This window comes from Somniosus microcephalus, chromosome 8 (genome assembly GCF_052327205.1).
Source record: "Somniosus microcephalus isolate GS21.2 chromosome 8, FLI_Smic_1.0, whole genome shotgun sequence".
Taxonomy (NCBI): Eukaryota; Metazoa; Chordata; class Chondrichthyes; order Squaliformes; family Somniosidae; genus Somniosus; species Somniosus microcephalus.
Window position 1 is genome coordinate 179,317,919 of NC_140994.1, and position 144,179 is coordinate 179,462,097.

Sequence of the window (144,179 nt, forward strand, 5' to 3'; positions counted from 1 at the left end):
AGAGAAAATAGAGTCAACGTTTTGGGTGAAAACCCTTTGTCAAGACTAAAGAAGCACAGGAAATGAAATAGATTAAGAGGCCAGGCTGGGGGAGAACAAAAGAGAAGTGAAGAGACGTTAAGAGGTATTCAAAACGAGATGAGATGGTGATAGGACTAGTGGAGACAAAACACGGCTCTAGATTAGGTGTGAAATGCGCTGGCAGAATGGGAGACAGCTGCCATGTGGGAGAGAAAAAAAGGGGGGGAAAGGGCCAAAACAAAGGTGTGGAATAAAAAATATAAGTAAAAATGTAATAGGGGCCGAGGTAATGATCTGAAACTGTTGAACTCGATATTGAGTCGGGAAGGCTGTAAAGTGCCTAATCGGAAGATGAGGTGCTGTTCCTCGAGTTTACAGTGAGCTTCCGTGGAACAATGCAAGAGGCCGAGGACGGTGAGGTCCGAGTGGGAGTGGGGCGGTGAATTAAAATGACAGGCGACCGGAAGCTCGGGGTCACCCTTACGGACTGAATGGAGGTGTTCCGCAAAGCAGCTAGAGGGGGGAAAAAACAGTATATAAACTAAGAATAAAAGATTTTGGGAATGGAAGAACAAAATGTTACTGCATTTTAAGCAAGTTGTTTCCAGTACTGGGCAGTAGTCATATAACTATGTATATCTTTTAGTATCAGTAAAGTATGTATTACTTTCACTCCAAATCAGTTGTGCTCTTTTGCTTCATTAAATTTGCTGTATTACAACGATGAGGAAATCACTGTCAGGTTTAGCCCATTATGGGAAGGTGGTAAATATCCGAAACTGTACTCCCGAATGCAGTGTTATGGGAAATCTTCTAGGATAAGTTTGAATTTTATTTAAGGAATGGACAGTTAGTTGGGGGAAGGCTCATAATTATAATTTTTGAACCTTTCTTTAATAATATAGTGCCTTGTTACTTTCTTAAATGGTTTTAAACAGATCTCTAAATTTATAATTCTAATGCTATGTATTGCGTTTTCAAATCTTTCAGTTGTAATGGTATACTTGTTGAGCACTCATTTTCATGTCATGTTTTGCTCGTGTGTTATTTTACAGTCTGTTTGGGGCTCCTACTGGAAGGATGGGAGATGGGGGTACAAGTGCTGTCAGTCATTTATCAAAACTTCCTATTGTACCGGAGAAACGGGGAAGCAGATTGCTGTAAGTACTGCAATACTTCAGAACAACCCTTGTCTTATTAACCTTGTAAGCTTGCATAATTTTCAATGGTCAATATGCAATCTTGTGTATATTTTTAGTATTTTTTGATTAGAGTTCATATGCTATTTGCTCCACCTTAACCCTGTGCTAACTCTCTTCACATAAGGATTATGACTGAGCCTCTCTACCCCAGAGGGCTGTGGCGGCTCAGTCGTTGAGTATATTCAAGACAGAGATAGATAGATTTTTGAATATTAAGGGAATCAAGGGATATGGGGATACTGCAGGAAAGTGGAGATGAGGTAGAAGATCAGCCATGATCATATTGAATGGCGGAGCAGGCGCGAAGGGCCAAATGGCCTACTCCTGCTCCTATTTCTTATGTTCTTATTCAGATTTTAATCTTGGGCATAGTGCTTTTTTTGCTGTAATTGTATTGAACGGTTTCTAGATGGAGCACTATTCGGCTGTTTGCTGCATTTTGGAGGATAGGAAAACACTTTTAGCAGAAAAGCAGCTCTAGGGCCAAAGAAGCTATGCTCCTGCTGGCTGTAGTCTGAACCCCAAGCTGTCTCATCACCCCAAGAGAAGGAGGGAAAACAACGGCAATAGGCAGCATTGGGAAGCTGAAAAGGAAGAAGAGGGGAAAATCGAGGAAACTTAGAAGGTGCATAGAGTACAAAGTTGCTGCAGTACATTCTACAGATTGTACGTACTGCAGCCACAGTGCAACATTGGTGGAGAGGGTGAATATTGAATCCAGTGGCAGGGATACCAGTCAAACATATTACTCTGTCCTGGATGGTGTTGGGTGTCTGAGTGTTGTTGCGGCTTTACACATCCAGGTGAGTCCTGCTGTAGTCTGACATGGGCTGCTTCATTATTGAAGGAGTAGCGAATGGAGTTGAACATGATGATGTATTCAGTGAACAGCCCCACTCCTGACATTATGACAGAGGAATTTCACATAATTAAAACCAGTAGCTGAAGTAAACTGAAGAGGGTGGTCTGTTCATTCCCTGGGCACATGGGGAGATAGGGCTCAGTTACAAGATTAGTCTGAAGCACAGAAACCAAAAATATCAGAAACAGCAAAACTTTAATAACTTTGGCCCTAAATTCACAGTTGGTGGCATAACTAAGGAATATGCCGTCAACATCTGAACGAAATCCGCACTTAGCTCGTGTGAACCCCCTTTCGAGAAGTTGCTATCAAACGCCACAGAGTTGTGTGCAGCGTAGTGCCCCACGGATCCCAGGAGCGCACCGTTGTGTGTATGCAAACCTGGAATCACATGGGGCGGTGCTCCTTTCACTTCCTGATTCTTAGCCAATCAGGAAACGGAGGAAATTGTTGATTTGCCCACAACTCACTTTAAAAGGCTACAGAAATGAATAGTACTTGGTGCTAAATTCTTTATTTTTACTCTAAAGTCTTTGCTCCTTTTCAATGTTCATTGTAAGCTTTCTTCTTCATTTTACTTCTTTGTTTCACAAAATGCATGTTTAGAACACACAGTTACAGTATGTGTGGAACATGTTTTACTTCCTCTCTCTTTTCAGCCAATCCCCTTATGGTGTTTCTATCATTCTCACTCATTCTAAAGATCACCTGTCCTTGGCTGTAATTTTCTTTCTGCCACAACTTCTGTTACTGAATAGAAATAAGTATTTACTCAGATTATTTCTGCCATAAATGCACAGAAAGCTTTTGCCAGGAACGACTCGTTTCCCTAAGCGAGCACCCCTTCAACCACTGGTCGGGTAAAGCGGCCCAGTTCAGTCCCATCAGACTTCCAAAAGGGGGGAATTTTGACTCTCCTGGCCATGACTCGCCTCCTAAAACAATTGTCTGTTAATAAAACGTAGCGGTGATTGTAGTCCCATTCAATTTTCTCAAGCTATTTTCTACCCAATAATCAAGATTACCACTATTTCTAAAAGCAAAACACAGCTGGGATAATGGACACAATCCCTTTCATTATGAATAACCTAATCTGCTGGCAACAAATTTGCTTTTTTGTGTGACAGCAACAATATTTGGAACAGGTTTGTAATACAAGTTTCTCATTCCCTCTCCCCTTGCATTATGCAACAGGCTCCTGTGTCTGTTTGCACCAGACGTAAACATTTTCAGGGTAATTAATTCACAGTAGGTGGGCAACTAGCCCAACTTTTTGCCAGCACGTTGATTTGTATGAGGAGGTGAAACGTGCAGCGAAGCATATGTGCAGTTGGAACTGGACGGATCGCAAGTTCGGGAATTCGCGCATGCGCAAAATCCTGAACTTGCGGTCAATTTCAAAGGTGGTATGACAGCGTACTCAGAGTACGGGGACCATAGTCTTAAATTTAGAATTAAAATGTTGTTTCCAGTTCTATCAAAGGGCCTACGCATGAAACATTAACCTGTTTTTTTTCTCTTATCAGGTGCTCACTGACTGCTGTGTATTTTCAGCAGTGTCCATTTTTATTATAGATAAATTGTTGAATGGAATAAACAATGTGAGATTCCTGTTTACATGTTGCCCATTTTTTTCTCATTGTAGGTAGAGGATAATTCTCAATGTCTAATTGAGATTCCAGACTCTAACCAGGAGGCATACGAGAGCATACCCAAGACTTTAATGGAGGCAAGTAACATTTTTACACTTTGTGTACAAATATAATGGAAAACTATAACAGCATATGAAACTTTTTTTAATTAAATGATGACTTGAAACTGTCAGTGCTGAATTACTTAATTATTCCCCCTCATCTTTATACTGGTTACTGATGTTGATATGCTCAACAGCTTGTTCATGACTTCCATTGGTATTCTTGTTGAACTGATGGGGGTGTTGTAATGTTTGTGAAACTGGATGCTGAGGGGTGTCCACAGGTATTCTAGCTGTTGGTTAAGATCCTGTGAGACAATGTCTTGCATGGATGGGCTGCTGTACACATTGTGCCAACTGCAATTTTAATTAAAACACACTGGCACTCTACTTCTGATTGAAAAGAGTCAAAACTGCAATGTACATTCATGACCATTATGCTGGCTACAGTTATATTTTGACTGATGCAAAAAAGAAATCTGTGCGAGATCATCTTTCTTCAAGTTGGTGCACTCACATTTAAATATTGGAGATCGTGTACATCTCACGAGTACTGCTAGTGTACTATGTAAGGCTGGTGTAAGGAAAGTATCAGGCAACTCAAAAGTACAGTTTAATGCAAAATGGCACTTCAGGGCTATGGATATCTTAATGTACAGATAGAAACTGTATTGCAGTCTTTTGTTTTGTGCCATTTGGGTTTCTGTTTACACCAATAAAAAGAAAGACTTGCATTTATATAGTGCCCTTTACGACCTCAGGACGTCCCAAAGTGCTTTACAGCCAGCGAAGTACTTTCTGGAAGTGTAGTCACTGTTGCAATGTTGGAAATAGACTGACTTGTTCCACCAGATGTATTAAGTATGGCGTAGACATTAGCATTTGATACAACGTCATAAAGCTCTGCAAGTGGCCAACAAATCATTATAGAGCTCTGAAAATGCCACGTTGTTCTCAAAGGTGTGATTACCACCCGACAGGAAGAGAAATAAGTTCCACTTTTAGATTATTTTTGTAAAGGTCTGCTGCAATGGATTAGGAATTGAGTGCACAAGAGGAACTGAGCTGTCTAATGCTATTTGGACCAGCTCAGACTTGAAATACATGGATAATATGGCTCATTAGAATATTTTAACTAAATATAACTATGATTCCAGGGACAGCCTGCATGTAATAGAGTCTTGCTGCTATACTTGAAAGAGTTTTATCAGTTTGTGGTAGAACTCAGACCGTTAGGATGAGATCGAGTTCAATTAGGGTTGCAAAATTCTGGGAATTTTTAAGAGGAAACTTTCCATGGGAATTTTGGGAATTCATGGGAATTTTGAGTTTTTTTGCACACTGATGGTTTTTGTCTCTGACCCTTATATTATCTTGGTCATCAAAATAGACATACTGTTCCATACAAAAAAAAACAGGCTTTCAGAACTTTATTTAGGTTATAATTTTGAACTTTATTGAACCCCGACAAAAAAGACCCAGCTAAAATAAAATAAAAAGAGCGTCAGCTTATTTAGCCTGTAATTTGTCCTTATTTTATCCCTTTGAGTCTTCTACTCATGAATCTTCTGAGTCTTCTACTCATCATTGCTCCTCCTGATTCTCTGACTCTGGCTCTGACGTGTCCATTTCCTCCTCTGTGTCACTGTCTAGCTGTGTGGTGGACACTTCTGTATCTGGCTCAATACGTTGTAGGTTCGCCCGGATAGCCACCAGTTTCTCCACTTTCTTGTTAGTCAGCCTGTTGCGCACCTTTGTATGCGTATTCCCAAAAAGTGACCAGTTTCGTTCAGAGGCCGCTGATGAAGGTGGGATTTGGAGTATCACCGATGCAATGGGTGACAGGGCCTCAGATGCACAAAGTCCCTTCCACCAGGCATGTGCACTGATATGCTTGCATGATTCCCATATCCCGTCCCCATTCCAAAGACCTTGCTTGGTAGAGAACTTTGCCAGACTTCCCAGAACTTTGCCCATGTCCAGATTGAGGTGGCGTGAGAGGGTAGAAATCACACTGTAAGCGCTGTTGATCTGTTCTTCAGAAAGTATTGGTCTCCCAACATGCTTTGGGTCCAGCATGTATGCTGCAGCATGAATCGGCTTGACGCGCCTGTATGAATTGAACAATTACCTTCTCCTCTGCTTTGAGCAGCAGGAATGTGGGTAGGGCAATGCTGATTTGTTCTTTTAAATCAGCAAAAAGCCTGAGAACATCTGACAAGACAGCGTCATCTTCAATCTGAGCAATTGCAGATGCTACTGGTGAGAGTAGTTTAAGGCTGCTAACCACTCTCTCCCAAAACACATCATCCAGCAGTATTTTCTTGATGGTGGTTTCCATATCCCCAGACTGGGATATTGCCATTTCTTGCAGCGACTCCTTACCCTCCAGAAGGCTGTTGCACATTATGACAACTCCACCCCATCTAGTGTTCAAATCAAATCAAATCAAATCAAATCAACTTTTATTGTCATTGTTAGTGCACAAGTGCAGTACAACGAAATGTAGGCTTGCGGCTCCCGAGAGTGTACATTTAGATTAAGACATTTAAACATTCAACATACATTTGGCTTGTAATACATTAACATAAACATAACCATAATAAAGTGCATTGGCAGATGTGCAGGCTTTAGAGTTTATTTGTGGAGTTCAGTAGGATGACAGCCCTGGGAAAGAAGCTGTTCCTAAATCTGGTCGTATGGGTGCGAATGCATCTGTAGCGTCTCCTAGATGGCAGGAGGGCGAACAGACTGTGGCTGGGGTGGGTAGGGTCTTTGATGATGGACCGTGACCTCCGTAAACAGCGTTTCTGGTATATGTGCTCTATGGTCGGTAGCCGGGTGCCGGTAATGCGTTGGGCAGTTTTGACTACCCGCTGCAGGGCTTTCCGGTCATAGTAGCTACAGCTGCCATACCATACTGTGATACAGTTTGTCAGGATGCTCTCTATTGTGCAGCGGTAAAAGTTAGAGAGGATCAGGGGTGACAGGTTACATCCCTTCAGCCTCCTTAGGAAATAAAGGCGCTGCTGGGCCTTCTTCACCAGAGAGGAGGTATTGAGGGACCAGGAGAGGTCTTCTGTGATGTGGACTCCGAGGAACTTAAAGCTGGCCACCCTTTCCACCACAGCCCCATTGATGTGGATGGGGGTGTGACTTCCGCCTTTAGACTTCCTGAAGTCCACAATGATTTATTTGGTTTTCTTGATGTTAAGGGCCAGGTTGTTATCGGCGCACCACTTCACGAGATGCTGGACCTCCTCCCTGTAGGCTGACTCATCGTTGTTGGTGATCTGGCCTACTGCCGTGGTATCATCCGCAAACTTGATGGTGTTGGAACCATGAACAGCCACACAGTCGTGGGCGAAGTTGCTGGGCAGCTTCAGTGTGGTGTTCTTGTTCTTTGTCGTTTGCTTGGAGTTGTAAGTTGCTGCAACTACCTGTTTTCCCCTGACATACTTAACAAATTGCTTGGCTCTCTTGTACAGTGTTTCCATGGTTCTCAAACCCATGATGTCCTTGAGGAGCAGGTTGAGCCCATGAGCTGCGCACCCAATAGATGTAATATGAGGGTAAGCCTCCTCCACTTAAGCCCAAGCAGCCTTCATATTCGCAGCATCGTCAGTAACTACTGCAAAGACCTTTTGTGATCCAAGATCGTTGATGACTGCTTTCAGCTCATCAGCAATGTATGTGCCTGTGTGTCTGTTGTCCTTCGTGTCTGTGCTCTTGACGAACACTGGGAGAGGAGTGGAGATGATGTAGTTTATGAAGCCCTCCCCTCGTACATTTGACCACCCATCTGAGATAATTCCAGCAAATAAGTAGACATAGCATGTCTGGTGGGAGGACAGTATGCAGGGCGAATAACATTGAAAAATCTCTTCCAGTACACATTGGCTGTGAGCATGAGGGGTGAGCCTGTCGCATATACAGCTTGAGCAAGGCACTCATCTGCATTCTTCTGGCTATGGTTATCCATTGTATCAAAGAACCTTCCAAGTGGGCCAGGAGTTGTTGATGATAAGGAGCCTGATGCTGAATGTGAACCATCATCTTCTTGAATGGAAGCAGAGTAACTCTGGGCTGACTGCTGTGAGCTTTGAGTGAAGTTGTTGCATTTGGATAAATGCTGCTGCATCTTTGTGGCATTCTTTACATATGGCTTTGTACAGTGTTTGCACATGTACACAGTCTTTCCATCTTTAATGCCTGGGGTAAAATGCTTCCACACATCCGACGGTAAACGTGGCATTGTTCTATGCAGAGAAATAAAGAGCATTCGTCTCTGTGTCGAACTGTGGTCGATCAGCACGATTGCAACAGGGTGAGTAAATTTTTCCTGATGCTCCATGTGATGGAAGCATGACCTGTGCACGCACGATGTTACATCGCCAATAGAGGGAGCTAATCGCTCATCCACTCATCCAACCAATCAGGACACATTTGTTCACAGTCACACACAAAACTTGTAATTATTAAAACAAGCCAAGTAAGAAGATAAACATATATTGATTAAGACATTTCTTAAAATTACTAACAGAGATGGAATCTTAATTATTAAGAGAGGACCTGTGGGGGAAAAAAATGAAAGAAATACAAAAAAAAAATTATGCCAGCATGTGCTTTTTTGGGCAAAATTCTCAAGCTAAACTTCCCATGGAAAATTTCCGGAAATTTACCTGAAATTTTCCACCCCTTCGCAATCCTAAGTTCAGTACAGCTAAAGCAAATGCTGCATCGACAGTGGTGGCTATTGGTGTACAGAAATGAGCAATTACTTCGATTCTGTTACCCTGAATAGCATTTGGGCTTTTGGCATTCCTGGTTAGGTCAGTACAATTAGGAGTACTATTTGACCACAATTGTAGGGAAGACAGACCCTGAACTTCCCAGCTGAAATGTATCTGATATCATGTGACACTTGATTTTATCCCCTTTATTTCCTCTTCAAGAGTTGGGGAAGGGGGAGCGGGGTATGAAATACAATAAGTGTTGAAATGATTTAATGACCAATGTGTGAGTTTTTTAAAAATTTGCTTGTACTAATTACTAACATCAGTTTGACTGCTTGTTGGTTATAGCTACATAAAGAAAAGCTTAAAGAAGACAAGAAGAAAAAGAAGAAACATAGGAAAAGTCATAGCTCAGATAGTGAAGATGAAGATGCAAAGAAGAAAGAAAAGCTTAAAAAGGTCTGTTACACATTTACTAGCATTTTTTATGTTGCTTATCAGAGAATGTAATTAAATCTGTTCAAGTATTCTACAGGCACATAAATAAAAAAGGGAAAGTCAGGATGGGAATAGGGCCAATAAGGGATAGACAGGATAAAATCGCAGGCAGCGATAGAGAAATGACAGAATATTAAATAATTACTTTGCTTCAGTATTTACCAGGGAGACAGATCAGGTAGATATGACATTGGATGATGAGATTATAAATGAGATAACTGCATTTAAAATAAAAAGAGGAGAAATATTAAATAAACTAATCAAACTCGGAGGATAAAACTCCTGGTCTAGATGGATTACATCCGCGCATTTTAAAAGAATCTGGGGAAGAGATAGCAGAGGCATTACTACACATTAATTATTTGTTGAAAAAAGGTATAGTGCCAGAGGACTGGCAGATACCTAAAGTAATACCTATATTTAAGAAGGGAGAGAGAACAAGTCCAGAGAACTATAGACCAGTCAGCTTACCATCGGTGGTAGGAAAAATAATGGAATCCCTATTAAAGGAGAAAATAGAAGAACATCTAGAAACCAAAAATATAATAATGAACAGTCAAAGGGAAAGTCTTGCTTGACCAACCTTATTGAATTTTTTGAAGAGCTAACAGAGAGTAGGCAAGGGTAATGCAGTAGATGTAATGTATCTAGATTTTCAAAAGGGCTTCGATAAGGTACCACATAATAGACTAACGAATAAGGTCAGAGAATGCAGAGTGTTGGGGACAAGTAGCAGAATGGATAGCTAGCTGGCTTCAAGACAGAAAGCAGAGAGTAGGAGTAAAGGGTAGCTATTCAGAGTGGCAGAAGATGGGAAGTAGTGTCCACAAGGATCAGTGCTGGGACCAATGTTGTTCACAATTTATATTAACGATTTAGACTGGAATCAAAAATACAATTTCTAAATTTGCAGATGACACCAAATTTTAGGGTTAGTCAATACTGGGGAGGACTGCAACAAATGACAAGAAGACATTAATAAACTTGCAGAATGGGCATATAATTGGCAAATGAATTTCAACATAGATAAATATGAGGTTTTACATTTTGGTCGGAAGAAAAGGGAGGTCACATATTACTTGGAAAATAAGGATCTAAAAGGGGTAGAAGAACTAAGGGATCTCTGAGTGCAAATACACAAATCACTAAAAGTAGTGACGCAGTTTAATAAGGCCATTAAAAGGCAAACCAAGCGCTAGGATTTATTTCTAGAGGGATAGAATTGAAAAGTAGAGAAGTTGTGCTAAACTTGTATCGAACCTTGGTTAGATTACACTTTGAGTACTGTGTACAGTTCTGGTCGCCATATTCTAAAAAGGATATAGAAGCACTGGAGAGGGTGCAGAGAAGATTTACATGGCTGATACCAGAAATGTAAGGGTATACCTATCAGGAGGGGATGAACAGGCTGGGTCTCTTTTCACTTGAAAAGAGAAGGCTTGAGGGGTGGGCATTTCGAGGTCTTTAAAATTACGAAAGGATTTGATAGAGTAGACACAGAGATAGTGTTTCCACTTGTGGGGAAGAACAAAACTGGAGGTCATCAATAGAAGATAGTCAGCAAGAAATCAAATAGGGAATTCAGAAGAAACTTCTTTACCCAGAGAGTGGTGAGAATGTGGAACTCGCTACCACAGGGAGTGGTTGAAGCAAATAGTATAGATGTATTTAAGGGGAGGCTGGATAAGCATATGAGGGAGAAGGGAATAGAGGGTTATGCTGATAGTTAGATGAGGAAAGACGGGAGGAAGCTCGAGTGGAGCATAAATGCCAGCATGGACTGTTTGGGCCGAATGACCTGTTTCTGTGCTGTATACCCTATGTAATCCCTATGTAAATCTGATCTGACAAATTCCGACCGTTAATTCGTTCCTTATTAAAACTCTTCAAATGTTGTTACCAAATTATAGTTTTCTTTCTGTCCTGTGTAAACAGGTAGAGCAACATAAGTTTGGTAACTAAATTGAAGGTGTTAATTCTGAATGTTAAACTTTTCAATATTATAATGAGGAACCCATTACTTGTCAGAATTTGAGAAGTTTATTCTTTCTAACTTAAGTTGAGGTTTAAATTTAACCGTGCAAATCAGCCATGGTAAATAAGTGCAAAAGTGGTACACGGAGACATTTATACAGTGCCTTGCAGGTTCTCAGTCATTTATTACTTTTGTGCATGACATGTTTTATGCCATATTTGTAGAATAAGTCTGATGTCGATCAAAAGTCATAGCAACAGAGGCCCATTACAGTCTACAAATAATCCAAAATAGACTATCTTTACTAAACAAAATTAGTTATTCTCTATAGCTTTATTTAATCATAGCACATCACAAATAACACATGTGACATAAATGTATTTAGTAAACATTGCATTTTCAGGTGTTGAAGTACAGATCACTTGCTATATTCCATTTGTGTTGCAAGTGGAAATGAGAGTTATCATTGACTAATATGCTACAGTGAGGAAACATGGTGCTTTGATGAGATAAAACAACTTGTATTCTGCCCTTGGTATGGAACTTTAGAAGCTTTTTTTTACCAGTGGTTGGTATGTTCGCATTCTGTTCTGTTGTTATTGAACCTTGTGGGCAGCGCTGTTTAAAGGTCTTTTGACTTGAAATGTTCTCTCTCAATGGCCCTGACTTTGCGGTCAGCGACGTAACTAAGGAGTACGCCGCTGGCATCTGAATGAAAGCCGCACTTACCTCATGTGGACCCCCTCAAAAAGTTACTTTCAAACGCTGCAGAGTTGTGTGCAGGGTAGTGCCCCATGCATCCCAGGGCTGCACCGTTGTGCATATGCGAACCTGGAATCACGTGGGGCGGTGCTCCTTTCACTTCCTGACTCTTAACCAGTCAGGAAACGGAGGAGATTGCTCATTTGCCCACAACTCATCTATATATATAAAAGGATACTTCTGTCTGTCATTCTGTCTGTCTTGAATAAACTCTCAAGTTATAGAGCGTACCTACACGTGCGTTACGTCGAAAGAAAGCTGACGATTCCAGAACCGTCATAAGTGTATTTACTTTTCGGTCGGACTAAAATTGTTTGCACGTTATGCAAAAAACCTTCAAAATTAAACTCATTATCTGCTAATAGCATTGATTGACTGACGTCAAGGTCGACCAATCCTGTGCCGTCACGATTGACCAATCCTACAGTTCAGTCACCTGATGGTTGGCCAATCACTGCGTCTGTGGGTGGGACTAATGCTTTTCAACTCGGGCATCGGGCAGCCATTGCTTCACTACTTCCAGCTCAAAATCTGCTAATCCAGCTTCGAAAAAGTTAGTATCTCTTTTAAAAAATAACATCACATTTACCAAAAACGTTTTATAAGTACTTTCACTTTCATCTTTGAAGCTATTAAAAGGTAGAAATGTTGCCCGGCAGCAGATTCACAGAGGGACACAGAGACAGGCCCCAAAGCCTGGGACTCGATTTAAACCGCCTGGCCCAAAACAGCCCTGGCAACGCCGGGGCCCCCCCAGCTAGTTTTAAATAATTTAGCAGTCAGAAATGCTATTTTATTAATACATTATGATCATTGCAATTGTATTTAATACACAAACAAAAACCAAGATTTCTACATTAATAGAATTCGATCAAACACTGAAAAGTCTTGAGACACTTTTTACTGAAGGTGTCCTTAAAGCCATAAAACTCGATTAGGATGTCTTTTATACAAAGCCTGGTGCTGAATTAACATCGGCCCTTTAATTCTTGGCCATGACGACATAAACCTATAATTACAGTCTTCTAGCCCTATCGAATTCGTTTCTCCTCTATTAGACTAACTTACTAACTTTTGATTAATTTAAATCTAAAATCGAGCGTTTTAATTTCTGATAACATGAGGAAATCATGAAAGTGAATTAAATCCTATCTAAATATGAGTTGGGAAATAATTAAGTCAAAACTACAAAAGGTAGATCGATAGATTTTTGATTTTTGGATATCAAGGGATATGGGGATAGTGCAGGAAAGTGGAGATGAGGTAGAAGATCAGCCATTGAATGGCGGAGCAGGCTCGAAGGGCCAAATGTCCTGCTCCTATTTCTTATGTTCTTATGTTCAGTTAGTACAAAACTCTGCTGCCCGTATCCTATCCTATCCTCACCTATCACCCCTGCCCTTGCTGACTTAGTTGGCTCGCAGTCCCCCAACACCTCCAATTTAAAATTCTCATTCTCATGTTTAACTGCCTTGCCTATCCCTATCTCTGTAACCTCCTCCAGTCCTACAACCCTCTGAGAACCCTGCATTCCTCTGATTCTGATCTCCTCCTGTGCATCGCTCCTCTGTTTGCCCCACCATTTACAACTGTGGCCACCTAGGCCCTATGCCTCCCTTTATTACCTCCCTAAACTTCTCCACCTCCCTCCTCCTTTAAGACCCACCTCTTTGACCGAACTTTTGGTCACCCCTCCTAATCTCTCCTTCTTTGGCTGATCCTGTTTTTCTCATCCCTCTGGGGGGGGGGGGGGGGGGGGAAATCTGAAACATCTTGAGATGTATTTTTCTATGTTAAAAATGCAATATGACTGCAATATCGCCTCCTTTGACTAATGTCTATTTTTCTCCATTTATGCCACTATGACACACCTTGGGCCATCTTTCGACATTGAAGATGCTATATACATACAAGTTGTTGCTGTTCATTGTCCCAACAGCACACATTGAACCATGCTAACCTAAATTACCCAATGGTACCACATGTGTTTGTGTGTGGTTATGTATTAATCTTCAGATTTCATTTATATAAATTCATTGACTCCGATTGCTTTTTAAATCCTCATTGAGTCATGATGTAATAGCTACAGTATACAAATTGCATGTTGTGTTGGGAGGTCTGACGTTTTCATCTCATTATTTTGTGCTCTGTGTTTTTGAAGAGAGATGCAAGGTATAGTTTTGCATGTAACTTGACTATTATATTGTCAGATCAGTTTTGTAGTTTTATAGCAGGCAATAAAAGCTGACTTTGTGGGTAGCCAATGAAGTATATGGTGTAGTAGATTTTAATGTCTGCTGAAGCTGCACGCAATGGATGATATGCAATTGATTCCACATAAACCAGTAACTTTTTACAGGGTACATATCCACTTATGGCAGTTTCATGTTCTGTAAGAGCAAACATAAGAAATAGGAGCAGGAGCAGGCCATTCAGCCCTTCAAGCCTGCTCCGCCATTCAATAAGATCATGGCTGATCTTCGACCTCAACTCCGCCTTCCTGTACTGTCCCCATATCCCTTGATTCCCTTAGCATACAAAAATCCATCGAACTCTGTCTTGAATATATTCAACAACTGAGCCTCCGCAGCTCTCTGGGTAGAGAATGCCAAAGATTCACCACCCTCTGAGTGAAGAAATTTCTCCTCATCTCAGTCCTAAATGGCCGACCACTTATTCTGAGATTGTGATCCCTAATTCTAGACTCCCCAGACAGGGGAGCTATCTCCCAGCGTCAACCTTGTCAAGCCACTTAAGAATTTTATATGTTTCAATGAGATCACCTCTCATTTTTTCTAAACTCTAGGGAATATAGGCTTAGTCTACTCCATCTCTCCTCGTAGGACTATCCCCCATCCCACAAAGCAGTCTAGTGAACTTTTGTTGCACTTCCTCTAAGGAGACCAAGACTGTACACAGTACACAGTACTTCAGGTGTGGTCTCACAAAGGCCCTATATAATTGCAGTAAGACAGCCTTCATTTTCAGCTCTTTCCTAATTTTTTTTAATTCGATGATTTCACAGAAAATAGGAAGAAACTATTGACTAACTAAAATGATAATATATAAATAAAAGTAATAATGCTATAGTGTTTTCAGTTTCAAAATCGCTTCAAAATATTTAGTAAACTCACTGACATCTGAAGACATATTACAAAAAGTGCTCTTGTAGGAGAAGGCTCATATCAAGGTAACTACTAGTCCCTGGTATTGGATTGATTTGTTTTCATACTAGCCATTGGGTGCTTTAAGTCTCCACAGAATTTTTTGCTGAACATAGATTTAATTGCAGTGTAATGGTAATTGTACATTATATCAATAATGAACATTGTGGTTTGCTAACCAGGCAAAAGCTGACATTCTTTTGAAATTAATTTTGAATTCTTGCTTTAAAAATATTTCGTTTTAAATAACATTACAATTATTGTGTGTATCACTTATAATTTTGATTTACTCACCTTTCATATTTGCCACTTTCTGATCAGTTAGCTAACTCATCTGGACAATTCTAATTCAAATTAATGAAAATTCCAGATATCTTTAACCAGCAGTCCTTATTAAAGATATTTGTTATTAAACATATGTGTGCAACTGGGGCATTACGAGTTTAAAAACGCACACACATTGAATAGCAGAGGAAATTTTCAGCCAAAGTGAATATTTAATGTACTGTATATGTTTTGTATTCATGGTTACATTTTAGGGAGGGGGTGGTCAGGCAAGCCCTGCACCGAGCCCATATCAGTATAAATGAGACATTACTTTGCTAGTCTATTTCAGTCTGTTTTATGTTTTGGAAATCAAATGTTAAACTTTCAGGATTGTTGCTGTGTAATCGCTGCCGCGTAACATTTTATTTTGATTTGCTTAGGCCCTGGTTGCTGAAGAAGCTCGTTTGAAGCAGGTTGAACAAATTTTGCAAATTGATGAACGTAAACGAGGTTACAACAGCATATATGAAACAAAGGAACCGACAGAAGAAGAAATGGAGGCATACAGAATGAAACGCCAGAGACCTGAAGATCCTATGGCTTCTTTCCTTGGGCAGTAATAAATATTTGTTTAAGCTCAAAGCAGTGAGCTTTGCAAGAACCCTTGGACGGCAATACAGGTAGACTACCCTTTATCCGGACTTCCGAAAACCGAAACCCTCTAAAAACCGAAGGTTTTTTCGTTCAGCGTAAGTCGTGCGTACGAACGAAAAAACCTTCGGTTTTTAGAGGGTTCCGGTTTCGGAAGTTCGGATAAAGGGTAAGTCGTGCGCACGACACTCCCGCGGACCCCGCCGGCCCCGACAACCGCCGGCCCCGACAACCGCCGGCCCCGACAACCGCCGGCCCCGACAACCGCCGACCCCGACAACCGCCGACCCCCCCGCGGACCCCGCCGGCCCCGACAACCGCCAGCCCCGACAACCGCCGCCGGCCCCGACAACCGCCGACCCTGCCAGCCCCGACAACCGCCGACCCCCCGGCGGGCCCCGCCAGCCCCGACAACCGCCGACCACCCCGCCGGCCCCGACAACCGCCAACCCCGCCGGCCCTGACAACCGCAGACCCCGACAACCGCCGACCCCCCCGCGGGCCCCGACAACCGCCGGGCCCGACAACCGCCGACCCCCCCGCCGGCCCCGACCCCGACTGACTTACGCCGAGCGTCAGCGTAAGTCGTGCGCACGACCCCCCCGCCGACCCCCCACCCCCGCCGACCCACCTTCCGAAATCCGAAATTCTCCTTTATCCGAAACTCGGCTGGTCCCGAGGTTTTCGGATAAAGGATAGTCTACCTGTACTACAGAAGCTTGACTTCTAAGATTTTCTCTCTTAAACTAAACTAAGAATTCCATACTTAATTTGTTTTTTGTGTGTAATAAATGCAGCATCTGTATATTGCGTATAATGTCCTCTGCGTGAAGAAACTGGCATTTTACAGTGTTCAGCTCATGTGGAGTTTGTTATGGTTAGACAAATAGTTTTATACTATAAAGATTGTTATTTTAAGTTCTTGGCACTCTACATCTGCATTATGTTCTCCAAGTAAATTGAATTGATGCATATTTGAAATACATATGTTAATTTAAGGTGAAAAGCTGCCAATTCATCTCTTGCTTTACCATAAACTCTCCAACCATGAAATTACAGATAGGACTTTCTATCTAGAGCGTGTGCAGTTTCCCTTTTCCCCCGTTATTGACACCATGCCTATCCATCGTACTTTACTGGTACTATATTTATTTATTTTGCTCTGTTTCAGATTTGAATTCAAACTTTTAGGCTGTGTCATTTCTTGGCTATAAAATCTGCATTGGCTGCAAGAAAGCGAAGAAAAAGAGGCTGCAAAGAGATGATTCAATTTATTATGGCCTGTTTATTATGCCCCCCTTCTTCCATTATGTTCCCCATATATACACCATTTCCTAAAAGAGGACCAACCCTTTGCCAATGCCATTCTTAAATTGGCCACCATTTTAAGAAAAGTCCAACATGCTTAATCCTTTGAGTCTCCTTCCCTTCCTTTTCCTGTGAGGGCATTGCTTCTGCTTTCTACTTCTTTCACCAGCACAGCTGAAACCTAAGTTCAGAAAATTGCTGAACTGCAATTGTAAGACCTTCTCGCCAGTGCTTCACCGTGACCAGATAACCGAAGAACCTATTTTTGAGTTTACCCTCTGACAGGTTCTCCATTGCCACCTTAAGTCACTGTGGGGTCATTATCAACAAGATGAGATAGAGGCAATGCAGAAAGGGACAGCACTGCGTAACAAACACTGACGACCATCGACCAAAGTGGCAAGAATCATGGCCAATTGACCTGCCAAATATTTAATTTTAAATTGAGTTTTTTTTTGGGGGGTGGGGTGGAATTGCTGCTGATGCAGCTCCTCTTTTTTTCTCTGTCCCTTCCCCTCCCTGTTTCCCCCCCCCCCCCCCCCCGGCACCACCACACACACTTCACCTGACATCCAAATGAGCACTTTCCAACAGGAGGCATTGGATAAAGATCAGGAGTAGAGAAGCTGGCTAACTATTTTCTCCTTCCTTACTTTCTGTGTAATCTTGTGGTCAAACCTGCCAGTTGTCAATAATTTACCTGACTTGATGCATTGACCTTACAATTAAGTATTTGGCGGGCCAGCTGACAAATTATAGTCTGATTATATTTAAAAATGTACTTTTCCCCAAGCAAAGATAGTGCGAAATGTCTACTTGTCACTTCATTCTTTAGTTCTTTTTTCATTAGAACACAGAAGGTTAAGAGGAAATCCAACAGAGGTGTTGATTAAGTAAATCAGGAAAAACAGTTTCCACTAGTTGGTAAATGTCGGCATAAGTTTAATGTCAACCCCGAATGAAGGAAGCAATTCGGAGAATTTCTTGTTTTACAGAAGGTTATTAAGACATGGAAGACCCTACTAGAAATAGTGGTAGAAGCAGAATCCATACTAGCTTTTAAAAGGGAAGTAGATAAATATTTGAATAAGAAAAAATTGAGTATGGGGAAAAGATGAGGGAATGGGACGAAAGTGAATAATTCCTTTAGAGACTGCTCTGGCACAATGGACTTAATGGCCTCCAATGTTGTAAAATGCTATGATTATTCAAGTCATATGAAAGTTTTGTTGCATTAAAAATAAAATCCAATTTTATCCCCCTCCTGCAAGCTCTGACTTTTTTTTCCTGGGTGTGATCTCATGGGTACTGGCAGACCTCCAGTATCTCACTTAAATTTCATTCTGAACCTGGACATTGTGTTGGCAGGCAATAGAACTGTAGGGCATAACAGCTGTTCTCAATCCTGTTTCTTACAAGCTTCTTGTATGCCAGGTAGTGCCTTTATCCACTGGGCCGTTGAGCATCAATGTATTTAGATCTCTTGCACATTACAGTACATTCTTAGAAATTATGTAAATGTAAAAATATTTTTTGTCATGTAGCCTTCGTGGACCTATAGGTAACCTCTGTTGAAAAACACTCTGATTGCAGTACTTCCAGTGTGGGAAATCATCTGAGTATAGGCCTTCTATTTTTAGCCATTTAACTCTTGTTTTGGGCAAACACTTCAACTGATCCCATGTGTAGCCCTCTCTTTTTACATCGGTAATCCACAGTTCTAGGCCAATTGTTTTTTTGGCCTGTAACCTGTGCCGTTTTACCGGTTTAGTACGTTTTAATCTTCCATGTTCCAAACTGACTGGTCGTCTTGGGTTTAAAAATGGGCATCAGTGAGGCAGCATCCTTTTGGCTTTGGCTCTCTCGTGTCAGTCTTGTCTGAATAGTATCACCACCTTGCCTCAGGCCTTGGTTGACAACTGTAGAGGTTTCATTAACGATTAATATTTTTACACAGCCGGGTTGCTGGTCTAGCCTCAACCCTGCGTGCTTTATTCATACTTAGCGACTGGCAGCTACACCGAGGTGTAACAGGCGAGGTTAGCGTGTGGGAAAAGGAGAGACTCAAGTGTCTTTTACATAGAAGATAGGAGCAGGAGTAGCCATTCGGCCCCTCGAGCCCGCTCCGCCATTTAATGAGATCATAGCTCATCATCCAAATTCAGTACCCTGTCCCTGCTTTCTCCCCATATCCCTTGATCCGTTTAGCCTCAAGAAATATATCCAACTCCTTCTTGAATATATTTAATGAATTGGCCTCAACTGTCTTCTGTGGCAGAGAATTCCACAGGTTCACCACTCTCTGGGTGAAGAAATTCCTCCTCATCTCGGTCCTAAATGGCTTACCCCTTATCTTTAGACTGTGACCCCTGGTTCTGGACTCCCCCGCCATCGGGAACATCCTGCATCTAGTCTGTCTAGTCCTGTTAGAATTTTATACGTTTCAATGAGATCCCCTCTCATTCTTCTAAACTCTAGCGAATATAAGCCTAAGCGACCCAATCTCATGTAATTCCTGCCATCCCAGGTATCAGTCCTGTGATTTCCCCATCCCAATTTTGCTGATGAATTTGTCCCAAGATATTTAGTGGATAAACTTCAAAGAGTGAGGAAGATTAACATTTATTGCCTCTCTATTCCAAAAAGAACGAGTGCACCTTGATTGCATAAAATCAAAAGAATTTCAAAGGCAGGAAGGAAACGACAAAATTCTTTACAGAAGAAAAGTGCAAATGATAATTTTTGTTCATCTAACCAGCCAAAAAAAAACTTCTAGGATGAGGCGATGATGTATGGGATTTAAAAACCAAATAGGTTTCCAGTCTGTTGTGTTCTGGTTGTGGCAGCAAGATGCCAGATGCTTAGGTATGTGAGGGATACATCTGTCTGAAGAATGAAAATCACTGCTAACTTTACCTTTAAGTCAAGAGTTTTCTGTTGACCCGCATGTTGCAGTGACAAATATCTTGTTGGAAAATCTTGATCAAATACTGAATTTTTTCATTGTTTAATAATACATTATAGTTAATAGAATTATTTTAGATGTTTAAATTTTATTGTAACTCAATTTATTTTATCAATTAATTTAGCCATTTTTAAAATATTAAAATCATTTTGTGCTTTCGAGAGCCATTCCTCCAGTAAAAAGAGTTTTTCAAGGTTCAGTTTTGGGTCCGTTATGCTTTACTCTTTCACTATTACACTGGCTGATATTTTAAAGAGTTTTAGAAACTTGATTTAACTCTCTTCTACACAATTATATGGGGGGGGGGGGGGGAGGAGACCACAACCATGTGTTAACAATTTAGTTGGGCCTCATTTTCAAATACATGTAAAATATGGCAGATTTTTTTTCTGAAGTGTTTTCGAGTTGTTTGAAACAATGGTTGTATACTGAAATAATAGCAGTGAAAGAGAGCTGGGGGTATTGCCAATAAACTAAATGTTGCAAAGTACTGTAATACTATAAGAGTTTATCACCTGCCACAATCACCCAAGAGTGTGTTTAAAAAGGGAATGCAATGGGCCCAGACTCTGGTGTGTGCCAATTAATATTTTAACAGCAGTCACTCTGCTCCTTTTAACTTTTTTGGTCCAGGAAAGGATTATTTGATATGGAAAAAGCATTAGCCCTGATTTATTTTCATGTTCATATGGCAATAATTAAATTAAAATGCATATTCTAATGTAACTATACTGTTTAGTACAGTCGACCCTCTGAATGGAACCAATCCCCATCGTGTCTATTAAAGGAAGAGTAAAGTGAATAGGCAATAAATGTATGGCAAAACAGCAACTTTTCACTTAATGGCCCTATTAACTGAAGTGTATTGTATAACTGGTGCTATTATTTAAATAATTAAAAGTTTATTACATGATAGCCACTCCCCACTCTTTTTAAAAAAAAAAAGAAATGGATGTTGTCTCTAAAGGTAATAAAGGAAGCATTAACTGTTGAGCCCAAAAACAATGCTTCATTTCAAAGTGGCTAGTTTCAAGTGGTGCAGAAACTATGCCAAAATACTAATTCAACTTCAATTTTCAATTAAAAGTATCTGTATATACTGAGTTCAAATGTAAATGTCTCAGTTAGTTGTACAAGATAAAAATAAGAGAGACAGCAACTTTACAGAAAGTGCTAGTTTATAGTGGAACTGTCAAAAATAATTAAACAATTAGTTGAATGTACATCTTTCAGGTCTTCCAATCCCAGAAGATCCAACTTGGGGTCAGATGGGACAATCCAGTACTGGTAGGAGGCCCTCGTGCAGCAACCAGATCAGCACAGCTCTCACTATTAGGAGCAAGAAAGCACGTTCCCACATTGGCAGCCCTTCTCAAATGTGTGGTTTAACTACCAATGGGACATTATCGCAATCTGTACAAGTGATGTTCAGTCATTACCTAGAACTGGAAAAAAAATTAGCAAGCGGCTGAGGCTGTGAAGGAATAAGCAACATAACCTTTTTAGAACAATATACCATTCTAGGAAAGAATTCTAGCCTTATTAAAACATGACAAACTGGGTCTGGAAATCGAGAAACCGAACTATGAAAAAGCTGTGATAGCATTCTGGCTATTGAGATAAGATAAGTTGTTGACACTGAAACAATAACCTTATTGAAACAGAAGGTTAAAGGCTCCTGAAGTCTGAACCTTTGTGAACAAGACAATAGTTACCTGGTACAAGGTGCTCTAATTTACACCTTGTAAAGGAGCACATAAAAGTAACAAACATCTGCCTTCATAAAAATGATACCAAGTAAAGCGCACCTGCTGGTATGCCGTTTTTTATGATAAATTTAGAACACGTAGAGAAGAGACATAATTCTGTAGTGCTACCAGCTGAGGTGACTGTAAAAACTGCAGGGGTCAGCAGAAAAATGACGAGATAATTAGCTTACATCAGCAGAAAACCTTAAAGGAAACACCACTGGAAAAGGGTATAAATATTGAACTCTCAAATGGGATAGTAGACTTGCTAAAATGGGCAAAGTGATTCTCGGCTTCAGAGCTAGCTCTAAGTCTACAACTCTTTGTAACAATAGGGATGTACATGACATCTGGGGAATAAAATGAGGGCCATTGATTAACAGTTTTTTTGTTCTTCTTGGACAGTCCCTTGGAACTGAGGATGACTTGCTTCCACATTAAAAATTAGTTCTCCGTTGACTGATGAGTCCAATGCGGGACCTACAGTCTCTGTCACAGGTGCGGCAGATGGTGGTTGAAGGGGTGGGTGGGTGGGGTGCTTGGGTTGGCATGCGTTGCTTGTGCTTGACTTCCGCTTGCTCCCAGCGAAGAGACTTGAGGTGTTCGGCGCCTTCCCGGATACTTCTCCACTTTGTGCGGTCTTAGCCAGGGATTCCCAGGTGTCGGTGGGGATGTTGCACTTTTTCAAGGAGGCTTTGAGGGTGTCCTTGAAGCGTTTCCTCTGCCCATCTGGGGCTCTCTTGCTGTGTCGAAGCTCCAAATAGAGCGTTTGTTTTGGGAGTCTCGTATCGGGCATGCGGACGATGTGACCTGTCCATCGGAGCTGATCGAGCGTGGTCAAAGCTTCGATGCTGGGGATGTTGGCCTGAGCGAGTACATTGACGTTGGTGCGCCTATCCTGCTAATGGATTTGCAGGATTTTGCGGAGGCAGCGTTGGTGGTACCTCTCCATGTCTCTGATGCATACAGGAGGGCGGGTATCACTGCTGCTCAATGACCTCATGACTTTTCGGCTCACCCTAGCCCGGAACCAGCGCACTACGGTCATCAGGGCGTACGCCCCAACACTGGAAGCCACAGACGAGACCAAAGAGGAATTCTGCTCCAGCCTCGAACAATCCCTGTCCCGAGTCCCAACGGGCAACAAGCTGATCCTCCTTGGTGACTTTAACGCCAGAGTTGGAAAGGACACAGGCCTCTGGGGAGGTGTGATCGGCAGAGAGGGGGTAGGGAAAGCCAACTCCAATGGTACCCTCCTCCTGACGAAATGCTTAGAACACGGCCTTGTCATAACCAACACCTTGTTCTCTCAGAGAGACAAGTACAAGGCTTCATGGCAGCTCCAGGCACTGGCATCTGCTGGACTACATCATCATCCGAGTGAGGGGCCACAAGGATGTCCACATCACCCGCGCCATGATAGGAGCTGACGACTGCTGGACAGACCACCGCCTAATCTCTTTTTTTGTAATGTTTTAGTGATTACGTTCCAAAACTGTCCATTATTCTGTGAAAACCATGTAGCCTTTATTTTGATGTAGTATTTTGAGAATTACTGGCATTATTTGAGCAGAGGTTTGTCAATTTGTAATAATACTTATACTTAAGGCAGCAGTTTTTGAGTTTGTAGCGGTACCACCGAGTGTCCCTTACCGTACATAATTCCCATTAACGTAATGATGTATATATGCGGTTTACCTGTGTGGGGCGTTCCCCCTTTGGGAGCGCGAGTGAACGCGATGACGTCATGTCGCACGTCACGTGACCATCCCAAGCGCGGGCAAACGTGATGACGTCACACCGCACATCACGTGACTGCCCCAAGCGCGGGAAAACGCGATGACGTCATGACGCAATCCCCGGAACTGACTACTCAGTCCTCGTGGTGTCTCCGTCTGGTTAAGACCTACTTAATGGCTCTCCTGTACCGATCTCAGCCAGCTGTTGGAATTCGATTATTCTTGCATTAAAGAACTATTTGATTGTTCTCCTGGAGTCGACCTCGATTATTTGATAGGCATTCGTCCAACACCTACAATTGGTGAACCCGAATACCTACAATTGGTGACCAACAACGTGAGGATGGGAGCTCATCAATGCCTACATTGATGAGCCCGTTTTTCGTGAACGTTTTTCACGAAAGCAGCGCAGCCGGACCCCGATTTTTCGTGAACGTTTTTCATGAAAGAAGCACGCATGGAAGCTACAGCCATTTCGCTCAGCTACTGCAACACTGGAAGCAACAATCGCCCTCGTGCTTTATTCTGGTAGAAGCCCCGTTCGCCCTGTGCAACATCGATACGGCGCAGACCACGTACCTGGATACGGTCTCCATTTTCGACAGCTCTACCGAATTTCGGAGCGTCAGCCTCTTCGCCAACCCCACGGCGGAACAGCAAGTATTACACCCTCACAGCGCAGGTGCAGCACGTTTTCGGGCTCATAGGATTGGAGCGCGACCCGGCGGAGAGGCCACGAGGACTCAGTCCTCGCAAACCACTCCTCGCAATCCACGAGGATTCGCTCCTCGCAACCCACGAGGACCCACCCCTCACAAACCACGAGGATTCCTCCCTCGCAAACCATGAGGACCCATCCCTCGCAAACCACGAAGATTCGCCCCTCGCAGACCACGAGGACCCATCCCCCGCCGACGCCGCACCAGCCCGTCAGCCTGCTGGTCTGTTTCTTCTGCCACGCTTTTCGGCACAAAGGCAAAGCGTTGCCGCCCTCCCGGCAGTTTTCCCCCTAAATCAACAACAACTAGAAGCGTTGCCGCCCTCCCGGCAGTTTTCCCCCTAAATCAACAACAACTAGAAGCGTTGCCGCCCTCTCTACAGTTTTCCCCTCAACAAAAGCAAACATCTACTGACGCTGCAACCATCGAGGACGGGTCCAACGGGCATCCCGCGGCCGTGATCGGCCATGCGAAAATTGCTGTCATCACCGATCACTGATCAACGCAGCAACGGTTCACTCTCTTCTGTGTTACCGTAGTAGCACTACGGCACGCACCGTTCCGTGCGTTCCCAACTGCCGAAGAGTTCGCTCGCTTGTCGGCGAGTTCACCGACCTGCCAAGACCCACGTTTATTTCCTCCTGGATCGCCCGTTCGGCGTTCCTGCAGATTTCGTCAGACTGGGGACCTTCTTCCAACAATGACAGAGCCATGGTCCGCATCTGCCCAACCTGCCAGTCACTATGACACGGCCAGCTGTTTCACCCTGGCGCCCGCTTCGAACCACGGGCTGCTGAGGTCACACGCTTCCACAGTCCTTCACAGGGCTGAATACGTTTTATTCACCCTTGCACACATCGGGATCCGCTCAAGACCCCATCTACCGGACCACATATTTGGACCTCGCCCGGCAAGTCGAGACAGCACGACCACTGACCACCCATCATCGTTACGGCAGCCCAAGTACGACCGCCCACCTGACCACCAGCTACCCATCGTCGTTACGGCAGACCGAGTACGACCGCCTGCCAGACCGCCAGCCACCCAACAGTCTCCGTCTCGAGACTACAGGAGTCGTTCGGACAGGCTCGTCAGACCATCTCATCGTTTGACGTTGTCCGTTAAAGCGAATTCTGGGGAGGCGCATGTAGCGGTACCACCGAGTGTCCCTTACCGTACATAATTCCCATTAACGTAACGATGTATATATGTGGTTTGCCTGTGCGGGGCGTTCCCCCTTTGGGAGCGCGGGCGAACGCGATGACGCGGGCAAACGCGATGACATCACGTCGCACATCACGTGACCGCCCCAAGCGCGGGCAAATGCGATGATGTCACGCCGCAATCCCCGGGACTGACTACTCAGTCCTCGTGGCATCTCCGTCTGGTTAAGACCTACTTAATGGCTCTCCTGTACCGATCTCAGCCAGCTGTTGGAATTCGATTATTCTTGCATTAAAGAACTATTTAATTGTTCTCCTGGAGTCGACCTCGATTATTTGATAGGCATTTGTCCAACACCTACAATTGGTGAACCCGAATACCTACAAGTTAATATTAATCAGCAGACCTGGAAGTAGAATGATTTGAATTTGAAAGGGAGGAAAACAGTGCTTGAGGAGAGGGTACCATTTACAATGTCAGCTTGTATGGGAAGTTGAGAGGCCAGAAGTTTAGGAAATGGAGTGATTTTATTTGGATCTTGTACAATCTACTCCAGGTTGCACTCAACTTCTTCCCAAATATAAACAAAACTAAAATGAGAAAAAGCATTATTTCTGACCATGCCTCTGTAAATACATTCATTCAAAATCTTGAAAGTTAACTTCTGATCATACTTAGTATTATTTTTCCCACAGATTGAGAAGTAGGTAGAATTGCATATCATGTGATTAGGAACCAGGGCAACACTTCAGTGCAGTACTCGGGGACCGCTGTTGGCTGCTCCTTTGTTCACCTGCTGTATTCTAATGCCGGGATGGGGGGGTCGGGGTTGTCCAGATTCCTGGCCCATTTCCTCCCATGTGTCCCATGTTGGGTGACATGTATATAATTTCTCCAAGTATCCTGTTTAGCTTTTTCCCAGCAGTTGTATTCTGGGCTAAACATGGCCCAGAAATTCAGGTCTCCACGGGTGAGTACGCACGGGGTACTCACCCGTGGACCCGATGGAAGTGCCAGTTTCTTGCATGCAATGCGCATGCGCGGGAAACCGGCACTTCCGTTCCTCTGAACGAAGGGGTTCAGAGGTCGAACGCGTGTGCGCGGGAGTCAGCGCGTGTGCTTTGAACTTACTTTTTTTTACAGGCTTTTCCGTGAGGGTAAGTCTTTAGATTTTAGAAATGTAAAAACCAGGTGTAAGGCCTGCATTTTAAAAGGTAAGTGGTCAATTAATTAAAATTAAAACATTTTTTCCACAGGTTTGTTATTTTTAAATACTTTAAAGCAAGGTAAGTTTATTTTTCGCCCTGTTAGAATATAAAATTATTTTTTTCAAAAATTTAAATTATTGTTTAAAATAGTTATTTAATGTAATTTAGAGTTTATTTAAAAAGTGTGATGATTTTAAAAAATTTATTTGAAGGTTTACTACTATTTTGGGGCCGTAGTATTTATAAGTTTTGACAGGTCTTCCTGTCAAGACTTATGAATGGGCTTTTCCCTGCGCCGATTGGCTGCCCATGGCCCACGTGATCCCAGGGGACGTATCGCACTAACTACGCCCCTGGGATACGCAAGCACTGCGCGCCGGCAGCTGGGCCAGGCCCAGGAGCAGAATTCCACGGGGCCCTACAGCTCAACTGCCGGCGCGCAAGGTAAGTGCAGATCGGGGGCTTACACCCGCGGGAAGCCCCCGACCCGAATTTCTGGGCATTCTTCCCAACTTAATAAACTACAGACCTTGAAATTTGTCATCAATTTGGATTAAATAGAAGCTGATAAATTCTTGAAATCATTCCATAAGCTCCCAAAAGACTTTCATCACCCATAAGATATTTAAATTTTAGAAATATTTGCAACTGTGAAATTCTATATTTATGTCTAAGAACCGGGAAATACCCTTTATTAGGTAGATCAATGTAATATAAACACCACCACCACAAAATCAGTTTCAATATCCACATTTTTTCCAATACGAGATTGACAAATAGGTTCTTAAAAACCAATTGTAATTTTGAAGAAACTTGGGAAAACATCTGTGACATATCAAAATAAATTCTGTGAAGGAGATCATGTGGTGTGTTGTCTGGTGCAGGAAAGCTGCAGGAGTACCGAGTTTCCAATTTAAGCCCTCTTATGTGGAACAATTGACAAATTAACTCAAGTCTTTATCTAAGCAGCAAAGCCAAAATTGTTCTCTGTGTAACCATAGAAGCTGATTTGGCGGTGAATATGTGGTCGGCGTCCACAGAATTGCAATGCATAGCAATTTACTACTGACAGTAAGTTAAGTCATTCAGTGTGAAGTTAATTGGAGTCATGTAAATTAATAGTTTAGCAAGAATTTTTTTTTAAGTTTTAGCTTTTATTAAACAAAGGTGATTCTGCCTTTATGTTTGGTGCTAACTTGGAGGCACCAAGTCCCACCTGAAGAGATTTCTGCTGCCACCAATGTTGATGACTGAAAAGACTACACACAACTCATCCAACTAGGCCATGATGCAGTTCTGTGAAAGGTGGCCTGAATGGATTTTCCCCAACCCTTGGCGAAGCCCAGAAGCAGAATTATGACTTTCAAGAAACTGTACATTTCAATTGTTTGTTGTTCTGGTGCTGTGGAATCTATCCTGCAATATAAATGGGGCAGGTTCCATAGCACTGGGAGCGAATCGTACAGACATTTCTTTGAAATAGTTCTATATGTAAATGCATCATTGTTTTCAGTTGGGATTAATTATAGGAAAATGGCATACAAACTGTAACGTTGTATCAATTAAAAAGTCAATCCAGAATATAAGGCTGAAATAGTTTTAAAAGTGACAATTCAGCTCAGATTTCCTGTTTGCTCTTTTTGGTCTGTACTGTTAGGATACTCCTCTTGGTAATTTGCTTGGAAACTCGTACAGTTGGGGGGGTGGGGGTGGAGATGAGGTATTACTTGCTCCATTCATTTTGTATGCATATGATGTGATAGGAATCCCAGATCGCCTTTAAAAGAACGCAATTTATCCTTTTACTTGTTCCATGGCTATTTCAGGCCCCAGAGTACTACCCTAATCTCCTTTATTAAGTAGAACTGAACTAACTCAGTGCAGCAGTTAAATTACTTTGATTGGGATGACATTCCTAATCACGATGGCAATATGTCATGCCCCTTCTTCTGGTGCGACTATTCAGTCTCAGTATGACATCCCTCGCCTCATAATTGGATATCCAGTATTAACAAAGAAGGCATAATTAAGAAGCACTCTGTAGCAGGTACCTAGTTATATAAATGCAGAGTATAACTCCGATCCAGAAATGTCTTCATAAAAGGAGATGAGACACAGTACTGTCTGTTGGCGTCTAGGGCCAAGTTAAACTATTGACTGCAAAACTGGGAAGTCTCTGAAAACCAATTTTAGCAATATTAAAAAACCAGAGCCCTACACCAGTGTAAGCAGTCATCCAAAAATGGAATTGCTGCAGATAGGGTAAGATGAATGTCTGGATAACTGACACACCCCCACCCCAATCTTCAAAGCATTCCTAAAACAGGCTGTGCTTTTAAAAAGCTAGAAACCTACTAGAGCTGCTTTAAAAGGCCAACCGTTGGATATGTTTTTTGCTCCCATGTCGTCCTTGTATTTTTCTAGTTACAAGTTGTGCTAATGGACGGGCCTTGGGAAGCGTTCCTGAATCATACTAAACAAGATACAAAACCAAGGAAAGGCTTCTTGCATTGCAAGAGGTTAACTGACTGAGACGCCATAGAGTACGTTTTTGCTGAGAGAAGGTATCAAAGCAGATTTGGCCTAAACAGCAGTTTGCACTGAGACAACATGGGCTTGAATCTGCTAATCCAGCAGGTAAGTAAGAATTCGTTTGGATTTATCAGATCTAAAGTAATGTTAGTAGTACTGGTGAAAATAACATAATCTGAAGACAAAAGAAATAGATGAGAGTAGAGGTCAGACCAAGGTAAGGAACAAGGGTAACATAAATGGCCAGGGAACAAATACAGTTCTACAGACGGATGGGCTTCACCTGAATTGGCCTGGTACCATAGTCCTTGCAGAGAAGGTACAGGAGGCAACAGTGAAGATGTAAACTAATAAAGCAGAAGGAGGGGCAAACAGAGCAGACCTAGTAAGATGGAACATAAAGAATGATGGAGGTAGAAATATACAGAAACTCTCTATCTTATGGAGTAGAGGATGCCCATAGATAGACATAATGAAGCAGATGAACAGAAATGGGTGACACCCATAGGCAAAAAACAGAGGAGACAGAAGAGGAAGAAAACTATCAGGTTAGAAGGAGTGATTAGACCAAGAACAATTGTAGTCAAATAATGAAAGTGTGTATGGGAACAGATGAAGTTGTTATGGGTGACTTCAATTTACAAGGGATAGATTGGATATCTATAAAGGGTGCAGTAGGAGTCATAACATGATTTTAGACACTATTGGATTGTACAGAGAACAATTGGTCAAGGAACCCACATAAGCAGGGGTGTCAGCTGTGGCTCAGTTAGTAGCACCCTTGCCTCTGAGTCAGAAGGTTGTGGGTTCAAGTCCCACTCCAGAAACTTGAGCACAAACATCTAGGCTGACACTCCAGTGCAGTATTGAGAGAGAGCTGCACTTTCAGATGAGGCGTTAAACCAAGGCCCCGTTTGCTCTCTTAGGTGGACATAAAAGATCTCATAGCACTATTTCGACGAAGAGCAGGCAAGTAATCCCCAGTGTCCTAACCAATATTTATCCCTCAATCAACATCACAAAACAGATTATCTGGTCATTGTCACATTGCTGTTTGTGGGAGCTTGCTGTGTGCAAATTGGCTGCCACGTTTCCGGTGATCGGTCCAAAAGGCACTATATAAATGCAAGTCTTTCTTTTTTCTTTGCTATTGGACCTGATATTAAGGAGCAACCAGGAGATGGTAGAGCAAGTCAGAGTCAGAGAACACCCTAGCAACAGTGACGACAAAATGGCGGAGTTTAAGATTAGTTGTATAATGGAAAATAAAATTAGTAGCAGGTGGACTGCAGAGTTTTTAGGACACCGATTTTAAGTCTGATAATTACAGAGTGCAGTTTGCAGCCAGCAGCACCAGGATTATACTGTAGGCCACCACAGCTGTGAATCGGCATTCCCGATGCCATGAGAGCATATGTATGATTCCAGTATGTACAGAGATGCACTCACATTAAATTCTGCATGTATTGAGGGTATAGGTGGAAGTCCCCACATTCTCAAAAGCATTAAATGAAAATTCTGCCTTAGTTGGCTGTACTCATCGTAGAAAAGTCATGCAGTCCCAATAGGATGCATTCTAGGTTACTGAGGGAAGTACGGGTGGAAATTGTGGAGGTACTGGCCACAATCTTCCAACCCTCCTTAGATATGGGGGTGATGCCAGAAGACTGGAGGATTGAAAATGTTAAACCCCTGTTCAAAAAAAGGGAGAGGGGTAAACTGGGCAACTACAGGCCAGTCAGCCTAACGTCAGTGGTGAGGAAACTTTTAGAGATAATAATCCGTGACAAAATTGATCGAGTTCTTTGTTGAAGTAACGGAGAGGGTTGATGAGGATAGTACGGTTGATGTTGTGTATATGGATTTACAAAAGGCATTTGATAAAGTACCTCCTAATAGGCTTGTTAGCAAAACTAAAGCCCCTGGGATTAAAGGGACAGTGGCAGTATGGATACAAAATTGGCTAAAGGACTGAGAACAGAGAGTAGTTGTGAACGGTTGTTTTTCAGACTGGAGGGAAGTATACGGTGGTGGTCCCCAGGGGTCAGTATTAGGACCACTACTCTTTTTGATATATATTAATGACCTGGACTTGCGTATACAGGACAAAAGTTTGATGATGACACAAAACTCGTAAATGTAGTAAACAATGTGAAGGATAGTAACAGATTTCAGGAGGACATAGACAGACTGGTGAAATTGGAAGATACATGGCAGATGAAATTTAATGCAGAAAATTGTGAAGTGATACATTTTGGTATGAAGAATGAGGAGAGGCGATATAAACTAGATGGCACAATTTTAAAGGGGGTGCAAGATCAGAGCGACCTGGGGGTGTATGTACACAAAACTTTGAAGCAGCTGGACAAATTGAGAAGGCTGCTAAATAAACATATGGGATCCTGGGCTTTATAAATAGAGGCATAGAGTACAAAAGCAAGGAAGTTATGCTAAACCTTTATAAAACACTGGTTAGGCCTCAGCTGGTGTATTGTGTTCAATTCTGGGCACCACACTTTGGAAAGGATGTCAAGGCCTTAGAGTGGGTACAGGAGAGATTTACTAGAATGGTACCAGGGATGAGGGATTTCAGTTATGTGGAGAGACTGGAGAAGCTGGGATTGTTCTCCTTCGAGCAGAGAGGGTTAAGAGCATATTTGATAGAGGTGTTTAAAATCATGAACAGTTTCGATAGAGTAAATAAGGAGAAACTGTTTCCAGCAGCAGTAGGGTTGGTAACCAGAGGACACAGATTGAAGTTGATTCGCAAAAGAACCCGAGACGACATGAGGAATTTTTTTTACGCAGCGAGTTGTTATGATCTGGAATGATGGAAGCAAATTCAATAATTTTCAAAAGGGAATTGGATAAATACTTGAAGGGGGAAAAAATACAATGTTATGTGAAAGAGCAGGGGATTGTGACTAACTGGATAGCTCTACCAAGGAGCCGGCACTGGCACGATGGGCTGAATGACCTCCTACTTTGCTGTATGAGTTTATAAAGGTGCCAGAAGGTTCCCTGAGTATTTTTAAATGATACCCGACTAGAATTATACGGTATTTGATGCCGGGCGGAAGGGTTTTGAGACAACTCCAAAGTCAGACTACAATTGACTCTGAAATTATACAGTCACTTTTCATCACTGTAAAGAGGAAATCGCCTTGCTGTGATGCAAAAATAATGTTACTGCACCCTTGGTGCAGTGTGCTGCCTGTTCGGGTAAGGACGCATGTAATGTTGCAGTGATTGGTTCTGTTCGTTGGTGCAAATAAACTCTTCACCTTTGTCGCAATTTCCTACAACACTGATTAGATTTATTTAGGTTCTAACAAGGCATACATTGGGAATTTGTGAATTATGTTTCTTCCTTCCCTTCCCTCCGCAGACCATGGGCCTCTCTCCCAACTCCTGTGTCTGGATTGTATTATGCTTCTTCTAATTTCGCTGTTTTTAATGGTGTTTTTTAAATGTTTCATTAAGACCCTTTACCTGGTTCAGAATTTGCTTTGAATAATGAAGATTTATTGACTTTATGTTCCATCTGCAGTTCTGATTATCTGTAAAATCTGAAGCGCATGTGCTAAAAAGGAGAATTGCAAAAATGTAAAGAACCAAATATCCCCAGTTAATTCTTTATTGACGAGGAATACATTGGGGGAAAATGTAATCTTGCTTCATGTTTGATTGTGCCAGTGAAATACTGTTATAGTCCTGAAAGGGCGATCCATGAGCATAGCAGATGGTGGCTCCATTGAGGTTGCTGTACAATTCTGTGACAATTTGTTTGAAAGTAATCCTGTATAAAATCGCCCCCTATCCACTTTTGTGATATAATTCACAGGTGTCAGTGCCTTACAATTTGCCTGCTTTTGTAAAGTTGTTTACGATTTTTTTAATGAAATGGCTCAGGGGCATATGTTTGGATTGTAAATACTTTTACTTCCCAGTTGCTGGCAAGCAGAAAATTGCCCTCCAGGCAGTATGGATATTGTCATTTGTTACTGCCAGGCTGCATATTCAAATATATGTTCCACACAGCAGTAAATGTTGACTGCTAGTGAAATGGCCAGTTGTTTCAGGGGGTGGATCTAATTAACTTAAATAAATCTGCCATATTCTGTTATTTGAAGCCCACAATCCACCTTCACATTGAGTCATGGTTTGGCCAGGCATTATTCAAATCAACAGACTTAAAGCATTACATTCAATATCAGTTTTTTCAGACACAACATAATTTCCGGTAAAAAAAATAGATTTTGAAATCTTCCTGGTGTGTGATTCATCATTAAAGACTCCCAATCGCTTCTTCCCGTAGCAGTGCTGCAGGATGTGCAATGTGTCTATGTACCTTGCATTGAAGTACTGCAATGTTCCAATGCATGCTTGGGAAAAGTTTGCAATGATAGCATCTACTGGGGAAAATAATTTGTACGTTTCAACTGGCACAAGCCAAGGCACCTTTTACATAAATATATTAATGAAAGCAGGACCCAGAGGATAAAAGGAGATTCCAAAAACTGTGGGGCTAATTTTCAACTTAACGCCAGAGGATAAAACCAGCTGTTAGAGAAATTGCCCGATTTTCTTTTCCATTCTTTTTAGAGGGACCATCACAATGAACAGCCTAAAAAGGAGCCAAACTGTTGCAGTGGCGGTGTGGTCCTTCAGCACCAAATCATACCTTGCTCTCTGCCCCATCTCCTCTGGTACATTCTTCTCCTTCAAGAATCTCATCTTGTTCCACCCCTCTCGCCTCTCCACCTCTGATCACTTCCTTGTATCCATACCTCCTTCCAGGCCCACTTCCTTCTACATCTACTTCTGGAAAACTCTCCTCTAAGTCAGTTGCACTTTGAAAATGCCAACAGCCTAGCCTTTGGTCCTCCATTTCCCACAGTACAGGAAACTCTCTTTTTACCAGCACCTAAATAACCGGAAATCTCTCTTAACCGGCAAAATTCAGGAGTAGGTTCAGGTAAGTTTTACTTCATATTAGTGGCCGTGTAACCGGGGATCCTGGACCTGTGGCCATGTAACCGGGGTTCCTGCACCTGTTGCCAATCAACAGGGACGCCTGGATCTGTGGCCGTGTACAGGGCTCTCGTACCTTTCACTATACCTCTCTGTAATCCGGACTTTTTGATCAACCGGCACCACGCCGGTCCCGTTGGTGCCGGATAAAAAAGAGTTTCCTGTACTTCTACAGCTGTCAATCTGTTACCCGCTTCCTCACCTCCATCCTTAATAACCTCGCCCCCAGCAAAAGTTTTACTCTCACCCATCACAGTCATTCCTCCTGATATCACATCTGTCTTTGATTGCTCAAGTCCAAGGGATGCAGACTTGAGTGTATCTGGCAGACAGCTGATTTAACCGTCTATCACCAGATCTGGTTGGACTGCATGTAGTGCTATCAAGCTTCAATCTCCTCTGTCAAAACTGCCCACTGCTCCAGGATCAGCTTGGAGAGCAAAGATAACCCCTGGCTTCTTTTCTCCATTACCAACTATATCCTTAAAGCCCCTTCTCCAACAAGTGCGAATAGCTAATGTCGCTAAAATTGAGATCTGCTCTTCCCATCAAGCCAAACCTCCTCCCCCCACCAGCCCTAAATCCACATCTCTCTCATGATTCCCTCCCATCTCTCCAAGCTCATCTTGTCCATGAAACCCACCTCCTCTCCCCTTCGCCCCATTAAACTAAACTGATAACCCTCAGCTACCCTTGCTAGCCACAATTTCAAAATTGCCATCATCACCTCCTCCTCAGTGTGACCCCTCTGCCTCTGAAAACCATCGCCCTAACTCCACTTTCCCTTATCCCCTCCAATGTCCTTGAATGTGTTGTTACCTCCTAAGTCCGTGCACATGTTTCTGCAACTCCATGTTTGAATCTCTCCGATCACGTTTCTGCCTCCTCCTATGTGTGGAAAAATATGTTGACATAGGTAGAAAAGCTTCATCTTGAGCAAACCCGTTCCACAGTTTGAAAACTATCCCTTTATGAAGTTAAATTCCTGAACTTTCCTTTGGTGTATCAGGGAGGGTCTGAGTTTGGATCAGCAAACCATACTTAGTGCTTGGAATTGGGTAAGTGGGATTTTTGTCCACCGAAATTGAGTTTGACATCACTATTAAGCAAACAGTAAATGTAAATGATATGTTTTTGCGTTTTGATTGGATGACTTGAATTGACCCTTCAATTTCCATTACTGCGCTAAGCCAGCTAGTCCAATAATGAGTGCTCAATTTGTCCCATCAGAGAAACCAAAGAACATTACCAGACAAATATATACAGCCTAAAATTAAGTGGGGAAATTTCTCTTTCGAACCAATGACAAAGAGGTCTGCAGTTAGACCGCACCCCCATCCCCCTCTAAAACTCTGCCTCAGCTCTAGGTGTCTGCTTCAGCTCTGATCCTGTTCAGGCTGCAGGTACACGGCATTTGGAGAGTTCATGAAGCCAAAACGCTTCACACTGACTCTACACTTGCATTGTCAACACACCCCAACCAGAGAAACGAGATAAAAGGAGGAATAGGAAAGTTTAACCCTGAGCTCGACTAACTTACAATACAGCTGCAGGACAATAGAAGAAGATAATAAAAAAGGAGGCAGAAACCAACAAAAGGGTTTAGAAGATATGCCAGGCAGCAGAATGATCACCACCTGGGCTGGACTTCAGAGTGGGGTCATTCTGCAATCACCCAATAAACAGTTACATGCTGTGATTGGGGGTCTTTTGTAGGTATCTATAGAAGGATGATCCAGATGTGTCAGGTAAATTAGCTCATCTGTGTTTATTTCAACTACACTTTAATAATGACTGAGATTCACACTGAGTTTGTGTGGCTTCTAATTTCAATGCAATGCAGTTTCTAATACAATTTAATTTCTCTTCAACAAGGATGACTCAATTCATCTGGATGTTGCTATCAGCTGCTCCTATGGTCTGTGCTGACAGCTGCCCTCAAGTGGGCAATGATGGTACAGCGGTTTGGTTCACCTAAATCTCAGTTCTACCTGTACTGAAGTGATGCCAGGGAGAATCAAGTTTTCAAGCAAACCAGAGTGATATGCCCTTCCATGCTAAGGTCAATTACAATATCCCAACTACTACCTAGCTGGCATTCAGCTAACCTTCCTGATCTGTACATCGCAGGTTATCGGTGGACTAACTTGCTGAGCCTTTGGGGAAGTTTCTAGCTTTATTTTGTCTGTCTGAGTACCATCAAAAAAGATAGTAGCCGTGGTGTGGAGATGCCGGAGTTGGACTGGGGTGGACAAATGTAAGAAGTCACACAACACCAGGTTATAGTCCAACAGCTTTATTTGAAATCACAAGCTTTCGGAGTGATAAATGGCAGTTGGCAAGATTACCTGTAAACATCTGACATGATTCTCTGGCTATATAAGCTGTGTCTTTATGCATTTCTCCACTTCACCTGACGAAGGAGCAGCGCTCCGAAAGCTTTTGATTTCAAATAAAGCTGTTGGACTATAACCTGGTGTTGTGTGACTTCTTACATTAAAAAAGAGACATTGAAGAGTGTTGCAGAGCAACAGTTCCAACACAGGGTAATTTATAGCAACTGCATCAAAACAGCTTAGGAGACAAATGACTTGGGTCACTTGTACTACAATCCTTCCTGCATGCCTCTATCTTCCCAAGAGCAGCTGCATTGTGCCTATTTCCATCCTGCTTCCCAGTTGTTCCTTCCTGCAGGGTAGAATCTGAACAAAGTGTTTTAACAAATAAGGAAACTGTTCTACCAAAGTCAATTATTTCAAGAGGGATTTCAGCTCAAACCTCAATTGGATTCCTTTGTTCTGCATTACTGAGTGGAAAGACAAACTAGGCAACATTGAAGGGAATCACAAAGCATGGCTCGTTTCAAAGCCAATACTCAGGCACAGTTTGACTCCTATCACTGTGACTGTATGAATTCCTCAGGTCCGTTTGGGCAGAAGTTATGCTAGTTTGCAACTTATTCTGTTTTGAAACCAGTTACTATGTATTTTTTCCACACTTGCTGAAACAAAACCAATTTGGATGGCATTAAAAGCAAAATACTGAAGATTCTGGAAATCTGGGAAGCACAGCAGGTAATGAGCATCTACAATGAGAACAGACCAGTTAATTTTTTGGTTACGGACCATTTAAAACCTGAAGAGGTAGATGGGAATATTAATACAATCAGAAAAAGGGAAGGAGGACAAAGTGCATCGACATAAGATAATTCATGAGTGGAATGATCCAAAAGATCACTAAGTAATGGACAGAAGCTTTCATGAAATCAAGAGTGTGTGACAAGCTAAGGAAGTGAGAGTCCTGAACAAATGAGAAAGTGGGAGAGATGGAAAACATGGGGCCTTCCCACTGATATTGGTCTCATTCACTGTTCCAATAAAGCTCAATACAAGTTTCAAGAACAAACTCATCTTTCACCAAGGCATCCTTCAACCTGGTGGTCTAAAGATAGACTTCAGTTTTAACCTCATTTTCTAGCCTGCTCTCACATTACACCTGACCATCAGGTTTTCTAACAAGGCAGTGCTTGTTACATTACATTAATCCTAAGAGGTAATTGTGCAAATGACAACCAGCACAGCCATTGTGCTGCACAAAGGACATGGCAGAAACTGAAAGCAGCAGGTGCAGTGTCTTCTGTTGCACATTTAGAGCTCCTTGTTCAGACAGCTGTCCTTCACTACAACACTCTGGTGCCACCATCTGTTCAGTTGTGGCACTTAGAGCTTCTCAGAAGACCCACATTCTGCAGTTCTCAAGAAACAGAATAAGCTCTATGCTCCTTAACCCAGTCACGTGGCCACAATTTCTAACTGTGGAATCACTTTACAGTGGATGATACATCCTCAGGATATGATTCTTTCACATTTTATCTGCAAAATCATTCTGAACCATCTGTAATTTTTTTTTTTAATCTGCCAGTCTTGGCAAAAGTGCCCCAGTATTTCATCACTATGGAGTGAATGTTTCCAACTTACTATTTGAAAGTGATGCACCTATTGCACATTCTGCAATTTAGAGATGCTGTGGGCATCACACACTACTGCAAATATCTGGATCACAGTACTGGAGCCACACTGTCTTCAGCTTAATTGACCTTCTAACAAAGATAGCTGACTGGACAATTCATTTCACAAATGCAGTGACATTATAACTTGTATCCAGCTGTGGCTCAGCTGGTAGCACTCTCGCCTCTGAGTCAGAAGGTTGTGGGTTCAAGTCCCACTCCAGGGGCTTGAGTACATAAAGCTAGGCTGACACTCCAGTGCAGTGCTGAGGGAGTGCTGCACTGTCGGAAGTGCCGTCTTTCGGGTGAGATGTTAAACCGAGGCCCCGTCTGCTGTCTCAGTTGAACGTAAAAGATCCCATGGCATTATTTCGAAGAAGAGTAGGGGCGTTATCCCCGGTGTCCTGGCCAATAGTTATCCCTCAACCAACATAACAAAAACAGATTAGCTGGTCATTATCCCATTGTTGTTTGTGGGACCTTGCTGTGTGCAAATTGGCTGCTGTGTTTCCCATATTACAACACTGACTCCACTTCAAAAGTACTTCATTGGCTGTAAAGCGCTTTGAGACGTCTGGTGGTCGTGAAAGGCACTATATAAATGTAAGACTTTCTTTCTTAAAGGGATGCACTCTTACACGACAGCACCAAATACATTGCAGGCTTTACCTTGTAAATATTCTGTCTTATGTGAGCAGCACCACAGGAGATGTACGGTTGCATACCACATACAAGTGGAGTTTGTCACATTTTAGATTCAAAACCACCTTACAAAAAAAGGGGGGGGGGGGGAAATAGCCAATTCTTGATTTGTCCAATAGGACAAATGTTGGGTGAAGAGAAGCTAGGTATTTATCACCAGCTGCCCAGCAACATGGAAAGATCTGCCTTCTGTTCAGTTGAGCAGAATAGTTAGTTAGATAGTTCGTGTTATTCACCTCAGAAAGTCCATATTTACAATAATTAGATCTTCAGGCCTACATACACCTCCACATTCAGAGGGAGTGTTTGACTGAGGCCTCATTTGCCTGTTCAGGTGGACATTGAGATTATATAGCACTAATCAAAGAAAAGGAGGAAAATTTCCCTAGTGTACAGGTTAACATTCCTCTCAGCCAATACTACAAAAAGAAGAACTGTTCATTAAGCTCAATGCTATTTGTAGGGCCATGTTGTGCATTAAACAACTGCCACACTTGCCTGCATAGCAATCACTGAATTCGATCGGGATTCATTTATCATGGGTTGCAGACATTTGAGATGCGATAAGGCAGTATCTTTACCCCCTCCCCTCTCCTCCCTCAACAGCACAGCAATCAAACAGAAACCAGCATTTATATAGCACCTTTCACAACCTCAAAGAGTCGCAAATAGTCACTTTTATATAAGCAAACAGCAGTCAATTTTCACACAGCAAACTCCCGCAAACAGCAAGTGAATTGAGTCGCCAGTGAAGGTGTTTTGGCAATGCTGGTTGACAGGGGAAATGATGACCAGGACACTAGTAACACTCCACAGCCCCTCCCAATATTGCTGTGCAACCTTTTACATCCAACTGAAATGGCAAATGAGGCCACAGTTTAACATCTCATTCTGTTGCAGGAGCGCGCACTGGACGCCCGTGGGGGAGCCTTTACAATATTACAAAAGCAAAATACTGCGGATGCTGGAAATCTGAAATAAAAACAGAAAACGCTGGAAATACTCAGCAGGTCAGGCAGCACCTGTAGAGAGAGAAACAGAGTTAACGTTAACTCTCTTTCTCTCTGTACAGATGCTGCCTGACCTGCTGAGTATTTCCAGCATTTTCAGCCTTTACAATATGACGGGCACCGCACTTCTAGCGAGGAATGAGCGCGCACAAACCACCTGCCCATTTTACGCTTGCAAATCGGGTGCAGAGCAATCCAATTTCTTGTCCCTTGAGTCTTCATGTGACATTGTGCATTTGTGAGATTCTAACACAGAAATGAACTGGAAATAAAATCTTTTTTTGCAGCTTTTTTAATGCACATGCTGTGCCATAATTACTAGAGTTTTACATTAATATAAATGTGTTACTAAAATCAAAGCACATTGGAAGTATAGCTGTTATAAATATTAAAAGTGAATCAGCATACTTGGGACCAGCAATTTTTTGTCACTTTCTTTCCATTCATAGTCTTTGGATACATGTACATTTTGCTACTGTTTTCTAGTCATTTTAGGTGAATTGTACATTAAGGAGCTTGAAAAGATACACAAATATAAGACTGTTCAAATCATTAACTAACTCTCTTGCTGTAGGAATGATGAGAAAAGTACTGTAGATAATATTTACAGCACTACAGCTAAACAGAAAGAGTATTCCAATTCTGTATTTTATCTTATTAGTTCAGCTGTTATGCAATATCTTAATACACAAATCTGCTTGTGTTCTATTTACTAATTACTTTATAACTGTTTAAAGCGTAAATATCATTTCAAAATTAATATTTTAGCAAAATTGCAACAGCAATCACTGCAGTGACTTACAGGTTTCACAATGATTTCACACAATTCATCTTGAAGGCTCACTGCAATCATTTCCTGTATTTCACAGTTCAGTAATACAGATACACATCACAAAGGCACACACATAGAAATATATAAAATTACACATGCTTGCTGAAGATAACACTGCCAAAATTGTTTTTATCATTTTAATCTAAGAAAGACTGATTAAATACTGAACAGCTGTAGGCCCAAAATTACAACAATTTTTATATAAAATATAATGCTCATCTGTTGCAAATAAAAATGATACACTAAATTAACAGCATACCTGGTTTAAAGGATTGATGTTTAGAGATTAGCTTTCCCTAGGTGGCTGTGTTTCTTGGCAATGGGATCGTGCTTCAGTACACCGAACTCCATCTGGAGGGTCAGTGCTGCCAATTTATTTTTTCACTAATCTCAGTTCATATTCAACTTTGTCTGTACCATTAGTAAAGATAAATGCTGTTTGAATTGGAACATTTTTATATTTATTTATCGTTGATTACTTTTGAAAACAGGGCCAAAGCGCTTGGATTATTATTGAGTAAAAAAAAAATGTTGACTTTATTTTTCAGAAGTGCTATCATATCATAAGAAGCAACTATAGTAATTAATGGAGGGATGGGGAAGGGTTGTTTCCATATCTAATTCTTTTCATTTCAGTGTTGATGATCAAAGCCAGAAAATAATCTAAAGCAAATCCAGAAATAAAGTCTACAAGTTAGTGCTGGAGACAGCTGTCAAAGCAACTTCCATGTAGAAGATGAAAACCAGCAGTTTCCGACCACTGTCGACATGTGCAGTCGTATTCTTAATGCAGTCAAAATTTCCAACTACATGTGACATAAGCGGGAGGTTTGCCAACTCATTACGTTATGGGAAAAGAATGCACTGGAAAAAGGAAGAGAGAAGGGGGAAAGACCAAAAGCTGTTTTGAGTTGGAAAGGGGTCCAGGAAGAAGGAACATAAAATGTCTCTGAACTGCTCTGTCGGTGTGCTGTTTTCGAAGCATTAATTTAAGAGGGAAATATTGCTAGGAAACAAAGAGCATATTGCAATAGAAAGGAACAGCTTACTTTCCTGACCAAATGTTTTAAACAGTCTGTGGTACATGCTAGCTGAAAGTTACTAATTTTAAACATCACTGCAACTACACTGACCACACAGCGACAATCTGGTAAGTTCTGTTTACATCTTTTTATCTTAACTCTTCACGTGCGGCCAGTTATTGTACCAAACTATAGTATCTGTGCCTGATGCCTAGGAAAATGTAGTTGAAGAAAGTCTGCCTTCACCAGTTTGCAACAAATCATTAGAGAGAGGATAAGTTACCCGTGTAAAGTACAGAAGGAAACACCTGGCATTTCAGGTGACTTGCGATTATTTCTTTGTCAGTTTTGTAATCTTTAATCTTCATGATTAAAAATTACAAAAAGCGTTTAAATTATTAACCAAGCAATGCTTTGGCTTATTCGTTTTGCCTGTAGCCTAGGTTGAAATAGCATTAAGTTGATGCCAATATAAAAGAGTACTGCAACACTGAACAAGCTTCCAGTGTTTTTCTGGCAGTGTGTCATGTCTGATACAATCTCAGATGTTGAGACTAAAATCTCAAAGGCCGAGACCATTTTATGAAACCAGTCCCTGACCTGTGTTTCATGTCGCAGATTCATATATACACTATCTGTAAATTAACTCTATGCATGCTGAACTTCTAGTGTACTTTTCACTTCACGTCTTGGCACACACCTGTATTGTAACGTGTAAAGTACAGAGAAGGTGCGTGCCAGGCAATTATGAAACACAGTGGAATCTCCATTATTTGCCTTAATGCAGGAAATCCCTCTGGTGGAGAATGGGAATTGGCAGATAATTGAGATTGTCCCCAAATTTTGATGTCCCACTTATGGTACAGTAATACAGTAGGCACAGACATAAAGTAGAATACAAGTAACAAAGGAAACATTATTTTGTGTTATTTCACCAAGAAAAGATGAAATATAAATGACAAACTGAGCTGTGTATTCAGACGTAGTTTTGTGTGTGGTTTTGTGCTGTCAAACACTCGTTGGATAATAGGAGTGCAGATAATATATGTAAAATATTCCGCAATGAACCAATTGCTCTGTTTTTTTTGTACTCTGTTGCCATCTTGCACTAATTCTGGTCATACAATGAGGGGACTGAAGAAGCAGAATACTTCATGAATTTTTAAAGGGTTTTGTTTATTTTTACTTTGTGTAGATGCCACCTTGGAGGAAACTTGGCACCCAATTACATTTGATAATGGCATGATACAAATGTTGCAGCTTTGGAATGTAACTTGGGTGCAAATTTGTTGCCAAGAGGTGTTGCTAGGTTCCCAGTAACTCCATGTGCCGTTGTATTTGATTAATGCCATTCATTCTAGGTTTTTGTGGGGGCAATGTCAAAGAATAAATAGGGAAATATAATATGCACAACACAAAAGCATATCCATATTTATTGGAAAGAAAACCTTAGTTTTACATGGTTTCATGACAATGCTAAGTGGATAAGCTGGCTATTTTGAACTACTGATGTCACACATTCATTGTCTTTATTTATAATCTCACTATTAATGTTAGCCCTTATTAAATCCAGCAGATTCTTTGGACCGTGTTACAAGGCTGCAGTTTATTCAGGGCTCCAGATGTTGCCATAAACAGTGAAATTAAAACTCAAGTGAATTTTTGAAATGTGAACAACAAAATATGGTGCAGCCTTGAAACACACAGCTGAGTCTCTTTTATTTACTGTAAAACATATGAATATAATTACTCGGTTTTGATGTTTGATTAGGCCATATGGCAGTGAGGAATCCGTGGGAGTAGCTGAGCAGAGAGTAGGAACTAACCAGCAGGAGCACGAGTTGGAGGAAGTCTCCGTGTAACACCTGGGAGCAGGTTGCTGGTTACCCCTGCATTGTGACATCATAACTGAGGTGAAAACGCACGGGGTTGATGGGCAAAAATTCTTGCTGCTTGCTGCTCTCCTAATGATAAGCAATCTCTCTGAGCAAGTGCTGTGGGGCCCACCTATTGTTGTTGTAAGGCGAGTACGCCTGCTTCATGCACAGGCCATCAGTGTGCTACACATTGGTTGGCCACATTGGGGTGCGGAAGTGCTCTCCAGCTTCTACTCCCCATTATACGGCACCCACCCGGCCATCTCATTATTGGCCCCATGGTGATTATAATATTCCTGTCCTTATGAAACAGGGTATCAGCTGACTTACTCTGAGCAACACATCAAAAGATCCAAATTTCTAAATACTGCATTTCCAAAAGAAACTTGGGGAGAAATTCAACTCACGGACGTCTGTTTCTGTGTTTGAAAAGCAGGTGGCCAGTAGTTGAAAACCAGTGTGGGGGGAGGGAGGCAGCTCAGCCACCCCATTGATGCCCAAAGTCCACCTGATGCCATATACAGACGGACCTGTAAATGGAGGAGCAGCCTTGCAACAAGCATACAGCTGCTTTACTATGCAAATGAGGGTCCTATGCCTGATGCAAAATTCAAGCACAAATTCAAGGATGGAGCTGGTGCCTTACAATCTCTGCCTAGTTGTACCAGGTCTTTAACGGCTTAAATAACAGTTCTTAAATGGATCGCTGGAGGCCACTCATGTAACGGCCACAAAACTTCTTAAAAGTTATAATTTTGTGGATCCAGGAGAAGGAGGATGCTCCTCTTGCCTCCACAAAAATGCCACTGCTGGCCTTACCTGACCCCCAGGACCTACCTGCAGGCCAGCTTGGCGTCGGAGCCAGATGGAATTCATCATACTGGTCCATCCAGCAAGCTGGAGCAGGATGACGCACGCTGCTCCCTGCTTCGGTTTAAATGACGTCCGATGCCAATTTTGACCCAGACCTCAGGCTGGCAAGGACCAGCGAGCGGAGCAATCGCTGCATCAATTTGCCGCACGTTTTGGTCACAATTTCTCCCCTTAAAGCCTGTAATCCATTCTTAGGACCTGGGTAACGTTCAGGTTTTACTTTTGAAGATTCTAAAGGTATCAATTTCACCCTGATTTGTTTTGCCTCGTACGCCACGTCCCAATTACTTATATGTTTTGCATGTGGACATTTGGCATCTGTGGCTTAAAGTTAGAACTGCAGATAATTAAAAATGATTTCCCCCAGATGACTGTGTTTACAAGTTAATACAGAATTTCCTTAAAAATTGTCATCACTGCCAAATTTCTTGTGGGTTGTTTCAGGAGTATTTTGGAACTATTGCAATCCAATGTACTGCAAATCATTAATATCTGGGCACACTGTTATAGCAGTTCTGTTATTTTATTTAATTCCCTCCCCCCACTTCCTTCCCCTGCTTTCTTGAAGGTGGATGGTTCATGTTGTAGGTTAGTTCCATGGGTGCTGAGAGCCCACTAGTAATTCACCAAAGGCACCATACTTTATGTGTGAGTCTAGACAGGGAGCATTGTCAGACTGTTGGACCATATACAAGTTAACAGCCACAACCAATCCTATCTGCACCTGGTGTCGACATGTGCACACTTTCCAGCAAGCAAGTGATTAGGAATGGGAACCCTAGCTCATTTCTTATCCTTCCTAACCTGGAGGTACTGAGGCTAATTGTAGCATATTAAATAATTGTGGCTGAGACCAATCAATTCGGTACAGACTGTGAATGGAGTCTGCGACCTTCCTGATCTCGAGAGCTTGACACCACTAAGCCCTACAGGGGTAATAAAAACAGAAAAAGCTCGAAGTACTCAGCAGGTCAGGCAGCATCTGTGGAGAGAGAAACAGAGTTAACATTTCAGGTCGATGACCTTCCGTCAGAACTGGAAAGAGTTAAAGATATAACAAGGTTTTAAGCAAGTGCAGAGGCAGGGAAAGGGGAGAGGAGGAAAGAACAAAAGGGAAGGTCTGTGATAGGTGGAAGGCAGGAGAGATTAAATGACAAAAACAATGATGGTGCAAGGTAAAAGAAGATGGTAATGGGACAAGTAAGGAAACAAAAATGGGTCTAGAAGAGGTGTAAATGGGAATAACAGAATCATCAACAGCTGCCATCCGAAAAAATGGGGGCAGAGGTTATGATCGGAACTTGTTGAACTCAATGTTGAGTCCGGAAGGCTGTAAAGTGCCAAATCGAAAGATGACGTGCTGCTCCTTGAGCTTATGTTAAGAACATAAGAACATAAGAAATAGGAGCAGGAGTCGGCCACACAGCCCCTCGCGCCTGCTCCGCCATTCAATAAGATCATGGCTGATCATCAACCTCAACTCCACTTTCCTGCCCCATCTCCATGTCCCTTGATTTCCCTAGAGTCCAAAAATCTATCTATCTCAGCCTTGAATATACTCAAAGACTCAACATCCACAGCCCTCAGGGGCAGAGAATTCCAAAGATTCACAACCCTTTGAGTGAAGAAATTCCTCCTCATCTCAGTCTTAAATGGCCTACCCCTTATCCTGAGACTATGCCCCCTAGTTTTAGACTCTCCAGCCAGGGGAAAACAACCTCTCGGCATCTACCCTGTCAATCCCCTTCAGAATCTTGTATGTTTCAATGAGATCACCTCTCATTCTTCTAAACTCCAGAGAGTAAAGGCCCATTCTACACAATCTCTCATCATAGGACAGCCCTCTCATCCCAGGAATCAATCTAGTGAACCTTTGTTGCACCGCCTCCAAGGCAAGTATATCCTTCCTTAGATAAATGTAAGAAATCACACAACACCAGGTTATAGTCCAACAGCTTTATTTCAAATCACAAGCTTTCGGAGCGCTGCTCCTTCGTCAGGTGAAGTGGAGAGATGCATAAAAACACAGCTTATATAGTCAGAGAATAATGTCAGATGTTTACAGGTAATCTTTCTAACTGCCATTTATCACACCTCGGCAGAGAGATAATCACAGCAATCAAAGGTATAAATGGTGTCCAAACAGGTCAGTCAGGAAAACGTTACATCAAAGAACAATGAGGTGGGGTCACAAGGGGTCAAATGTTGCAGATGCTGGGGTCTGTATGAAAAACAAAAAAAGACAAAAAACATTTTTTTTGCTGGAAATCACAGCAGGTCCGGCTGAGAACTTCAATTTCGTCTACATGCACACCAAGAACAGGAAGCTTGAGAAACTCGGCATCACCACCAGCAGCAACCAAGCCACCCCTGGTACCACGGTTGAAACCACAGGGAAGTCCATCGTCAACTTGTCCGACCACACCTTTCAACCAGACGAAATTGAAGTTCTCAGCCGAGGGCTCAATTTCTGCCCCACCACCAAAATGGACCCCATCGGTCTCGCGGCAGACACAGAGGAATTCATCAGGAGAATGAGGCTTTGGGAATTCTTCCACAAATCCCAAGATGTCAGCAGCGAACCCAATGAGACAACCAATGATCCGGAACAGCAGACAGAGGGATCTGCAGTGCAGCAACCGAAGAAGAAAGAGTCAAATTGGACCCCTCCGGAGGGTCGCTGCCCTAAGCTTGACATGTATGCTCAAGCTGTCAGGAGATGCATCAACGCCAGATTCATCAGCCGCACTCACAAGACAGTCCAGAATGTCACCCGAGCACAACACAACGCCATCCACGCTCTCAAGACCAACCGCAACATCGTCATCAAACCAGCAGACAAAGGAGGAGCCATCGTCATACAGAACAGAACGGACTATTGCAAAGAAGCATACTGACAACTGGACAACCAGGAACACTACAGACAGTTACCCGCAGATCCGACCAAAGAACACACCCGCCAACTCAACAGACTGATCAAGACCTTCGATCCAGACCTTCAAAGCATCCTACGCGCTCTCATCCCACGTACTCCCCACGTGGGAGACTTCTACTGCCTCCCAAAGATACACAAAGCCAACACACCCGGACCTCCTATCATATTAGGCAACGGAACCCTGTGAGAACCTCTCTGGATACGTCGAGGGCATCCTGAAACCCATCGTACAGGGAACCCCCAGCTTCTGTCGCGACACTACAGACTTCTTACAGAAACTCAGCACCCACGGACCAGTTGAACCAGGAACACTCCTTGCCACGATGGACGTCTCGGCACTCTACACCAGTATCCCCCACGATGACAGCATCGCTGCGACAGCCTCAGTACTCAACACCAACAACAGCCAATCTCCAGACGCCATCCTACAACTCATCCGCTTCATCCTTGACCACAATGTCTTCACCTTCGACAACCAGTTCTTTACCCAAACACACGGAACAGCCATGGGGACCAAATTCGCACCCCAGTACGCCAACATCTTCATGCACAAGTTCGAGCAAGACTTCTTCGCAGTACAGGACCTCCAACCAACGCTATACACCAGATACATCGGTGACATTTTCTTCCTATGGACCCACGGCGAAGAATCACTGAAAAGACTACATGATAACATCAACAAGTTCCATCCCACCATCAAACTCACCATGGACTACTCCTCAGAATCGGTTTCATTCTTGGACACACGAATCTCCATCAAAGCCGGACACCTCAGCACTTCACTCTACCGCAAGCCCACGGACAACCTCAGGATGCTCCACTTCTCCAGCTTCCACCCTAACCACGTTAAAGAAGCCATCCCCTATGGACAAGCCCTGCGAATACACAGGATCTGCTCAGCCGAGGAGGAACGCGATGGACACCTACAGACGCTGAAAGACGCCCTCGTAAGAACGGGATATGACGCTCGACTCGTCGATCGACAGTTCCGATGGGCCACAGCAAAAAATCGCATAGACCTCCTCAGAAGACAAACACGGGACACAACCAACAGAGTACCCTTCGTCATCCAGTACTTCACTGGAGCGGAGAAACTACGCCATGTTCTTCGCAGCATTCAACATGTCATTGATGACGACGAACACCTCGCTAAGGCCATCCCCACGCCTCCACTACTCGCCTTCAAACAGCCGCCTAACCTCAAACAGACCATCGTTTGCAGCAAATTACCCAGCTTTCAGGAGAACAGCGACCACGACACCACACAACCCTGCCACAGCAACCTCTGCAAGACATGCCAGATCATCAACACAGATACCATCATCACACGTGAGGACACCACCCACCAGGTACATGGTACATACTCATGTGACTCGGCCAACGTTGTCTACCTCATACATTGCAGGAAAGGATGCCCCAGAGCATGGTACATCGGCGAGACCATGCAGACACTGCGACAACGGATGAACGGACACCACGCAACAATCGCCAGGCAGGAGTGTTCCCTCCCAGTCGGGGAACACTTCAGCAGTCAAGGACATTGAGCCTCCGATCTTCGCGTAAGCATTCTCCAAGGCGGCCTTTGAGACACACGACAACGCAAAATCGTAGAGCAGAAACTGATAGCCAAGTTCCGCACTCATGAGGACGGCCTCAACTGGGATCTTGGGTTCATATCACGCTACATGTAACCCCACCTGACATAGGGTCATCCAGACTCGAGTCGTCGTTGGCTTGTTCTCTCTACCCAGATGCGGCCAGACCTGCTGTGACTTCTAGCAAAAAAAAATGTTTTTTTGTCTGTTTTTTGTTTGTCATACAGACCCCAGCATCTGCAACATTTGACCCCTTGTGACCCCACCTCATTGTTCTTTGATGTAATGTTTTCCTGACTGACCTGTTTGGGCACCATTCACACCTTTGATTGCTGTGATTATCTCTCTGCCAAGGTGTGATAAATGGCAGTTAGAAAGATTACCTGTAATCATCTGGCATTATTCTCTGACTATATAAGTTGTGTCTTTATGCATCTCTCCAACTTCACCTGACGAAGGAGCAGCGCTCCGAAAGCTTGTGATTTCAAATAAAACTGTTGGGCTATAACCTGGTGTTGTGTGACTTCTTACATTTATCCACCCCAGTCCAACACCGGCATCTCCACACCATTACTGCCCGCTCACTTAGTCTATCTACATCCCTTGCAGATCTTTGGGGTTGATTTTAACTCAGCCGTGAGGCGGGCTTTGAGGCATGCGGAGGGTTAAAATCGCAAAAACTGCGGGGTCGGGACCCCCCTCCGGTCTGGTTCCCGACCCCGAGCCATTTTAACCCAGGCATGTCTGATGGTCCTGAATCAGTCCCGCCTCCAACAGGCGGGACTGCTCTTTAAGGCCCTTAATCAGTAATAATTGGCCTTTATAATCCCATTTCAAGAGGCCCTTGCATTTTTAACCCTTTTCCCACATAAAACATACCTGGTGGGGATCATGCCTGTGAAACCTGGCGGGAGCACTATTGGCTTGCTGACTATCAGCTGCAGGTCAACCATTAAAGAGGAGATTGTTATGTATTGTGTGTTCTATTGTGTGTTCTCCTCCCACCTGTGGTGGCGCTGTCACAGGAGATAAATGGTTGGGTATTCTCTCGGTTAAGTTTAGCTCTCTTTGTTCGGAACTTTCCAGAAATTCCTTCCCTTCCAATAAAGCACTTCATGTTTGAATCTCTGAGTTCTGAGTCCTAAATTGTGTCTAGGTAGAAAGGTACCGACACAACAAGTGGCAACGAGGAGCAGATGAATCTGCGTACGTTACGGGTACAGTGAGTAAACAGAAAATTTAATTTGAAACGTGAGATGGCTACTATATTAGGAAACATCGGTGATTTTGATGAAAATGTGGAGCAATGGAGCGCATATACGGAACGTTTTGACTATTTTGTATTGGCGAATGCGGTGGCAAATGAAAAGGTCGTGCCTACCTTTTTGAGTGTAATCGGGCCGAAGACTTTCAATTTACTTCGCAGCCTCGTGCAGCCAGATAAGCCAGGAACTAAAACATATAAGCAACTAGTGGAAATTCTTGGAGCACATTTTTCACCAAAACCTCTGGTTATTGCTGAGAGATTTAGATTTCACAGACGGAATCAAGAGCAGGGGGAATCAGTGACGATGTTTATTGCTGCTTTAAAAAGGTTGTCGGAACACTGCCAGTTCAAGGAGGTGCTGAATGACACCATTAGAGACAGACTTGTGTGTGGTCTGCAAAATGCAGCCACACAGAAGCGCCTTCTTACTGAGGACAACCTTACTCTTGAAAAGGCCATTGAAGTTAGTGTCTCCATGGAGATGGCGGAAAAGGAGGCTCACCAGTTGAGTTCAACAGGGAGAGTTCACAAGGTGTCATCTGAGCCTAAAGGTGCGCGGAACGGCACATGTTACCGTTGTGGGAAAACGGGCCATCATGCTAATGACTGCTGGTGTACGGAGCTGGAATGCCGAAATTGTGGCAAAAAGGGTCACATTGAACGCGCCTGTAGAGGTAAAAAAAGAACAGACAGAGCTGGGAAGCATGGAAGCAAAATGTCTGTATTTGGACAAGAGAGGAAAAAGAGTGCTCATTCAGTGCAGTATGATGGAACAAGCAAAACAGAGGGGAGCAACACCTCTGAGGAGGAAGAGGTGCACATACTGACGGTTGCAGGTGGTTCAAATGGCTACTGGGTGTCACCACTGGTGGAGGGACAATCAGTGCAGATGGAGGTGGACACAGGCGCGGCTGTGTCCCTTGTTTCAGACACTGTCTACAACAAAATGCTAAAGCATCTTACCCTTCAGCCAACAAACATTGTGCTAAAGACGTATACCGGCGAACCTGTGGCCATGAGAGGCGTCATTGAGGTGACAGTTAAATTGAACGGACAGACTGCAAAACTGCCACTATATGTGGTAAAGGGAAATTACCCATCGCTACTGGGACGTGCGTGGCTAGAGAAAATCACGCTGGACTGGCCTACAGTCTGCATGATGTCAAAAGGGGAGTCAGGTCTGACTGCAGTGTTAAACAAACATGCAGAACTCTTCAATGGGGAACTTGGGAGCATGAAAAAGATCAGCGTGAGACTGGACATTAAACCTGACAGCAAGCCGAAGTTTCACAAAGCCTGACCTGTACCCTATGCAATTAGGCCAAAAGTTGAGGCTAACTTGGAGGCCTTAGTCGAGAATGGAGTCCTGGTGCATGTGAGCGTGAGCAAATGGGCCACACCCATTGTTCCTGTCCTGAAAAAGGATGGATCTGTTCGAATCTGCGGGGATTTTAAAGTGACTATTAACCCGGTGCTGTCTGTGGAACAGTACCCTCTTCCCCTCATTGATGATCTTTTTACAGGCCTGGCCGGAGGGCAAAATTTCAGCAAAATAGACTTATGCCAGGTTTATCTGCAAATGCATGTCGATGACAAATCAAAGGAGCTGCTGACAATTGTGACACACAAGGGGCTATACAGGTACTGCCGCCTTCCGTTTGGAATTACGTCGGCCCCTGCTCTATTCCAAAGGGCAATGGATCAGATTTTGAGTGGACTGCCAGGAGTCCAGTGCTACCTGGACGACATCCTTGTCACTGGGACAAATGAGGAGGATCATCTTCTGAACTTGGATGCGACACTACAACGACTGAAAGAGTACGGACTCAGAGTTCGTAAAGACAAATGTGAATTCTTTCAGTCTTCAGTTGAGTACCTGGGGCATGTGATTGACGCTACTGGCCTGCATAAGGCGCCGCCAAAGGTCAAGGCGATCGTGGAGGCCCCAGCACCCCAGAATGTGAGCCAGTTACGTTCATTTCTGGGGCTACTTAACTACTATGGGAAGTTTATTCCAGACTTAGCAACATTGCTGAAGCCGTTACATCAGTTGCTATGTCAAGGCAAAACATGGAAATGGACTGAACTGTGCAACGAAGCTTTCGCCCAAGCAAAGAAAGCATTGCTGAATTCGGAGGTCCTGACGCACTTCGACCCAAAGCTACCCGTGCAGCTAGCATGTGATGCGTCACCATATGGTGTGGGAGCAGTCATATGCCACATCATGCCTTCGGGTGAAGAGAAACCTATCACCTTCGCATCACGCACCTTGAACAAGGCCGAGAGTAACTATGCGCAGATCGAGCGCGAGGCCTTGGGAATCGTTTTTGAATTCGAAAATGTCATCAGTACCTGTTTGGGAGAAGGTTCACACTCCTGACGGACCACCGTCCATTGACTTCAATCTTCGGGCCCCACACCGGAATTCCGTCTCTCGCTGCAAGCAGGATGCAAAGGTGGGCTTTACTGTTGTCAGGACACACATACGACATCAAATATCGCAAATCAGACTTGCACGGCAACGAAGACGGTCTCTCGAGGCTACCCTTGCCTGTTACTCCCCCAGAGCCTCGTCAGATAGACATCTTCTACTTTAGACAAGTGGAGGGAGCACCTGTCACTACAGTTCAGGTGCGAAGGTACACCTGCAACGATCCAGTCCTGTCTGAGGTAATGGACGATGTCATTCGAGGGAGAGCGATAGGAGATTCTCCTAGTTTGAAACCTTACGTTTCAAAAAGAAATGAGCTCTCCATCCAGGCAGGTTGTCTTCTTTGGGGACGCCGTGTCATCATTCCGCCACCTCTGAGGGAACCTATACTGCAACAACTTCATACAGGCCACAGTGGGATGGTTCGGATGAAGGAAATGGCAAGAAGCTACTTCTGGTGGCCAGGTCTCGATGGGAATATTGAGGAGAAAGCCAAAACATGTTCCCCATGTCAAAGGGTCCGGAATGTTCCACAGCTGGCAACCCTACACCCCTGGGATTGGCCTGCAGAAGTGTGGCAGCGAGTACATGTGGACTTCGCCGGTCCTTTCAAAGGGAAGATGTTTATGGTGGTTGTGGACGCTCGTAGCAAGTGGCCGGAGGTTGCTGTGATGAGGTCTACCATGGCAGAGAAAACAATTGAGAAACTTGGTGAGATGTTCAGCCGTTATGGCTCACCGGAACAACTCGTAAGTGACAATGGTCCACAATTTGTATCACAGGAGTTTGCAACCTTCCTGCATGTGAATGGTGTCCAACACATCAGGTCTGCGCCCTATCATCCCTCTACTAACGGCCAGGCAGAAAGGTTCATGCAAACTTTGAAGCACGCCTTGAAGGCATCGCAAGGTCAGGGCTCAATCCACCAATGTCTGAACAGCTTCCTGTTGTCCTACAGGAACGAGCCGCATGCCACAACCAAAACTTCCCCCATTTCGCTCATGATGAAGAGGCAGTTGTGGACAAGTTTTGACTTACTCAAACCTCCAAGGGCAGAGCAGGTTGTCCATCGTCAACAACAAGCTCAAGTTGAAAAGAGAGAGAAAAGAGCCAAGGAGAGACCGTTTCATCCGGGAGAGCACATCCTAGCTCGAAACTACAACACTGGACCGAAATGGGTTCCTGCTATGGTGATCGCGCAGACGGGCCCTGTGTCTTACACGGTTGAGACTGCTGAGGACGTCGTCTGGAGAAGACACACAGATCAACTGTTGCTAGGAGCAGAGACAGCCACAGAGGCTCCAACGGCTGGTTGGCCAGAACTGTTTCCGAATGATACCGCAAACCAGCATCCTTTGCCACAGTGCTCTTCTCCAACACAGGAAGTCAAAGAGACTGTTCCACCTGTGCAAACTCCTGACTTTCAACTGACACAGGCACCTTCTCCATCCAGGCCTGTGTCAATGCCTACTGCTGTGGAAGCCAGCGATGACCGCCGGTATCCTGTCAGAGAGCGGCGGCCTCCAAGACGCTTGGATCTGTAGGCTTAGTGACTTACCCACAAGACTGGGGCAGAATAAACCCCAGGGTAAAGTCAGGGTTTGAGGCAGTCTACCCCTACCTTAGGTTAGTTGAGTGTATTGAAAGTAACTTACCTATTGAGGAATAATGTGGACCTTCCATTTAAGAGGGGAGGAAATGTTATGTATTGTGTGTTCTATTGTGTGTTCTCCTCCCACCTGTGGTGGCGTTGTCACAGGAGATAAATGGTTGGGTATTCTCTCGGTTAAGTTTAGCTCTCTTTGTTCGGAACTCTCCAGAACTTACTTCCCTTCCAATAAAGCACTTCATGTTTGAATCTCTGAGTTCTGAGTCCTAAATTGTGTCTAGGTAGATAGGTACCGACACAACAGAGATTTGATCAGTCATCATTTGCAGGTGGCAGGACTTTGTTGTTTCAGGCCTGGGGCAAATTTTATCAGGCTTAACCACACCTGTGGAAGGTTGGAGCCTCACACACATCTCCAGTGTGACCTCCTGGGAAACCCCGCTCGCTACCTTCACTCAGCGCTTCCTCAACGGAGGCATATACCAGAAGCATGGGAGCCATTTATTTCCTTCCCTTCTGGGCATTAGATGAGCTCGAACACCAGCCGCGGCACCAGCAGAACCAGGAACAACAGCAGCAGCAACAGGAGCGCCAGGCTGCTGCTCACCCACCTGAAGCTGCACAGGCCAGAAGGGGCCAGCGCTTGGAAGTGGCTTGAGAGCACCTTGCTGCACATCAGGGGGCCATGGGGACCCATATCTGCACTGGCAGTCCTACTCAGAAGGACTTCCATGAAGGTCTGGTTTCTCTGTTCAATAGATGCCCATCGCTCCTCAAGAGATGTCATTCTATTATGAACACTCACCATATTTTCCATACCCTGGCGACTTATCTCCTCCATGGAGGTTGCCATCCTTTCCATGGTGATGCGTTCATGCGTGATTTCACCACAAAGGCTCTGCTCATGTTCACTATGGACTCCTCCATTCGCTCCACACTCATATCGACCCTGGAGACAAAACCTGCCAGAGACTCCTGCATCTGTTCCTGGAGTTCCAGCCCCGCTGATCTTATGGATGGACCCAGAGGCAGAGGGTCAACATGCAGCTGAGCCGAGCTGGCAGAGTCCTGCGCCCTCCGACTAGCACTCTCCACTGCTGTCCCTGTCTCCACAATCTGCTGATGCTTACTTGTGAGCTGTGATACACCCGGTGACAACACTACTCTATGTCCCGAAGGTCCCACCGAGGTGTGAGTGTCTGCGCTGGTGCTGGGTGCGCTGAATTCTGCTGACGCTGCACCCTCAGAGGTTGCAGATTCCTCTGAGGAGTCTGGAAGCTCAGGCTCTTCCTCCTGGACAGTGGGGACGGGGGCTCTCGATGGTCCTGTGGGGGAGTAAAGGAAAGAGTTAGAGATGCGAGGTCAAGGTTACATGCACATTGCATATTGCAGATGATCATAGGTCCATCTGTTATAGCTTCAGAATAATTATCAACGACTCATGCAATGTCAATGAGAGAGATGGAAAACTATTCTGTCACCAGCTTGCTGTGATGCACCCGTCTGTCCATCCCCCACTTGCGCCTCATCCTCCAGTCCTACGATCTCCAGGACCGCCTCCTCCCAGGGAGTGAGGTGGGCTACTGATGGTGGCCCTCCTCCTGTCCTCTCTTGTTCTCTTTTATTGTGAGCTCTCTTTTCCTGCAATGAGGGAGACAAGTGGAGTTTGAGTGAGAATGAAGGAGTGAGTGTAGAGAATCCATAGCATAGATGCTTAGAAGGAGACAAAGATGGAGTGAGGTGGCAAGACCAAGGGCCCTCCCTGTGTGTTGTCAGTTGTTTTCATAGCATCAGAGTGATAGGGAGTGTGAGGGCTGCATAGTCGAATATTTAGGTGAATGTGAGCATAGAGAGAGAAGGAATGGGTAAGGGTGCATGGATGTCAGTGTCAAGTGGGATGTGGAGGAAGAGATTGCTAAAGCTGAGTGCTGGTGAGGAGAGGCAATGGAGATCAGATTGAGAGTGATGGGAACTTCATACTCACTTTTCCAGTGTGCTGAAGGTCATGAAATCTCTTCCTGCACTGTATCCAGGTTCTGCGGGTAGCTGATAAGGAGTTGACCTCTTCTGCCATTTGCAGCCACGCAGCCTTTGTCTGCTGGGGAGACATTTTCCTCCCTGATGAAGGGAAGAGCACCTCCTTGTGAGATCTTGCTCTCTCCACTAAAGCCTGCAGGGCAACATCGTCAAAACGGGGTGCAGACCTCGGTCTTTCTCTTGCCATTCTGCTTCCAGCTCAGTGTATCAGCAAATGCCAAAAGGTTGGCAGCCTGCAGAAGAAGTAAGGCTTGTTGCAGACCCTAAATGCAGCAGCAATAATGACGTCATATTATGCGACTTTCTGACTGGAAATACTAATTTGCCAAGGGTTCCCACACGTTGGAAATCAATTGGCCAATTGAGTTAAAATTGCATCAATCTCACACACCCATTTAGATTCGTGTGGGAAACACCAAATTCGGGGAACCCAACAATTCCCCGCACCTGAGTTAAAATCGACCCCTTTGTGTCCTCCTCACAGCTTACTGTCCCACCTAGCTTTGCATCATCAGCAAACTTGGATACAGTACACTCGGTTGATTGCCTGCCTCTCTTCCGCGGCCATGTTCGCGCTCGGGTGGCCCTGGAGATGGAGCATGCGGTGTCCGTCGGCACGCTTGAGGCCTTCCGCGACCGGTGGGCGCCGCGGGGACTGGAGTGCATCATCAACCCGGCCAACCAAATTTTAATTTAATTTGTTAAGTTTTATTAATTTACAGTCCATTTGTTTTAACCACCCACACAAAAAGAGTACACTCGGTTGAGCTTCATTGGAACAGTGTAGGAGGTCAAGGACAGAGAGGTCAGAGTGGGAGTGGAGCACAGAATTAAAGTGACAGGGAAATGCACTTACTTACCAAGCCATTAGGGAAGTCTGTTATTTAAAGGCAAAGTGTTCAGGAGAGGGGCTCAGTGGGTAAATGCACTGTGGTACTGAGTCTGTGTTGGAAGCAAAGCTTCATCATGTATCAAAGAGGGAAAATGTCTGTTATATCTTTTTTATATGTGAAGTATAGCTAAACAGAGTAAGTGGGTTTTAAAACATTAGGACAAGAAGCCATTGGAAAAATAGTTGCTGTGTTAATTATTTATAAATCGGGCAGCAAAAATGTTAAATATGGATTTTAAAGATTAAATTACAAAATAAGATGTCCATTTAAGGTCATGCATTCTGCACCTGATAATGAGAACATTATGAGGATTTCTTTTACATATATGAACATATAAAAGTGGGATGGGAAAACACCACCTGGTCCATTGAGCCCACCCAATCAAGACATGGTGTTACCACATCGATCATTAGCCCACAGCCCCACCCTCCAGTCACACAGGCAAAAGAAGAGAAAAAACTTTTGAAGGACTGTAGGGAATCCATACTCACCACATTTTGGTAATCAGTTCTAGAGGATAATGACTCTATGTGTAAAGAAATACATTCTGACACCAAATCTAACTCTTTACCTGATGTATTTTATGCTCATGCCTCCCCCAGGTTTCCCATCCCTACACATCTTAAACAACTTATCTAGCTGGACAAAATCTTTTCCCTTCATCATTTTAAAAACCTTACTCATATCTCTTTCAAGCTTATGTTTCCAAACTTGCTGTTCATACAATGGATGCAGCTTTGTTCCTGAAACCTCTCCATCTCTCTAACTCTCCTCCTTAAAACTTACCTCTTTGACCATGTTTTTGGTCACCTGTCCTAACATGTCTTTATGTGGCTTGGTGTCAAATTCTGTTTGCTAACACTCCTGTACAGCGCCTTTGGATGTTTTACTACTTTAAAGGTGCTATATAAATGCAAGTTGTTGTTGTAATCAAAATAGTCCAACAACTCAAGCCTGATAACTAAGAGCCCCTCTGCTCTTCCTACTTAGGAAATTTAAAGCTTTGTAGGTGTCTACAAGCAAGGGCTAATCGGTTAAAAGGTGCTGATCATGCAAGACGCAATTGATTTTAGGTTTGCCTTAAAGGTAGTGTGTGTTATACCAAGGATGTTTTATATGTTTTTTTGCTTATGAATGAGCAACGGTGTGACATCTGTCGTGTTATATCAGGGAGCACCTCTGGGCTGCTGGTTGCTTGAAGTGATGGTGATGCTAAGTACTGTGGTGAGGCTTGTTGCTCCTAGGGTTGTGACATATCTGTAACAAGAAGAAAAAAACCACATAATATATAATTTGTATAGTTAAGCATCTTGTTGCTGTGCAGACAGTATGTGGCAGAATTCAGTCAATGCATTACACCTGCTGAAACACATTTTCACACAGAATTAATGAGACTAAAATAATACAAACCTGGAGCTATTCCTCTCTTCTTGCTTGTGTGACACCAGCATCATGTACAGCTTCTCAGGCAATGACCTCCATGATAGTGTCTTTGAAGGGAGCGATAGATTTGGCCTGCTGAGTCTTCCCAGCAGTCTATGCTCTGTGCCTCCTCTAAAGCCTTTTTCTGTACAGAAAAGATAAATAATACATCGATTGAACAAATAAAAATGCGAATGGTCTTAGTCAATCTTTCTAAGCTACATCATTCTAGGTCTCCTTTATTGATCCTATACTGTGCTAGTTCTCAACCATATTCATTGCTACTCTATATGTTGCACTGGATCAATTCAGATTAAGTATACCAAAGTACTCAAGCAAATTCACCTGATGCCTGTAATTTACATTGACTGAAATTATTGGCTAATGACATATATGGCAACATTCTAGCTTGGCCCAGTTGGTAGCACTCTCACCTGAGTCAGAAGATTGTGGCTTTAAGTTACAGTTTAAACTTGAAAACATTCAAGCACTGGAGATAGTGGAAAGAAGAGCCATGAGGTTGATCTCTAGTGTCAGGGGTCTGAGTTCTAAGGGAAGACTGGAGGGACTTAGGCTTTTAGGAATATAGGAACAGGAGTTGGCCATTCAGCCCCTCGAGCCTGTTCCACCATTCAATTAAATCATGGCTGATCTGCAACCTAACTCCATATACCCACCTTTGGCTCAATTTCTTTAATACCTTTGGTTAACAAAAAGCTGTCAATCTCAGATTTAAAATTAACAATTTATCTAGCATCAATTGCCGTTTGCAGAAGAGAGTTCCAAACTTCTGCCACCCTTTGTGTGTAGAAGTGTTTCCTAATTTCACTCCTGAAAGGTCTGGCTCTAATTTTTAGACTATGCCCCCTTGTCCTAGAATCCCCAACCAGTGGAAATAGTTTCTCTCTATCTACCCTATCTGTTCCCCTTAATATCCTGAAAACTTCGATCAGATCACCCCTTAACCTTCTAAATTCTAGGGAATACAACCCTAATTTGTGTAATCTCTCCTTGTAACTTAACCCTTGGAGTCCGGGTATCATTCTGGTAAACCTACGCTGCACTCCCTCCAAGGCCAATATATCCTTCCTAAGGTGTGGTGCCCAGAACTGCTGTCAGTACTCCAGGTTTGGTCTAACCAGGGTTTTGAATAGCCCCCTTCTATTCTAATCCTCCAGATATAAAAGCCAGCATCCCATTAGCCTATTTGATTATTTTCTGTACCTGTTCATGACATTTTAATGACCTATGTACCTGGAACCCCCCAAGTCTCTTTAGACCGCCACTGTTGTTAACTTTTCACCATTTAGAAAGTACCCTGTTCTATCCTTTTTAGGTCCAAAGTGGATGACCTCACATTTGCTTACATTGAAATCCATTTGCCACAGTTTTGCCCATGCATTTAATCTATCAATATCTCCTTGTAATTTTATGTTTTTACCTACACTGCCGCCTATCTTTGTGTCATCGGCAAATTTGGATATATGACTTTCTATGCCATCATCTAAGTCATTAATAAATATTGTGAACAGTTGAGACCCCAACACAGATCCCTGCAGGACACCACTAGTCACATCCTGCCAATTTGAGTACCTGCCCATTATCCCTACTCTCTGTCACCTACCGCTCAGCCAATTTGTATAGCTGCAGCATAACTTCTACCCCCTTGTTCAGCCTAATAAGAATATATCTAAGAGGTGATATTGTAGAGGTAGCCCAAATGTTACTTTGCTTGAAGAGCAGGAGAATTCTCCTGGTGAATATTTATCCCTCAACCAACATCACTAAAACAGATTATCTGGCCATTTATCTCATAGCTGTTTGTGGGACCTTGCTGTTTGCAAATTGGCAGCCATATTCCCCTGCATTACAACAGTGACTGCATTTCAAAAATACTTTATTGGCTTTGAAGGGCTTTGGGGCGTCCTGAGGTTGTGAAAGGTGCTATATAAATGGTGATGTTGGTTGAGGGAGGAACATTAGTCAGGACAGCGAAGGAACTTTATTCAGGTATCAGTAAAGTCTCCACTTACTGATGTAAGAAAAAGGAGACTTACCATCAAGTAACTTTAAAGTAAGCTTTAAGTAACTTATAAACACACTATATACAAGAGAGGTCTTTACCATGCCTCTGGTAGAAGCCTCTTACAATACTGAACAGACCAGTATTTACACCAGTCCAACAGGAAGTGACATTTACAGGAAGTGAGGTAATTACACAGTTCATAGTTCATAGTTCACAGGAAGTGATGACATAACTTCCCGGAAGTTAGCATTTTTATCACATTCTTCCCTCCTGCAGGATTAGGAGGCTGTGGTCTACCTTTTGGTCCGTAGCCGCCGAACAAGGAAGAGTCGCACCCGTTTGGATTCCCGTCGTAGAGGGTCGCTGGTCCGCTTACATGCGGTTGGCCATTGGTCAGAGTCTGTGTGGCCTGGATTGCCCTGTGAAGGGTCGGGGAGATCATGGCTTCGAGTACGAGCCCCAATAGGTTCAAAGTCGGACTGCCTCTGTTCAGAGGGAGGTGCAGAGCTGGTCTGTGGCGGATCAGTACTTTCATGCGCGGTACTGGGAGGGTCGTAACCTTGAGCACGGGGTTCTACCGGCACCAAGCTAGTTGGTGTCCGATCAGGATCCTGGAGAGGGGTACCCGATAGGTCCCAAGAGTTTCCTGGTGAAATGCCATCACCCGATGTCCCACTAGGTCCTGGTGGGCAGGGAGCCAGATCCCGTAATGATACGGTAGATTCTCGGCCGTCGGAATATCGTATGTTTGCATAGGTGGGGTTGGCATCGGTTAGTTCGACCTCGTCTACAAGAGGGTCATTTTTAGACGTCCGAACGTATCTTCGGAGTAATACAGGTCCAGGAGTAGTTAGCCATGACGGGAGTGATGTTCCATGAGATGAGCGACGCTGGAATCCAAAGAACCGCTCATGAGGTGTAGTATTTGTGGCTGTAGAAAGCAGGGACCGTATAGAGTGCAATGCATCCGGAAGCACTGTTTCCCATTGCTGGTCTGGTAGGCCCCGAGATCTTAAAGCGAGACGTACGGAATTCCAGATGATACCGTTATACCTCTCTACCTGCCCATTTCCGATGGGATGGTATGGTGTTGTTTTGCTTGTAGCAATTCCCCGTTCTGAGAGGTAGTCCTTGAGTTCCCTTGACATAAAGGATGGACCCCGATCTGAGTGAATATAAGCCGGCATGCCACAGAGAGAAAATACCTGCTCAAGGCAGCAGATTACTGTGGACGCCAGCATATTGGAGCAGGGGAAGGCAAACGGAAAACGTGAATATTCGTCGATCATGGTGAGCAAATATGTGTTCCGAGTTGAAGAGGGCACTGGGCCCTTAAAATCGATGCTAAGTCGTTGCATCGGTTGGGTTGCATGTATGAGTATACCATCTGAGGGGCGGAAGAACTGAGGTTTTAATTCCGCACAAAGCCGGCATTCTGAGCATATTTTTTTTACATCTCCAGTGGAAAAAGGGAGATTCCGTGATCGTACGAAATGTAGCATGCGCGTAACGCCAGGATGACACAAACCATTGTGGACATCCATGAGAGTGGAGGATGACATAGTGGAGCAGAATGCCCATGTGAGGGTGTCCGGGGCCACATTCTCCTTGCCAGGCCGATAGAGAATGGTATAACCAAAAAAGAGGCCAGTTCCATCCTCCAAAGTTGTATTTTATTATTCTTAATTTTGGTTCGTTTTCGATTATCGAGCATGAAGGCGACTGATCGTTGGTCCGTGATCAATGTAAAATGCTGGCGAGCTAGAAAATGGTTCCACTTCCATACTGCCTCTATGATGGCTGTGGCTTCTTTCTCAACCGGAGGATAATGTAGCTCGGCACCTTGTAAGGTCCTGGACATAAATGCTACAGGACGACCTTCCTGATTCAGAGTAGCCGAGATCGCCACCTCCGAGGCATCACATTCAACCACGAAAGGGAGATTCTCATCGATGGAGTGAAGAGCCGCTTTCTCCAACTGTTTTTTGAGAAGGTTAAAGGCTGCAACAGCCGCTGTTCCCAGTGGAAATGATCTAGCATGCAGCAAGGGTTGGATTTTGTCCGAAAAATGAGGAATCCATTTAGCGTAGTATGCAAACAGACCGAGAGCCCGACGTAAAGAAGCCGGATTCTTAGGTGACGGGAGCTCTTGGAGCGGGCGAAGTCTTTCTGGGTCTGGCTTAATGATACCATTGCCTACGCAGTAGCCAAGGATGTTGATGGTCGGTTGCGACTCAACAGATTTGGATTCATTCAGGGTCAAATTACGGCGATGGAGGGCATCCCGAAATTTTTGGAGGTTGGAGTCGTGTTCCTGTTGATCGTGACCTGCAATGGTAATGTTATCAAGATAGGGAAAAGTGTCCCTTAGGTTTTCCTGCTTAACCAGGCCATCCATTGCCCGTTGAAAGACAGCCACTCCATTAGTAACCCCGAATGGGAGGCGACGAAATTGGTACAGCCGTCCATTAGCCTCAAAGGCTGTGTACTGCTTATCTGAGACCTTCAAGGGTAACTGATGATAGGCACTTTTTAAATCGTAAGTTGAGAACACTTTGTATTCGGCCAGTTTATTAACCATATCATCAATGCGTGGCAATGGGTAGGCGTCCAAGTCGGTATATTGATTGATGGTTTGCGAATAATCGATGCATAGTCGCTGTTTGTGAGGTTTTAGAGGGTTCTTGACAATGACGACTTGAGCCCGCCAGGGCGACGAACATGGTTCAATGATATCCTCTGCTAGAAGTCGAGAGATTTCAGCCGCAATAAAAGATTGGTCTCCCTGATTAAAGCGCCGCGATTTCGTTATTATCGGTTGGCATTGAGGCGGAATACTGGCAAATAATGAGGGTTCATCAAGTGAAGCTGCTGATAATGCACAAAATGGTAATTTAGATGGTATATTAGAAATAGTAAGTCCGGGTTTGGATCCACCAAACTCAATGGTGAGTTTCTTATGCTGTTTTTGGAAGTCCAGCCCTAAGAGGAGATCACTACATAAGTCTTTGAGCACTGAAAGTCGGGTGGAGGGATACATACGACCATGAAGTGTCATATCAACAACACAAAAGCCGGAGATTCTGGTATTAAGTGATGACTGGGCCATCGCAATTGCCTGGTCCGATGGGAAGACATGTAGTTTCAATTTCGCAACAATCTGTTCCTTAATGAAACTATCAGTACTTCCTGAGTCAATTAAGGCATCTAAGGTATGCCCTTTAATTTAAATTTTTGTGGCTGCCTGAGACAGGTTCTGTGGGCAAGCAGCTGTAATTGGTGTCGTTGCACAGAGAGTGGCTAAAACTCTCGGTGTGCTTCTTCGGGAGAGAGCTCGAGAAGAAGATTGATAGGTCCTAGCTGGAGCATCTTGATAGGCCCTAATTGGGGCAGTTCGGTAGGCCTTAGCTGGATTGGCCCTCGTAGAGGCCCTTGATAGGCAAACTTTAGCAAAGTGTCCTTTTTCCCCGCAATAACTGCAGATTGCATTGCGAGCAGGGCAGGTTTTCCTAGGGTGAAAAGCATCTCCACAAAAGAAGCATTCCTTCCTAGATTGCCAAGAGGCTGCTAAAGTGGGGTCGTCCTCCTCTTCTTCATCAGAATTATCAGAATTAGATTCCCCCATGATAGGGTTCACCTGAGACCGCTTGAATTGTCTGGTTGCAGCTACAGCAGCAGATCGAGATCTGGGCAGCTGATAGAGGTCTGCATTTCTCTTTGCCAAATCCAGTGAACAAGCTAGTTCAAAAGCTTTTTGTAGCTCAAGTGTTTTACTTTCTAGTAGACGCTGGCGTATAAATGGAGAGGCAATCCCGCAGATGAAAGCATCACGAATCATTTCTTGGCGGTACAGCTCAGCTGAGGCTGCCTGAAAGTTACAATCTACGCTGAGCCTGCGAAGTTCTTGCAGGAATTCGTCAATTGATTCCCCTGGCCCTTGTCGGGCTGTGGCCAGTAGATGTCTAGCATAGACCTCATTTGGGGTCTTCGCATACAGTTTCTTAAGTGCCCGAATCACCTCTTCGTAATTATCCCAGTCATCAACATATTCGAACACTTTTGGGGTCACATAATTGACAAGTATCTTCAATTTAGCAGGAGCATCCACTTTACATTCATCCAGAAAATTCTCAAAAGTACGATACCAATGCTTCCATACCCTGCCAGCTGCTGGTGTATTCGGGTCCAAGTCCAGACGAATAGGTCTAAGGATTTTCTCCATGATGGGTGGTTCCCTGGATCCTTAACTTCCGAGTTTGTCTGAAGGTCTAGTATTTGTCAGTGTAAATACTAAGTTACTTAAATTGATGTAAGAAAAAGGAGACTTACCATCAAGTAACTTTAAAGTAAGCTTTAAGTAACTTATAAACACACTATATACAAGAGAGGTCTTTACCATGCCTCTGGTAGAAGCCTCTTACAATACTGAACAGACCAGTATTAATACCAGTCCAACAGGAAGTGACATTTACAGGAAGTGAGGTAATTACACAGTTCATAGTTCATAGTTCATAGTTCACAGGAAGTGATGACATAACTTCCCGGAAGTTAGCATTTTTATCACACTTACGTTTTGTCATAACTGAATTTTAGGCAGAAATACAATTTTGGGAAGATGTTGCTTTGATGAAGAGCAGTGTATGAGGAGGTTTAAACTGAGTAGGAAGGTCATCACATAGATATCCAAATCTGTGATTGCCATTCTATGTTGTTGAAATCCATCATGTTTTGGCAAATAATTAGAGGCAAATTCAATCTAGTTAAAAACCAAAGTGATTTTCTGCTACATAGGGATTTTAGCTGATGAAAGCTGATTTAAAACTGCACACAATTTTGCAACTTATCAGCATCAGTGATTTCTCTGTGGAGATGCGTGGCATTCAACAGGTTCCACAATGGAATATGAACTGATTTAGATGGAAGGATTTACTGCCCAAGGATGATTGACCTTGCTCTCTCTAAGAGCAACATGTGCGAAGGCTCACATTGCATAGGAAGAGCATCATAGAGATCTCCACATCTCTGTGACTGCTCCAGACTGAAACACTGTTTCAAGGAGTCTGACTATCCTTCCATAAAGCATCCCTACAATGACCAATCCATTCCTCTCACCCAAAGCCCCAGTGCTCGAGGTTAAATAATGTCTCATAGTCACTCCAAATGACAAAGCCACTTCCAAGGTTTGAGGCAAAAATGGACAAAACCTGAAAGTGGTGCAAAGAAAAACATTTATGTGTGTCATCAAAATAACTGAAACGTGCCCCTAACATTTTTGATACATCCTTGTGCATACCCTTATGCATCTACTTGTGTCATTTTTCTTTTGCGAGTACTTCTATGAGGTGCAACCCCTGTGGCTTCAGTCTGACAAATCCCTGCTGTGACTCATCAGACACTTTTGGCAGACGTCCTCTGGGTTTTGGAGCCTGTGATGGCTCCGCCAAAGTCTGCTCCTCCTGCGACTGTGCAGGGGCAGACTCGGCCATCGGTATCCGAGGAAGCATGTCGGGCTCTGATTGGGGGGGATATGGGCGGGGGCAATGGGGGAGAAGTGTGAGCGTTTTGAGAAGAGCCCCCACTTCCATGCCCCCTCTCACCATCATCCCTCTCATGGGCCATCCGCACTTCCCTGCTAGCAGGAGCTGGAGAGCACCTTGCTGCACATCAGTGGTGTGATGAAGGCCCAAATCTATGTTTACATCCCTCCTTGAGAGGAGGTCTATGAGCGCCTGCCATCTGTTGACAACAGCTAGCATGTGCTCATGTGACTGGCACATTTGTTGTTCCATTCAGGTGGCCATCCTTTCCATGGAAGAGCACATCGTCGCTATTATGTCCGTGAACGATTGAGACACGGACAGCAGGAGTTGAACAAAACAAATCTTTACTGGTGGAAGTCAATAGTGAAACTGAAAACAACAGAGGCTCACTAGCGCCTTTTATACAGGGGTGGTCACTGCCGGTACTGCAGTCTGAGACCAGTTATTCTCTTAAAGGTACATACACAACAATTCCTCCCCTTTTAGATAAACAGTACATAACATTCATTTAACAACTAAATGATAACTAATTACAATCACAATTACGGTTGCTAGATACATTGGTTAAGTTTAAGCAATTATAAGTTCAGTCTTTGAGGAGGCTTCCTGATTCTGTCTGGATAACGCCTCTTTGGGGTATCAGGTTCTTCTGGCAATGTTGAGTCGGGATCAATGTCGTTGTTTGGTTCATCTGCTTCCAATATCACCGGTTCTGCGGTAGCTGCAATTGGTACGTCGATTTCATTGCCAGGTGTATCAGATCGTGGTGTGGAGTTGACGTTTTCCAGTGACTCTAGAATCTGGTCAGCATGGCGTCTTACAATGCTCTCTCCAACGTCCACGGTATACATGAGAGGTCCTTGCCGTGTACAAATCGTTCCTGGCTGCCATTTCTCAGTGTGGTAGTCCCGGGCCAAAACTGGTTGACCTATCTTAAAACTCCTGGTCGACCTTTCATTCATATTCTGAAACTGCCTGTTCTCCACATCTCTTCGGACATTTGGCTTAACCAAATCCAAGCGGCATCGTAGTCTTCGATTGAAGAACATCATGGCTGGAGTTTGGTTGGTAACCGCATGTGTCGCATTCCGGTAGGCAAACAAGAAGTTGTCCACCTTGTGTTGTAGGGGTATATCTTCATTACACATTGCCTTGATAGCTTTCTTGAATGTTTGGACAAACCTCTCGGTCAATCCATTAGTGGCTGGATGATATGGGGCAGATGTGTAATGCTTAACAGCATTGTTCTTTAAGAACCTCCGGAACTCTTCAGACACAAACTGTGGTCCATTGTCAGAGCAAATCTGTTCAGGCAGCCCATTCCTGGCGAATATGGTTCGTAAAACTGTGATAGTTTTTTCCGTGGTGGTTGAGGACATTTTTATTATCTCTGGCCACTTTGAATGTGCATCCACCGCAATTAAAAACATCGAGTCCATGAAGGGACCAGCAAAATCAATGTGCACCCTTTGCCATGGAGATGAGGGCCACTCCCATGGATGCAGAGGAGCTTGTGGTGGGGCGTTTTGGACCTTCTGGCATCCTGCACAGCTCTTGGTCATCTCTTCGATTTCTCTATCGATTCCCGGCCACCACACAAACGCTCTGGCTAAGTTCTTCATTTTTACCCCACCCAGATGACCCTCATGAAGCTCATTGAGAACTCTATCCGTCAACTTAGGTGGAATTACTACTCTGGATCCACACATCAAGGTTCCTCTGCACACTGACAGCTGTTCTCTTCTCAGCGAGAATGCTGGCAGCAGTGGTTCGCCATGTGCTGGCCATCCCTTCACCGTTAAATCATAGACCCGTGATAGTGTCGGGTCATTCCGTGTTTCCTTTTCTATGTTTGCATTCATCACAGGGAGACATTCGACTATGGTCGAGTGGAATAACTCCATTGGATCCACTGCAAGGTCTTCTTCTTCCACCGTCAGCAACGGTAGGCGTGACAATCCATCAGCATTCCCATGCTGTTTAGTTCCTTTGTACGCGATGTCATATTGGTGTGCCCCTAGGAAAAGGGACCACCTCTGCAGCCGTTGTGCTGTCATTATCGGTACGCCCTTCTGAGGGTTGAAAATGGAGACAAGAGGTTGATGATCGGTTAGTAGAGTAAATTTTTGACCGTGCAGGTAGTGATTGAACTTCTTCACCCCCCACACTAGGCTGAGGGCCTCTCTGTCAATCTGGGCGTAGTTACGCTCGGCAGAAGTTAACGAGCGTGACGCAAAAGCTATCGGCCTCTCTAAACCATCAAGGAATTTATGTGACAGTACCGCCCCAATGCCGTAGGGAGACGCATCACACGCCAGTCTGATCGGCAGTGCTGGGTTGTAGTGAGCCAATACTTCCCTTGAAGTGATTAAGTCCTTACTCTTCTGAAAGGCCCGCTTACAATCATCGCTCCATTTCCATGCTACCCCCGTTCGTAGCAGGGCGTTCAGTGGGTGCAGAATTGTCGACAAATTCGGCAAAAACTTATGGTAGTAATTCACCAATCCGAGGAATGACCTCAGTTGTGACACATTTTCAGGTGCTGGGGCCTTAACAACCGCTTCAATTTTGTCAGGGGACTTATGTAACCCCTCTTCATCAATCACGTGGCCACAATACGATATCTGTTTCTTAAAAAACTCGCACTTGGGGCGGTTGGCTCGTAGCCCATGTTCCCGTAGTCTAGTGAGCACCTGTTCTAGGTTGTTAAGGTGTTCACTGTCATCTTCACCTGTCACAAGGATGTCGTCCAAGTAACACTGAGTCCCCGGAATCCCTTGCAGGACTTGTTCCATCGCTCTTTGCCATATCGCCGGAGCCGATGCTACTCCGAATACCAATCGATGATACTGGTAAAGACCTTTGTGAGTGTTTATTGTGAGATACTTCCTAGAGGACTCTTCAACCTCCATCTGCAAATATGCTTGTGCTAGGTCAATTTTTGTAAAACGCTTCCCTCCAGACAGTGAGGCGAAGATGTCTTCTATCCTTGGAAGAGGATATTGTACTGTGTGAAGGACTGGGTTCACCGTCACCTTGAAATCCCCACAGATGCGAATCTTCCTTGGCTCCCCGGACTTATTGCTTAACATTTTCTTCATGACAGGAACGATGGGTGTCACCCACTCGCTCCAGTCGACCTTAGACAACACGCCTGCCTTCTCCAGATTCTCCAGCTCTGCCTCGACGGCTGGGCGAATTGCATATGGTACCGGTCTTGCTTTGAAAAACTTGGGAACTGCGTTCTCTTCTATTTTTATCGAGGCGGTTACGCCTTTAAGCGTGCCCAGTTCTTGTTGAAATACCTCTTTGGCGTTAGCTAAGATTGTTGACAATCGTCCAGGAGTGGCGTCTTCATCTTTTTTACCGTCCACCGTCATTGCATGAATGGAGTGACAATCTAAGTTTATCTTCCTGATCCATTCACGTCCCAATAACGGTGGTCCACCATTTGGTAGTATGTAGAGATACAATTTCCGTATTTTCTTGCCGTTGTATTCGACAGGCACCCTTATTTTTCCTCTGGGGTATACTTTTTGCCCCGTATACGTCGTCAAGACGATGGATGTCTCTCTCAAGGGTATGTGTGAGAATAGCCGCTCGTAGTCTCGTCGATTCATGACGGTTAGCGCTGATCCTGTATCCAATTCCATTTTAACTTGGGACCCTGCTGTCGTGAGGGTGACCCAAATGGTTCGGTGATCCTCTTTTGCAATTACATTGTGAAGTTTGAGACAGCTTAGTCTCCTGTTCCCGGATTCACTATCGCTCATCTGGTCTTCGGAACTACTGTCCGTCATCTTTTGTACTTTCTTGTACGGTCCCTTAGTAGCCTTTTTGTTGTCACTGGTCTTCTTCCCAGACCTGCAAACTCGTGCAATGTGTCCCATCTTTCCGCATTGCCTGCATATTTTGTCTTTGGACCAGCAGTCCTTCTGGTCATGGGTTGTTCTGCCGCAGCGATAACATTTTGCAAATCCCCGTGTCATTTTGTGGGTGCCGTATTCCTGTGGCTTTTGTTGAATTTCTGCAGCTCCCCTTGCTGCTGCTTCATACGATACTGCTACGCTGAAAGACTTATCTAGCGTCAGCTCTTTCTCTGATAGTAACTTCTTCTGTGTTCCTTCACTCAGGAGTCCACAGACAAATTTGTCCCATAGGGTATCTGCCAGTCCTTTTCCGAACTGGCAGTGCTTTGATAGCTTGCGTAGTTCCGTAAGGTACTCAGCATTGCTCTCATCTTTATGCTGAGTTCTCCTGTGGAATTTAAATCTTTCTGCTATCAACAGCGGTGCAGGGTTTAGGTGTTCCTGTAGGACAGCAACAATTTCGTTAAAACTCTTCGCCTTCGGTTTGGCTGGAGTAATCAGGTCCCGCAATAGGCCGTATGTTCTAGCGCCCATTAAATTTAGCAATACCGATGCCTTTTTCTCATCAGCTATTTCGTTTGCCTCGAAATATACCTCGACTCTTTCCACATACGTGGTCCAGTCCTCTATTGTATTATCAAACGCAGTGATACAGCCAGTCTTCGGCATCTTGCAAATCTAAAATGGCACCTCCCGCGCTTTGCCTTCTTCCCCGATTTAACAAAATGGCGCCTCCCAAGCTTTGCATTCTTCCCCGCTGATTAAGATGGCGCCTCCTGCGCTTTGCCTTCTTCCCCGCTGTTGCTAGCGCTGCTTTCCGCGGTTCCCGTTGCAACCTGCAGCTCCTCGTGGTTTCTTGCGCGTTTAATATTTCTTTTTTTAAATTATTTTCCCGTCGTGGAACAACCCTGTGGGACTCTTGCCTCCCTCTACTCGGGTCTATACGCAGCCTGGCTTCGTAGCACCGGCCGCGCCCTGTGTGCTCCACCCTCTCTCTTCTTCCCGACAACGCTGCTCTGCCCCGTTGCAAGCCACCCGCTTGAGTTCACGACCGCTGCAGCCCAGGAAGGATCAGTGTACTACCTGCCACCAGCCCGACCAGCTGAAGCACCGTCGACAGGAACCAGGCCCCGCTTCCGACAGCTTCTCCAGCAATCTTCAACTCCGCTAACACAGGGGCGGATGCCCACGGTCGACGCCCGTTTCTACTGCCTCTTACTTTCTTTTCTTTCTGGCCTCGACCTCTGCTCACTTCGCTGTAGGAATGGATCCCAGGAGGTGGTGCAGACTGTAGGTAGGTTCGTATCTGCTCGTCGCCAGTATTATGTCCGTGAATGATTGAGACACGGACAGCAGGAGTTGAACAAAACAAGTCTTTACTGGTGGAAGTCAATAGTGAAACTGAAAACAACAGAGGCTCACTAGCGCCTTTTATACAGGGGTGGTCACTGCCGGTACTGCAGTCTGAGACCAGTTATTCTCTTAAAGGTACATACACAACAGTCGCCATCGCCTGCGACCTGGTGGTGCTCATGTTGGAGTTGGACTCCTCCATTCTCTGCACATTTGCAGACATTGCGGCTGCAAAAGATGCCAGAGCCTCGTGCAATTGTTGCTGCCCCTCCAGGATCATCCTCTTTCTGGGTGGCCCCCGAGGCTCAGCGTCTGCATGCAGCTGAGCAGAGCTTGGAGTGTCCTGCGCCCTCCAGCGAGGAGTCTCCACTGCTGTCCCTGACAACACCACCTGCTCTTGCTCACTTGTGAATTGTGAGACACCAGGTGACAACACTACTCTATGGCGCATAGGACCCACCGAGGTGTGCGTATCTGCGCTGGTGCTGGCTGCGCTTGGGTCTGCTGACACTGCACCCTCAGAGGCTGGAGGCTCCTCTGAGAAGTCGTCTTCCTCCTCTTGCTGGATAGTAGAGGAGGCAGCAGTTGATGGACCTATGGGAGAGTAAAGAGATGAATTAGAAGTGTGTTGAGATACCGCGGCAAACGTGGGAGTCGAGACCAGAGCTAGTAAACAGAACAGCTTTTTATTTCAGCCTCATGGCAAAACAGGAACTGGAAGAGCCCGCGCCTGTCTTAAATACTCCCCAGACAGGAAGTGCTCCCAGCAGCCTGTCCCTGTGGAAAACAAGTTGCTGGAGGAAAGGGCCCCTGGTTGGGGGTGTCTGCTTAAACTGTCCGTACCGCCGTGAGCGGATTGTGTCCAGTGGTGGCGTGTCGCCACAGAGCTCCCCCCAGAATCCGCTTAGGAGGAGTGGACGAGTCGTGACGGTGGTCTGATGGTTCTGCCGCAGCGGCTCTGCGTGATCGCCGGTCTAGTTGGCGGGGCCTGGCGGTTCGCCGCCGGCTGTGCTGGCTTGCTGGCGGGACGGCCTCTAGTTGGAGGCCGGGCCACGGGGACCTGTTCCCCTGGTTCTGTGTGTGCTGGTTTGAGCCGGTCGATGGAGACTGTCTCGACCCTGTCGCCGAGTCGCAGCTTGAAGACCTTGTCCCCGGTTTGTAGTACTTCATACGGTCCGTCGTACGGGGGTCGCAGGTGTCCGCGGTGCGCGTCGTGTCGCACGAAGACGAAGCGCGCCTGCTGTAAATTTGGCTGAACGTGAGGTGCGAGTTTGCCGTGTCGGTTGACCGGAAGTGGGGCGAACTGCTGAGCGGAAGAGAAAGAGTTGAGCCGCTGCTGGTCGGCCGACCAAGGCATGGTAGCCTCCGGAAGGAATTCGCCTGGAACGTGCAGCGGTTGTCCGTAGACTAACTCCGCTGCCGAGGACTGGAGGTCTTCTTTGACCGCGGTGCGCAGGCCTAGTAGTACCCACGGTAGGCGGTCAGTCCAGGTACTGTCCTGCAGGCCGGCGCGGAGTGAGGCCTTGAGTGACCGGTGGAAGCGTTCACAAAGCCCGTTGGCCTGCAGGTGGTACGCCGTGGTTCGGTGGAGCGTCACACCGAGGTTGTGTGCTGTGGCCGTCCAGAGTTCGGAGGTGAACTGGGCGCCTCTGTCGGAGGTTATGTCGGCCGGTACGCCGAACCTCGCTACCCAGGTGTTAACGAACGCCCTGGCGATGTCGGCTGTGGTGGTGGAGGTCAGCGGCACTGCCTCAGGCCAGTGTGTGTAGCCGTCGACCATCGTGAGGAGATAAGTCTGGCCTTGCGATGGCGGCAGGGACCCGACGATGTCGACGTGTACGTGGCCGAAGCGACGGCTGGGTACCTCGAAGTCTCCCAGGGGTGCTTTTGTATGCCGTTGTACCTTAGCCCGTTGGCAGGCGAGGCAGGAGGTGGCCCAAGTCCGAACATCTCTGCTGAGGCCACGCCAGACGAAACGCTGGGAGAGGAGTTTGACGGACGCGCGGGAACCCGGGTGGGAGAGCCCGTGGAGCGCGTCGAAGACGCGGCGGCGCCAGGTTTCAGGGACGACCGGCCTGGGTTGGCTGAGTGTGATGTCGCAAGTAACTGCCGTGGCTTCGGGCCCGTGCGCGACCTTGGCTAGGCGTAGCCCTGGCAGGCTGGTAGCCGCCGAGAGGAGGTCTGGGTCCGTGAGCTGGGCCGCTGCTAGTTGCGCGTAGTTGACCGCGAGGTGATTCACGCAGATGGCGGGACGGGAAAGGCAGTCGGCGACAACGTTGTCTCTACCGGAGACGTGCTGGATGTCCGTGGTAAACTCGGACACGGCCGCGAGCTGGCGTTGCTGCCGAGCGGACCAGGGTTCGGTGTGCTTGGCCATCGCGTATGTGAGTGGCTTGTGGTCCACGTACGCGGTGAAGGAGCGGCCTTCCAGGAGGAACCTGAAATGGCGGACCGACAGGTGGAGCGCGAGAAGCTCGCGGTCGAAAGTGGAGTATTTGACCTCGGGGGGGCGCAGTTGGCGGCTGTAGAAGGCAAGTGGCTGCCACGCGCCATTAACCCACTGCTCGAACACGGCCCCGACCGCGTGGTCGGAGGCGTCGGTGGTGAGCGCGACCCGGGCATCGGCCCTCGGGTGCGCGAGCAGAGTGGCGTCGGCGAGCGCGTTTTTGGTGGCATCAAAGGTGGCTGACGTGTCAGTGGTCCAGGCTACGGCCAGCTTGCCGGATTTACCTCGGAGGGAGTCGTACAGGGGCTTCATGAGGGCTGCAGCTCTGGGGATGAACCTGTTGTAGAAGTTCACCATCCCGAGGAACTCCTGGAGGCCCTTGATGGTTGTGGGGCGGGGGAACTGCTGGACGGCCTGCACCTTGTTGGGCAGGGGGACGGCCCCAGCAGGGGTGATGTGGTGACCGAGAAAATCGATCTCGGTTAGGCCGAATTGGCACTTCGCCGGGCTGAGGATGAGCCCGTGTTGGGCTAGGCACCCGAACAGGACGCGAAGGTGTTCGAGGTGTTCCTGTTTGGAGGAGCTGGCCACGAGAATGTCGTCTAGATAGACGAATAGGAAGTTCAGGTCCCGCAGGACCGAGTCCATAAGGCGCTGGAAAGCCTGGGCTGCATTCTTGAGGCCGAAGGGCATCCTCAGGAACTCGAACAGGCCGAATGGGGTGATGATGGCCGTTTTGGGGATGTCCGCGGGGTGTACGGGGACTTGGTGGTAACCGCGCACCAGGTCGACTTTGGAAAAGACGGTTCGTCCGGCCAGTCGGGCCGAGAAGTCCTGGATGTGAGGCACTGGGTATCGGTCGGGGGTGGTGGCGTCGTTAAGGCGGCGGTAGTCCCCACAAGGGTGCCAGCCTCCGCCGGGCTTAGGGGCGATGTGGAGGGGTGAGGCCCAGGGGCTGCTGGAGCGGCGGATGATGCCGAGTTGTTCCATGGTGGTGAACTCGACCCGCGCGATTTCCAGCTTGGCCGGGTTGAGCCTGCGGGCGTGGGCAGAAACTGGAGGGCCGGTGGTGGGGATATAGTGCTCCACCCCGTGTTTGGCGGCTTTGGCCGAAAAGGTCGGGTTGGTGAGGGCGGGAAACTCGGCTAGGAGTGCCGAGTAGTCGTCCATGGCCCTGGCGAGGCAGTAGGTCGTCAGGCCGGCCGAACGGTCTGGGGTAAAGGCGCCGGGGATGGTGGCCATAGTGTTGGCGTCGACGAGGCGGTGCCTCGGAATGTCGACAAGGAGGCCGTGGGTGCGTAGGAAGTCGGCGCCGATGAGTGGGCAGAGGACCTTGGCAGTGAGGAACTCCCAGCGGTAGCGGCGGCCCGCGAGGTCGAGCGTGACCGTGCGGGTGCCATATGTGCGGATGTCCGAGCCATTGGCGGCAGCCAGCGTGATACCTCGTGTGCCGCGTTGGATTTCGAGGGCGGAGGCGGGGGTGATGCTGTGCTGGGCCCCTGTGTCGCACAGAAATCGGCGGTTGGTTCTGTCGTCAGTGACGTACAGTAGAGGCCACTTTTGCCCCACGGCCATCGCGGGGGCCGGTGCGGGGGGGGAATTGAAGGTACACGGTGGCGTGCAGCGTTGGGCCTTAGTGCCAAAATGGGTGTGGTAGTAACAGTGGCCCGGAGTGGTAGGGCGGGCGGGCCTGGTGGGCCGGGGAGACCGCGTGGTCGTTGCCGCGAGGTCGGGCGTGACGTCGCACGCAGACTGTGCAGAGAGCAGCCGGTCGGCCTTTTCTGATATGTCATTCAGGTCCGTGGAGCCAGACTCCACAATGAGCGGGCGGATGCTGGCGGGAAGCTGCCGAATGAAAAGCGTGCGAAAGAGGGCGCCGAGGGACAGCATGTGGGAAAGCAGGTCTGATGGTGAAGCGTCACCGAGACCGGGGAGGTCAAGGAGTTGGCAGTGGCGCTGGTAAGAGGACGTTTGAAATTTTTAAAGGAGCGCAGCCTTCAGATGTTCGTACTTGCCAGTCTGTGGTGGGTCCTGCAGCGTTGCCCAAACTTTGGGGACGGTAGCGTACGTGAGCGAGGAGACGAGGTAGTCGTACTTCGTGGTGTCGCCTGTGATGCCTTTCAGCCGGAATCTGGACTCGGCTTGAACGAACCAGGCTTCGGCCAAGTTTTCCCAAAAGTCTGGTAATTTAACCGTGACTGCGTTTGTAGCCGCCATGCTAGCTTAGGATTCGTCCTGAGCGTCGGGGTCACCAGTGTTGAGATACCGCGGCAAACGTGGGAGTCGAGACCAGAGCTAGTAAACAGAACAGCTTTTTATTTCAGCCTCATGGCAAAACAGGAACTGGAAGAGCCCACGCCTGTCTTAAATACTCCCCAGACAGAAAGTGCTCCCAGCAGCCTGTCCCTGTGGGAAACAAGTTGCTGGAGGAAAGGGCCCCCGGTTGGGGGTGTCTGCTTAAACTGTCCGTACCGCCGTGAGCGGATTGTGTCCAGTGGTGGCGTGTCGCCACAAGTGTTATAATAAGAATGGGAAACATTACCATTATGCAAATGATGACATTTCACTGGCTGCTGACATCAGTCACCATATAGAGTCATAGAGTCATTATGGGACAGAAGGAGGCCATTCAACCCATCGAGTCCATGCTGGCTCTCTGTAGAGCAATCCAGTCAGTCCCATTCCCCCGCCCTATCCCCGTAGCCCTGCAAGTTTATTTCCCTCAAGTGCCTATCCAGTCTCCCCTCATAAACATTGAGTGTCTCCGCTTCTACCACTTCCATCGGCAACGAGTTCCAGGTCCTCACCACTCGCTGTGCAAAAAAAGTTTTCCTCACATCCCCCTGTATCTCTTGCCCAAAACCTTAAATCTGTGTCCTCTCGTCCTTGTACCATCAACTAGTGGGAAGAGCCTTCCCCCATCTAGCCTATCCAAACCCGTCATAATCTTGTACACCTCTATCAAATCACCCCTCAACCTCCTTTGCTTTAATGAAAACAAATCCAGCTTCTCCAACCTGTCCTTGTAGCTAAGAACCTCCATTCCCGGAACCATTCTGGTAAATCTCCTCTGCACCCTCTCAAAGGCCTTCACATCCTTCCTAAAGTGTGGTGACCAGAACTGGACTCAATACTCCAGTTGTGGCCTAACCAGCACTTTATAAAGGTTCAGCATAACTTCTCTACTTTTGTACTAAATACCTCTATTTATGAAGCCCAAGATTCCATATGCTTTGCTAACCATTCTCTCAATATGTACTGCCACCTTCAGGGACCTATGCACATTAACTCCCAGGTCCCTCTGCCCCTGCACACTCTTTAAAACTGTGCCATTAAGTGTATATTGCCTCTCCCTGTTCCTTCTGCCAAGATGCATCACCTCACACTTCTCTGTATTAAATTCCATCTGCCACTTGTCTGCCCATTCCGCTAGCCTTTCTATGTCCTGTTGCAGTCAATTGGTATCATCATCACTGTTTGCCACACCCCCAAGTTTGGTGTCATCTGCAAATTTAGAAATTCTACTCTGTATTCCAATATCCAGGTCATTTATATATATATCAAGAAAAGCAGTGGCCCCAGCACCGACCCTTGGGGAACACCACTGTCTACCATCCTCCAGTCTGAAAACAGCCATTTACCACAACTTGCTGTTTTCTGTCCTTAAGCCAATTCCTTATCCAAGCTACCACTGACCCACCTATTCCATGAGCCTCAATTTTGTTAACCAGCCTTCTATGTGGTACTTTGTCAAACGCCTTCAAAAATCCATGTAGACAACATCCATTGCATTCCCTTCATCAATCCTTTCTGTTACTTCATCAAAAAATTCAATTAGATTAGTCAAACACGATCTGCCTTTTACAAATCCATGTTGGCTCTCATTAATTAGCTTAAATCTCTCCAAGTGCCCGTTAATTTTTTCTTTGATTATTGTTTCTAAAACTTTACCCACCACTGATGTTAAACTGACCAGCCTGTAGTTACTAGGATTGTCCTTACATCTTTTCTTGAACAATGGTATCACATTTGCCACTTTCCAATCCTCAGGCACCTCCCCCGCATCTATGGAAGATTGTAAAATTATGGCAATCTATCTCCTCCCCCAATTCCCTTAGCAACCTAGGATGCAAGCCATCTGGACCAGGCGACTTGTCCACTCTAAGCATATCCATATGAGTGACTGTTGTATGCCATGTGGCTTTATGAGATGTGATTCTGTCACCAGGTTGCTGGGATGTTCCCCTCTCTCCGTCTCCCACCGCCAGCGTCTCTCGAGCTCCCGAGCTCTCCAGAGCCCCCTCCTCTGCTGCTGTTAGGTGTGCAAAGACTGGAGAGCCACCTTCGGTTCTCTCCCTGTCTCTGTTGGTCTGGGCTCTTTTCTCCTATAAGGAGGGAAAGAAGAGAGTTTGAGTGAGTGAGATGGAATGAGTGGAAAGAATGGATGGACTACATCTGTAGAGGGAGTGGGGTGCCAATGCCAAATGGCCTCCTTCTGAGGTGTTACGTGCTATGATTGCATTAGGATGAGGGTGAGCAGTGCTGTGGAGTAAGGCATTTTATAATTGCTGTTAATATTCCTGAAATAGAGAAGGGAATTCACCCAGGTTTCCCACTCCTGATGATTATTGTGAGTCCTACTAAAAGTACACTGATGTGGACGTGAGGTGGGAATAAGGTTGAGCTCAGTTTAGGTGGCCCCGATGATCAAATAGTCCTTCAACATTCACTGCTAATCCATGATGCATGGCCACTCTGGTAAGGTATTGGAGGACTATGAGTGCCTGTGTCCTAGCATGTGTTGCAAACTTAGGAAGGGAGAGACAAAAGGGGAATATCAGAGGGACAATTGAGGAAGAACTAAAACAAATACAGAAAATATTTCCAGATGTCAGATGCACTTAAAACATTTGTTTAGAAAATCTGGGCAAGCTTAGAAAGTGCCATATCTGATACACTCCATTAGCACTTTTTAAATCTGTTTGAACATGGCACTACAATTATACTCTGTGAAGTGTCAAAACCAAACGCTGCATGATGGCTTCATGAGGGGGTCTCATAATGCTATGGGCCAGAGTCAGACTGGGACCAGACTCTGGAGTTTAACTGTCACTTACAGGTTGCTCTGAAACGTAGGTTATTTTGAGCTTTGCAAAAATAGCAGCATAATTGCACATTTAGAAACTTGTCACATTGCTGTTTGTGGGACCTTGCTATGTGCAAATTGGCTACCGTGTTTCTTACATTACAACAACATCTACACTTCAAAAGTACTTCATTGGCTGTAAAGCGCTTTGGGACGTCATGCAGTCATGAAATGTGCTATATAAATGTCTTTCTTTCTAGTCAATAATTGAAGCTGAATGTCCTCCCAATTTGCCATCCAATTTCCTGTCATAATAATACATGATACAAAGCATAAAAGTTAACACTGATGCTTTTACATGTAATAGATATAAGACATATATCATTCGTATGGAATACATTTGTAACCTGAGACATTAGGGGGGGAAATTCGGTTGCTTTGCGCCTCCTGTTAGTGCCCTAAGAGGGCGCTAATGGGGCGCAAAGCAACTAGCGCCCAGGCGCGGTGCCGCCAACGCCGCCCACGAAATGGGTCATTTTCCAGTTGGCAAACGGTAACTAGTGGGGTGCCACAGGGATCGGTGCTGGGGCCTCAACTATTTACAATCTACACTAATGACTTGGATGAAGGGACCGAGTGTAATGTAGCCAAGTTTACGGGTGATACAAAGATGGGTGGGAAAGCAAGTTGTGCAGAGGACTCAAAGAATCTGCAAAGGGATATAAACAGGCTAAGTGAGTGGGCAAACATTTGGCAGATGGAGTATGTGATAATAATAATAACTTCCGGGAAGTTATGTCATCACTTCCTATGAACTGTGAACTATGAACTATGAACTGTGTACATACCTCACTTCCTGTCATATGTCACTTCCTGTTGGACTGGTATAAATACTGGACTGTTCAGTATTGTAAGAGGCTTCTACCAGAGGCATGGTAAAGACCTCTCTTGTATATAGTGTGTTTATAAGTTACTTAAAGCTTACTTTAAAGTTACTTGATGGTAAGACTCCTTTTTCTTACATCAATTTAAGTAACTTAGATATTTACACTTACAAATACTAGACCTTCGGACAAACTCGGAGTTAAGGATCCAGGGAACCACCCATCATGGAGAGAATCCTTAGACCTATTCGTCTGGACTTGGACCCGAATACACCAGCAGCTGGCAGGGTATGGAAGCATTGGTACCGTACTTTTGAGAATTTTCTGGATGAATGTAAAGCGGATGCTCCTACTAGATTGAGGATACTTATCAATTATGTGACCCCAAAAGTGTTCGAATATGTTGATGAATGGGATAATTATGATGAGGTGATTCGGGCACTTAAGAAACTGTATGCCAAGACCCCAAATGAGGTCGATGCTAGACATCTACTGGCCACAGCCCAACAAGGGCCAGGGGAATCAATTAACAAATTCCTGCAAGAACTTCGCAGGCTCAGCATAGATTGTAACTTTCAGGCAGCCTCAGCTGAGCTGTACCGCGAAGAAATGATTCGTGATGCTTTCATCTGCGGGATTGCCTCTCCATTTATACGCCAGCGTCTACTAGAAAGTAAAACACTTGAGCTACAAAAAGCTTTTGACCTAGCTTGTTCTCTGGATTTGGCAAAGAGAAATGCAGACCTCTATCAGCTGCCCAGATCTCGATCTGCTGCTGTAACTGCAACCAGACAATTCAAGCGGTCTCAGGTGAACCCTATCATGGGGGAATCTAATTCTGATAATTCTGATGAAGAGGAGGATGACCCCACTTTAGCAGCCTCTTGGCAATCTAGGAAGGAATGCTTCTTTTGTGGAGATGCTTTTCACCCTAGGAAAATCTGCCCTGCTCGCAATGCAATCTGCAGTTATTGCAAAAAAAAAGGACACTTTGCTAAAGTTTGCCTATCAAGGGCCTCTACGAGGGCCAATCCAGCTAAGGCCTACCGAACTGCCCCAATTAGGGCCTATCAAGATGCTCCAGCTAGGACCTATCAAGCTCCCTCTCGAGCTCTCTCCCGAAGAAGCACACCGAGAGTTTCAGCCACTCTCTGTGCAACGACACCAATTACAGCTGCTTGCCCACAGAACCTGTCTCATGCAGCCACAAAAATTTCAATTAAAGGGCATACCTTAGATGCCTTAATTGACTCAGGAAGTACTGATAGTTTCATTAAGGAACAGGTTGTTGCAAAATTGAAACTACATGTCTTCCCATCGGACCAGGCAATTGCAATGGCTCAGTCATCACTTAATACCAGAATCTCCGGCTTTTGTGTTGTTGATATGACACTTCATGGTCGTATGTATCCCTCCACCCGACTTTCGGTGCTCAAGGACTTATGTAGTGATCTCCTCTTAGGGCTGGACTTCCAAAAACAGCATAAGAAACTCACCATTGAGTTCGGTGGATCCAAACCCGGACTTACTATTTCTAATATACCGTCTAAATTACCGTTTTGTGCATTGTCAGCAGCTTCACTTGATGAACCCTCATTATTTGCCAGTATTCCGCCTCGATGCAAACCAATAATAACGAAATCGCGGTGCTTTAATCAGGAAGACCAATCTTTTATTGCGGCTGAAATCTCTCGACTTCTAGCAGAGGATATAATCGAACCATGTTCGTCGCCCTGGCGGGCTCAAGTCGTCATTGTCAAGAACCCTCTAAAACCTCACAAACAGCGACTATGCATTGATTATTCGCAAACCATCAATCAATATACCGACTTGGACGCCTACCCATTGCCACGCATTGATGATATGGTTAATAAACTGGCCGAATACAAAGTGTTCTCAACTTACGATTTAAAAAGTGCCTATCATCAGGTACCCTTGAAGGTCTCAGATAAGCAGTACACGGCCTTTGAGGCTAATGGACGGCTGTACCAATTTTGTCGCCTCCCATTCGGGGTTACTAATGGAGTGGCTGTCTTCCAACGGGCAATGGATGGCCTGGTTAAGCAGGAAAACCTAAGGGACACTTTTCCCTATCTTGATAACATTACCATTGCAGGTCACGATCAACAGGAACACGACGCCAACCTCCAAAAATTTCGGGATGCCCTCCATCGCCGTAATTTGACCCTGAATGAATCCAAATCTGTTGAGTCGCAACCGACCATCAACATCCTTGGCTACTGCGTAGGCAATGGTATCATTAAGCCAGACCCAGAAAGACTTCGCCCGCTCCAAGAGCTCCCGTCACCTAAGAATCCGGCTTCTTTACGTCGGGCCCTCGGTCTGTTTGCATACTACGCTAAATGGATTCCTAATTTTTCGGACAAAGTCCAACCCTTGCTGCATGCTAGATCATTTCCACTGGGAACAGCGGCTGTTGCAGCCTTTAACCTTCTCAAAAAACAGTTGGAGAAAGCGGCTCTTCACTCCATCGATGAGAATCTCCCTTTCGTGGTTGAATGTGATGCCTCGGAGGTGGCGATCTCGGCTACTCTGAATCAGGAAGGTCGTCCTGTAGCATTTATGTCCAGGACCTTACAAGGTGCCGAGCTACATTATCCTCCGGTTGAGAAAGAAGCCACAGCCATCATAGAGGCAGTACGGAAGTGGAACCATTTTCTAGCTCGCCAGCACTTTACATTGATCACGGACCAACGATCAGTCGCCTTCATGCTCGATAATCGAAAACGAACCAAAATTAAGAATAATAAAATACAACTTTGGAGGATGGAACTGGCCTCTTTTGGTTATACCATTCTCTATCGGCCTGGCAAGGAGAATGTGGCCCCGGACACCCTCACATGGGCATTCTGCTCCACTATGTCATCCTCTACTCTCATGGATGTCCACAATGGATTGTGTCATCCTGGCATTACGCGCATGCTACATTTCGTACGATCACGGAATCTCCCTTTTTCCACTGGAGATGTAAAGAAAATATGCTCAGAATGCCAGCTTTGTGCGGAATTAAAACCTCAGTTCTTCCGCCCCTCAGATGGTATACTCATACATGCAACCCAACCGATGCAACGACTTAGCATCGATTTTAAGGGCCCAGTGCCCTCTTCAACTCGGAACACATATTTGCTCACCATGATCGACGAATATTCACGTTTTCCGTTTGCCTTCCCCTGCTCCAATATGCTGGCGTCCACAGTAATCTGCTGCCTTGAGCAGGTATTTTCTCTCTGTGGCATGCTGGCTTATATTCACTCAGATCGGGGTCCATCCTTTATGTCAAGGGAACTCAAGGACTACCTCTCAGAACGGGGAATTGCTACAAGCAAATCAACACCATACCATCCCATCGGAAATGGGCAGGTAGAGAGGTATAACGGTATCATCTGGAATTCCGTACGTCTCGCTTTAAGATCTCGGGGCCTACCAGACCAGCAATGGGAAACAGTGCTTCCGGATGCATTGCACTCTATACCGTCCCTGCTTTCTACAGCCACAAATACTACACCTCATGAGCGGTTCTTTGGATTCCAGCGTCGCTCATCTCATGGGACATCACTCCTGTCATGGCTAACTACTCCTGGACCTGTATTACTCCGAAGATACATTCGGACGTCTAAAAATGACCCTCTCGTAGACGAGGTCGAACTAACCGATGCCAACCCCACCTATGCAAACATACGATATTCCGACGGCCGAGAATCTACCGTATCATTACGGGATCTGGCTCCCTGCCCACCAGGACCTAGTGGGACATCGGGTGATGGCATTTCACCAGGAAACTCTTGGGACCTATCGGGTACCCCTCTCCAGGATCCTGATCGGACACCAACTAGCTTGGTGCCGGTAGAACCCTGTACTCAAAGTTGCGACCCTCCCAGTACCGCGCATGAAAGTACTGATCCGCCACAGACCAGCTCTGCACCTCCCTCTGAACAGAGGCAGTCCGACTTTGAACCTATTGGGGCTCGTACACGAAGCCATGATCTCCCCGACCCTTCACAGGGCAATCCAGGCCACACAGACTCTGACCAATGGCCAATCGCATGTAAGCGGACCAGCGACCCTCTACGACAGGAATCCAAATGGGTGCGACTCTTCCTCGTTCGGCGGCTGCGGAACAAAAGGTAGACCACAGCCTCCTAATCCTGCAGGAGGGAAGAATGTGATAATAATAATAACTTCCGGGAAGTTATGTCATCACTTCCTGTGAACTGTGAACTATGAACTGTGTACACACCTCACTTCCTGTCATATGTCACTTCCTGTTGGACTGGTATAAATACTGGACTGTTCAGTATTGTAAGAGGCTTCTACCAGAGGCATGGTAAAGACCTCTCTTGTATATAGTGTGTTTATAAGTTACTTAAAGCTTACTTTAAAGTTACTTGATGGTAAGACTCCTTTTTCTTACATCAGAGTATAATGTGGGAAAGTGCAAGGTTATCCGCTTTGGCAGGAAAAATAAAAAAGCTAATTATTATTTAAATGGAGATTACAAAATGCTACAGTTCAGAGGGACCTGGGGGTCCTTGTGCTTGAAACACAAAAAGTTAGCATGCAGGTACAGCAAGTAATCAAAAAGGCAAATGGAATGTTGGCCTTTATTGCAAGGGGGTTGGCGTATAAAAGCAGGGAAGTGCTGCTACAACTGTACAGGGTATTGGTGAGACCACACATTGAGTATTGCGTACAGTTTTGATCTCCTTATTTAAGGAAGGATATACTTGCATTGGAGGCAGTTCAGAGATGATTCACACGGTTGATTCCTGAAATGAGGGGGTTGATGTTGTGTATTTTGAATGTTGTATTTGAATTGTCCCACATAGCTTACCGTAGTTGTGATGTGCAATGCACTATGGGAAATAGAGTGCATTGAGTTGAAGAGATTCTTCTGGAAGTAATGGCTGTGAACTGAACTCTATCTCCTGCGTGCTCTCTTAATTGTTATACAAGCAAGGTTATTAAACTCTTGAGATGTAACAAAAGTGGCGACGAGGACGTCTGAACTTACGTGGCTCTGCTGTGCGGAAGATAGTCGGGTTTTACGTGTTTAAAACTGTTATTTTTGCCGTGGACAGTTAATTAAAGTGAGGCTGGCTTGAGGATAAGGGAGCTTGCAATGGCGGGAAGACGAGATGGCGTATAAGGTACTAACGACTTGAGGAAGGGGAGGAAAAGCAGTGAGTAAATCGGGAAGGACATTTATTCAACTGTGAAATGATCTGTGAATTGAAGCACTAAATAACTGATAGTGATTTTAGTTGAGTTCAACATTGGAAGGATCCTTAGTGAATGATAATTAGGAGCCTGAGAGAAGGAAAATGGCTGGAATTATCGGTAACATTGGACCGTTTGATGAGAATGTCAAACAATGGAGCTCATACACAGAACGATTTGAATACTTAACACAAGCAAATGACATTGGAGGGAACAAAGTAGTACCTACATTGTTAAGTGTGATGGGACCAAAGACTTTCAATCTTTTGCGTACTTTAGTGCATCCAGAGAAACCAGGGACTAAACAATATAGCGAAATTGTGGAGATACTAAAAGGGCATTTTTCACCCAAACCCCTAGTCATAACTGAGAGGTTTAGGTTCCACAGGTGTAACCAGGAAGAAGGAGAAACAGTGACCATGTTTGTAGCTGCACTAAAAAGTCTATCAGAGCACTGAGTTTAATGACGTGCTAAATGATACTATAAGAGATAGGCTAGTGTGTGGTATGAGAACTGAAGCCATACAGAAGAGACTATTAACGGAGAGTAATCTGACACTACAAAAGGCCATTGAAATCAGTATTTCCATGGAATTGGCAGCTAAGGAAGCTCAACAGTTGGGTGCAACAGAAAAAGTGCACAAAGAACAAGGGCCATGTTTCCGTTGTGGCAAAACGGGGCATCTTGCGTCTGCATGCTGGTGTGTGGACATGGATTGCCACAGCTGTGGTAAAAAGGGACATATTCAGTGCGCATGCAGAAATAAAAAGGACACAGAGAAAACGTCAAAGACGGAAGGAAGAAAAAAAACATTCAGAAAAAAGACAAAGAAGCATGTCCGCTCTGTAGAACAGGACAAAACAGAGGCAAGTGACACTTCAGAGGAGGAACTATCACTGAACGTGCTGACTGTAGCTGGGGATTCGCATAGCTACTGGGTCTCACCCTTGCTAGAGGGGCAGCCTGTGCGAATGCAGATCGATACCGGGGCAGCAGTATCTCTTATGTCAGAGACAGTCTACAAAAAGACATTAAAGCACCTTCCACTTCAGCCAGCTAATCTAGCGTTAAAGACATATGTAGCCTGGCGAAATGGAGCAGCACAGGACACGAACTTTCGTTTTTGGGTTTTTTTATTCTGTATTAATAACTTGGGTCTAGGTTTAGGATGAAATTGTAAATACATAAAACACAGTCGACAAAATACGGCAGTGGCTTGCCCAACTCTCCTCAGAGCACACCCCCCACGCTGCATCTAGAAAATGGAGGCTGTGAAGAAAGGGGAGGTTCCTTTGGCATCACATGGCCCTTCCCATAAACCTTTTCTCCTTTTTTCAAATTCTAAAGGGGAAAATGAACCGCGCCATCTAGTGGACTTAAATATTCACTGCATTTTCCCACTTGGCTACATTCTCCCCTGCTTTAAAGTCAACGTCCTCGGTGACTTAGCACCCGTTTTTCACTTCTTTTACAGCTTCTCGAAAAAATACAGTACCCAGACTCGATAAAACATGAGAGAACACCTCAGGACTGAGTGAGACTGCATTACAGGCTGACTGAGGCAAATGGTATGGGTTAGGGTTTACCCCAGCATTGGCTCTTTTAGTTCTGCGAGGAGCCGGAATGGGTACCTCAACCTCAGTCCCACACTCAGAAGGATCTGAATGCTCTGGCTCAGAAACAGCCTCTGATTCCTGTACATCTTGGGCGTTACCAACAGGATCATTGTTTACTTTTTCCTCCTGAGTTAACTCTGGATAGGTGACTTCCTCTACCACAACAAACTCAGTATCAGAGGGCTCTGGCAACGATTCTGTCAAAAGAGTGACAGGGGGTACGGTGACAGGGGACTTGGTTCTCGTCCGCCTAGGCTCAGGGACAGGGGTAACACATGGCCTAAGATTAACTCTATGGACCCTTTTTAAAGGACCGCCCTCTACAGGCTCAACTGCATGTGTAGTACCCTGTACCTCCACCACTCTGTACACAGTAGGACCCCACGCATCCTGAATTTTGTTCCTACCCAAAGGCCTGTGTCGTAAGTATACCAGCTGACCCACCTCAATGGTTGGACAGTACACTTTGTCTTTGTTAAGTTCAATTCTTTGAGCTGATTTCTTTTCAGTGTACTCTCTTGCCCTTGCATGTGCCTCCTTCAAACGCTCTTGGTGGACAACCAACCACTCATGTTTCTTGTCTAACACTTGCTCCTGACCTAATAAAGCATCTACAGGAAGGTGTGGATGAACCCCGAAAAGCAGATAGTACGGTGAGTAGCCAGTCGTAGCATGGGGTGTTACATTGTAGGCATACACCAACTCAGATAAGTGCTCAGGCCAGCGGCGCTTCTTTTCTGGAGGCAGTGTACGCAAAAGATCATGTAAAGATCTGTTGAATCTCTCACATTGAGCATTTCCTTCTGGGTGGTGTGGGGTAGTGCGGGTTTTCTTTACACCATAAAGCTTACACAGCTCGGCAATGATTTCACTCTCAAAATTTCGACCTCTGTCTGAATGCAATCTTTCTGGGACCCCATACTTCATGAACCACTCTTTGAGAAGGACTTTTGCCGTGGTATCAGCCTTTTGGTCCCGAGTAGGGAAGGCTTGTGTGAATTTAGTGAAAACATCGGTCACCACTAACACATTCTCACGACCATCGGAGGCCGGTTCCAGCATGGTGAAATCTACAGCAACTACTTCAAGGGGCCGGGAGGCTAGAAATGATTTCATAGGGGCATGTATCTTGGGGTGGGGCATTTTTGTCAAAACACACCTCTCGCATTTCTTGACCCACTGTTCCACATCCCCATACATCCCAACCCAAAAACATCTCTGTCTCAAAAGGTTCTGTGTGCGCTCTATTCCCTGATGGCCCATACGATCATGCACACCTTCAAGCACGACTTCTTTCAAACAAGAGGGCAGTAGTAGCTGGTGACACTCACCAACATGGACATCCTCGATTACACGGTACAACAAACCATCTTGCTCACAAATACGGGGCCACTGCTTTAACGTGGATAATACTAGCTTGGATAACTGCGACCTCTCCTTGTAAGTTGGCCTTCGCTGCTCACCCCAAAACTTCCTAAACACGCTGAGGGTGGGGTCTGTGTCCTGAAACTTACGTAGTTCCTCTTTAGAGTAACCAGGAAGTGTTGGTGTGTTACCCTGCAACTCACTACGCTCAGTACTTTCTTCTGCGTCCGAAACACGGATCTGTCTGACTTTACAGCACTTGACTCCTGCTGTCCCTAAGTCTGGTCCTAGAGCTGTTCCCTTGTGAGTGACATTACATATGGCCACACAACCATCATAGTCCGCATCCCCACTGTCTGACTCGGGCTCCCCTGCTAACGGCTGCCTAGAGAGGGCATCTGCTGCTGCATTACAGCGGCCTGGGCGGTACTTGACGTCAAAGTCAAAAACAGCTAACTGAGCCACCCATCTTTGCTCAACAGCACCTAACTTAGCTGTAGAAAGGTGACACAGGGGGTTGTTATCTGTTATGACAGTGAACTTGGAACCTAGAAGGTAACCTCGAAATTTCTCTGAAACAGCCCATTTGAGGGCGAGGAGCTCTAGTTTCATACTGCTGTAGTTTCTGTCATTTCTTTCAGCATTACGGAGCCTCCTACTGGCATATGCTATCACTCTCTTCCTATCTCCCTGCTGCTGGTGGAGGATGGCACCTAATCCTAGGTTACTGGCATCCGTCTCTACAATAAAAGGCTGAGTGAAATCTGCGTAACCTAACACTGGAGCACTGATCAGCTTTTCTTTCAGCTGTTCGAAAGCAGCTTGGCACGCCGCTGTCCATGAACCTTCAAACAACCGTTTTGCTTTTGCTGGGCTGTCTTCCCTAAGGCATGCATTGACTACGTCATGGAGAGGGCCAGCTCGTTTAGAAAAATCCTCAATGAACCTCCTGTAATAACTACAGAAACCAAGAAATGACCTCAGATCTTTGACTGTACTGGGGACCGGCCACTTCTTTACGGCGGCAATTTTCTCTGGATCTGTCCCTATACCCTCCCCTGAAATTTGATGCCCAAGGAACCTGACTTCCTGCTGCAGGAAGTGACACTTTTCAAGCTTTACTTTCAAACCTGTCTCTTTCAGTCGTCTTAGAGCTGTCTCAAGCCTCTCTAAATGGTCCGGGAAGGTCTGAGAGAACACAAGGATGTCATCTAAATACACTAATAGGATGTGGAACACTAAGTCGCTCATAGTCGCTTGCATAAGTCGTTGAAAAGTCGCAGGTCCATTACAGACACCAAAAGGCATTCTGAGGTACTCAAAAAGGCCAAAAGGAGTTGTAAAAGCAGTCTTAGGCCTGTCACTTTCACGAACAGCAACCTGGTGGTACCCACTTGCAAGATCAATGGTCGAGAAGAACTTTGCACCATGAAGGGCATCAAAACTCTCGTCAATGCGGGGCAAAGGAAATGCGTCACGTCTGGTTTTTGAGTTTAGTTTCCTAAAGTCAACACATAGTCGTATGTCTCCATCAGTCTTACGAACTACCACTATGGGTGAAGCGTATGAACTATTGCTCTCCTGGATGACACGCTTTCTTAAAAGCTTAGTGATGTGGTCCCTCACCTCTTTGTACAGTGTAGGTGGGATACGACGGTATGGCTCTGTAACTGGTGCGTCATCTACCAAGTTAATCTCATGCTCAACTTTATCAGTGTAGCCTAGGTCCTCATCCTTAAAAGCAAATACTTCCGAATACCTGGCTAAAAGTGCACCTAACTCTGCTTGTTGGCCCTGTGTGCCACCTATGTGTAGTTTGTCCAAAAGCAACTGAATGTCTTTGTCTGTCATCTGTCCTTCTTGTCTGCCAACAGTTACTTCCTCTGTGTCAGCGGAGATGCGTTGAAATCGCACCTCACAGGAGTCCTTGTCTACACACTCTGCCTGAGTCGGAATACCAAGCCTGGTCCTGGGGTTTAACCACACATCCTCCTCAGAGAAATTTACCACCTGCACTGGAAATAAATGTCCCTTTGATTCAACTAGAGTGGGGACAACTACCAGGCCACCTGGCAATGGTGTGTTACCTGGCTCCAACAGCATTTTAGTGCTGCCACCTGACTGAGTTTTAAGTCCCTTTACGTAGACTGTAGCTATGGAAGACGCAGGCACATGTACAGCACCCCTACCAGCTACACGGACAGATGACGACTTTGGAGTGATGTTACACTGTTGTACTTGCTGAAATGCTTCCCTCCAATCTGAATCCAACTTTCCCCCTAGAGTAGTGTCAAACTCAGCATGAACTAGTTGTCTGCATCGGCTGATGATGTTCATACCAATAAGACCTGGTGCTGCAGGCTGTGACTGCTGATGCTCTTTGACTACCAGGAAACCACATTCGGGTAAGGTTATGCCCATAGTTTCAACGTCTAACTCAAGGTAGCCCAAGTAGGGAATGTCCAACCCGTTGGCGGCAGTGATCTTAAGCCACCCGGTTGTAGGCAGCATATCCTCATCCCTCCCAAGTAAGTGCTCTCTGAAAAAAACTTCAGTAATAGTGCTGACTTGGCTCCCGGTATCCAGTAAACAGTTAGCAGTAACCCCCCCAATCTTGAGATCTACTACTGGACATTTACCTACTGCACGGTCAAGAAATCTGTCACGAATACCAGTACTGTTCTGAGAGCCTGCAGGTTTTCCTCGCATTGCCCGGCTCATGGCAATCGAGGGAGTTAGTTTTCCTGCACCCCAGCCAGCATTGGTGGATGTGTTTGCTACCTCGTGCTTCTGAGGACACTGTTTGGCAATGTGCCCCGCCCCGTTGCACTTAAAGCAAATAGGCTGACCTTCATCAGTGAACTTTGGCTTGGCTCTAGGTTTCCCAACCTTGTCATTACCCGTGTTTTCCTTCTGTAGAGCAAGACCCCGTACTGCCTCTGTTAGTTCCCCGATAGCTTTACCCTGTTCCGCCACCACTTTAAGAACATCCTGTAAAGTGACAGCCTGGCTGCCTGGTACCCCAATGGCAGAACACTGAAGATCCCTCCCCGTACTGTCACACACTACATTCTTGCTCTTTGCAACTTTAGTGCTACAGGGCTGGTCTTCTAAGGACCATAAGACAGCTTCCTCACGTACATCGAACAGGGTAGACTGGGGGTTGTCTCGTACAAACTTGCGCAACTCTCTCCGGAGTGAGGGATCTCTAACACCATCAACAAATCTGTTTCTGACAACCCGTTTTGTGTCCGGCACAGCATCAGGTGATTGCTTTACCAAAGTTCTAATAATCTGAGAGAGTGCATGTGAGTATTCTTGGAAACCTTCACCCTCTTCTTGCTTGCGTCCATAGAAAGTTTCTAACAGCTGGGACTCACTGCGTTTTTCGGTGAAAGCCCCCCTTAGGTAACTGAACAGGTCACTGGGCTGCTTAGACTCTCCACCCAACCGTAACCTAATTTCCTGTAGGGCTGCCCCCCTCAACAAAGATCGAATGAAATCTACCTGCTCTGCAGGAGTCTGATCTCTAGCTCGTAGTACACTTTCAACCTCTTCAATGAACTCATCAACTGAACGACTATCTTTAGATACCTCACCACTGAATGGTTGGATCTGACGCTCTCTGGGTACATACACATATGACTTGGTTGCCCCATTACCTAGAGTGGCAATAATTGCCATTGCTTGGTCATGGTTTTTTTTCAACTCTGAAATCTGTGCCTTGAGTTGATCTATCTGGTTGCCCTCACCCACACTCGAGGTATTGTCCTCACCATCCGAATTGTGAGCTCCACCCGCCTCCTCAGGAGGGTCTAACATTTTGACTCAGTTCACAAGTCCCTGACAGTCACTGAATGGGATGGCCGCTGTGACGATTCTTCTCCAATGGTGTCCCTCCTCGGTGCCTTGATGGGTCCTCTCCCAGATTGGTCCTGGCGCCCTCTGGATCCCGTCTGTCTGGTCTGGTCCTCCTTAGCAACCCCAGGCAGCACTCTCCGTCCGTCTCCAGGTCCACTTGGCACCACACCGCTCTTCCCCCACTGCCGTATTTTATGTAACTTTCCCAAACCTGAGAAACTCCAAGCTAACAGACCCCACTCCTGGTACCAAAATGTGTAGCCTGGCGAAATGGAGCAGCACAGGACACGAACTTTCGTTTTTGGGGTTTTTTATTCTGTATTAATAACTTGGGTCTAGGTTTAGGATGAAATTGTAAATACATAAAACACAGTCGACAAAATACGGCAGTGGCTTGCCCAACTCTCCTCAGAGCACCCCCCCCACGCTGCATCTAGAAAATGGAGGCTGTGAAGAAAGGGGAGGTTCCTTTGGCATCACATGGCCCTTCCCATAAACCTTTTCTCCTTTTTTCAAATTCTAAAGGGGAAAATGAACCGCGCCATCTAGTGGACTTAAATATTCACTGCATTTTCCCACTTGGCTACACATATACCGGTGAAAGAATAACCGTGAGAGGTATCACTGAGGTCACAGTTCAGTTGAATGGACAAACTAGGAAGTTACCACTCTACGTAGTTACAGGAGACTACCCCTTGTAATGTTATCTTATAACTTAGTATTAAGAGGCTTACGAGTAGATATCGTTGAGTACTCTTTATTAGGTCTTGAGTCAGTGCCAGCTCGTGCAGTACTGCCGCATGGCCAAGATGGCTTCCTATTTATACGACTGCCGTCAAGCAGCTGTCTTTACTACAGCTACCATAAAGCAGCTGTCTTTACTACAGCTACAGTTATCTGTACATCTTTCCCCCTCAACGATGACATAAACAGTAAACATCATAACATAACATAACACATAGAACACATATTAACAACATATAAAAACAGTCAGTGTAACTACTATTAATTACTATTAACAACATGTAAAAACTGTCAGTGTAACTATACCTTGCAATAACTGCCGGTACATATAAACACTACCCACACCCAGAAGTCCATTAACTGTTTACAGTCTTTCCCTTGTCTACAGGTCGAGTCTAACGACAGGCTTTCTGGTGCGCTGTGACCTGCGTAGCTGAGCGGGTATTTGCTGGGCCAACCCAGTTGTGTCCATTAAGTTCATGTCTGTACCACACGGATCCCTTGTCTCATTGTCACCCCTGTGTACTTCATCACTTTGCGGCATTGCCCTTGTCTCCTCGTCACTCTGTCGGATTTCCATCATCAGCTCATCCTCTCTGTCCTCCTGCGGCTGATAGGTCTCGGTGGTTTTCAGTAGGTGCCTCCTGTTTCTGTGATACACATTGCCATTTTCTGTCATGACACTGTATGACCTGGGGGCGACCTGTTGTAGAACGGTGGCTCTTTGATTCCATGACCCAGGCCCTTCAATGCGAATGACATCCTTCTCCTGTAGAGGCACTAGTGCAGTGGCTGTGCGGTCATGGAGTGTTTTTTGTTTCCGCTGAAGTTTCCGGGCCTTGTCTGCCCATACCTCATCTCTGTGATCAGGTGTGACATGCCTGGGAAGTCGAGTACGGATTTTGCGACCCAGTAAGAGCTCAGCTGGAGACTTGCCACTTTCCAGCGGGGCCGCCCTGTACGACATCATGGCCAGATATGGGTCAGTGTTGCTGTGTGCTGCTTTCTTTAATAGTCTTTTCACAATCTGTACCCTCTTCTCCGCTTTTCCATTGGCTTGAGGGTAGAGCGGGCTGGAGGTTACATGCTTAAACTCATACTCTGTAGCAAACGACTGAAACTCATGACTGGCATAGGGAGAGCCATTATCAGAGACCAGAGTTAGAGGGATGCCCTGCCTGGAAAAGATTGACTTCAGGTGAGTTATCACAGCTCTTGACGTGGTGCTGGGTAGGAGAGCAATCTCAGGATAATTAGAGTAATAATCAATAACTAACAAATAGTCTTTTCCTTCGTAGTGAAAAATATCAGTTCCTACCTTTTCCCAAGGTTGTGATGGGAGCTCTGTGGTAATGAGGGGCTCTTTTGTTTGCTTGTAGTGATACTCCTGACATGTAGCACACTCACTGATCATCTGGTCAATATCAGAGTTCATGTTTGGCCAGTAGAGTGTCTCACGTGCTCTCCTTTTTGACTTTTCCACACCCAGGTGCCCTTCATGTATCCTGTGAAGCATTTCTCGTCGCATAGAGATGGGCACTACAACCCTGTCACACTTAAGCAGTAGTCTATTGACCACAGAAAGCTCAGACTGAATATGATGATATTGTTTACATGACCCTTTCTTCCAACCCTCTTGAAGATTTCTCATCACTTTCCTCAGAACAGGGTCCTTTGATGTCTCTGTGGCTATCTTTGATCGTTGTTCCTGTGAGGCGGGCAATGCTGCATAGACCATATCCACATGAAGGGCCACATCCTCTTCTGTTTCACTGTTTTGTGTGGCACGAGGCGCAGCCCTGGATAGTATATCTGCTATGAACATTTGTGTCCCTGGCACATATGTGAGCTCAAAATCATAACATTGTAGTCTCATCATTAGGCGCTGTATCCGTGATGACATGTCACACAGATTCTTTTTTGCGATCCCTAGCAGTGGCTTATGGTCAGTTTCTAGGATAACCTTGGGAAGTCCATAGATGTAGGTATGAAATTTTTCACACCCAAATGCCAAGCCCAGGCACTCCTTCTCTATTTGCGGACACCAGCACTCTGTAGCCGTCATGGAGCATGACGCATATGCCACTGGTCGCCATTCTCCTTCATCTTCCTGTAGAAGGACAGCCTCTAATCCATCCTTAGAGGCATCTGTGGACACTTTTGTCCTCTTTTCAGGGCAGAAGAACTTCAGTAGGGGTTCACTTGCTAGAATGTGTAGCAGCCCCTTCCATTCATTCTCATGTTCATGTCCCCATTGGAACTCTGTCTCTTGGTGCAGCAGTTTTCTCAAGTGAGCGGTTTTCACTGCCAGATTTGGAATGAATTTCCCTAGGTAATTAACCATGCCAAGGGCCTGCTGAACCCCTTTCTTGTCCTTTGGTTTTTCCATGTCATGTATGGCCTTTACCTTTGACTTGTCTGGCTGAATCCTTTCTGCAGAAATCTTGTCCCCGAGGAATGTGATTTCATTGACGCTGAATTGACATTTGTCTTTATTTAGTTTGAGTCCATACTGCCGTATCCTCTGAAGTGTTTTTTCCAGTCTGGTGTCGTGCTCTCCCTGAGTGGAGCCCCATACTACCAGATCATTCACGTACACCCGCACACCATCCAGGCCCTCGATGATTTGCTCCATTGCTTTGTGGAAGATTTCTGGGGCAGAGCTAATGCCGAAGGGCAGGCGCTGGTAAGAGTATCGACCAAACGGGGTGTTAAAGGTGCACAGCTTAGCACTCTCTTCATCAAGTTTCAGCTGCCAGAATCCATGCGAGGCGTCCATCTTGGAGAAGAATTTTGCTCCTGTCATTTCGCTGACTATTTCCTCTCTCTTAGGGATTTGATAGTGCTCTCTTTTTATATTAGCGTTAAGGTCCTTGGGATCCATGCAGACACGCAATTTATCAGTCTTTTTTGAATTGACGCAAACCATGGAATTTACCCAGTCAGTCGGTTCCTCAGTCTTTTTTATGACACCTAGTCCCTCCATGCGGTCTAGCTCTTTCCGCAGTTTCTCACGGAGGGCCACCAGAATTCTCCTGGGTGCGTGAATCACAGGTTGTGCGTCATCTCTCAGTTTGATGGAGTATGTAAAGGGCAGTGACCGAAACCCTGAAATACATCTGCGTACTTGTGTGTTATAGCATCATGCTTTATATTTGTACTGTCTTGGGGGGCACTCTGCACACAGTTCAGTTCATTAATAGTATAGACTCATTTTACCAAGCCCAAATCCACACATGCCTTATCCCCCAACAGTGACTCATGTCCTTCAGGCACTATAACAAACGTCAGTGGGTGAATACGATTTTTTACCTTAACATTCAGCCTACATGTTCCTTTTGTTTCAATACTTTGTCCATTGTACGCCTTCAAAGCCACTGCCTTGTTCAGTATTTTTGGTCTCACTTTGAGATTCCGTGCATCACTCCAGCTTATGAGGTTTGCCTTAGCAACTGTATCTAGCTTGAAGGGAACAATGGTGCCATTTACCAGCAAGGGGGCTATCCAAACTTCAGTCTTTAGTTCTACGGAATGTACTTCCTTTTCCATATCTTTACCCTGTGATACGCTTATCAATTACTCCATAAAAGGCGATGAATTAGGAAAGTAATGAAAAGGTTTTTATTAACTAAAGAACAGAGCATGCCTCTCGTGGATGACTGGTTCCAAGAAGGAAGTGGGTTGCCGGGCAGCCACCTTTATACCAGGTCATGTAGGCGGAGCCAGCTGAGGCATGCATTGGTACACAGTGAGTAGCAAGAGGTAACAATGTGCAATAACGATAACAGTAGTGAACAACAATGAAAACAATAACAGTGGTTTACCACATTCACCCCTTGTTTAAAATTGAGTCCGGCGGGGTGAAGTGTACTAAAAGTTCATGTAGGTAAGTCTATCAGGAGGTCTTGTATGCCGTCCTGATCGTCGTAGCAGCGGCGGCGGTGCTGCAGTATCCAACGTCGAGTCTGGTGTCTGAGTGGTCGACGAAGGGTCCTGGGGCTCCGGCATGCCGTCTACAGGGGTTGGGTTGGGAGAAGTGGTGGATAATAAGTGTGGTGATTCAGGGGCGTCCGAGGGTGCGAGGTCTCGTATGGAGACCGCGTCCTCCCGCCCGTCTGGGTATGCCACGTAGGCATACTGGGGGTAGGCGTGTAGGAGGTTCACCCTCTCGACCAGGGGGTCCATTTTATGGGTCCTCACGTGCCTCCGCAGTAGGACGGGCCCAGGAGAAGTCAGCCATGTCGGTAGCGAGGTTCCCGATGTGGACTTCCTGGGGAAAACGAACATTTGCTCATGAGGGGTGGCATTAGTGGCAGTACAAAGCAGTGACCGGATGGAGTGGAGCGCCGCAGGGAGGGCCTCCTGCCAGCGAGAGGTCGGAAGGCCCTTAGATTTTAAGGCTAAGAGGACGGCCTTCCAAACCGTCGCGTTCTCTCTTTCCACCTGGCCGTTCCCCCGGGGGTTGTAGCTGGTGGTCCTGCTCGTAGCAATACCTCTCGCGAGCAGGTACTGACGAAGTTCGTCGCTCATGAAAGATGAGCCCCGGTCGCTATGTATATAGCTGGGGAGCCCGAACAAGGCGAAGAGGTCATTCAGACATTTGATGACCGTGGTACTGGTCATGTCTGGGCAAGGGATGGCAAACAGGAAACGGGAGTACTCATCGACAATGTTGAGGAAGTACACGTTGCGGTCAGAGGAAGGGAGGGGCCCCTTAAAGTCGATGCTCAAGCGCTCGAAGGGGCGAGTGGCCTTGATCAGGCTTGCTCTGTCTGGCCTATAAAAATGCGGTTTGCATTCGGCACAGATTTGGCAGTTCCTGGTCATAGTTCTGACCTCCTCGATGGAGTAGGGCAGGTAGCGGGACTTAATGAAGTGGCAGAATCTGGTGACCCCGGGGTGGCAGAGGTCATTGTGGAGGGTCCGCAGTCTATCAACTTGCGCGTTGGCGCATGTACCTCGTGATAGAGCATCTGGGGGCTCATTGAGTTTCCCGGGCCGGTACAAGATATCGTAATTGTAGGTGGAAAGTTCAATTCTCCACCTCAAGATCTTGTCGTTCTTGATTTTGCCCCTCTGCTTATTATTGAACATAAAAGCAACTGAACGCTGGTCAGTGAGAAGGGTAAATCGTTTTCCGGCCAGGTAATGCCTCCAGTGTCGCACCGCTTCCACAATAGCCTGGGCCTCCTTTTCGACGGAGGAGTGTCGAATCTCGGGGCCCTGGAGGGTCCTTGAGAAAAAGGCCACGGGTCTCCCCGCCTGGTTAAGGGTTGCAGCTAGGGCGAAGTCGGACGCATCGCTCTCCACTTGGAAAGGGATGGACTCATCCACTGCGTGCATTGTGGCCTTCGCAATATCACTCTTGATAAGAGTGAAGGCAGCACCCGCCTCTGATGTCAGGGGGAAGGAGGTGGACTTGATGAGGGGTCTGGCTTTGTCCGCATAGTTGGGCACCCACTGAGCATAGTAAGAGAAAAACCCCAGGCATCTCTTCAGTGCTTTTAGGCAGTGGGGGAGGGGGAGCTCCATAAGGGGGCGCATTCTGTCGGGGTCGGGCCCGATGACTCCGTTCTCCACTACGCAGCCGAGGATGGCAAGGCGCGTGGTGTGAAACATACATTTCTCTTTATTGTATGTTAGATTCAGCCGCTGGGCCGTACGGAGGAATTTCGCTAGATTAACGTCATGGTCCTGCTGGTCGTGGCCGCAGATGGTGACGTTATCCAGATAGGGAAAGGTGGCCTGCAGCGCGTTCTGGTCAACCATCCGGTCCATCTCCCTTTGGAAGACCGAAACCCCATTGGTGACGCCGAAGTGGACCCTAAGGAAGTGGTAGAGGCGGCCGTTTGCCTCGAAGGCAGTATACTGGCGGTCCTCATGGCGGATAGGGAGTTGGTGGTATGCTGACTTAAGGTCAATGGTGGAGAATACCCTGTATTGCGCAATCTGATTGACCATATCAGATATGCGGGGAAGGGGGTATGCGTCCAGCTGGGTGTACCGGTTTATGGTTTGGCTGTAGTCGATGACCAGGTGGCGTTTATCGGCGGTCTTAATGACTACAACCTGGGCTCGCCATGGGCTGGTGCTCCCTTCGATAATGCCCTCCTTCAGGAGTCGCTCCACCTCAGCGCTAATAAAAGCTCTGTCCCCGGCGCTGTACCGCCTGCTCTTGGTAGCGATGGGTTTACAGTCGCGGGTGAGGTTAGCGAACAAGGGAGGGGGGGGGACTTTGAGTGTGGAAAGGCTGCAAGTGGTGCGCGGCGGGCGATTTAAAAGCTGTTGGTTGCAGACTGTGAGTGGGGGAAGGGGTCCACCGTATGCCAATGTGACACTTTTGAGGTGGCACTGAAAATCCAACCCTAGCAGAACGGCAGCGCAAAGACGGGGCAGGACAAGGAGTTTAAAATTTTTATATTCAGTGCCCCTAACTGAAAGGGTCACCACACAGTAGCCGCCGACGTCCGTTGAATGGGACTTGGACGCCATAGAAATCCGATGGCGCGTTGGCAGGACCGTGAGGGAGTGGCTACGCACCGTGTCGGGGTGAATAAAACTCTCCGTGCTCCCGCTGTCAAACAGGCAAGTAGTGGCGCGGCCGTTTACCGTAATGTCCATCATGGACCTGGACAGATGATGAGGGAAGGCTTGATCCAGCGTAACGGAGGCCAGTGTATGGCTGAGTGAGCTGATATGGTCGTCCGACGAGACGGTGGTCGAGTCCGGAGACAAATTGGCGGTTGAGTGCGGCGGGCAAAATGGCGGCGGCCATGATTCTGATCCCCACGCGGCCGGAGGTGCACAAAATGGCGGAGAAGATGGCTGCCCCCACGGTTCACACGCGGCGCTGCTGGCGTTCGTGGGTTTCCCTCTGCAGGCGTTGGCGTAATGGCCTTTCTTCCCGCAGCCAGAGCAGGTAGCGGTCTTCGCCGGGCAGCGCGCTCTGGGGTGTTTTAACTGGCCACAGAAATAGCATTTTTGGGCCTGGTTACGGGACATCGTTGCAGTAGTTGGTACCGGGGGCGGCGGTCCCGGTTGCTTTCGGGACATCGCTGCAGTAGTTGGTACCGGGGGCGGCGGTCCCATGTCCCAAGGTCGCGATGACCATGGCGCGGCCCCGTTACGTGCGTATGCTTCGAGGTTTCGGTGGGCCGCATCTAGTGAGAGCGCGAGGGCTACGGCCGTCTTCAGGTCGAGCTCCTTGCTTTCGAGCAGTCTCTGCCGGGAGTAGTCGGACTGGAGGCCCTTAACGAAGGCATCACAGGTAAGTCCCTCCGTGTGCGCCGCAGCCGTTACCGCCTTACAGTCACAGTCCCTGCAGAGCGTCTGTAACGCCCGTAAAAATGTCTCTACCGATTCCCCCGGTTGCTGCCTGCGGGATCCCAGGAGGTGTCTGGCGTAAATCGTATTCACTGGGCGCGTGTATTGCCCTTTTAGCAGGTCGAGAGCCGCCGTGTACATAGTAGCGTCCCGGATGAGTGTATATACTTGAGGGCTCACCTGGGCGGTCAGGACTTTTAATTTGTTCTCCTCCGATGTCACGGCGGAGGCTTCTAGGAAGGATTCAAAGCAGCTCAGCCAGTGTTCGAAATTGGTAGGTGAACCCGCCGCTTGGGGGTCGAGGTCCAGGCATGCTGGTCTGAGGGCTCGCAGCAACGCCTGCTGTTGTTGCTGCTCAGTTCCGGACATTTTACTTTTAGTTAATAAAATTGATACGCTTATCAATTACTCCATAAAAGGCGATGAATTAGGAAAGTAATGAAAAGGTTTTTATTAACTAAAGAACAGAGCATGCCTCTCGTGGACGACTGGTTCCAAGAAGGAAGTGGGTTGCCGGGCAGCCACCTTTATACCAGGTCATGTAGGCGGAGCCAGCTGAGGCATGCATTGGTACACAGTGAGTAGCAAGAGGTAACAATGTGCAATAACGATAACAGTAGTGAACAACAATGAAAACAATAACAGTGGTTTACCACACCCTGTTTTAAGTCATTTTGCACCATTCCAACATACAAAGTCTCCGATTCCGTGTCTTCAGTCTCAATAGCATGCACTGTCTTTTTACCTTCGGTTTTCTCTTCCCAAAAGCACATTTTAGCAAAGTGATTCCTGCCTTTACATTTTGCGCAGTTCTTCCCATAAGCCGGACATTGTCTTGCCACGTGTCTATTGCTGCACCGTCTGCAATCGTATGGCGTCATAGTCCTGAACTCTGTGCGCCCTCTTGTGTCCCTTCTGTGTACTACATCCACTGGTAGGTTGTCCAGTCCCAGCGCTCTCACACCCGTTGCTGTAGTTCTCCCATCGAATGTTTGCATGTGCATGGCTGAGAGTTCACTAGTGTGACATATTTTTACTGCAGCATCCAAAGTTAAGCCATTGTCCCTAAGCATTCTCTCCCTCACCTTCTTGTCAAGTATTCCGAAAACGACCTGATCGCGTATCATCGATTCCTTCAAGTCTCCAAAGTTACATGTTTGTGCTTTTGTTTTCAAGTCCGTCAGAAAAACATCAAAGGATTCTCCTTGCTTTTGCACGCGGGAGTGAAAAACAATTCTCTCGAACGTTTCATTCTTTTTAGGCGTGCAGTATTTATCGAACAAATCTATCACCTTGTCCAGATCATTTTTGTCACCTTCAGCTGCAAACGTAAATGTATTAAACAGCTTGATTGCCTGCGAGCCAGCCACTGTTAGCAACAAAGCTACTTTACGTGTTCCAGAGCTAGTCGAAGCGTCGATCGTTGTGAGGTAGAGAAGAAAGCGTTGTTTGAATTCGCGCCAATTTTCGTCCAGATTTCCTTCAAGTTGCAGGCTAGTCGGTGGTTTTATCCCTTCCATTGTTGTGGTATGCCCGTATCGTGCATTCTATAAATCCTGGTACCATGTAATGTTATCTTATATCTTAGTATTAAGAGGCTTACAAGTAGATATCGTTGAGTACTCTTTATTAGGTCTTGAGTCAGTGCCAGCTCGTGCAGTACTGCCGCATGGCCAAGATGGCTTCCTATTTATACGACTGCCGTCAAGCAGCTGTCTTTACTACAGCTACCGTAAAGCAGCTATCTTTACTACAGCTACAGTTATCTGTACACCCCTCCCTACTGGGACGTTCGTGGATGGAGAGAATAAAATTAGACTGGTCATCAGTCTACATGATGTCACACAATGATCCAGGCTTATCCGCCATCTTAAAGAAACATACAGAAGTCTTTAATGGAGATCTGGGTAGCATGAAAGGTATTACTATGAAGCTTCGTATTAAGCAGGATAGCAAACCCAAGTTCATGAAGGCACGACCCGTACCTTATGCCATCAGACCAAAAGTCGAGGCTGACTTAGAAGCCCTAGTTGAAAGCGGAGTACTAGAACCAGTCAGCGTGAGTGAATGGGCAACACCCATCGTACCAGTGCTCAAGAAAGGGGGTGGAGTTAGGATATGTGGAGATTTTAAAGTAACTGTTAACCCTGTATTGTCAGTGGAGCAATATCCGCTTCCCCATATTGATGATTTGTTTGCGGGACTTGCTGGGGGCCAGAAGTTTAGCACAATCGATCTCTGTCAAGCCTACCTGCAAATGCATGTGGATGAACAGTCACGAGAAATGCTGACTATTGTGACGCACAAGGGCCTATTTAGGTATCGTCAACTTCCTTTCGGAATTACATCAGCTCCAGCGCTTTTTCAACGTGCTATGGACCAGATCCTTAGTGGATTGCCTGGAGTCCATTACTACTTAGATGATATCTTAGTTACTGGGTGTGATGACCAAGACCATCTGCGTAACTTGGACGCAAAGCTAGAGAGACTGAGGGATTATGGACTCAGAGTTCGCAGGGATAAATGCGATTTTTTTCAGGCATCAGTTGAGTACCTCGGTCATGTGATCGATGCCACGGGCCTTCACAAGGCACCGTCCAAGACCAAGGCAATCGTGGATGCCCCAGCACCTGAAAATATCAGCCAGCTGCGTTCTTTTCTAGGGTTACTGAACTACTATGGACGGTTCATACCGAACCTAGCCTCGATACTGAGGCTGCTGCATTGGTTGCTATGTAAAGACAAGAAGTGGGAATGGACTAACAATTGCCAGGAAGCGTTCATGACAGCAAAGGACACGCTCCTGAAGTCAGAGGCTTTGACGCATTTTAACCCTTCATTACCAATACAGTTAGCTTGTGATGCATCGTCATATGGTGTGGGAGCGGTCGTTTCTCATATCATGCCAAATGGAGAAGAGAAGCCGATAGCATTCGCATCTAGGACTTTGAACAGAGCTGAAACTAACTACGCCCAAATAGAACGAGAAGCACTGAGCATCGTTTTTGGCGTTTGCAAGTTTTACCAATATTTGTACGGGAGACAGTTCACCCTACTAACAGATCACCACCCTCTCACGACCATCTTCGGGCCACATACAGGGATTCTGTCACTTGCTGCGAGCAGAATGCAAAGGTGGGTGCTGCTGTTGTCTGCACACACCTTTGACATTAGATATCGCAAGTCTGACCTGCACGGCAACGCCGATGGTCTTTCCAGGTTGCCGCTGCCTGTCACCAAGCCTATGACGCGTAGCATGGACAACTGCTATTTTAGGCAGGTGGAGAATGCGCCTGTTACTTCGACACAGGTCCGACGAAACACCAGAAACGACCCAGTGTTGTCTGTAGTGCTGAACATTATCATCAGGGGCAAGCTTGACAGCGATGACCCAAACCTGAAACCATATCTCTTAAGGAGAAACGAACTGTCGGTGCAGTCTGGATGTTTGCTGTGGGGGAGGAGAGTGGTTATTCCACCATCGCTACGGAAGCCAGTGTTACAGCAACTACACTCTGGACACTGCGGAATGGTTCATATGAAAGAAATAGCGAGGAGCTGCTTCTGGTGGCCGGGTATGGATGGACAGATTGAGGACAAAGCTAAAACCTGTTCCTCATGTCAGAGAGTTTGTAATGTACTACAGCTTGCACCTCTTCACCCCTGGGACTTTCCGGAGGAAGCATGGCACCGCATTCATGTAGACTTTGCAGGTCCATTCAAAGAGAGAATGTTCCTGGTGGCTGTTGACGCACACAGTAAGTGGCCAGAGGTTGTTATAATGAGGTCCACCACCGCTGAGAAGACCATCGAGAAGTTAGGTGAGGTGTTCAGCCGATTTGGATCTCCGATGCAACTTGTCTCAGACAACGGTCCACAGTGGGTGTCACAAGAAATGGCTACATTCCTGCAGGTGAATGGCGTACAACATATCAGGGCTGCACCATACCACCCTGCGACCAATGGTCTAGCTGAGAGGTTTGTTCAGACCATGAAACACTCTCTAAAGGCATCACAAGGCCAGGGAACGCTTCATCAGCACCTGAATAGTTTCCTGTTGAGTTACAGGAACATGCCACATGCGACCACAAAAGCATCACCTGCCACTCTACTGCTAAAAAGAGAGCTACGAACCAACTTCGACCTGCTGAAACCGCCAAAGGTGAAAGACGTGATACAGTATCAGCAGGACAAGCAGATCAAGCGACGTGAACAATGCTCCAAAGACAGAGTCTTCAGTCCAGGTGAACATGTGTTGGCACAGAACTACAGTGGTGGACCTAAGTGGGTTCCTGCTACTGTCATTGCACAGACTGGTCCAGTATCCTACACTGTACAGACACCCGAGGACATTGTCTGGAAGAGACACACCGATTAGCTTTTACGAAGTGCAGCAACACCCACTGAACCACCAACGGCAGTTTATCTGCCATTGGGTGACGCTGTGGGTCATCCGCCTTCTACACCGAGAGGCTCACCTTCTGAGGAAGCAGCCGCTTCAGCCCCTATCTCATCAGCAAGGGAGACCTGTATACAGGCACCCCAGCCGCCTACACCTGTGGTGACGTCACCTGTGAGAGACAATGAACTGGAGAGCCAGGTTGACCGCCGGTATCCTACCAGAGAGCGGCGGGCCCCTATACGTTTGAACTTATAGTTCAGAGGCTTACCCTTTATCTGGGGCAGAATAACCCCCATGGGTATAGCCATGGTTGGAGGAAGTCTACCCTCACTCCCAGGTTATTGTGTTTTTAAAATGTTGTGGTTCTATTGGGACATCTAATGTAAGAGGGGAGGAGATGTTGTGTATTTTGAATGTTGTATTTGAATTGTCCCACATAGCTTACCGTAGTTGTGATGTGCAATGCACTATGGGAAATAGAGTGCATTGAGTTGAAGAGATTCTTCTGGAAGTAATGGCTGTGAACTGAACTTTGTCTCCTGCGTACTCTCTTAATTGTTATACAAGCAAGGTTATTAAACTCTTGCGATGTAACAGTTGACTTATGAAGAAAGGTTGGGCCTATACTCATTGGAATTTAGGAGAATGAGAGGTGATCTTATTGAAACCTATAAGATACTGAGGGGGCTCAACAAAGTAGATGCAGAGAGGATGTTTCCCCTCGTGGGGAAATCTAGAACTCGGGGGCATAGTTTCAGAATAAAGGGTCGCCCTTTTAGAACAGAGATGAGGAGGAATTTCTTCTCTCAGAGGGTCGTAAATCTGTGGAATTCTCTGCCCCAGAGAGCCGTGGAGGCTGGGTCATTAAATACATTTAAGGTGGAGATAGACAGATTTTTGCAAGATAAGGGAGTGAAGGGTTATGGGGAGTGGGAAGGGAAGTGGCTTTGAGCCCAAGATCAGCCATGATCTTATTGAATGGTGGAGCAGGCTCGAGGGGCCAAGTGGCCTATTCCTGCTCCTATTTCTTATGTTCTTATGTGCTTATGTTGGCGGCGGCAGTAGCCATTAGCGCCCCGCAGCGCTGCGGCACCAGTGATGACGTCATCGCCATGCGCAGCACCCCGCTCATGCCCTGGCCACGATCTTCGGTAGCGACCCCTGACTTACCACCGGATGCTATGTCTGGGGGGTCTACCTGCAGCCGAGGTGGCACTAATTAAAGGCAAGGTGCCGGGTGGCTATTTTTGTTGCTAGCCACCTGCCAGCACCTGCCCCCGTTGCTGTCACCGGCCTCCTCTTCAGCGCCACCCCCCCGCGGAGTGCCGGCTGCGCTCCGTGAGCCCGGAACTTCTCTTGAGTGCTGGGCTCTTTTGCCGGCACTCCGATCCCTGGTGGCCCACTTGGGCCCCGGGTCGCGCTGCGCAAGGCCCCTCCCCTTTAAGAAGGGGAGGAAGGCCTGCAGTACCGCGGCACAACGTGCCGCAGCATGTGGCAGAGTGCTGCGGCATGTAACGCCGCAATATTCCCTCGCAGCGCCCCACGAGGGAGGCTGGGCGCTTCCAGTAGCACCCCACTTCCCTCTTGGGGCACTACTGATGACTTTCGGCTGCGGGGGCGCTAATTTTTTCGGGGCGTTAAAAGTCGTGCCCCGGTGAAGTTAGCGCCCCAAAGGGGGCGTGATTCAATTTTTCCCCTAGGGAAACAAGTATTCGCTCCTTCTTCACTAAAGATAGCGACCCTGCCCTTAAACAAAGCAATCAGAGTGAAAGTAGACTTGCTGTTGTAGGTGTCTTTGGGCACAACATTGGTACCAAGAGACTTGAAGATAAAAAATGTGATTCTAATCTTTAATTCAAGGTATAATACTTGATCATAGATATTGTGGCCCTGTTTGCCTAACTTCTATGGTGGGAAAAGTACTGGAGCTTATTATAAAAGAAGCAATTCCAAAGCAGTTAGTGAGAGCAAAGGCAATAAATCCAAATCAACATAGATCTACACAGAGAAGACCATGCATAGCACATTTCTGGGATATCTTTGAGGATGTAACCTGGTTGGTTGATGGAGGTAAGGTGCTGGATTATATATTTTAACTTTAGAAAAATATTTGATAGGATCCCTTATGGTAAATGTTAAAACTCATGAGGGCCCCATCAATAACTCAGCTGGTTCAGGGATTGTATGGTGCCTTGTTTGTAAATCATAACATCCTGTATCACTTAATTTTAAGAGACTGTGGCCTAATTGTATCACAACCTAAGGCAGTACACCTCTTAAATAATGTCAAAGTGGGTGTAAAGAAATTCTTATTACAAATTACTCCATCTCACATCCTCTCAAAATATTAGAAATGAGGAAACCTAAAAAGATGGAGGAGGAAGGATGGAAAATCAGGCCTTGTGAGCCCATGATTTCCTTGATCCCTCCATACTTTCAAACTACCGCCCCATCTCCAACCTCCCTTTCCTATCCAAAGTCCTTGAATGTGTTGTCGCATCCCAAAACTGTGCTCATCTATCCCGCAATTCCATGTTTGAATTCCCTCCAATCAGGTTTCCGCCCTTGCCACAGTACCGAAACGGCTCTCATTAAAGTCACAAATTACATCCTTTGTGACTGTGACAAAGGTAAGCTATCTCTCCTTGCCCTGCTTGACATCTGCAGCCTTTGACACGGTTGACCACTCCATCCTTCTCTAATGCCTCTCCACCATCGTCCAGCTGGGTGGCACTGCACTCGCCTGCTTCCATTCTTATCTATCTAATCATAGCCAGAGAATCACCTGCAATGGCTTCTCTTCCCGCTCCTGTATCGTTACCTCTGGTGTCCCCCAAGGATCTATCCTGGCCTCCAGCTCTACCTCACTACCTCTTCTCTCAACCCCTCCATGGTCTCTAAATTGTCAGACTGCTTGTCTGACATCCAGTTCTGGATGAGCAAAAATGTTCTCCAATTAAGTATTGGAAAGACCGAAGCCATTGTTTTCGGTCCACACCACATACTCTGTTCCCTAGCCACTGACTCCATCCCTCTCCCAAACATCTGTCTGAGGCTGAACCACACTGTTCGCAACCTTAGTGTCATACTTGACCCTGAAATGAGTTTCCAACCACATATCCGTAGCATAACAAAGATCGCCTATTTCCACCTCCGTAACATCGCCCGTCTCCACCCTTGCTTCAGCCTATCCGCTGCTGAAACCCTCATCCACGCCTTTGTTACCTCTAGACTTGACTATTCCAATGCACTCCTGGCTGGCCTCCCACATTCTACCCTATGTAAACTTGAGGTCATCCAAAACTCAGCTGCCCGTGCCCTAACTCGCACCAAGTCCAGTTTGCCCATCGCCCCCTGTGCTCGCTGACCTACATTGGCTCCCAGTTAAGCAGCGCCTCAATTTCAAAATTCTCATCCTTGTTTTCAAATCCCTCCATGGCCTCACCCCTCCCTATCTCTGTATTTTCCTTAAGCCCCACAACCCCCCAAGATATTGGTGCTCCTCTAATTCTGCCCTCTTGAGGATCCCTGATTATAATCACTCAGCCATTAGTGGCCGTGCCTTCTGTTGCCTAGGCCCTACGCTCTGGAATTCCCTGCCTAAACCTCTCCGTCTCACTACCTATTTTTCCTCCTTTAAGACGCTTCTTAAAACCTACCTCTTTGACCAAGCTTTTGGTCATCTGCCCTAATTTATCCTTAAGTGGCTCGGTGTCAAATTTTTTGTCTTACAATACTCCTGTGCAGCACCATGGGACGTTTTACTATGTTAAAGGCGCTATATAAATACAAGTTGTTGTTGTTGGTTAGTGTTCACTGAGAGTACTGCTCGTCATTGGGAGAGCCCAACTGCAGAATCACCCCTATGATTCCTTGGGTTCCTTCCACCCTTTGGTATCTTGCCCAAGTGCCCATTCTTCATATGTACGCCTAGACAGTGAGTGGTGATGGGCTATTCCACTGTGGGCAGCCTTAGTCAAGCTCACACCTGCCCTCACCCACCATCACCGCTGGTGCATTTTCAATCTGAAGCCACTGGCTATGAATCAGCAGTGGGAGTACTGCCTGATATCTTTTCTCTCCCTAGTCCAGGGGCCAACGTAATGCCCATAATGCCAGCATGGCTGAGACCAGCTGACTCAGCAAAGATCAGGATCGAATTTTTGGATTTCCCTCGTCTATAACAGTTCCAGTTTAATTGACAATGGACTGTTTCTTATAGGTTTCACAAACGACCCACTACAGATTCAGGCACAGCGCTGTTTTGAACTAAGAGATTATCACAGGGTGGGTAAATGATTTTGGATACTGAGTTCAATGAAAAGCTGTCCGAAGCCACTAAACAGTAACCTGTGGTAACTTTCTTTCCTAGATTTGATGATGCTCTGGCTGGTTCTCCTTGCCTGCTTTACATCCCATGCTGCCAATCAACTTCCGACGAAACAAAAGTCGTCCATTACAATTGACCCTTCTCAGCTTATCTGCAGTGCACCTGGTCCTCCGGGGGCTCCTGGATCTCCAGGTTATCCTGGGCCACAAGGTACTATTGGAAGAATGGGATTTCCTGGAAAAGATGGGGCAGATGCGAAAGATGGTCAAAAAGGAGAAAAAGGAAAACAAGGTAAAATAATTGCATCTTTCTAGCGTCTGTCATCAGGAGGATGCCTGGAATTTACAATCATGATTGTCAAAAACAGAGTGGCTTCACATTTCTGGTATGTAGGTCCTGTGAGCCCTTCCAAACTAAAGACAATGGGGTAGATCTTGACTTTGTGCGACAGTGTAAAACGGGTGATAGCGAATCAGCGGTTCCCTTCACATCTCTTCCCCACTGACTTCAATGGGAATAAGCGAGAGAGGTGTAAAACGGGCTGCCGACTCACTATCACCTGCTGTTATCGCACAAAGAACTGTCACTTTGCTGTGCCCTTTAGCCTGCCCCTACCTCCTGCCAATCTCTGCCCTTCACAAGAACATATCACGGCCTCTGCACTTCAGTATTTCAGAATTTGGCTCCAGTGCAGAGGATTGATTGATGTTGGTCTGCTATATATTGAGGAACAGCACCCATATAGCTCCAATAGTTGTGCCATTCAAGCACAAAGCATGGCTTAGGCTCATTATGGATCTAGGTTTCCAAACAAATTCTTAAAAAATCATTGTAAAAGAATAGAAAAAGGAAGTAACAGTCTAACAATAAATTCTAGATTCCTTGCTGTCAGCACTGGGTAGCAGCACAAGAGTAGAACATTCTAAAGAATGTTCAATATTCAGAACTGCTGATGGAGAAAAGGTAAGCAAATGAAATTTGTTTTCAATAATAAGCACAATAGTTTACCCCAAAGCATCTACTATTGGGTACAGTGATTGATCCAACAGGTTCTTTGAACTTTGAACTAACAAAGGTGCCCTAGTTGTGCCTTGTGATAGAAACAAAATGAGTTTGCATTCATAAAGTACCTTTCATGACCTCAGGACGTCCCAAACCACTTCACATCCACAGAAGTGCTTTTGAAGTGTAGTCACTATTGTAACGTAGGGAAATGTTATAACAGTGACTGCACAGTGCTTTCATAATCTCTTGATCTCCTGTTTCAACACAGAACCTGTATGATCATGACTATAGGATTAGAAATTGTACAGACAAATAAAACAATGTTTTCTTTTCAGGTGACAGAGGAAAACCAGGAATAACCGGAAAACATGGTGTGAAGGGAATACGGGGCGCTATTGGCAAGGCAGGTCCCCGAGGACCAAAGGGTATTCGAGGGGATCAAAGTAATTCAGGAACTAATGGAACAAAAGGCGTTAATGGAATCAATGGTGAACCTGGTTTGCCTGGAATCTGCAAATGTGGCATAAATACAGCAAGATCTGCCTTCTCTGTAGCCATCACCTACAGCTACCCAAAGGAACGTATACCCATTAAATTTGACAAAGTCCTTTTAAATGAAGGAGGACACTATAATGTTTCCAGTGGCAAATTTATATGTGGTATACCTGGCATTTACTACTTCTCCTATGATATTACCCTAGCAAATAAGCACCTTGCTATTGGACTGGTGCACAATGGGCAATATCGTATAAAGACTTTTGATGCTAACACTGGGAACTATGATGTAGCCTCTGGTTCTACTATTATGTACCTGAAACGTAAGGATGAAGTTTGGCTGCAGATATTCTACTCTGAACAGAATGGCCTGTTTTATGATCCGCACTGGGCAGACAGTTTATTCACTGGCTTTATGATTTACGTTGATCAGGACTATCTGAATGAAATTGAAGAAGAACAAATTCTCTAGAAAACCCAAGTCTTGTACCTTGTGGTTCTAAGACTTACATTTTCAAAGATGCTGCAATAGAGTCTGTTCAACCACTTTTAAAATATCCTAGTCTGGATTTTATTGTCAGTGATATTAATGCTTAACCTAACAAGATAATACCTCCATTAAAATAATGGACAGAAGAAGGTCATCGGGAACCAGTAGGTTTTTAAAGAATCTGTTCTCTAGGTGTGGACGACACTGACAGGACAACATTTATTGGCCACCATAGTTGTCCTGAGAAGGTGATGGTGGGCCTTCATCTTAGCGATTGTTTTCAAAGCTGACTGGCTTGTTAAACCACTTTGGAGGGCATTGAGTCACCACGTAGTGTGGACTAGAGTCACTTGTAAACCACATCAGGTACGGTCACAAGGTTCCCTTCACCTAAAGAACATGAGTGAATCAGTTTGGGTTTTACAACAATCTGGCAGTCTTCATGGTAAATTATTTCTGGTGTTAACATCTCAAATAATTGCCAACCTGAATTAATCTTATTCCAACACTTTTTGGGGGAAGAATTCGGTTGATTTGCACCTCCCGTTAGCGACAAAAGAGGGTGCTAACCGGGCGCAAAGCAACTAGCGCCTGGGCGCGGCGCCGCTAACGTCTCCCGCTGAATTTCGCGGGAGGTTAGCGGTGGTGGTAACCGCTAGCACCCCGTGGCGCTGCGCCGCCGGCGATGACGTCATCACCGTGCGCTGTGCCCCGCTCGCGCCCTGGCTGCGATCTTCAGTAGCACCGCCTGATTATCGCCAGACACTATGTCCGACGGGGTCAGGGGGGCCTACCTGCGGCCAGGGCGGCGCAAATTAAAGGGAAGGTGCCAGGCAGCCATTTTACCTGCCCACTTTGCCGTCCCCAGCCTTCTGTGAAGACCCCCCTGCGGAGTGCTGGCTGCGCTCCATGAGCCCGGCACTCTCTGGAGTGCCGGGCTCTTTTGCTGGCACTCCGATCCCTATTGGCCCAGCTGGGCCCCGGTCCCCTCCCCTTTAATAAGGGGAGGAAGGCCTGCAGTACCATGGCGCGACGTGCCACAGAGCGTGACGCTTAGGCACATGGCGCCGCGATATTCACTCGCAGCGCCCCAAGAGGGACGTGGGGCGCTTCCAGTAGCACCCCGCCTCCCTCTTGGGGTGCTCCCCGTCTCCCTCTTGGAGCGCTATCGATGAATTTCGGGTGCGGGGGCACTAACTTTTTTGGGTGTTAAAAGTAGCGTACCAGCGAAGTTAACGCCCCAAAGGGGGTGCGACCCAATTTTTCCCCATAGTCTTTTGTGGATGCTTTGAACAATTTATAGTCCCAGTGCTATAAATGCATACTGTTGATTTGACCACTGTGTGCTTTGATTGTCATAGCTATGTTGTCTTGCATGTAGTAAGTTCCAGGACAAACACAAGCCCTGATTTTAAACCACGTACCTGACGAGGATAGGGCTAGTGGGGAGTTAAAATGGGGGAAGAGTACTCACCTCCCTGTTTGCGCCACACACCCGGCCAACACCATTTTAACTCCTGGGGTTCAGCAGGCAGGCGAGGGCCTCATAAATATGCAAAAGTGGGGGTCCTATAATGCAATTAGAACCCTGAGGCAATTTTAACCCCGGGTTGCATGTGTTGGGCTGAGTGCAGGAAGCGCCAGAGAAACCAGGTGACAAGCAGGAGCGGGAGGCTCAGGAAGGTAAGTTTAAAAAAAAATCTTTTATATGGTTTCCTTGTGGGTCAGGAAGAGTAGGAGTGCTCCATCGAGTCCCACAAGTAAACCTTCGACATCCCTGCTCTGGGCTTCTTCCCCATCTTCCCTCATCCGCAATCGCCTCCTGACCATCCCTTAAGCACTGACCGAAGTGCTGGGGAGCGCTCCCCTCGGGTCCTCAACAGTGGCCTCATGCCACCCGAAATCCCGCTCCTGCCATGTTTGGGTGGGAGTCCGACCTCAGATGTGGAAGTGAAGCCCGGGAGTTAAAATCTCTCCGGGCCTCAGGCGGCACCATGGTGCGAGCTGGTGGCTCATCCCAGACCCCACACACTCTACTCACACCCAGAGTTAACATCGGGGCTATAGTGTCAGTGTCATAGGTCATCTTTGATTGGCTGAATTCAACGTTTGCAGTTCCTGTTTGGACAAACACACAGGAAATATTCCCTTGTGTTCAATATAGTGCAGTGGGATATATAATTATAGCGCAATATTTGCAAACTGAACAGTCCCTTACAGCTCAAGAGATGGGAGATGAAATTACTTTTGGTAAGTTCTTCTTTTAACATTTAAAAATCCTAAAATTGACTGCAGACTGCTGTGTACCACTCACAGAGAATTATTTTTCAAATTTCTAACTGCTTTCTACCTATGTAACAATCTTAACTCTACGTTGCTACAACATTTATTATGGCTTTGTTATAGTTTATTAAAGTGAAATAGGATGTGGGGTAGGAGGTTATTTACTTGATGTGGTGCTGCGTTCATTTGTGTGTACAGGTATTCTGGAACCAGGAAATTGTTACATGGGTGAAGGTTATGTTGTAATTCTTATTTCTGTAATTGGACATCTTTCGACTGCAGATGGTATCTGTGTAGATAACCTGTTAAAATATTTCATATTGTTGCTTGAGGACTTAAACATACTGAAACTTGAAATAAAGAGCATTTATATGGGGAACAATACATGAACTTTTCACTATAACTTTCATTTGAATGAGATCATATGTTCGAGCAAACTATTAAAATATTAAATAATACTAACGGTATTACAGACTCATTTCTTATAATGTATGAAACCAGAGAATAGCAAACAATTCACAGTAAAAGAATTAAAGTTGTTGTCCACAGATTTTAATAGGGTCATCATCTTCCTTTGCCTCATTTAATGGATCGTCACTTCAAAGGCTTCATCAGTAAACCTGGGAGTGCAATGACTCAATGCCCCATTTCACCGTCTTTATTCAACTAAGCTTCCTGTTCATCCCAGAATGCAGCTCTTCAATCAGCTGCTGCAGCTCTTTAAATGCTAAATTTCCTGGCAGCTGGACAAGAGCTTGGCATTGACCGCCTGCTGTACGGTCGGCAGCTCATCTCGAATATTAGACAGGTGTAGGAGTTCTCAACTCCTAACGAAAGAACTGAGATTGAAACTAGCAGTTAACCAAACGTGGTTTAATGCACTGGTAAAAGTTACAAACAAAAACGCAGGAGAAACTCTAAACAGGTCTGTACAATACTTGGTTCCACGAGGACTGAAAGGACACGCCTCTCCCCTCTGACGTCATGACGTCATCACGTTTCCCGCTGTTGGGTACGTCACGTGACCTGCGTGATGACGTCATCGCGCTGGATCGACATTGTTCCGAACCCACGCTATTTATACAGAGCAAACATTTAAAGGTAACAAACCCCTGTTAAAGGCAATTATATACATTACTGCAAGAGTCTCTTGGTGGCTTTGCCACATATGCCCCCCCAGAATTGTCTTTAATAAGAAAAGTCAATCGCCGAGGAGGTCGGACGAGCCTGTTGGAACGACTCCTAAATTCCCGGAGAGGAAAACGCTGAGCAGGCGGTGAGCTGGTGGGTGGAGCGGCTCGGTCAGGGGTGGCAACAGCCGGTGGTCAGCCCCGGCGCGACGGTTGAGCAGGCTCGACTGGCTGTTCTAGGTCCAGGTGTGCGGGCTTGAGGCGATCGACGGAGATGTGGTCCGGCCGGCCCCCGAGGTCGACCAAAAAACTCTTAGCCCCCGTCTGTAAAACCCGGAAGGGACCCGTATACGGAGGCCTGAGCGGGCTGCGGTGGGCGTCGTGACGAACAAACACAAATTTGGCCTTCATCAACTCCACTGGAATGTGGAAGGCAGGAAAACCGTGCTGCGACATCGGAACCGGCCTGAAGCACTGGGCTGTTTCCCGGTGGGCTTCCCGCTGACTGGCCGCAGACCGTGGCTGTGTAGGGGACGGCAGGAATTTGCCTGGAACCCGGAGTGGCTGGCCGTAAACCATCTCCGCGGCAGAAGACTGCAGGTCCTCCTTCGGCGCCGTGTGCAACCCCAGCATAACCCAAGGTAGTTTATCAACCTATGCCGCGTCCAGGAGGCTGGCTCTGAGCGACGCCTTCAACGAACGGTGAAAACGCTCACACAACCCATTTGCCTGCGGGTGGTAGGCCGTGGTGTGATGGAGTGTGGTGCCTAAGGCCGAGGCCACCGCGTTCCAAAGCTCAGACGAGAATTGCGGACAGCGGTCAGATGAAATATCCGTCGGAACTCCAAAGCGTGCTACCCATGACGAGATAAAGGCTCGAGCGACATCCGCAGAGTTGGTAGACGTCAGGGGAACCGCCTCGGGCCATCTCGTGGTGCGATCGACCATCGTCAGAAGGTGCGTGAAACCCTGCGACGGCGGGAGTGGCCCCACAAGGTCGACATGGACGTGGTCGAACCGGCGTTCTGGCACCTCGAAGGTGGCCAAGGGGGCCCTGACGTGTCGTTGGACTTTGGCTCGTTGACAAACCACACAAGTGTTCGCCCAGTCGCGGACGTCCTTGCGCATCCCTCTCCAGACGAATTTAGATGCCATCAACTTCTGCGACGCCCTCACACCAGGATGCGAAAGCCAGTATATGACGTTGAAAACTGTCCGGCACCAGGCAGATGGAACAATCGGACGGGGGTCCCCCAAGGAGACGTCGCAGAGTAAAGCGGTGCCAGCCGAGTGGAATGGCACATCCCTCGGCTGAAGGCTGGCGGAGTCGGAACGAAAGGCTTGAGTCTCCGGGTCGGCAGCTTGGTCAGCCGCCATGCGCGCATAATCAATTCCCAATTGAACGGCCTGGACGGTGGCGCGGGACAGGCAATCCGCTACCACGCTGTCCTTCCCGGCCACGTGCCGGATATCGGTGGTAGATTCGGAAATATATGTAAGCTGTCGTTGCCGACGAGCCGACCACGGTTTGGCAGTCTTGGCCATCGCGAACGTGAGCAGTTTGTGGTCGACAAACGCAGTAAAGTGGCGGCCCTCGAGCAGAAAACGAAAATGGCGAATGGCCAAAAACAACGCCAACAGCTCCCTGTCAAATGTACTGTACTGGCGTTTGTGCCGTCGCAGCTGTCGGCTAAAAAACGCCAGTGGTTGCCACATGCCGTCGACCCATTGCTCTTGGACGGCTCCAACGGCGTAGTCCGACGCGTCAGTTGTGAGGGCGATGGTGGCTCCTGGCAGGGGGTGTGCCAACATCATCGCGTTCGCAAGGGCGGTCTTTGTGTCTCCGAAGGCGTGGTCCATCTCCGGCGTCCAAACCACGGGCTCCTTACCCGGCTTCCCTCTGAGGGCCTCGTAGAGTGGCCGCATTAGTTGCGTGGCCCTGGGAACAAAACGATGGCAAAAATTTACCATACCCAGGAACTCCTGGAGCGCCTTCACGGACTGCGACCGCGGGAAAGCCGCGATCACCTCCACCTTGGCCCGAAGCGGCATGGCCCCCTCTGAAGTGATGCAGTGGCCTAGGAAGTCGAGCTGCTGCAGGCCGAACTGGCATTTGGCCGGGTTGACAATGAAGCCGTGCTGTTGAAGGCGACGAAAGAGGATGCGCAGGTGCTGGAGATGTTCCTCCTTTGTGGCGCTGGCGATCAGTATGTCAACCAGATAGATGAACAAAAATTTGAGATCCTGCAGCACTGAATCCATTAGGCGCTGGAACGCCTGCGCCGCGTTTTTAAGTCCAAACGGCATGCGGAGGAACTAAAACAGGCCAAAAGGAGTGATGACCGCTGTCTTTTGGACGTCCTGGGATGCACCGGTACCTGATGGTACCCACGGACAAGGTCGGCCTTGGAGAAAACCGAAGTCCTCGCCAGATGTGCGGAGAAATCTTTTATGTGTGGTATGGGATAACGGTCGGGAGTCGTGACATCGTTGAGGCGATGGTAGTCACCGCAGGGCCGCCATCCACCCCCGGGCTTGGGGACGATGTGGAAAGGTGAAGACCAGGGACTATTCGACCGGCGAATAATCCCCAACCTCTCCATCGCGGCGAACTCTGCCTTAGCAGCCGCGAGCTTACCGGGCTCGAGCCGCCGTGCCCTGGCGTAGACGGGAGAGCTGGTCATCGTTATATGGTGCTCCACCCCATGTTTGGCGGTCGAAGCCGAAAAGGTGGGCTTGGTTAGCTCGGGAAAGTCCCCGAGGAGGCGGGAGAAGTCGTCGGGAGGTGGCCGAGCACAGGAGACCGAGTGCGGCGCGACCGTGCCGCGTACACATGGAATACAGTCGAACGTGGCAGCGTGAATGAGCCGACGATTTTTTAAATCAACCAGCAGGCCGTTGGCGCATAAAAAGTCGGCACCTAGGAGTGCCTGTGAGATGCTGGCGGTGACGAAATCCCATATAAAATGTTGGCCACCGAAGCAGACCTGGACCCGGTGGGTCCCGAAAGTATGAATCGCGCCCCCATTGGCAGCTTGGAGGGGAGAACCCCGCCTGCCGGACCGAAGGTCGAGGACCGATGCGGGAAGGACGCTGCATTGCACCCCTGTGTCGCACAAAAAACGAAGGCCCGAGATGGAGTCGGTTAAATAAAGTAATTTCCCGGAATTGCCGACCGCCATTGTGGCTGCTGGAAACGCCCCGGATCCGGTGCTCTTGACGCGCAGGGGTCTGTTCGTTGCTTTGGGCGCGAAACTGCAAGGCGGACGGCAGCATCTGGCCTTCACGCCAAACCGAGCGTGGTACTAGCAGAAACCGGTTGGAGGAGGCGTCGAGGCAGGGCCCTTTGGGGCGGGGCGTCCCGCGATGGCGCAGTATTGCTGTCGGACTGCGTATATTTTATCTGCCTCTTCGGCGAGCGCTATACAATCCCCGGAGTCCGATCTGGCGAGGGCCGCCTGCAGCTGTTGGGGCAGTTGAGTGAGGAACAGTTCACGGAACAGGAAACATTGCAGTTCCGACCCCAGGAGAGTGAGCATCTGGCTCATCAACTCCGAAGGTTTGGAGTCACCCAACCCGGGCAGCGTGAGTAGGCGGCGTGCGCGCTCTGCCTTCGTAAGGCTGAATACCTGCATGAGCCGAGCCTTAATGGCGACGTACTTGTCGGTAGCCGGGGGGTTTTCCAGTAGGCTGATGATCCTCGATGCCGTCGAGCTGTCGAGTGCGGAGACCACGTAAAGATAACGGGTCTGATCCTGCACGACGCTGCGGAGCTCGAACTGCGCCTCCGCTTGCACGAACCAGGAGGCCGCCTGTTGTTCCCAAAATTGGGGGAGCTTCAAAGCCACTGCGTTGGCTTCCATCATTGCCTGCGTTCCGTTTCCGCCGCGAAAAACATCTGCGAGGATTCGGGGTCATCAATGTAACAAAAGAACTGAGATTGAAACTAGAAGTTAACCAAATGTGGTTTAATGCACTGGTAAAAGTTACAAACAAAAACGCAGGAGAAACTCTAAACAGGTCTGTACAATACTTGGTTCCACGAAGACTGAAAGGACACGCCTCTCCCCTCTGATGTCATGACATCATCACGTTTCCCGCCGTTGGGTACGTCACGTGACCTGCGTAATGACGTCATCGCGCTGGATCGATATTGTACCAAACCCGCGCTATTTATACAGAGCAAATATTTAAAGGTAACAAACCCCTGTTAAAGGCAATTATATACATTACTGCAAGAGTCTCTTGGTGGCTTTGCCACACAGGGACAGTTGTGCGAGAAAAGGACAGCACCATCTCCTGCATTGCACTGTTCCTGCCCCAACTGCACCCAGACAGGAATTGCTACTCTCTGGTGCTAAATTAGGTTCAGTTTTGTGCTGTGGTCCAGTAAAATTGGAATTGGGATGAAATTGCATCTAAAAAATGTATGTAGGCACCTATCGGCACTACAGAAGAGGAAATGCTAATCCAATCAGCCAGCAATGTATTTAAACCCGCGTCCCAAAGGTGAAAGGGCAGTGTGCTTATCCATTGTATCACCCTACCTATCTTAGTCACAATAATATGGAGCTAAAAATTAAAACCATGCATTGGCTAAATGTACTGTCCGGTATGGGACGAATTCATTCAGAGGAAGAAGGTCCCAGGTTCTGGCTATTCTCAGGTGGGCAGCAGTTGGCCTTGGTGCCCTGCACTAGGAACAGGAAAATTCAGCCAAAGTTCCTTCTCCTGATTGCCATCCAGTGACTCCTGCTGGAAAGTACAGGGCCGAGAAAGTGGATCGTGCCGGAATTCAGGTGCAATCTGGATGAAGTGCCGATGCAGGTGCTGCAAGAGGCCAGCAACAGGGACCAAGGGAAATTAGCCCTCCGGCCTCCTTTGCATAGTGCTAGCAAGCTATGGGAGCCATTCACAGCCCCTGAGGCAGTTTGCCGGTCATGGAGTCGAGTGAGATTGGCGAACTGGGGCTGGGAGTGGGGGGTGGGGGGGGTGGCAAGGCGGCTGAAGCAATCGCGAGAGGGGCGAGCGCGGGGCTGGTAGTGGCCTGCAGTTTTCTCCTGGCTTCTCCACATTCAGGTAAGTATAGCATTTTGTACTTACCTTTTTGGCTGCAGCCTCCAGTGCTCCCTTTAAGACCTGCTAGTTTGGCTCTTGTGTGCCCGATAAAAACTGATTGTAGCATGAACGGCGCATGATGCTGTCATTTGCGATCCAATTTGATGAAGGGGCCTGAAACAGCTGATAGGCCCCCGCTTTGCATAGTTAATGGGCTTAACGTTTTTTTCAGGTGGGTGCTCTGGATGACTACAGGACACCCTAACCAATATACTGTGCGTCACACTTCTGACACGGAATAAGCATGTACATGCAATGTTGAACCTTTCAGCACCCGTTTCATGCCAATCAAATTTCTAGGCCCGTTTGTGGGCAACATATGATGACATGTCCATCTTGGCTTTGATGCTTTCCATGATCAAATACCCTGCCAATATTCATGAGTCAGACTCATACATAAAGAATGGCCACACGGGCAAAGTATCAGAGGATTGCTGATTACCATGGAACTGGACCACAGCGAGAGTCAACACATTCAGAAGAGGGGAGAAAATTGGAGGCACAAAATAAAACTAAAATAAAAGTTATCACTGAAACAGATTATTTGGCCATCACATTCTGTTTGTGGGACCTCGATGTGTGTAAAATTGGCTGCCACATTTCCTACATTTCTTGCGAGTAAGGCAGATGAATTGAAGGTGTTGATGAACACGTGGGAGTATGATATTGTTGCTATCACAGAGACATGGTTGAGGGAGGGGCAGGGCTGGCAGCTCAATATTCCGGGGTATAGAATCTTCAGGCGAGACAGAGGGGGGTGTAAAAGAGGAGGGGGTGTCGCAATATTAATCAAGGAGTCAATTACTGCTGTAAGGAGGGATGATATCTTAGCAGGTTCCTCTAATGAGGCCATATGGGTAGAACTTAAAAACAACAAGGGGGCAAGCACTTTGCTGGGAGTGTACTCTTCTCTTAGGCAGTCCCTCGGAACCGAGGATGACTTGGTGTTCGGCGCCGCCCCGGATGCTCCTCCTCCACTTTGTGCGGTCTTGGGCCAGGGATTCCCAGGTGTCGGTGGGGATGTTACACTTTTTCAAGGAGGCTTTGAGGGTGTCCTTGAAGTGTTTCCTCTGCCCACCTGGGGCTCTCCTGCCGTGCCGGAGCTCCGAGTAGAGCGCTTGTTTTGGGAGTCTCGTATCAGGCATGTGGACAATGTGACCCACCCATCGGAGCTGATCGAGCGTGGTCAAAGCTTCGATGCTGGGGATGTTGGCCTGAGCAAGAACACCGACGTTGGTGCGCCTATCCTGCCAATGGATTTGCAGGATCTTGCAGAGGCAGCGTTGGTGGTACCTCTCCAGTGCTTTGAGGTGCCTGCTGTACCTGGTCCATGTCTCTGAGGCATACAGCAGGGCGTGTATCACTGCTGCTCTGTAGACCATGGCCTTAGTGCTGGGTTTGAGGTCTTGGTCTTCAAACACTCTCTTCCTCAGGCAACCAAAGGCTGCACTGGCACATTGAAGTTGGTGTTGGACTTCGTTTTCGACATCTGCCCTTGTTGACAGTAGGCTCCCAAGGCATGGAAAGTGATCCACGTTGTCCAGGGCCTTGTCGTGGATTTTGATAATGGGGGGCAGTACTGTGTGGTGGGGGCAGGTTGGTAGAGGACCTTTGTCTTACGAATGTTTAGTGTAAGGCCGATGCTCTTGTACGCTTCGGTGAAGGTGTTGATGATGGTTTGGAGTTTGACCTCCGAGTGAGCGCAGATGCAAGCGTCGTCTGCATACTGTAATTTGACGGCAGAGGATGGAACGACCTTGGGAGTGTACTATAGGCCCCCAAACAGTCATGGGGAGATAGAGGAACAGATATGTAGGCAAATCTCAGAGAAGTGTAGAAATAATAGGGTAATAATAGTAGGGGATTTCAACTTCCCCAATATTAATTGGGATAGTCAGAGTGTGAAAGGCTTAGAGGGTGCGGAATTCTTAAAGTGCATCCAGGAGAGCTTTTTGAGCCAGCATGTAGAAAGTCCAACAAGAGAGGGGGCGGTACTGGACCTAATTCTAGGGAATGTAGCCGGGCAAGTGGTAGAAGTGTCAGTCGGAGGGCATTTTGGTGACAGTGACCATAATTCGGTGAGATTTAAGGCAGTCATGGAAAAGGACAAAGATGGACCGGAAATAAAGGTTCTAAATTGGGGGAAGGCCGATTTTAATATGATAAGGCAGGATCTGGCCAAAGTGGACTGTAATCAGCTACTTGTAGGAAAATCTACATCTGAGCAGTGGGAGTCTTTCAGAAATGAAACAGAGAGAGTACAATGCCAACATGTTCCCGTAAAGGTCAAGGCTGGAACCAACAAGCCCAGGGAACCGTGGATGTCAAGGGATATACAAGAATGGATTAGGAAAAAAAGGGAGGCTTTTGGCAGATACAAAGGACTAAAAACAGTGGAAGCCCTAGAGGAGTATAGAAAGTGGAGGGGGGTACTTAAAAAAGAAATTAGGAGAGCGAAGAGGGGGCATGAAAAAACACTGGTGGGCAAAATAAAGGAAAATCCCAAGGTGTTTTATAAGTATATTAAGGGCAAGAGAATAACTAGGGAAAGAGTAGGGCCCATTAGGGACCAAAGTGGCAATCTTTGTATAGAGTCGGAAGATGTAGGTGAGGTATTAAATGAATATTTTGCATCTGTGTTCACTATGGAGAAGGACGATGTAGGCATAGAAATCAGGCAGGGGGATTGTGATATACTTGAACAAATTAGTATTGAGTGGGAGGAGGTACTAGCGGTTTTAGCGGGCTTAAAAGTGGATAAATCCCCAGGCCCAGACGAGATGTATCCCAGGCTGCTGTGTGAGGCAAGGGAGGAGATTGCAGGGGCTCTGACACAAATTTTCAGAACCTCTCTGGCCACAGGGAATGTGCAAGAGGACTGGAGGACAGCTAATGTAGTACCATTATTCAAGAAGGGTAGTAGGGATAAACCAAGGAATTACAGGCCAGTGAGCCTAACATCATTAGTAGGGAAATTATTGGAAAAAATTCTGAGGGACAGAATTAGTCTCCACTTGGAGAGGCAAGGATTAACCAAGGATAGTCAGCATGGCTTTGTCAGGGGGAGATCCTGTCTAACCAATTTGGTTGAATTTTTAGAGGGGGTGACTAGGTGTGTGAATGAGGGTAGTGCAGTTGATGTAGTCTATATGGACTTCAGTAAGGCTTTTGACAAAGTCCCGCATGGCAGACTGGTCAAGAAGGTAAGAGCCCATGGGATCCAGGGCAATTTGGCACATTGGATCCAAAATTGGCTTAGTGGCAGGAGGCAGAGGGTGATGGTCGAAGGTTGTTTTTGTGACTGGAAGCCTGTGTCCAGTGGTGTACCGCAGGGATCGATGCTGGGTCCTTTGCTGTTTGTAGTGTACATTAATGATTTAGATATGAATGTAGGAGGTATGATCAGTAAGTTTGCAGATGACACGAAAATTGGTGGAATGGTAAATAGCGAGGAGGGAAGCCTCAGGCTACAGGATGATATAGATGGGTTGATTAGATGGGCAGAACAGTGGCAAATGGAATTTAACCCTGAAAAATGTGAGGTGATGCATTTTGGGAGGATTAACAAGGCAAGGGAATACACAATGAATGGTAGGACCCTAGGAAGGACAGCGGATCAGAGGGACCTTGGTGTGCATGTACAAAGATCCCTGAAGGCAGCAGGACAGGTAGATAAGGTGGTTAAAAAGGCATATGGGATACTTGCATTCATTAGCCGAGGCATAGAATATAAGAGCAGGGAGGTTATGATGGAGCTGTACAAAACGCTAGTTAGGCCACAGCTGGAATACTGTTTGCAGTTCTGGTTGCCACACTATAGCAAGGGTGTAATTGCATTGGAGAAGTTGCAGAGGAGATTCACCAGGATGTTACCTGGGCTGGAGCGCTTCAGCTATGAAGAGAGACTGGACAGGCTGGGGTTGTTTTCCTTAGAACAGAGAAGGCTGAGGGGGGACCTGATTGTGGTGTACAAAACTATGAGGGGCATAGATAGGGTAGATAGAAAGGAACTTTTCCCCTTAGTAGAGGGGTCAATAACCAGGGGGCATAGTTTCAAGATAAGGGGCAGGAGGTTTAGAGGGAATTTGAGGAAAAACTTTTTCACCCAGAGGGTGGTTGGAATCTGGAACTCACTGCCTGAAAGGGTGGTAGAGGCAGGAACCCTCACAACATTCAAGAAGCATTTAGATGAGCACTTGAAACACCATAGCATACAAGGCTACGGACCAAGTGCTGGAAAATGGGATTGGAATAGACAGGGCTTGATGGCCAGCGTGGACACGATGGGCCGAAGGGCCTCTTTCTGTGCTGTATGACTCTATGGCCTAGAAATTCGGTGGGCTGCGCCACCAGTTAGCGCCTAAAGAGGGCACTCAGTGGCTTTAGCGCCACTGGCCGCGCCGCCCGCGATATTTAGCTGGGGCGCTAATGGCGGCGTTAACCTGTTGCGCTGCGCCGCCTCCGATGACATCATCGGTGTGCGCAGCGGCCCGCTACCGCCCTGATCTCAATATTTGGCAGCGACCGCCTCTGTAGCGTCGTTCGCAAATGGCGCCCGGTTCACGGGGCCTTCCTGTGGCGGCAGTGGCGCAAATTAAGGTGGAGGTGCGGGGCGGCCGTTTTTTCTGGCGGCCGCCTGCCAGCACCTCCATCCCCGGCCTCCTGATCGCCCTCCGCGGCATTGCCGGCTGTTTTCCGAGAGCCCGGCACTTCTGCTCGGTGCCGGGCTCTTTTGCCGGCACTCGCGATCTCCGATCGTGCTGGTGCAGGCCCCTCCCCCTTAAGAATGGGAGTATGGCCTGCAGTACCGCTGCGCGCCGTGCCGCAGCGTGTGGCGCTGCGGCACGTTGCACTGCGATATTCAGTTTCAGCGCCCTAAGAGGGACGCGGAGCGCCTCGAGCCTCGCCCCGTGTCCCTCTTGGGACGCTCAAGCTGAATTTCCGGCGGTCGCTACTGCTCCAAACGCTGCGCTAAATCCGGCGCCCAGGCGAGCTGGGCACCCCGTTTGCGGCTCCACCCAATTTCTCCCCCTATGACTCTATGACATCACAACAGTGACTGCTCTTCAAAAAGCACTGATTTCCAAAAGGCATTTGACAAGGTGCCACATAAAAGGTTACTGCATAAGATAAGAGCTCATGGTGTTGGGGGTCTAACTAACAGAAAAAAGAGAGTTGGGGTAAATGGATCATTTTCAGGTTGGCAATCTGTAACTAGTCGGGTGCCACAGGGATCAGTGCTGGGGCCTCAACTATTTTCAATCTATATTAATGACTTGGATGAAGGAAGCGAGTGTATTGTAGCCAAATTTGCGGACGATACAAAGCTAGGTGGGAAAGCAAGTTGTGAGGAGGACATAAAGGCCTAGAAATTCAGTATCGCCACGTTTGTGGCGCTACAGCCGGGCGTTTGCTAAATTTAGCACCCGGCGCAACTTAGCGCCACCTTCGCCGAAATTGAGTTGCATCGCCCCAAGAGGTTGCTGCTGTGCTAAAGCAGGCGGTGCATGACTATCATAAGGCGCTAAGCCAGCGAGCCGAGGCGCTACCACCGAGGGCGGGCGCAGCACAGGTGCGGCGAGTTATCGATTGCAGGCAGACGCGCTGGCGCCGGTCTGCTCTTAAAGGGGGAGGGTCGATTTGGTTTGCAGCCACGCCTGCACACTGGAGCCCTGATTCTAGGCCTGGACAGACCTGCTTCGACAACGCTACGCCCACGACCATGGAGAAGGCTAGGGAGCAAGCACAGCGCTTCAGTGAGGGTGCTGAAGGTTCTGGTTGGCACAGTGGAGCGCAGGCGACCTATCCTCTTTCCTGACAGTGGCAGGAGGCCGCTGCCCAGCGAATATAGAAAAGCTTGGAGGGAGGTGGCACACAGAGTGACCTCCAGCAGCATGGTCCCCAGGACACCAACGCAATGTAGAAAGAAGTTCAATGACCTCACTCGGGTTGTCAGGGTGAGTACCCTTTCCAGTATCCTCTTCATCCCTGCATGTGCACCTCACTTTATGGCCAAAGGGTCCTGAAAGTCCCAATGCCCAGCCCTCATCCAACACCTATGGGACTCTTATGAAAATCACATGCACAATCACCACTTTACACACTGTCAGGGCTATTCCACCATGGGAGGCAGTGCAGGCAAGATCAGGGCTTGACACTGTCAGGGCTATTCCACCATGGGAGGCAGTGCAGGCAAAATCAGGGCTTGACACTGTCAGGGCTATTCCACCATGGGAGGCAGTGCAGGCAAGATCAAGGCTTCAGACTGTCAGGGTTATTCGACCATGGGAGGCAGTGCAGGCAAGATGAGGGCTTCACACTGTCAGGGCTATTCCATCATGGGAGGCAGTGCAGGCAAGATCAGGGCTTCACACTGTACTCAGAGCCCTTCCTTTCTCTTACAGGGCAAGCTGGCCCACAATATGAGGCAGCAGCAACGGACCGGGGGAGGCCGTGCTGAACTTAAAGGCCTCAGCGACCTGGAGCAGCGAGTGGAGCGGATCATGGCAGGCCGGCTGATTGGCCCCGTCGCCACTGGAGATGCCGACCCTGTTCTGGACAGCAATGGTAAGGTCATCACCTTTTTGACCTCTCTCTTTCCGCTTGTGTCTCACACCAGCATCCTTTGCCACTCTCGAACCAATGCAGTGCATAGCAGCACTCATGCCTCCCTCGGTGCCGCCCTGTCCTCACTCTAAAGCAACTCTTGTGCCTCCCTGCTTTCAGATGCTGATTCGCCAGGTGAGGAGGCGGGTCCTCAAGCTGGCACTGTGAGTGAATCGGAAGGCGAGGAGGAGAAAGAGGAAGCCGGACCATCAGTGCCACCCTCAGCCGAGGCAGCCTATGGCCATGATGGGGACACGTCTTCCCTGGAGGGGAGCAGGGGGGAAGGGTCTGAGGAGGGTGAAGCTCTGGGGCCCAGCGGGCTGCAGCAACGCGGGGGGTGGGAAGGGAAGCTCGGCGGTCTCCAGTCCTGCTACAGTGAGCGCAGAGGAGGTGCGGCTCCTTGGTGAAATGGGCGCCCAGGCTGAGTGCAGGCACATTGAGCTCATGGCTGCAGTGGCAAGGATGCCTGACTGCATAGAGTCACTGGCAAGGAGTGTCGAGGAATTTGGGGCAGTACAGGCCAGGAGTGTCGAGGAATTCGGGGCAGCACAGGCCAGGAGTCTGCAGGACTTCGGGGCAGCGCAGGCAAGGATTCTGCAGGATTTCGGGGCAGCACAGGCCAGGAGTCAGCAGGACGTCGCTGCATCACATGCGGCTTCCAGCCAAGTGCTTAGTCGTGCCATGCAGTCACTGGCTGGTCTGATGCAGACACAGATCAGGGCCACGCGAGCACTAACTACTGCCACCCTCGCTGGATTGGCCAGAAATCGCCGGGGCCCTCGCCGCGTCGCAGCAGCCCAGCAGTCTGTCCTTCAGCAGATTGCTACGCATGCTTCAGTGCTGGCCCGTGCGAATGCCAGGGTCTCGTCCGACCAGGGAGTGCCTGTGCTCTGTCAGGTTGGCAGCATTCCTGCTGCCAACACTGTCACTCCTCCACTGCAGCTGCCACCACCCGTAGGACAGACTGCTGCTGCCCAAGCAGAGTTGGAGCAGTCAGCAGCCGGGCCCTCCAGGCCCAGAGCTGGTCCAGGCCGTCCCCCAAGGGCATCTGCCAACTCACTATCTGACCCTCAGCAGCCTTCTCCCAGCCTTGCTGCAGCCACTGGGGTCCCATTGCGGAGGAGCTGCAGGGCGGGAAGGGGCCAATCCCGTAAGCGAGGCAGATCACCCTCGCAGGCCGAAAAGTAGGAGGTGTGGCAAAATGTTGTGTTTGTTTTTTATGAAGGCCGACAATGTTGTGTTTGTTTTTCATGAAGGCCGAGGATCATGGTCATTTTTGTTTGACTGTTTTGTTCATTGTCTCCAGGTTGTGAGAGCCAGTTATGTGTCTAACTGTTTTTTGGGGGGTTTCTCTGTATTTGTTTGTCATGCGGGAAGTGTTGAATCCGTGATTCTTAAAGTATGGTGTTTTCCAATAACTAGACGGAGGCTGTGAATTAACAATCAACAGGTGTTTACTGGAGGAGGGTCGTCTAAAGACTGACAGTACAGATGCCTGCTCAAGGCTTATATACAGGTGTGGTCACTGCCGGTACTACAGTATACAGGAGCTGTAAAAGTAGTTCTCTCTTAAAGGTACATACACTACAATTCCTCCCCTTTTAGATTAACAGTACCCATAACATTCAAATAACAGTTAACACTTTAACATGCACATTTAACTGAAATAGTCCATTTATAGATTCAGTCTTTGAGGCGGCTTCCTGATCCTTTCTGGATAGCGCCTTTCCTGAGTGTCTTGTTCTTGGTGCGGTGGCGATTCTGGCCCCCTTTCGTCGGTTAGTTCATCAGTTTCCGCTGCTACTGTTTCTGGGGTAGATGCTACCAGTATGTCGGGTTCATCCCCAGGTACGCGAGACATGGGGTTGACTCGTTCCTGTGACGCTAGGATCTGATCGACGTGGCGTCTCACAATGTTCTCCCCGACATCCACTGTGTACATTAGTGGCCCCTGCCGTGTGCATATCGTTCCGGGTTGCCATTTCTCGGTTCGGTAGTCGCGGGCCAAGACTGGTTGTCCTACATTGAAGCTCCTTGTCGGCTTCTCATTGATGTGCTGGAATTGCTTATCCTCAACATTTCTTCACACATTTGGCCTGAGCAAATCCAGACGAGATCTCAACCTTCAGTTAAAGAACATCATGGCCGGGGTCTGGTTGGTAACTGCATGTGTCGCATTTCTGTAGGCTAACAGGAAATTGTCCACCTTATGCTGTAGTGGAATGTCATCATCGCACATGGCCCTTATTGCCTTTTTAAAGGTTTGTACGAACCTCTCAGCCAATCCATTTGTGGCTGGATGATACGGGGCGGATGTGTACTGCCTTACCCCATTCTTTCTCATAAATTTCCGAAACTCTTCGGACACAAACTGTGGTCCGTTATCAGAGCAAATCTGCTCTGGCAAGCCGTTCCTGGCAAATATGGTCCGTAGGACTGCAATCGTTTTCTCTGTAGTGGTGGAGGACATTTTGATCACCTCAGGCCATTTCGAGTGTGCATCCACTGCTATTAAGAACATTGAGTCCATGAATGGACCAGCAAAATCAATATGCACCCTTTGCCATGGAGAGGAGGGCCACTCCCATGGGTGTAGAGGGGCATGTGGTGGTGCATTTTGGACCTTCTGGCATCCTGAGCAGCTTTTTGTTAGGTCCTCGATTTGTTGATCGATCCCCGGCCACCACACATAAGCCCTAGCAAGGCTTTTCATTTTCACCCCTCACAGATGGCCTTCCTGAAGCTCATTGAGCACTCTCTCCCTTAACTTGGGTGGAATTACCACTCGGGATCCACACATCACTGTCCCCTGGCATACTGACAGCTGTTCTCTTCTGGATGAGAATGCTGGCAACAGTGAGTCGCCATGTGTTGGCCATCCCTTCACCGTCAAATCATATACCCGAGACAGTGTCGGATCATTTCGGGTCTCCTTCTCTATATCCGCGTTAGTTACTGGCAAGCGTTCAATTATCGACGAATAAAATATTTTGATAGGGTCCACTGCTGGTGCTTCCTCCACAGTAGGCAGTGGCAGGCGTGATAGCCCATCAGCGTTTCCATGCTGTTTCGTGCCCTTATACTCTATTTCATATTGGTTCGCCCCTAGAAAAATGGACCATCTTTGTAGCCGTTGTGCAGTCATCACCGGAACGCCCTCTTTGGATTAAAGATGGAGACAAGTGGTTGGTGGTCAGTCAGCAAGGTGAACTTCTGCCCATGCAGATAGTGGTTGAATTTTTTTACTCCCCATACTAGGCTGAGGGCCTCCCTGTCAATCTGGGCGTAGTTGCGCTTGGCTGAGGTTAGTGACCGAGACGCAAAGGCTACTGGCCTCTCCAACCCATCTGGGAAATTGTGCGACAGCACCGCTCCAATACCATAGGGTGATGCATCACACGCCAACCGAATTGGTAGTGCTGGGTTGAAATGGGCCAACACCTCTTTTGATGTGATCAATTCTTTGCACTTCTGGAAAGCTCGTTTACATTCATCATTCCACTTCCATGGTACCCCCGTTTGCAGTAGGGTATTCAATGGGTGTAATACTGTAGACAAATTTGGTAAGAACTTAGGTAGTAGTTCACCAGCCCGAGGAACGACCTCAGTTGTGACACATTTTCCGGTGCTGGAGCCTTGACTACTGCCTCAATCTTTTCAGGGGACTTATGTAACCCCTCTTCATCAATAACGTGGCCACAATACGAGATCTGCTTCTGGAAAAACTAGCACTTGTGGCAATTAGCTCGTAGCCCATATTCCTTTAATCTAGTGAGCACCTTCTCCAGGTTGGCGAGGTGATCACTGTCATTTTCGCCCGTGACCAGGATGTCGTCCAAATAACACTGGGTCCCTGGAATCCCTTGCAGGACTTGATCCATTGCCCTTTGCCAAATAGCTGGAGCCGATGCTACCCCGAACACCAGCCGGTTGTATTGGTAGAGACCTTTATGAGTGTTGATCGTGAGGTATTGTTTCGAGGCTTCTTCTACCTCCATTTGCAGGTACGCCTGGGCCAGATCAATCTTAGTGAAGCGTTTACCTCCAGATAGCAAGGCAAAAATATCCTCAATCCGTGGAAGCGGATATTGTACCGTGTGAAGGATTGGGTTCACTGTCACCTTAAAATCCCCACAGATGCGGACCTTCTTTGGTTCCCCAGGCGTATTACTCAATGACCTCTTCATTACAGGAACGATGGGTGTAACCCACTCGCTCCAGTCCACTTTGGACAGTACTCCTGAACGTTCCAAACCTTCCAGCTCTGCTTCGACGGCTGGTCGGATCGCATAAGGCACCGGTCTGGCCTTAAAAATCTTTGGGCTTGCATTTTCCTCTATTTTAATCGTCGCTGTTATGCCTTTTAGTGTTCCGAGTCCCTCCTGGAACACTTCTTGTGCGTCAGTTAGCATTTTTGACAGTCGTCCAGGTGTGACGTCGTCATCCTTTTTGGCCTCAACCTTCAGAGCCTGTATGGAATGCCAATCTAATTGTATCTTCCAGCTCCATTCACGTCCTAGTAGTGGTGGTCCTCCATCTGGCAATACATATAGGTCCATTTTGGGTATTTCCTGGCCTTTGTATATCACGTTCACCCTTATTTTTCCTTTGGGGTAGACTTTTTGCCCCGCGTACGTCTTCAAGACAATCTCTGTAGCTTCCCAGGGTATATGTGAGAATAGCCGCTTGTAGTCCCTTCGGTTTATGACTGTTAGGGCTGACCCTGTGTCCAATTCCATTTTCACTTGGACTCCGTCTATCTTGAGTGTGACCCAGATAGTCTGGTGATCCTCCATTTTGATTACCTTATGTAGTTTCAGACAACCCAGCTCCTTGCTTCCGGAGTCTGTATCACTTTTCTGTTCGTCTGAACTACTATCCATCACCTTATGTACCTTTTTGTACTTCTCCTGTGGAGATTTCTTGCCATTGGTTTTCTTCCCTGACCTGCAGACTCTTGCTATGTGTCCTGCTTTTCCACACTGTCTGCACACTTGGTCCGTGAACCAGCAATCCTTCTGGTCGTGTGTTGTTCTGCCGCAGCGATAACACTTCCCTGCTCCATGTGACATTTCATTGGTGCCATATTCTTGCGGTCTCCGTTGTATCTCTGCAGCGCCCCGTGCGGCTGCTTCCGTTTCTGGGTTCCTTCACTTTGAAGCCCACACACAAACTTGTCCCTTAACGTATCTGCTAGTCCCAGTCCAAACTGGCAGTATTTCGATAGCTTGCGCAGTTCCGTTAAATACTCAGCATTACTTTCATCTTTATGCTGGTTCCTTTTGTGGAACTTAAATCTTTCTGCTATCAGCAGTGGGTGGGGTTTAAGTGGTCCTGTAGGATTTCCACTATGCTTTCGAAATCCTTATCCACTGGCTTCTCTGGGGTTATTAGGTTTCGCAGTAAACCATAAGTTTTTGCACCCATGGAATTCAACAAAACCAGTGCTTTCCTAGCATCTGGCACTTCATTCGCCTTGCAGTACACCTCAATGCGTTCCACATATGTCGCCCAATCTTCGACTTCATTGTCGAACGCAGAGACACTGCCACTCTTCGGCATCCCTGGGTGTGGTTAAACTGTCTAAAATGGTGTCTCCCGTGCTCTCCCTTCTTCTCCGCTGGCTCAAAATGGCGTCTCCCACGCTTTCTTTTCTTCCCACGCTCGCCCTTCTTCTCTGCTGCGGCTTCTAAAATGGCATCTCCCGCGCTCTCCCTTCTTCTCCGCAGCTCAAATGGCATCTCCCGCGCTTCCTTTCTTTCCCCGCGGACGCTGCTCAGCTCCTGAGCCCTGGCTGCGCTCTGCGCTTTCTCCTGTGCGCCTCTCTCATTGCCGCCACTCGGTCCTGAACCCCGGCTGTGCTTTACCCTCTCTCTCTTTTTGTTTTCCGTTGACGCCGCTCGGTCTTCAACCCCCGGCTGCACCCTGTGCGCTTTACCCTCTCTCTTATCCCGTCGACGCTGCTCGGCCTTTTCTGTGCCGTCGGTCGGCTCCAGCCGCCGCTGTCCGGGAAGGGTCTGCGCTGTACCTGTTGCCAGTCTGTTGCTGGATCGTCGTGGCTGGAGAACCAAGCCCAGCTCTCAACAGCCTCCTCTGCGATGTTCACTCTCTGCCGGATGACTGGGCAGTTGCTCATGGTCGACGCCCGTGCTTCTGGCCTCGACTTTCTTCCACCGTCCTCCCGGAGCGAATCCTTGAAAGGAAATGCAGAGTTGCAGGTAGATTCGAATCGACCTCGTCGCCACTGTTGAATCCGTGATTCTTAAAGTATGGTGTTTTCCAATAACTAGACGGAGGCTGTGAATTAACAATCAACAGGTGTTTACTGGAGGAGGGTAGTCTAAAGACTGACAGTACAGATGCCTGCTCAAGGCTTATATACAGGTGTGGTCACTGCCGGTACTACAGTATACAGGAGCTGTAAAAGTAGTTCTCTCTTAAAGGTACATACACTACAGGAAGGGCCCAGAGTTTGTTAAATAAAAAATGATCTTTATTCAGATTGTGCATGTTTGCACTTTGAACTATTTGTTGCCTTGACTGCCTCAGGGTTTGCGGAGTGGCTCCATTCATGTTCTTTCAATGGCACAAGCCATTCCCTGAGAGGGGGCCTAGAACTGACTTGCAATAAGCCGCCGACGGACCCCCCTTGCACTTTGTGCCTCCCTCCCGTCTTGGTGCTCCTCCTCCTCCTCCTCCTCCTCCTCTGGTGGTGCTCCAATGTCTGCTGGCAGTGGCTGAGTCCTGAGGATAGCCAGGTTATGCAGTATACAGCACATTACAATGAAATGGGAGACTCGCTCAGGCTAGTACTGTAGGGCTCCCCCGGAATGGTCCAGACAGTGGAACCGTTGCTTCAGCACGCCGATCATGTGCTCAATGATGTTCCTGGTTGCTTGATGGCTGTCATTGTATCGTTCTTCAGCAGGGGTGGTGGGCGCACGGAGCGGTGTCATCAGCCAGGTGCACAAAGGATAGCCCTTGTCCCCGAGAAGCCAGCCTCCTGGGTGAGCCGGGGCTTCGAAACTGTCTGCCACTGAAGTCTGGCGCAGGATGAAGGCGTTGTGGCTGCTGCCTGGAAAGCGGGCATTGACAGCTAGTATGAGCTGCCTGTGGTCACACACCAACTGCACGTTCAGCGAATGGTGCCCCTTCCAATTGCGGTAATCCTCGGCATTCTCTAGAGGTGCCCGCAAAGCCACATGCGTGCAGTCAATGGCGCCCTGCACCATGGGGAAGTCCGCTATACTTGCAAATCCCATTGCACGCTTTTGCTACTTGTCCAGGGTCATGGGGAAGGAAATGTACTGACGTCTCCTTCTGAAGAGGGCATTCGTGACCTGGCGGATGCAGCAATGCACCGCGAACTGGGAGACATTGGCAATGTCCCCAGTAGCGGATTGGAAGGAGCCGGTGGCATAGAAGTTGAGAGCCACTGTCACCTTCACTGCCACCGACAGAGACGTCCTGCTCCTCAGCTGAGGCTGCAGATCTCTCTGAAGCAGGTGGCAGATCTCAGTGACCACCTCCCTTCTGAATCGAAGCCTCCGAATGCACTGTTCCTCAGACATGTTGAGGTAGGAGAAGTGCTGGCGGTATACCCTGGGAGGGTAAGGCCTCCTGTGTCGACGCCTGTTGGCCCTTCTCCATCTGGCCATGATTGGCACTCTCTCTCGGCGTCTCTGAACCCTTTCAATGCAATGCAGAAACCCAACGTTTCCACCCATTGCAGCCCCCATTATATGTGGCCACTCAAGGCTATGGCACTGAAAAATCAATCCAACTGCAAAGCTCTGGGCTGAAGCCAGAAGTACCTGTGCGAGTGCTGAGTCAAAGCAGAAAGCTCTCTCCCTTTGTCTCTTTCCAAATCTCTCTCTCTCTCACAGAAGGAGTGGAACAAAATGGCTGCCACAAAGAATGCAGGAAGAGTCCCCTTTAAATAGCGCCCCCCCAGCCCCACAGCGACTGGGAACCGTTCCACTCAACCAGTCGCTGCGAGCGCCAGGCGGAAAGAAGGGAGGCGCCACTTAAGTTCCGGTTCGGGGCGCACCAAGGGCGTTGCACCATGAAATGACGTCAGGATCTGCGCGCGCAGCTGAGCGGGCGTTGCAGTTTTGCTCCGCCGCTAAATCTTCACTCAAGTTCACGAGAGGCGCAAATCACGCCGCGCCCGGGTGCTAGCCGCTTCGCGTCCCACTTATCGCCCTCTTAAGACACTAGCGGCTGGCGCTACCAACTGAATTTCTAGGCCTAAGAGTCTGCAAAGGGATATAGATAGGTTAAGTGAGTGGGCAGGAATTTGGCAGATGGAGTATAATGTGGGAAAATGTGAAGTTATCCACTTTGGTAGGAAGAATAGAAAAGAAAAATATTATTTAAATGGAGAAAGACTACAGAATGTGGTGGTACAGAGGGATTTGGGTGTCCTCATACATGAAACACAAAAAGTTAACAAGCAGGTGCAGCAAGTAATTAGGAAGGCAAATGGAATGTTGGCCTTTACTTCAAGGGGGATGGAGTATAAAAGTAGGAAAGTCTAGCTACAACTGTACAGGGCGCTAGTGAGACCATACCTAGAGTACTGCGTATAGTTTTGGTCCCCTTATTTAAGGAGGGATATACTTGTATTGGAGGCAGTTCAGAGAAGGTTCACTAGGTTGATTCCTGGGATGGAAGGGTTGTCTTATGAGGAAAGGTTGAGCAGGTTGGGCCTATACTCATTGGAGTTTAGAAGAATGAGAGGTGATTTTATTGAAACATACAAGATTCTGAGGGGGCTTGACGGGGTAGATGCTGAGAGGATGTTTCCCCTCGTGGGGGAATCTAGAACGAGGGGGCATAGTTTCAGAATAAGGGATCGCCCATTTAAGACGGAAATGAGGAGGAATTTCTTCTCTCAGAGGGTCATGAATCTTTGGAATTCTTTACCCCAGAGAGCTGTGGAAGCTGAGTCATTGAATATATTCAAGGCTAAGATAGACAGATATTTGAACTACAGGGGAGTCAAGGGTTATCGGGAACGGCAGGAAAGTGGAGTTGAGGCCAAAATCAGATCAGCCATGATCTCATTAAATGGCGGAGCAGGCTCAAGGGGCCGAATGGCCTGCTCCTGCTCATATTTCTTATGGTCTTATGTACTTCATTAGCTTTAAAGCACTTTGGGCTGTCCTGAGGTCGTGAAAGGTGCTACATAAATGCAAGTTCTTTCTTTCTTTAAAAATCCTGCACTGTGAAAATTTGCACTGAAGCCCAAAGTAGCCAATATTGGAGTGGATAGCTCAGCATGCTTTTTGCCTAACTCTTCCAAGAACCAATGTTTCAAGGCCATGATTATATTAGTGGCCCCACTATTAGCTTAGAGGTAGAGAAGTGGTGAGGTTTTGCGGTCGGGAAACCCGGAAGAACAGGTTTCCCTCAGGTCTTGCAGATTTTAACGACAAGACCTGATTAACATTTTTTCTCTCCGTTTCCTGGCCGTAGGCAGACAGCTTTCGATGCTGGCTGCCTGGCGGGTAGGCCGGGGAGTAGAGAGGAAGGAGGGAAGGATTAAAAGGCCGGGGTGGGGGGTGCAGAGATCGGAGGTGTCGGGGGAGGGGAGAGATTGGAGGTGTCGGGGGGAGGGGGGAGATCGGAGGTGTCGGGGGGAGGGCAGAGATCGGAGGTGTCGGGGGAGGGCAGAGATCGGAGGTGTCGGGGGAGGGGAGAGATCGGAGGTGTCGGGGGAGGGCAGAGATCGGAGGTGTCGGGGGAGGGGAGAGATTGGAGGTGTCGGGGGGAGGGGGGGAGATCGGAGGTGTCGGGGGAGGGGAGAGGTCGGAGGTGTCGGGGGAGGGGAGAGATCGGAGGTGTCGGGGAGGGGAGAGATCAGAGGTGTCGGGGGAGGGGAGAGATCGGAGGTGTCGGGGGAGGGGAGAGATCGGAGGTGTCGGGGGAAGGGGGAGATCGGAGGTGTCGGGGGAGGGGAGAGATCGGAGGTATCGGGGGGAGGTGAGAGTTCGGAGGTGTCGGGGGAGGGGAGAGATCGGAGGTGTCGGGGGAGGGGAGAGATTGGAGGTGTCGGGGAGGGCAGAGATCGGAGGTGTCGATGGGAGGGCAGAGATCGGAGGTGTCGGGGGGAGGGCAGAGATCGGAGGTGTTGGGGGGAGGGCAGAGATCGGAGGTGTCGGGGGAGGGGAGACATCAGAGGTGTCGGGGGCAGGGGAGTGATCGGAGGTGTTGGGGGGAGGGGGAGATCGGAGGTGTCGGGGGGAGGGGAGAGATCGGAGGTGTCGGGGGGAGGTGAGAGATCAGAGGTGTCGGGGGAGAGGAGAGATCGGAGGTGTCGGGGAGGGGAGAGATCAGAGGTGTCGGGGGGAGGGGAGAGATCGGAGGTGTCGGGGGAGGGGAGAGATCGGAGGTGTCGGGGGAGGGGAGAGATCGGAGGTGTCGGGGGAGGGGAGAAATCGGAGGTGTCGGGGGAGGGGAGAGATCGGAGGTGTCGGGGGGAGGGCAGAGATCGGAGGTGTCGGGGGAGGGGAGAGATCGGAGGTGTCGGGGGGAGGGGAGAGATCGGAGGTGTCGGGGGGAGGGGAGAGATTGGAGGTGCTGGGGGGAGGGGAGAGATCGGAGGTGTCGGGGGAGGGGAGAGATCGGAGGTGTCGGGGGGAGGGGAGAGATCGGAGGTGTCGGGGGGAGGGGAGAGATCGGAGGTGTCGGGGGGAGGGGAGAGATCGGAGGTGTCGGGGGGAGGGGAGAGATCGGAGGTGTCGGGGGAGGGGAGAGATCGGAGGTGTCGGGGGAGGGCAGAGATAGGAGGTGTCGGGGGAGGGGAGAGATCGGAGGTGTCGGGGGGAGGGGAGAGATCGGAGGTGTCGGGGGAGGGGAGAGATCGGAGGTGTCGGGGGAGGGGAGAGATCGGAGGTGTCGGGGGGAGGACAGAGATTGGAGGTGTCGGGGGGAGGGGAGAGATCGGAGGTGTCGGGGGGAGGGCTGAGATCGGAGGTGTCGGGGGGAGGGGAGAGATCGGAGGTGTCGGGGGAGGGGAGAGATCGGAGGTGTCGGGGGGAGGGGAGAGATCGGAGGTGTCGGGGGGAGGGGAGAGATCGGAGGTGTCGGGGGGAGGGGAGAGATCGGAGGTGTCGGGGGAGGGGAGAGATCGGAGGTGTCGGGGGGAGGGGAGAGATCGGAGGTGTCGGGGGAGGGGAGAGATCGGAGGTGTCGGGGGGAGGGGAGAGATTGGAGGTGTCGGGGGAGGGGAGAGATCGGAGGTGTCGTGGGGAGGGCAGAGATCGGAGGTGTCGGGGGAGGGCAGAGATCGGAGGTGTCGGGGGGAGGGGAGAGATTGGAGGTGTCGGGGGGAGGGGAGAGATCGGAGGTGTCGGGGGAGGGGAGAGATTGGAGGTGTCGGGGGAGGGGAGAGATCGGAGGTGTCGGGGGAGGGGAGAGATCGGAGGTGTCGGGGGGAGGGGAGAGATCGGAGGTGTCGGGGGAGGGGAGAGATCGGAGGTGTCGGGGGGAGGGGAGAGATTGGAGGTGTCGGGGGAGGGGAGAGATTGGAGGTGTCGGGGGAGGGGAGAGATCGGAGGTGTCGGGGGGAGGGGAGAGATTGGAGGTGTCGGGGGGAGGGGAGAGATCGGAGGTGTCGGGGGAGGGGAGAGATTGGAGGTGTCGGGGGAGGGGAGAGATCGGAGGTGTCGGGGGGAGGGGAGAGATCGGAGGTGTCGGGGGGAGGGGAGAGATTGGAGGTGTCGGGGAGGGCTGAGATCGGAGGTGTCGGGGAGGGCTGAGATCGGAGGTGTCGGGGAGGAGGGGAGAGATCGGAGGTGTCGGCGGCGGGGGGCGGGGGGAGATCGGAGGCATTGACGGGAGGTTGGAGGCCGAAGCCGGGGAGCGCAATGGAAGGAGGGAGGGAGGGTGGGATTGGAAAGACCAGTGGGGAAGGGGGACTCTTGGCTCTGGTAGGGGGGCAGCGGTGTTAGCTGGGGGTGCGATTACGGGGCGGGTGGAAGCAGGTAAGCTGGATCTAGCAGGTAAGTGGAAAGACCTGCTGGATCCAGCAGTCCTTGCTTCCCCTTAGCGGCTGGGTTTCCCAAAACCCAGTGAACCTGGCCGGCCAGGGTTCAATTTAAAATGGAGATTAAATCTGAAGCATGCAGCCTCATTATGATATTTAAATGACCAACCATCCCCTCCTGGGAGCGGGTTGGTTGCCCACCCCCCGTCCCATCTCCGGTTTTTAAAACCGGAAGCGAGCAGGTTTGAGGCGGGCTGGAGTCGGGTTTGAGATTTTTAATATTTTAACATCCCACCCGATCCAAACCCACCTGTTTTTAGGGGTTAAAATTCTCCTCTGTGATTCTTATTTCTGTCATTTTTTTATTGGTTTTGCTATTTATTTTGCTGTATATTTACACAAAGAAGAACATAAGGACAGTTATGGAAACAATTAAATGAAGATATTCGACCCATGTGTTGTGTACACAGAAAAACCACCACGGAAATACGTGCGGAAAGAAAGCATATTATTATTCGAGAAATACATTTTTAATATGAAAGGCATTTTAAACATATGTTTCTTTTCTCTCTTTTTGTTTATCTCTTTTTTGTCTTTACTGGAATGCCTTTTATCTGTTATTTAAAAGTTCCTGTTAAATTTGTAGCCTCCAGATAGAGCTGGGAGCACTAAAGTAATAAGAGTGAAAGCTCCCAGTTTCTCCGTCTCCGCCGCATCTGCTCCGACGATGCCACCTTCCATGCCAGTGCTTCTGACATGTCTTCCTTTTTCCTCAACCGAGGATTCCCCTCTACTGTGGTTGACACGGCCCTCGACCGTGTCCGTTCTATCTCCCGCACTTCTGCTCTCATCCCTGCACCCCCCTCCCGGAACCACGATAGGGTTCCCCTTGTCCTCACCTTTCACCCCACCAGCCTCCACATTCAACAGATCATCCTCCGCCATTTCCACCACCTCCAGCGTGATCCCACCACCAAACGCATCTTCCCCTCACCTCCCCTTTCAGCATTCCGTAGGGACTGCTCCCTCCGTGACCCTAGTCCACTCCTATACCACCCCCAGCACCCCTTCCCCTTCGCCCGGCACCTTCCCGTGCAAGCGCAGGGGGACCCCGAGCTCCCAGTGGCCTGTCACTTTAATTCACCGCTCCATTCCCACTCAGACCTCACTGTCCTCGGCCTCTTGCATTGTTCCACGGAAGCTCAGCGTAAGCTCGAGGAACAGCACCTCATCTTTCCATTAGGCACTCTACAGCCCTCTGGACTCAACATAGAGTTCAACAATTTCAGATCATAACCTCGGCCCCTATCACATATATATATTTTCTTCTTTTTTTTATCCACACTTTTTATTTGGCCCCTTTTTTTCTTCCTTCCCACATGGCAGCTGTCCTTCATTCTGCCAGCGCAATTCACACCTCATCTAGAGCCATCCTTTGTTCCTTAACCTGTCCCATTACCACCTCCTCTTGCCTTGAATATCTCTTAATGTCTCTCAATGTCCCTTAATCTCTCCTGCTTTCTATCCTATCACTGACCTTCCCTTTTGTTCTTTCATCCCCTCCCCCTTTTCCCAGCCCCTAAACTTGCTTTCCATTTCCTGTTATTTTCCAGTTCTGCCGAAAGGTCATCGACCTGAAATGTTAACTCTGTTTCTCTCTCCACGGATGCTGCCTGGCCTGCTGAGTTTTTCCAGCGTTTTCTGTTGTTATTTTGGATTTCCAGCATCTGCAGTATTTTGCTATCGTAAGAGTGAACACATGCCGCCCCTTCACATAGGCTCGTTAGTTGTGATGCCAACGGACCCTATGACCAGGCCATGAAATAATAACTGTATTGGGTTTAAACGCAAATCTCACCCTCCTCTGTGGCCATTTTGCCTAAAGTTTATCATGCTACCAAAAAGGACCAATACTGGTCAAAGCTGTAAAGTCTGTAGGTTGTGCAGTAAATAACTTCAGAGACTTTAGAAGTACAAACAAAACAGGTCTTTACTATTCAGAGGTCTGGGCGATTTCTGCCCTAGTTAACGTATCACAACCCTTATATACTGGTGTGGTCACTATCGGTATTACAGTATACATGAGCCAATAAATAGTGCCACCCTGAAGTAGTGCTCTTAAAGGCGAACGGTCACATTCTATAGTTCCCTTAAAGGTAAACGGTTACATACACAACACTCCTCCCTTCCTAGCTTATTACTTACAGAATCCCGTTAAACATACAATCTTCAAATTTATATAAACAGGTTGCAGATATACTCTCGATGGAGTCAACGTCATATAACAATTTACAGATATACTCTCGATGGAGTCAACGTCATATAACTTCATGTTTAACATAACATAATAACATATATAACTTCATGTCAAAACAGATCACAGATTCAGTCTCTGTGGAAAACAGTTCATAGATTCAGTCTCTGTGGTGTAGTCGGTTCACATTGCTGGAGTGACTCATTCAATAGTCCTTCCATGGGTTTAACAGTTTGAACTTCCGAACTGAATTGGCTCCGTTCGGAGGGACCACGTGTGTGAACTGGTAGAGGTAATCATGGTTCAGATGGGTCATCTTCTGTTTTGACTTTTCCTTTTTTGCTTCTTGGAGACTCTCTGGGCTCCACTGTCAGCTGCCAGCTGCTAGGCCAGCGAGAGGGTCTTCTATGTCCTCCCTACCCAGCTGGACGTCAGCCAGCTTTTGTTCCAAATCCAGACATCTTTCCTGAAGAGACTTCTTCACGTGTTCCGCTTCCTCTAACTTTTTCTGGGCTTTCAGCAAGTTGTTTGCTAATGACCTCATTTGTGATTTTAATACTTCAACTTCCTTTGGAGATTGATTGATCGGACTATTCAATCCCTCTACCGGAGCAGTTGTTTCAGCGTTCTGTTGTTCAACCTTGACATGAGTCAGCGTACTTTTGGTATCTAAGGGTTGCTCTGCTGCCATCTTCTCAGTCTGTGTTGCAACCTCAGCTATTTCAATAACTTTTGAGAGCTCCAAACCCTTCTCCTCTGACGATTTAAGCTCATGTTCATGGCCCATTCTTACGGTCTCTGTGTTTCTTACAGTTCCCTTTTCTTCCACTGAGAAGATTTCCAGTTGCATCTGTTCTTCAAGTCGTTGGACCTCGGCCATTGCCGCTTCATATTTATTTTGTGTTTCCTTTAATAATTTAACGAGTTCTTGGACATCCTGTATTCCCTGTTCTGGTATGTCTTCCACCACTAATTTTTTTCCTATGGATTGAATCCCTAACGATGAGTCAGCCTTGGCCTGAAGCTCATCAAACATTTCCTGCAGACTTTGTAATTCTTGCTTATGGTCAACCTTTAGTCGTTCATGTTCTTTCACTAACACGAGCTTTTCGGAAGTTGCCAAGTTAACCCCTTCCAGGATTGTAGTCCGAGCCTGTTCATACTGTTCTTTCAACTCGTTACACTCTGCTTGCAACAAGTCGTAGAGGTGAACTGGAATACCATCCTGACTTCCTGAAGATTCCTCTTCCTTTGGATCGTTCTGTGTATATTCTAGTTCCTGAACAGCCTCAGGGATATGTGATTGGTACTTGGCCACGATGGCTCTATGGTCGCTCTCTGCTTGAGCGAGCTGTCTCTGTTGTCTTTCCAGGGACTCCCATTCGGTGTCCCAGAACTTTTTCACCTTTTCCATCTCTTGTAGGAGACGGGCACTCAACTGTTCTAATTGTCGTTGTACTTTGACATAACGTTGAGTTCTAGCCCGGTGTTCCTCCGTAATGCATCTGTCTGTAGCTTGAACAGACTCAGAATTCTCTGTCTTTATGCACGCCATCGATTTCCCAACCTTAGTCCGTGAGTTCATGTTAATCTTGTTTTTCATACATAAGCTGGACTTATCGTCTTCCGGCTCGGAGTCTGAGCTGCTTGTCTGCACCGAGTCCTCACTCGTCATTGCTTGTCGGTAGTGCCATTCCATGTCTATTTTCTTGATCCACTCCCGTCCCAGAAGTGGTGGTCCTCCCTCAGGTAGTACGTACAGATACATTCGTGGGTGTTCTTTACCCCTATCTCTCACCTTGACTCGTATTTTTCCCAGGGGGTATACATGATGCCCCGTGTATGTCTGTAATACGAATTTGGTATTTCTTAAGGGTATGTGAGAGAATAGCCGGTGATAGTCCTTTTGGTTGATGACGGATACAGCTGATCCCGTGTCCAGCTCCATTCGTACTTGGACTCCCGCTATTTTTAGTGTGACCCAGATCAACTGTAGATCAGTTACTTTACCCACATGGTGGATTCTCAGACTATCCAGCTCCTGGCTGTTTGGGTCTGAGTCTGAATTTTGTTCGTCTGAACTCTTTTCAGCCACCTGATGCACCTTGTTGTACTTTCCTTGTGGTGGTGGCTTCCTTTGCTTGTTGGTCTTCTTTCCGGACCTGCATACCTTCGCGATGTGACCCAGTTTGCCACATTTCCTGCACTCTTGGTTCTTAAACCAGCACTGATTCTGGTCGTGCGTTGTCTTTCCACAACGGTAGCATTTGGGAGTGCTTGTTGTAATTTGGTCCACCCCGAGTGCCGCCGCCTTTAGCTGCATTTCCGCCGTCCCTTTCGCTGCGGCTTCGTGCGATGAAGCTATGAGTACAGCCCTGTCCAGTGTGAGGTCGTTTTCTTCCAGAAGTCGCTTCTGCGTTCCTTCTTTGGCCAAGCCGCATACGAACTTGTCCCGCAGCGCCTCTGTCAAATTCCCTCCAAACTGGCAGTATTTCGCTAGCTTACGCAGTTCGACTAAGTATTCCGCATTGCTTTCATCTTGCCTCTGGGTTCTGGCGTAAAATTTAAATCGTTCAGCCAGCATCAACGGTGTGGGGTTCAAGTGATCCTTCAACACTGTTACGATCTCTTCGAAGGTCTGGTCCACTGGTTTAACTGGTGCTATTAGATGTTTCAAAAGCCCGTATGTTTTTGCTCCCATCGAATTTAACAAAGTTATTGCCTTGTTGTCATCCTCAATTTCGTTGGCTACGCAATATATTTCTATGCGTTCCACATACGTGGCCCAGTCTTCTATTTCTGCATTAAAGTCATTAATATTTCCTCGCTTAGGCATCTTCTTCTCTTTTTGAGAACAGTACAAGTATTACTTTACTTATTATTAATTTTCTTCTCTCTTCTTGAGAACACCCCAGCCTTTCTGAAAAATCTTATTACTTTTCTGAAATTCTTAATAATTTCCAAGATGGCGGTTTCCCGCTTCTTCCTTCTTCTTCAGCGGTTTTCCCCGAAAAATGGCGGCTTTCCCGCGCTTCTCGCTCTCCCCGCCCACTTCAATGGCGGTTTTCCCGCGCTTGGCGGTCTTCACCCGGTCCCCCGACGCCGTCTGTCAGCCCGAGTGCGGTCCTTATCTATAATGCGATCGCTGGATCGCGAAGCGGCTGCCGGCCCTTATCTGTAGATCCGATCGCTCTCGCGGCTCTCGGCCCTTATCTGGAGATGCGATCGCTGGCTTGCAACGCCTCCCGCTCGGCTCTGGCTCCCCCGCTCGCGCGGCTCTCGGCTCTGACACTCCCGCGCCTACTCGCAGGCTCAGCGCTTCGTGGCAGCGGTTGCTGCACGGCTTCTCACATTGCCCGCGGTCCGGCTGTCACCCGACGCCGTTGGACCCGAATGCTTTGCCCTTCTCCTCCAAATACTTCTACCCCGTTTTTTTTTTAAATTTATTTGTTTTAACTACTCACAGTCTCTTCGGCCGCCTTGTTTTAGGCTGATTGGCTCGCTCAAGATGTGGTAGCAGGGTAATCTGTGCCTGTTGCTGCCGCAGCTTTGCTGTTAATCTTCCAGCTTCCAGTAAGTACTATACTTTTAGTAGACGGAGCCTCGTGTTTTCTTTTTGAAGCTCTCTGCTACTGGTTAGTCTTGCCGCAGGGTACGATCGGACTCGTCGCCACTGTAAAGTCTGTAGGTTGTGCAGTAAATAACTTCAGAGACTTTAGAAGTACAAACAAAACAGGTCTTTACTATTCAGAGGTCTGGGCGATTTCTGCCCTAGTTAACGTATCACAACCCTTATATACTGGTGTGGTCACTATCGGTATTACAGTATACATGAGCCAATAAATAGTGCCACCCTGAAGTAGTGCTCTTAAAGGCGAACGGTCACATTCTATAGTTCCCTTAAAGGTAAACGGTTACATACACAACAAAAGCAGTACCAGGAGATGTCTCCAGGGGGCACCA

The 144,179-nt window shown here is 47.1% G+C and overlaps 2 protein-coding genes across 5 annotated transcripts in view; both read left to right on the top strand.

The window, feature by feature from the left end:
• slu7 (SLU7 homolog, splicing factor) overlaps positions 1 to 18,400 on the top strand; it is a 72,137-nt gene extending 53,737 nt beyond the window's left edge. For all 4 annotated transcript variants that reach the window (XM_085995402.1, XM_085995401.1, XM_085995404.1 and 1 more), the window contains 4 exons: positions 1,077 to 1,181; positions 3,731 to 3,814; positions 8,863 to 8,973; positions 15,621 to 18,400. In XM_085995402.1, the coding sequence (XP_085851528.1) occupies positions 1,077 to 1,181; positions 3,731 to 3,814; positions 8,863 to 8,973; positions 15,621 to 15,800 (480 nt within the window). In that variant the 3' untranslated portion in view covers positions 15,801 to 18,400. The remainder of the gene's footprint in view (positions 1 to 1,076; positions 1,182 to 3,730; positions 3,815 to 8,862; positions 8,974 to 15,620) is intronic.
• Positions 18,401 to 41,490: 23,090 nt separating this feature from the next.
• On the top strand, positions 41,491 to 113,574 carry c1qtnf2 (C1q and TNF related 2). The gene is made up of 3 exons (XM_085995405.1): positions 41,491 to 41,948; positions 108,886 to 109,134; positions 110,184 to 113,574. The coding sequence occupies exons 2-3, from the start codon at positions 108,891 to 108,893 to the stop codon at positions 110,813 to 110,815; spliced, it is 876 nt and encodes a 291-aa protein (XP_085851531.1). The 5' UTR covers positions 41,491 to 41,948; positions 108,886 to 108,890; the 3' UTR covers positions 110,816 to 113,574.
• The last annotated feature ends 30,605 nt before the right edge of the window (positions 113,575 to 144,179 follow it).

Excerpts from the sequence above, each read along its gene's own strand:
- c1qtnf2 (XM_085995405.1), top strand. The coding sequence starts at position 108,891 with ATGATGCTCTGGCTGGTTCTCCTTGCCTGCTTTACATCCCATGCTGCC. Across the intron at positions 109,135-110,183 it reads AGGAGAAAAAGGAAAACAAG|GTGACAGAGGAAAACCAGGA; the intron begins GTAAAATAATTG and ends TTTTCTTTTCAG.